Below are 144,179 nucleotides of genomic sequence, written 5' to 3' on the forward strand. Positions count from 1 at the left end.
GCCTGGGTGGCTCAGTCGATTGAACGTCCGACTTCGGCTCGGGTCATGATCTCGCGGTCCGTGAGTTCGAGCCCCACGTCGGGCTCTGTGCTGACAGCTCAGAGCCTGGATCCTGCTTCGGATTCTGTCTCCCTCTCTTTCTGCCCCTCCCCCACTCATGCTCTGTCTCTCTCTGTCAAAAATAAATAAACATTAAAAAAAATTTAAAAAAAAAAAGAAAAGTACACAAAATTCAACAAATGAAAATGATCATTTTCACCATCTCATCAGAAAGAGAGAACAAGACGGTATGTTCCAGTTAGTATAAGCACACAATAAGATTTTCTTTTCCACTGCCCTCTCATTTCTGATAGGAGACTTTATGTCTGGTATGAGTTATCAAGGGAGCATCACAAGTATTTTGTAGCATCACATAAACAAAAGAAGAAGGGAGAAGAAAAGTGTAACCACAGTAGTAATAATGAAACAGTGTAACATTTTACTAACCTTTCAAAATGCCCAAGATTCGGGACTGGCTCTAAACACTAGTGAGTCGTCTTGCTGGGTAAGGTCAGAACTGGCCTATTTCCTAACAATTCTAAATGCAAGAAAAACAGAATCCAAATAATCATTATGAAAGCTTACAATGATGGGAATATTAGAAATATCAAGGTTTTTCCCTTGATATTTGAAAGGGCATGTATTTGAAAGGGCATGACTGGAAAAAAAAAATATATATATATATTCTGCCATTTTATATTACGTATTATAATAAATCTGTCTTTATCTGAAAGTAGACTAGCCTGGGTCGTAAGTTTTACCTAGTTCTAATTTATATGAATAGCATCAGGGACGGACAAGATTTCTCGAAGAAAACCATTAAGATTAGCTCATGCTTTCAGGACTCAGAATTTTGTTAAATATACTTGATAGGAGGCAATCCTCTGTGGGTCTTTCACATTTCTGCATGTCTTATAAGCCAGGTACTGACTGCCTTTTGTTCTGGACACTCTCAAAGATGTTTGTATAGTGAGCACACTTGGAGAATAAACTGCTGCCCTTTAGAGCAAAAGTTAGGTTTGCTTGCAGCCCAGAAAATAGGGATAGTATCAGCCTCTGGAACGATGGGCGGGCATGCGTAATATCCAGCATAACAAAGATAACCCCTCCCACTAGAGCATGCTTACTGCCCATTGTAAAAGATCCTGGCTCTCTCGTCTCAGGGTTTTTCTCCTGTAACACAGCCACCTGTGTGTTACTGCGGTCACCTGGCCCTCTTCATGTTGTCACGCGAGTGATGGGGGTCAGCGAACCAGCACAGCAATGCTGACGCCCTGGCTACTCCTATCGCTGTCTCCCATCTTTGATCCAGGGCTCTCGTGTTTTCTAGCAGCATCCATGAGACTGTGATAGGCTAAGTTGTGAGGTAGCAGGCAGAGTAAAAATCGCAGTCTTCACAGCTCTTGACAATCCTCACATTGGAAACGTAGTGGTCTCTTCTCTGGAGTGTTTGTAGGTGATGAAAAACTTTCATGCACTTAAAGTGGATGATTTTTCAGGACGTGTAGTGTAGGGATGAGATACAGGTGTATGTGTAAATTCCGACTGACCAAGGCAATACACTCTCACAGATACCAGTACCTGCGGTTCCAGAAATTCTCTGCAATCTGAGTTTATAGAGTTGATACAACTTAGGGACCAACAAAACTCCTGTGAGTCTGAGATATAGTCCGTAATGCTGATTTGTTCGTTTATGTAGGGAATATTTCCAAGCAGATGAGAAGTTTGCTGGGAAAGAAAGGCAAATGCCATTTTTCTCCTATAGGCGTGTCAAGTGTAATCATGGAAGCAATAAGTCTTCTCGAGGGTTAGTGTGGGGGAGTGGGAGGGGTCTGAAACATACATGACCACATCAGGTCCTGTTCCAGGTTGACCGTTCACACCGGTTAGTCAATGCCTCTCTCTTCTGGATAATACTGAATCACTTACAGAGGTTACTTTGAAGGCTTTTTTTTTTTTTTTTTTTTTTTTTTTGGCATCTATCCAAACCATTTCATCTCTGTGGGTGGCTTTTTGCTTTGGACAGATGGCAACTCGACTAATCAGGTTTTGACTTTTTATGCCACTGTCACTCATTAGTAACTTAATTTCATTGAAAAGACAACCTTCGGATGTTGGCCGGGCTTCGCTGTTTCGCCGTCTTCTCCATCACACATTTACAGGGAACAAAACAATTAGTTCCATGAGGGACGTTTTCACTCTCAGAGAGTTTGGAGTTGCTCCCCCTGCCTCTCTGAACACACGGAATTAGCTGTAGTTTCCCCGCGGTTTTCATCCTTTGGTTCACAGACGAGATGCCTCGGCCACCATCGCTGGCGTCGGCAGGAAATTTATCAGAACTGCAGCTTCTGGGACTCTCACCTAAATCTAGAGAATTTGAGAAAAGCCCAGGGGTCTCTGTGTAAACATGCTCCCAAGGTGATTCTGGTGCATGCTACAGAGGCACCACGTGAGCTAAATCCCATGGGAGAGCTAGAGTGAATTCCAGAAGGTTGTTAAAATGGTTGAAGGATATCAATTTTGTTTAATTAAAAATAAACTGAGGGGCACCTGGGGGCTCAGTCGGTTGGGCATCTAACTTCAGCCCAGGTCATGATCTCATGGTTCGTGGGTTGACAGCTCAGAGCCTGGAGCCTGCTTTGGATGCTGTGTCCCCCTATCTCTCTGCCCCTCCCCAACTGGTTCTCTCCCTCTCCCTCTCCCTCTCCCTCTCCCTCCCTCTCTCCCTCTCCCTCCCTCTCTCCCTCTCTCTCCTTCTGAGAAATAAACATTAAAAAATATTAAAAAATAAAATAAAATAGGGGCACCTGGGTGGCTCAGTCAGTTAAGTGTCTGACTTTGAGTCAGGTCATGATCATGTGGTTCATGAGTTCGAGCCCTGCATCAGGCTCTGTGCTGACAGCTCAGAGCCTGAAGCCTGCTTCAGATTCTGTGTTTCCCTCTCTCTGCCCCTTTTCCTGCCCTTTCTCTCTCTCTCTCAAAAATAAATAAACATCAAAAAATTAATAAATAAATAAATTAAATTAAATAAATAAATTGGCCACTGAACTAGAGCTTGAAATATTTGTGTATAGAAATGGAAGTCAATCTTTATTATTATGGGGGGGCGCTGAATGAAGGATGCATGGTGTCTCTCTGTACTATATTTACAACTTGCTCTGAGTGTATAATTATTTCAAAATTAGAAGTTTTTTTAAAAAAAACTTTGAAAAGGTATGCTTTTTAAAATGAAGAGAATTTTGCTTTTATATGGAAAGAATCCGATGGCACATAACTTAGCAAACAACGACGCTTACCAAGCAACTTGTGTTATACTGAAATCTCTCTCTTTTGTTCTTCATACCCATGAGAGAAAGAGAGAAACACATGAGTTCTAGAGATACGATGTCTCCTTGGGAACTGCATGACAAACCACATGCAATTAAATTGACATTCCTCTAATTAAAAACATTACATGGAATATGTGATTATGGTAACTAAGAATTTTGTGATTTCTGGCTATCAGCATTTCATTCATAAACGTTGGGTTTATAGATTTTCGCTGATATGATTATGTTTCAGAAGATTAAAATGACCATGTGTTAGAGATCGGCCTTTGTGTTAGTTCAGGTCTTCTGAGAAGCAGATGCCAAGATAGGATTAGACAAGCAGGAAATTTATTTGTGGAAGATAAAGGGAAGGAAGTAGGAGGAGGCAGAAGAAGGAGACATCAGACCATAATGTAGGTCTAACCCTGTGAAGCGTGAAGGAAAGTAAAGAGGATAGAAAAGAAATCTCAGACTGTAGGGGTCTAAGTGAGTTTTGGCCATCCCAAGGGTGAATCTTTTTTTTTTTTTTAATTTTTTTTAATGTTTATTTACTTTTTGAGAGAGAGACAGAATGAGAGTGGAGGAGGGGCAGAGATAGAGGGAGACACAGAGTCCGAAGCAAGCTCCAGGCTCTGAGCTGTCAGCACACAGCCCGACGTGGGGCTCGAACTCATGAACTGTGAGGTCGTGACCTGAGCCGACGTTGGACGCTCAGCCTACTGAGCCACTCAGGTGCCTCCCAAGGGTGAGTCCTTGAGTGGAAAGAGCCTTGTACGAGAGCCCCGTGTCCGTGTTGGGCAGCAAGAGGTGTGCCCTGCTAAGCCCTCTGTGCTTAGTCACCGGCTGGGAACAGCCCAGCGGAAATGTGTCCTCAGGTCGTACACTGATGTGGATCCCGAAAGCTGGACTGCCCATCAACTGCGCACTCTGCAGCAGGAGACGTGAACGGTGCATTTTCATGGCTACTGGAGGTTCTTGCCAAGTCGTTTCAAAAACATAAAATGCAGGGTTGCAAAAGCAGTATATGCTCTGCCTGTTCAAACTACATAGTTATCTAGACTTAGTGGTGACACACTACAGACCCCTCCGGGTCACCTCTGTCATGCTTGGAAATCTCTGAGATGAGTACAACAGACGTTGCCTAAGGTATTGTTAAAGTAATTCAGGGCTGAAGTTTTTCTTTTTTTTTTTTTTAAATGTTTATTTTTGAGAGAGAGACAGAGAGAGAGAATGAGCAGGGCTGAGAGAGAGAGTGGGAGACACAGAATCCAAAGCAGGATCCAGGCTGTGAGCGGTCAGCACAGAACCTGACACGGGCCTCGCACTCACACACCTCACGATCATGACCTGAGCTGAAGTCAGTCACTTAACCGACTGAGCCACCCAGGCGCTCCTTAATTGTCTCTTTAGGCAGTGGTCAGAAATGATAAAGCAGGGAAAACAAAGAGAGATTTTCTCTGCTTGACTCAAGAGACCCCCCAGACTTTTCTAGTACAAGACAAAACTTTAATCACAACTGGGACTTTCTGGAAAGAACTTCGTCATTTATGGCTCTTTTCATCTTAACCTCAGCTATTAATTAACATACTTTGGCAAGTAAACTTTGACACTCTGGCCTGAGTCAAAGCCTTCTTTTGCAAAACTTTGTGACCAGTGTTTGTTGGTTGTTTTTGAATACATGTTCCCTGAAAAAAAACAACAACAGAAGGTAATGCTGGATTGTAGGAAAGGTATTAATTGTCTTCTTCTAGCTTTTCAGTCAATGAGGATATATTTTAAATCCTTTCCATCCTCTTAAAAAAAAATCTCTATGAAGAGAAACAGATGGTCTACTCCACCTAGCACACCTGTTTTACTGGTTACTCTTAGACAAAGCCTCAGGCATAAAAGATTCACGCTGATTTACTAAAAATACTGTGTAATTATAAAACGCATGTGCCTCTACAGAGTGTAAGGGACTTGGGTGTTTCCCACGTTTTAAAAGCAACCATTGTCATTAATAAAAAAAGATTTTACCTGAAAATGAGGAGAGGTCACCTGCTTTTTTTGTTCAAAATATACAAGCAAAGCATGTTTAGTGTCATAGTTTTAAGAATGCAGAAGAATGTTTAGAATACGACAAAAACCATGCCGGATTTCAGCACCTAAAGATAATCTCTATTCATAGATTGAGTAACATACTTCCAGATGTGTCTCAATACATGGGATTCTGAGATTAGGATAATACTCTATAGGTTGTGGGGCAATCCGTTTTTTAAAATAGGCTTTATGTTCTGTGCCCTTTTCCATGATAAATGCAGGTGGAATTAATCACCATCATTTTTGACAGATGCATAGTGTTCTGATATGTGACAATATCATACTTTGTTCTATAAATTTTTTTTATTATTTAGGAAAAATTTTTAACATTTATTTTTGAGAGAGAGACAGAGACATGAATGCATGAGGGGCAGAGAGGGAGGGAGACACAGAATCTGAAGCAGGTTCGAGGCTCTGAGCTGTCAGCACAGAGACTGTTGCGGGGCTGGAACTCGCAAACCATGAGATCATGACCTCAGCTGCAGTCGGCTACTTAACTGACTGAGCCACATAGGCACTCCAGGTTTTTGTTTGTTTGTTTGTTTCTTTTTAGAGAGGGCATGCACAAGCAGGGAGAGGGGCAGAGGAACAGAGAGAGAGAGAGAGAAAGAGAGAGAGAGAGAGAGAGAGAGAGAGAGAGAGAGAATCTCAAGGAGACTCCACACACAGCATGGAGCCCTCCCGATCTGGGGCTTGATGTCACGACCATGAGATCATGACCTGAGCTGAAATGAAGAGTCCGATGCTTAACTGACTGAGCCACCCAGGTGCCCCGAGTTTAGCTAAAGGAGCTGCTTTTCCTACATTTTGGTTTCAAAGCTTCATATGTAAAACGATGTCCCTAAATGTCAGGCAAACTGCTAGAATTCCGCCAAGAAAAAAAAAAAAAAAGAAAAAAGCACGTTGCTAGGACAAAATGCTTTGAAAGGCTTTGTTTTCTACTCTCAGGAGAGAGTCCACATGACAATTGTGAAAAATAATTTCTTTTTAAAAAAATTTTTTTAACGTTTATTTATTTTTGAGACAGAGAAAGACAGAACATGAATGGGGGAGGGGAGATGGAGACACAGAATCTGAAACAAGCTCCAGGCTCTGAGCTGTCAGCACAGAGCCCGACGCGGTGCTTGAACTCACGGACCGCGAGATCATGACCTGAGCTGAAGTTGGACCCTTAACCGACTGAGCCACCTAGGCGCCCCTGTGAAAAATAATTTCTGATAGTCATTATCTAAAGAACTCGGTTAGTCACTGGCAGTGAAAGTCAAAGCACACCAGAGACCACAAAACTAATCTAGGTCTGCATCAGCATGCTTCAGACTACAGTCCCTGTGAATTCTTGTATTGCGCTCTCTAAAACCATACTATGCAACGTGTACTCTCTGTCTCATTGACACAAAAGACCCTGAAACTCACGAAGTGAATGAGGACAACAGCACACTGCCTTTGTGAAAATCATGTAGCCACCTGTGTCCCCACTTATCCTTTAATTGGGGGCAATCACATGCTCCGGAGAGCAAGCCACCCTGTTAGTGCTTTTCCACTGTTTCCTGAGGAACACGGTAAATTCAGACACCTGCTCAACAAAGTCTTGAGGTTCCGTGTTATTCCAGGGGCTCTAAAGGGTATAGAGAAACCCCCCTTCCAGGCCTGCAGACAAGACAAAAAGTAGAAAGAAGTATAACATATGTGGTCTCTAATACAACGTATGCAGATTTCCTATATAGAAACAGCGACGAGGGACTCAGGCTTAAATTACAGGTCATCAAGAAAGAGATCTACAGCAGAATTTCTCAGACCATATCTTGAGGAGAGAGGAGGCATGCCTGCTTTCTCCCCTTCAAGTGAGAAGAATGAGTTCTTTACTCAGTGTGTCTCACTTTGACACAATACACATTCCAAGAATGATCCTTGAAAGGCATAGGATCATTTACATGGTCAAGACACAAGTAATGCAAGATAAAAAATACAAACATGATTTTCTTCTTCCTTAACTCGGTCTTTTAAAACAGAAAAGACGGGGAAAGCTGCCAAATGTTTGTATAAAATCAGAATAAAAAGCAATTTGCATATATGTGCAAAATCCTGTCTTGTTCATATGGTCACTACTGATTTTACCAGGATATCTTATTTCCTTTTGGGTGGGGATTTATGTCATAATTTTCCTGTATTCTCTCACAGCATATATGAGTATTTATTTATAGATGGCTTTTGCAAGGCTTTGGGTAAATGAGCTAAAAGTGTCTACAGTTTTATGACACAATTTACTTATAATTGTGCCTTGAAGATATTATAAACTCCATTAAAGAATTCCTTAAGACAGGGTCTGTTTCAAAATAATTGAATAAAGACACGTATAATAGTTTTCATAGAGTATAGTGAATCTCCCCTAAAAACAGGCCGGTATGTATTCTGTGTGTATTATGTGTGTGTGTGTGTGTGTGTGTGTGTGTGTGTGTATGCATGTATGTGTACATATGCTTTCCCTACTATGGTGGAAAATCAGATTTAGTCCCAGACCTGATAAATAATCAAGCATATAAACACAATATTTTATAACAGTTTGATTCCCAGGTAAGAATACATGATTAAAAAGCCTTTATTTTTCGTGCAAAAATAACCATCAAAATGGAAAATTCACTGTTAGCTATTTGTTCTTCCATGAAAGCCTGTCAGTAGACATATCTCTAAAGCTAAACTGGAATTTCCAGTTTTGTGAGACTCCCTTTTTAACTACAACCCTTTATATTGAGAGGACCCAAGAGTGTCTTATGTTCCTGAAATATACACCCACACGCCCACACTCGCTTCTAGATAACAGGCAATTGAAAGACGTTGACTGCATGTATTTTTTTGTTACAAAAGTGTTTCATTTAGATGCTAACATAAACCAGTTATAATCTGAATTTTTCATAGTGATTTATGTTAACATCATTATTCTTTATGGACATTTAATAGTGGGTAAATATGTGGAATGCTCCATTAAATACAGAAAAATCTTAAAAATATTTAAAGTCGTTTTATGCTATAATAGACTATTTTCAATAAATATATGCAACAGTCTGCATATACTGAATTATGCATTAATTACAAATAAAATATAATATGTTGACTAGATTTGAATACCAAAATTCTAAAATAAACAAATAGGCTGATTCCTATACTGGAGTATAATGTGAGTATTTTCAAACATGTTTTGGTTGTCAGGATTTTTCTTTAATTTCTTTTTTTTTTTTTTAACATTTATTTATTTTTGAGAGAGAGGGACAGAGAGAGAGAGAGCGTGCGGGCGAGTGCACAAGTGGGGGAGGGGCAGGGAGAGAACGGGGTAGGGGGTAGAGGGGTGGAAACAGAGGATCCCAAGTGGGCTCCATGCTGACAGCAGAAAGTCAATGCGGGGCTCGAACTCCATGACGTGAACCCAAGTCAGACGCTTAACTAGCTGACCCATCCAGGCACGGCAGGATTTTTTTTTTTTTTTTTTTTTTTTTAATAAGACTCTACAGGGGCTCCTGGGTGGCTCAGTAGGTTGAGCGTCTCACTTCGGCTCAGGTCATGATCTCGCGGTCCGTGAGTTCGAGCCCCGCGTCGGGCTATGTGCTGACAGCTCAGAACCTGGAGCCTGCTTCGGATTCTGTGTCTTTCTCTCTGCCCCTCCCCCGCTCATGCTCTGTCAAAAATAAATCAACATAAAAAAAAAAAAAAAAAGACTCTACAGGGCACACAGGAAAAAAAAGTAATAAAACCAATAATTTGTATGATCTACTTTTGTCCATACAGTCCATTGTCTGTCAATTAAACAAACAGATTTGGTTCTTCTATTATCTTAGAATATTTATAATGATACTACTATTTATTAGGCACTTATGTGCCAGGTGCTATGCTAATCTGAATCCTTAAAACAACACTACGAAGTAGGTATGGTTACAGCCATTTTAGGGATGAAGGGACTGTGGCTTCAGAAGATTAAGTAAACTTGCCCAAGGGCACCGGACTACTTAATGACCTGGCTGAGATTTCAATCTAGCTGTTCTAGCTTCATAGTCTATGTCCTTGGGCTCTTATTCATTACTTCAAAAAGTACCTATGGAGCCCATACTACGTGTGAAGCACTCTGATAGATGCTGAGGGTATAGTGATCAACTAAAAAATTCCTGATCTCAGTGGGTATTAGCAAGAGGGACAAAAACAAAATATGAAAAGGACAAATGGCTCAAATAATCACATTTCTGTGAAGCGTGGTCGCACAGGTGTATATATCTCTTGGGGCTGTGGCATTACTGGGTCATCAAGTTCATGCAGAAGCATCTCAGGGATATTCTACTATCCTGCCCTGTTTCCATTCTCAAGCAGGTTGCAGGAACAGAATAGAGAAAAATCTTTCATTTGTGTTACTGGTAAAGCTATCATCTGGCTCCTCCCTTGAGTCATAAAAAAAAGCTAGATGGAAACACGCCTGGAGGGATGATCCACATTCCATGTCAGAAGCTTGCTGCCAGCCTCAGGAGTGAAGCTTTTCCCCCAAAGTGGCCAGACTGGGTCTCAGACACCGGGTGGACAGTCAGGCTTTTCAAATTTGTACACCAGAACATGGCTATCAGTTGATAGAGACAATCACTATGTCATTAATGGATCATTTTATGATTTTATGGGGGCCATATTTTGGGGTAAGTTCCAATTGCCTCTTGGGGCAAGGGCCACACCTCTGAGAACACCATCCATCAGACTTATGCTCTATTTTAACCTAAGACTGTTTCTTCCCTTGAATACATACTTTGTGACATCAATAATACGCAGGATTGCTTTTAATCACTTGACTTGAACAGACACCTTGTGTATGCATTATTGGACGTGTCTCAATATGTAATTAGCATTCGTAGCCTTCACAATCCCCATTACCATCCAGAGAACCAAATCCACACGGGCTCCACATGTGTGCCAGGCATTAGTACCTTTGTTATATTTCAGGAAACAAATCAAAGCAGTTGTACAAAATCTCTTTTAAGCTTTGTTCCACTTGGGGGCGCTTGGGTAGCTCAGTCGGCTAAGCATCTGACTCTCCATTTTTGCTCAGGTCATGATCTCACGGTTTCGTGAGTTCAAGCCCCACATTGGGCTCCGTGCTCATGGCACAGAGCCTGTTCGGGATTCTCTCTCTCTCCTCTCTCTCTGCCCTTCCTTCCTGTCACCCCCTGTCAAAATAAATAAATAAGCTTAAAAACAAACAAACAAACTTTGTCCCTCTTAGGAGAGGTATTAGTCAGCTAGGGACGCTGTAACAAAGTACCATAGACTAGGTGCTTGAACAACAGTTTATTTTCTCAAGGTCCTGCAGGCGAGAGGTCTAAGATACAGGTGTCGACACAGTTGGTTTCTCCTGAGGCCTCTTTCCTGGCTGGTAAGAGGCTGTGGTCTCTGTGTCCTCACACGGTCTTCCATTATGTGTGCCTGTGTGTCCATGTCTGTGTGTGTGTCCTAATTTTGTCTTCTTATAAGGACACCAGTCATATTGGATTAGGGGCCACCGTAATGACCTCATCTTAACTCAGTTACCTCTTTCTAAGCCCTGTCTCCAAATACAGTCGCGTTCTGAGGTCCTGGGAGTTGGGGCTTCAAGATAGGAATTTGGGGGTGGGCGGGGTGATGGCAAATCACAGGCAATAATAAGAGTGTTCGTCAGAGATGAGAGCATTGCCTACCCAACCCATCATTGTGTTACAGAGTATATAGGGTTTTACGGGAACACCTCAAATCCTAACACCTCCCAAGGTTGGCCTACAGGTGCCATTGGGAGGTTCTCCCTAGCCCTTTTCAGAGGAGGGTCGCTTCTCCAGCACAGTGTTTCTCGGCAGGGACGTACCCCACAGGACACCTAACGTTGAATGACATAGTGAGAGTGATTGAATTCCCTTGCAGATCCGAGGAAGTCATCTGGCAGTCTGAGTTTGCTAGTAATGTTTTTAACACCTGCTACTTCCTCCCTACCCATAGCCGTCCCCCCCCTTCCCAGCTTTTCCTAAACAAACAGAAATCAGGCCTCAGGCTCAAGAGCCTTTGGCAAGCAACAGCATCCACCCCTCACTAGATACTATTTTTGTTGTGTGTTTATTTTCATTGAATTCATGAGGTCACCCACCATTCCATTTGTGGTGATTCTGTTTTCCGATTGAATTCAGAATGTATATTTTTTTTACTTCACATAAAGTATTTAAGCTTAAAAAAAGCGAGTCCGTTGGAAGAAAAATATTAACGATCGTACTCGTGACAGGCACATATGGAAAAATCGTGAAGGCGGTTTACAAAGGATCTTAGAAATGTGGCTTTGCCATGTAAGGTAAGAGGAAATAATGGTCTTCTAGTATTTGAGTTGTCCAGGAAGGGATACTCCTCAGGACAAGGACACTTCTAGATCCACCCTGAGCCACCACTGTCAGTATTGGGGTCAGTACATGTTTCCAGGGTCCGACGTCCCTCCTCTGAGTGCACACTTTGTCCACTGCAAGCTGGGAGGAGACAGAGCTGCTTTCTCTGTGTGTTCTCTGGAAAATACCATATCCAGGATCTAAACAGACCTCTGAGCATAGGGCGGGGCCTCCACCTCTGGGTCCTTTCCCTTTTCCTTCATCTCCAACCTTGACATCAGTAAGACCCTCATCTTGGCAAAGGAGCAGCTCATCATAGAAGTTTAGGGCAGACACACGTAGACAAAGCAACATTTCTGGCCTGGATCTGAAATTTCCAGGAAATTCCAGTGTACATTTGATTTATAGTTCTTTTCCAACCTTGTTCCCTCTCTTTGCCACACGTTTGTTTTACAATGTGTGGTTTCGTTCCTCGCTTGCTTACTGGTTTTCTGATTTAGCACTAATTCGGACTCAGGTAGCTCAAAAAGGAGCTTGGTTTATGTCTATTTGAGATGTTCTAGCTTCATAATATGTTTTATTTTCAAGACTAAGATATTTTTCCCCATTGGGATTGGTTAAATACCGCTATTTATGTGACGGTTTTAGAAGAATTACTAATCCATGGGGGAAATGTATATTAAACAAAGCAAACAGTTTACAAAACAGCATTTCTGCTAAAGTATTGCTTATTTTTTTTATTTTTTATTTCAGAGAGAGAGAGAGCAAGCAGGGGAGAAGGCAGAGGGATAGAGAGAGAATCTTATGCATGCTCCAAGCTCCATGCAGAGCTCGATCCTACGACCCTGAGATCAACACCTGAGCTGAAATCCAGGGTCGGGTGCTCAACGGACTGAGCACCCAGGCTCCCCTAAAGTACTACGTTTTAAAAGCACTATATGGGGGCGCTGGGTGACTCAGTCGGTGAAGTGTCTGACCTCAGCTCAGGACGTGATGTCGAGGGTCGTGATTTAGACCCCCCACATCAGGCTATGTGTTATCAGCACAGAGCCCACTTTACATCCTCTGTCCCCCTCTCTCTCTGCCCCTCCCCTGCTAGTGCTCTCTCTCGCTCTCTGTCTCTAAAAAAATAAATATTTTTTTTAAAAAAGGAGAAAAGGGTTTATTTGAAATAAAGTAAATAAAAACACTATATGTGTCTGTGAGTATATATCTCTATATATCTATATATAGATATATAGATATTATGCAAACAATTGATTCATATGTAATTGAATGTTATTAATGGTTCTTTAACCGAAGAGATTAAAAGCATTTTTAATTTTATTCTTTATGTTTCTACACGTTTTCAATTTTCTACATTTAATTTTTATTTTGTTTAAAATTATAAAAATAGTAAATTTAAAACGGACCTCATGTGAAAACAAAACAAAACAAAACAGTTCTATTCAAATGTTTCCAAGAGGAAGTCTCTACCATCTAAAGGTGACCAGTGATGCTGGCCAGGATTCTTCTAGAAATTTCTTTTGCTCTTTGCTGAGAAAGGTATAGAAATGCTATAGTTAGTCCTGAGCCATTTTCTATCAAGAGACATGGTCTTAGGTGAAATACAGGGTCAACAAAACAAAACAAGTTTGGCTAAAATTTCTTAGCACTAGGTTAGAGGAAATCTGTTGTTTTTTTTTCCTTGAAGAAAGAAATAGTAATAATAGTAAATTAAAAAAATAATAATAGCTTTTACCACAGGATTAGTAAAACCAAAATAGCAAGTGAAAAGAGGCAGGCACCAAGATAGAGAATATCAATAACCAGATACATTATTTTATTTCTTATGGACCATTTATTTTGATCTCTCACATCATAAAGCTTTTTCCATGGCAATGGTTCTCAATCTCTTTAACCCCCGTCATCCATCGGATCCAACATGGCTCCTACGTGTAACTAATTTTCCACCAGGCAAGCAAGAGAGCCTCATAAGGTGCAAATCAGAATGGGAAGTAATTTTACTTGAATAAAATTATTTCTAGTTGCTTCTGATATCCCCCCACTGATGATTAGTGTTCTATAGTGTTTTATTGCCTTTTATTGAATATTTAGATCCACATCACATAGGGGAAAAAAGCGCTTTACAATATTCTGCTAAACATTGTGAGAATTCTCCCTTCACCCTACCTCAGTGTGCCCTAACTTTCTCCAAAACCCACGTGCTTCAGAGAAAAGTGACTTCCTCTCCAGTCCCAGAACTAGGCCCGGGTGGTGTAAGGGTAATCTCAAACACTTGCAACGGTGATTGGTTTAGGAATAGAGCCCAGGGAATTGGCTGTGCATTCCCCCAGCCACAGAATTGTTCAGAAACGACCAATGGCCAATGTGAGCCAATGGACTTCAGCTGGCTGGAAAGAAATTTCCTTACTGTTAGGAGAAAAGCCCCCAGAAGAGACAAGTTCTTTCTCTGAAAGCCATTTTGTGCTGATGTGAAGTATGAGACTGTTTTAGTCTCTCTCCAGCAAAGGAAGCTGACCTTGAAAATGGAACGATTCTAGTTGAAGAGAGCACGGAGAAGGAATTCACAGGGACTACATCTACCCCAAACCCCTGTCCTGCTTCTAAAGCACCGTTTGCAACCATTCCCTTATTCTGTAAACCAATTGGGGTAAAGTTTTCCATTTCTCACAGCTGAAACCATCCTAACGCTGATACCATGTGTATAATATTGAAGAATTCCTCAAAATATAGATTTGTGATTCTAGCGTGAACTTAATTCCACCTTATAGATTGGAGTGAATAGGGCAAGGGAAGCTTAGTCTCTTCAACTCTCAATTTAAGTTAATTCCTTTACATAGCATCTTAAATATTAATACCAAAAGTTTCCATTAAATACAGCATAATAATATGGTTGGTTATAAGAGAGGAGGGCTTTTAGCAATCACAAAATGCCAATGATCTTGAAGCAAATCTCAATAATAGGATTTGTGCTTAAACTGTGTTTTACCTATAATGTCCTTGAGCTCTAATCTTAAAATATAAGTGCTGATAAGTGATTAAGATACATTTCTTTGTGAATAATTCATGTATCAGATCATCAAGTTGAAGAATTATTACAGTGAAGAGAGATTTCAAGAACTATTTATAGTATCACAAAAATAATCCTCATGTTTTTGAAAAATGATGCCTTTTCAAATAATTCATTTCTTTACATTTATTGAAATATTTTAAAATAATAAATTAAAACTAGAAAAATAAAAGCAGGGACACTTGGAAAAAAACAACACCTTTCCCCTCTTTGGTGAAATCATTTTATTTATTTATTTATTTTTTTTGAGAGAGAGAGACAGAGGAGGAGGGGTAGAGAGTGAGGGAGACACAGAACCCAAAGCAGGCTCCAGGCTCTGAGCTAGCAGCACAGAGCCGGATGCAGGGCTCGAACCCACCGTGAGATCATGACCTGAACCGAAGTCTGACGCTTAACTGACTGAGCCACCCAGGTGCCCCTCATTGCATATTTTGTTCTATAACTTGTGTGTATAAGAAATCAGTACCTTTAAATGTGTGGGAAGGAGGGGCGCCTGGGTGGAGCAGTCGGTTAAGCCTCCGACTTCAGCCAGGTCACGATCTCGCGGTCCGTGAGTTCGAGCCCCGCGTCGGGCTCTGGGCTGATGGCTCGGAGCCTGGAGCCTGCTTCCCATTCTGTGTCTCCCTCTCTCTCTGCCCCTCCCCCGTTCATGCTCTGTCTCTCTCTGTCCCAAAAATAAATAAAAAACATTGAAAAAAAAAATTTAAATGTGTGGGAAGGAGAGGTAATTAAAAAGCAAACAAACAAACAAACAACAAAAAAAACCCAAATCCCAGGTAATCTACATGATTCTTTTCTACGTAGCTACATTGAAAGTGTATGTTTTTGAATATTACTTAGGTGCCAAAATAATGGTGGAAACGCTGTGTTCCATTTTGATGGGAAATCTTCTGCCCTTCAAACATGTTTATTTTGAGGTTTCTACTTTTTCTCCATTAAACTCAGCAGCATCTATGCCGTATACTATAAATTTTTTTTAATGTTTATTTCTGAGACAGAGAAAGGCAGAGCATGAGTGGGGGAGGGGCAGAGAGAGAGGGGGACACAGAATCCGAAGCAGGCTCCAGGCTCTGAGCTGTCAGCACAGAGCCCGACACGGGGCTCGAACCCACAAACTGTGAGATCATGACCCCAGCCGAAGCCGGACACTCAACCGACTGAGCCACCCAGGCGCCCCCATGCTGTACGTTATAGAAGCACAGGCACTTTGCCACCCATCCCCCCATTATTTACTTATGTTTAATTTGCTAGATTCCTACATTCCTGCACATCATAATCGCATGTGGCCGCACAGGCTAGCTGAATATTGAAATTGATTGAAATTGATTTCCACTTTGCTGACACAAGAAAGTGGGAAAAAGAAATAGTGACGCTGAAAGAGTTCTTAAATTAAGGGAAAATGTATTAAATTAACTCCATTTTTTTTGTTTGTTTGCGTGTGGAGGTTCATATTTCACATTTTAAAATGGAAAGCAGTCTCCGATGAGGTCCAAAGAGCGAATCTGAGCCTATTTGGGGGTTCTGTTTCCAAAAATATAGAATATATATATTTATTATTTTTTTTATTTAAAAAAATTTTTTTAACGTTTATTTATTTTTGAGACAGAGAGAGGCAGAGCATGAACAGAGGAGGGGCAGAGAGAGAGGGAGACACAGAATCCGAAACAGGCTCCAGGCTCTGAGCTGTCAGCACAGACCCCGACGCAGGGCTCGAACTCACGGACTGGGAGATCATGACCTGAGCCGAAGTTGGACGCTTAACCGACCAAGCCACCTAGGCGCCCCTAAAATATAGAATATTTTAACACATGAAGACTTTCTTTAGGGGGTAGCACTTGTGAACAAAATATCTCAATAAGTGAAATTTTAACCAAAATAAATAACATACCTGGAAACGTTATTATCTTTGAATATAGCCAATGTGAATTTGAGAGGAGTGGGAGAAAAAAATGTATAGAATCATTTTGTCTCACTATCAGCATCAGATTGAAGTATGTAGTTTGTTTTAAATGGATTCTGTCAAAATGATAACATTAGGGCACCCATACTCATGAGAACCAAGCTGGGTAGGGCGAAAGCTAATTGATCTAGGCAGAAACGCTTTAGGCAAAGGACAAGAAGAAAAAGAAACCTAACCGTGTGTGTAAGACGAGCTCTCCCTAGGCACTAGTCTCAGAAGTGGTTAAGTTAACTATTTGGATAGGATGATAACTGGGTTCATTGCAATGTGTTTGTTATACCATTTGGTGCTTTTCAAATGGAAAGAAAGTGGAATATCTGATCACTTTTCCTGAAACTTGAAAGCTTACTTTAATTAAAAAAAATCACCAGTGAATTTGACAGAATGTAGATATATGATAAATTTATTCAATCCCTCTGATTGAGTTCAGCAGTATATTTTCCAAGTGAGACAGCAGTGTGAACTTGGATATTTGAAATTTAAAGAAACCCCTGGGAATCTGATGGTGCCTTATGGTTCTATTTTGGCCCAATTAAGACATAGGAGAAAGTCCTTGAAAACTTTTGATCTCTACATTTAAAAAATTGAGGTTTAAGAGTTTGACAAAAGTGGAAAGCCGCTGGCTAAATGCAAAAAAAATAATGTAGCATTTTCTTTTGAAGAAATGAATATTGCAAGAAAATGTTTAACATTTTTATACATTCATGGTAGAGGACATTAGTCAAATATATCACACAAGCCTAGGTTTAGAGCCCATCTACTGGCTAAAATCCATCATAGTGTTGCCCATTTGTGCAACAAATATTCATTGAATGCCTATATTGTGTGCCAAGCACTGTTCTAGACCCTGGGGATAGGGAGCAAAACAAACAAGGTCCCGGTCTTGTGGAACTTAATTAATAGATTGTACTTCATTGGTACTTGTGCTCTTGACAAAATGAGTTGTTAATTTCAACAAGAATTTGGGATGCAATGTATCAAAATAGTATTAACATTCTCAACAAGAAAATAATAACGAACAAGTAATACATTGTCTTTTTATCCTTAACCTGCTGAATAGACATCATTTTGGTGTGTTCATATTCCTTGATGGAGATAACAGAACCTGGTTTGTCAGTCCACACTGCCTGGATGGTAGACAAAACTATAATATCCCATGCCTTGGTTTAATACAAATGTTATTTAGGTAAGAATTATTAGAGACAGCTGACAAACACATACTTTTGAAAACATATTTGGAAGATACTCCTCTTTGTATCTGTGAGCATCAGTTTCAATTCTGCAAAAGTCTGTAAAAGTCTATGGGGCGCCTGGGTGGCTCAGTCAGTTGAGTGTCTGACTCTTGGTTTCGGCTCAGTTCATGATCCTGCGGTTTGTGAGTTCGAGCCCTATGTCAGGCTCCCTGCTGGTAGCCTGGAGCCTGCTTGGAATCTTCTCTCTCTCTCTCTCTCTCTCTCTCTCTCTCTCTCTTTCTCTGCCCCTCCCCTGTTCTATCTCTGTCTCTCTCAAATAAATAAAAAGTTCTTTAAATTCTGTAAACGTCTAGATTTTTAATTACTTCTCTGTGTTATTTTAAGTATCCTTCTCTCTCCCTAATATGGCAATCATCTTTGTTTATCAGACTTCTGTGGTACTGCTAATTAGAACACTAATGAAACATTAGTGTTTCATAAAGTCCAATAATTTATTTCTCTTTTTTTCCTTCAATTTTTCCTCTTTTTCTTCTTGACACTAGTATAATAATCATATTTCTCTAAGTTAACCTACCCACTCTCATCCCTGACATCCTTATAAAATCATCTGTTTATCTTAACCTTCAAGTTTTTCCCAAAGTATCACTGTAAATTGTTCTTTTCTCATCTAGCCCAAGAAATCACTTCTTCTCATTTTGTTAGAAAGCTTGTGAAATCAAACAGACCGCAAAGTGTTTCTTCATGCATCACAGAATGACTAGTGCAATCTGAGCAAGACAGTTCCGTAGCTACATGTCTTAATCTGCATCGAATTACGAATTCACCTTTGTCCTCCATGTATCTAAGTCTTATCTCTAATACTGTCTATCACTTGGTGCAGATACAGTTCTAACATCATTGTAAATGTCACTTTATTTATTTAACAAGAATTTATGGAGCGTCTGCTACAAATTCACTCAAGACACTCTTCTAGGCACCAGGAGTATGGTAATGAACAAATTAAACGTGTTCTTCAATCTACTGGAATTTGCTATCTTGATTTTTGGGAGATTCCATACTTCCAGCTAATGCTAGGATAATCCAGTCAATGTTGACATTGCACATTTTTAGCCAAAAGTTAAAAAAAAAAATCACCGTAATCAACTCTTACCTTATAATCAACTCTTGTCTGGGACATGAATCATTTTATGATGAAAAAGCAGTTCACGTTTGTAACAATTTATAGAGTACACTAACATTCTGTTATCACACTCAGTGAACCCAAGAGGACCTCACAACTGAACATCCAACCATTTAAATCTGGAGGAATTAGAATGTCCAAGTCAGACTTCCTAAGAACTTGATTCACCGTATTGAAATAACAATGACTTCAACGTATAATTAGGAAAATAAATTTAATCTTCTCCAAACCCTGGGAGCACTATGTGGAAGTAAGACATTCCTTCCCCTTAGATATTATCTTTCTCCCTTTCACCCCTGAGAATAGTGAAGTAGATGTGGCTGAAGAATGCAAGTGATGAGCTTTTCAAAAAAATCCAACCAGTGATCCCTCAGCTGGAGAGCGGGGTCGATACTGATGGGGCGCGTGGGGACGTTAAAGGCTGATGACGTAGTACAAACAAATTTCCTTGAAGTATTAAGTTTTTTTCTTTTAAAGTCATGCAAAAGGTCTTTTGTGTCCATATAGCTTCATGTTTTAATTTCTTAACCATTGGCTAACATGGTTGCTTTACGATAGGGCATACAAGTTGGTATAATCCAGTTTCCTGCCACAGCTCCATTGGCTCCTATGTGTATCCCAGTTTGAAATCACTGGAGTAGCTTAACACAAGCTGTCAAAAGAACTGATCTTCCACAATTATCCAGTTTCAAGTTATCCAACTTCATGTTTTCTCCTGTGCTCAATGTTAATGAAATACCTGCTTTTCTCTCCACATGGTTGCTGGGAAGCTCAGAAGGGTTGATAGGATTTGATTATTATTACAATTACTGTTTTGTTGTACTGATTTGTTGTACTGATTTGTACTGATTACTATTAAATTACTGTTTTGTTCAACAGTCTGAACTCGGGTCTGGGTCAAGGTACAAAGATGAAATGGTTCCATTTTTCTCCAGTTACTCCTTCCAACTGTGCTCCGTTAAGTCTCCTTCTCCCACCCCTTAACGACAGCTTGATTATACCTTTCTGATCACTTCCAGCTATAAAAAATATTAGTTCAGACCAATTTAACCCTTTTTATTTATTGATTTTTATTTTATTTTATTTTATTTTATTTTGAGAGAGAGTGAGCGGGGGGGGGGGGGCGGAGAGGCAGAGGGGAGAGAGAGAGAGAGAGAGAGAGATTGATTCCCAAGTAGACTCCATGCTCAGCACAGGGCCTAATGCAGGGCTCAGTTCCATGAGCCTGGGATCATGACCTGAGCCCAAATCAGAAGTTGGAAGCTCAACCAAGTGAGCCCATTTTATTTATTTATTATTTAAAAAAAATTATTTTCAAGTTAGCTAACATACAGAGTGCTCTTGGCTTCAGGAGTAGATTCCTGTGATTCATCACTTACATACAACACCCAGGGCTCATCCCAACAAGTGCCCTTCTCAATGCCCATCATCCATTTTTCCCGCCCCCTCATCCCCACCCCCATCAACTCTGAATTGGTTCTCTGTCTATAAGAGTCTCCTTTGGTTTGCCTTCCTCTCTGTTTGTATCTCATTTTTTCTTCCCTTCCCATATGGTCATCTGTTAAGTTTCTCGAATTCCACATATGAGTGAAACCATATGATATATGTCTTTCTCTGACTGACTTATTTCACTTAGCATAATGCCTCCAGTTCCATCCATGTTGCTGCAATTTTTTTTCAAGTTTATTTTTATTTATTTTGAGAGACATAGAGAACAAGCGGGCGAGGGGCAGAGAGAGAGGGAGAGAGAGAATCCCAAGCAGGCTCCTCACTGTCAGTGCAGAGCCCGATGTGGGGCTTGACCTCACAAACCAGTGAGATCAAGATCTGAGCCAAAGTCAGGAGTCGGACCCTTAAGTGACTGAGCCACCCAGGTTCCCCTTAACCCATTTAAAAATGTTAACTCACATCTGTTTGAATTCTCATCTCCTCCCATTTTCCCTATTCAGCAAAGTTTCCACCTATGGGATTTGAATGGGGAGAGAAGTGGGATCCACTTTTTCACCTCTCTCCTCCCTTTCTTTTGAGATCCTTACTCCTCCAAAGAGTTGGGATCCAAGATGGAGAATGGCTGCAAATATCCCTAACTTAGTGGCTGCAGGTGTGGTCCTGTCTTGACCGTTGCTCTTTCTCTGTTCAAGATCTGTCAGTCTCTGCTGCCGTGTGAGAGGCTCCCAGCTAACTGCTGCTTCTCCTGGGACTTAGGTGCGAATCCTTTCTAGAGGCAATGTTGGTCGAGGTGGTGTGGGGAGCTTCCCAAAACACTGCGTCGTGCTCTCGAAGACCTGCCTTAACTCAGCCATTTTTGATTCCCCCTGCTCAACTGCTTCTGGAACCAGATCAGTTCCCCTCTTGGAGTCTATGCCTCAGCTTCTCAAGGTTGCAGTCTCCTTACCTGGTGGTCTGGCCTCTTGGACACCAGAATGGCTCGGCAGAAATGACCTTCTGCCATATTCTTTTCATCTATGGGGATCTCATGCATTTTGGCCACAACGAAACATGATGTCGGCTGCTAATGCTAATCTTTCTCTCTCTCTGACACACCCACGTGCACACATACACGCGTAGCCTCTCTCTCTCTCACTTCTTCCTACTTAACTACTTGAGTAGCCACAGTGAGCTGCTGATGAGAAAGACCATCCATGTCTGTGGGAAGTTCCTTTTGACTTACTCCTCGTTACTCAGCCTGGGCTGAGGAGGGGGGCACGTTCGCTCTCCCCAATGGGAAGACCCTCAGGCCTGTCACTGGCCACACCTCAGCCCATCATGTTTGAGCACAGCGTTAGGTGACTGCTCAACTGATTGATGGTCATGCTGAGCCAGTGTGGTCACCTTCTCCAAAGGCCAGGAGAGGCGTCTGGGCCTCTGTTGTCCCGGGTGCTCTTCAGAACAAAGGAGGCACGACACCTCTTCGTCATCCTGTGAGTCATGGGTGACGACTCCAAGGCAACAAAGTCCCCATTCGACACCCCGTTACCTGCTACACTTGCTGGATAGGGTCTCTCTGGAAGTGTTCACATTCTGGCAAATGAAAAGTTCTGGGCTGGCGGCAAAAACACATACAGTAACTTGGGAAGGACAGTTTTGTGATTTATGCAGCTGCCAAGGGATATCGGCTCCGTTAGACCACTCGTGAAATGACGTGACTAAGCTTGCTTAGCTGCTGGCTGTGGGGGCCGCTTGGGCTAGCGCTCAGGGATGTGGGTGAGAAGTTGAGAGAGCCTTCTGTCTCCCTGAATCCAGGCCATATGTTTAGAGCTTTTTTTTGTCTGAATCCACAGGGTGGGGGGCAGGGATGTTGGGCAATTATTGTCTGTTGTAATTTCTGGTGGTTGATGGTGACTATAAGGCAGAGAGGCAGGAAATAGTTTTATACCCTTCAGATGCACTTGTAACATCGGCATTAAATAGAACTCCTGTGCCAGAGATATTTTATAGTACGGAAGGCTGGGTTTACGGTTTGGCGGGGTCAGACTTCTGTGTGCCAAAACATCCAGAAGCCTGGGGAATCTCTCCTCCGGACAGCTGAGTAGGCCCGCACCAGTTCTTCCTCTACTATTGGCTTCGGTGTTTCAAAAGGAAGCTTTTTCGAGGAGGGAGAAATTGACACCCATCAGAGATTACATAACAGGTGAGTCAAAGTCCCTGAGGGTCACATAGTGTCTCTCAATGACACAGGGTCACAGTGGTGGGGGTTTCATCCCAGCACATACCATCTGTTGTGTCCTTTACTCCCTCAGATGAAGTCCCCTCAAAGTTGGCTGCCTTTGGAAAGCGGGCGCTCTACTGATGTCCTTGTCTTTTCAAAACAAATCTGAGCAGCACCGTCTGTTGGCCTGCAGCCCTTTCCCACAGTTCCAGAAGGGTCTCTATGGAGTAGGATGTGGTCTCCCACTCTCTGGTGTCTACCCTGCCTCCGGGAGAGAGCCACTGTGACAAACACCATGACTGGGTGCCTCAAAGCTCATCCCAGCCCAAAAGTAACCCCATGAAGCTTACTCCACAAAGGAGGGAGAGCAAGAAATGTGGGTTTTCTTCAGACTCTTCAATTCTACTTCAAGCTTCCCCGGCCAGGCAGAAGTTCAATCTCAGTCATCACGGGGGCTCCTACTGCACACACAAAATGTGGTGCAAAGGTGCTGGGGTTCTTACCCAGGGCAAATTTTGGCGGGGCGGGGGGCTGTTTGCAAGGTTTTGCTCTTCTGGGTCACTGATAAGCCAACCATCATCCAAGACTTCATGGCCTCTTCTAGTGACTTTGCTGATTGATTCTGTGTCAAATTAGGGGCATAAGATGGGGTGCCTGGGTGGCTGTCGGTTGAGTGTCCAACTTCAGCTCAGGTCATGATCTTGCTCGTGGTTTCGAACCCTGCGTCAGGCTCTGTGCTGCCAGCTCAGACCTGGAGCCTGCTTCGGATTCTGTATCTCCCTCTCTCTCTGCCCCTCCCCTGCTCATGCTCTGTCTCTCTCTCTAAAAAATAAACATTAAAAAAAATAGGGGCATAAGAACTTGTGCCAAGTATGACAAATGGGGGTCTACAGTCTCTGTTCCCTGGGGATCCATCAGCTCTAGTCCCTGTTGCTAATCCCTTCCTGAAAGTTCTGTCAAGGGTTGGAATGCGGGTCCCCACCACACTGTCCTTCACCCCTCTCCTTCCCACTTTAAGATAATCTCTTCTCTTTTCCTTTCTACTATCCTTTCTCTGCCCTTCAGGGATGCCTATTAGAACCACCTTACAGAATGTAGGTCAGAGGTAACTAAAGTGTGGCTGGAAAAAGTTTTGGTTGGCTTGTATCGTGTTGTTATGGGTTTTTTTTTTTTGGGGGGGGGGGTGGGTTATGTCTTTGATTTTAATGAGAATATATTTATAGCATCTGAGGAGACCAAAGCATGTGAGGTCCACCACATTGTGTATATCCAAGGGCTGCCATTTGTTGTTTTGGTTTTTAACTGAAATTAGTAACCAGCATTTAAAAATCAAATGCGTGCACATTAAAATCTATAATTCTAGCTTCTTAAGGAATTTTGGAAAATCTGGCTTTTGCTGCATGGCAATAACCAGCTGGGGAGAGAAGGGCTGTCCCTTTAGACAACCACAGTGCTCTGCTTCTGTCCTGGTGCAGCCCAGCATTCATCACTAGTTAATAGCACTGCCTGACCTGAAGGAGTGTTGGACTTTGGAACTCTCTCTTCTGGTCTTTCACAAGAGCCAGGGAGACAAACATTTTTTTTTGGGGGGGGGGCAGATATCACCCTTAGAACTCTTAGAACATAAATATAGGCCAAGGTGAGGGGATATAAAAAAAAATATGGTTGTCTTTGTAGAACCAAAAAAGAAACAAATGACGAAGACCGGAATAAATTATCCATCCACGTGAACAATAAAAATGGCTACCACATTCAGAGATTTCATTATGGCCCAAGTTCTTCACAGAAACAATGCCAATTAATCCTCACAAATACACCCTGTCTCACGGAGGGGAAAACTGAGGCTCAGAAGAAAGTGACTTGGCCAAGTCACAAAGCTAATAACATGGTGGAAACTTGGAACGCTGGTATGCATGGGTCTTCCCTCTGGGGCTCCCCTGCCTCTCTTATCATGGGTGTTAGTGGCCCTTCTTCAGGGGAGTAAGGACACCTGAATTCATCGCCAAGTTTAACGATATCAGAGGCTGAGTTGGAAGTGAAGTCATCTTAATTTTTTTTTTTTAACGTTTTATTTATTTTTGAGACAGAGAGAGACAGAGCATGAACGGGGGAGGGGCAGAGAGAGAGGGAGACACAGAATGGGAAGCAGGCTCCAGGCTCTGAGCCATCAGCCCAGAACCCGACGCGGGGCTCGAACTCACGGACTGCGAGATTGTGACCTGAGCTGAAGTCGGACGCTTAACCGACTGAGCCACCCAGGCGCCCCAAGAAGTGAAGTCATCTTGACACTGAGTACCAGTTAGTACCTCCACTCTCACTCCCTCTGCCAGAAGGAAACTATTTTCTAAGACTCTCTGGAGGGTCAGGGTCTGGCCCCATGCTCTTACAAATAGCACTTATTCAATAAGTGTGTTCACGTTGTTACTCCTGTTAGCTTGTCTGGAAATGTACTAAGCGCATGTGTGTGTGAGTGCGTGTGTGTAGGGTGACAAGGGGAAAAGACAAGGGAAAGGACTGAGGAAGGGGAACATAGTTCCTGATCCTTCCTGTCTTGGGCCAGAAATATTGCTGAAAAGGTAAAAACTATAGAGGCATACTATAAGGAGTGTGTTTTTCCAAAATGTAAAATAGCTCCAGAAAAAGACCTAACATGAGTCAAAATACTTTGCTTTCTTGGGGTTTGTTTTTTTGATAGAAATTCATAGAAAGAGAAAGCTACCTAATATGATACGCTTTTAGGTTGACAATTTGAATTTGCATGTTTATAATGGATCTCACATTGTCGACTAGACAACATTTTTATATCCTACTAGCATTTACCTAAGTAAATTTAAGCTGACATAGGGTTTATGCCAGAACTGAAGTTACCACTGTTGAATATCACATATGAAAAAATTAGATGATAGAACAACAGGTGAAGAGGCTATCGCTGTGGATTCGCATTATAATTTCATTTCTGGATGGGATAGATGGGGAATTTTCTGTCGTTAGTTTTGTACAGTATGTAAAAAGAGAACCAGCTACGTCAATGACTTCAGAAGCTCTGATGACATGATTCTGAGAGTAATCGTGTTGTTCAGGGGAGGGGGAAAGTCCAGTTAAAGGGAACTATATGAAAATGGTACTATGTGAAAAAGTTTCTGAGTTAATTTTACTGATTTGTCAGAATTTTCTTTTCTGATTTGAGATTATTCTCTGGCATCCAGTGATGGCTTACAATGTAGCTTTTCAGCCCTGCTGGATGGAGATCCTAAAACAAAACAATGAGGCCATGTTGATGGCAATTCCTAGTTCTCTACAGCTACTAACTTAAGGTCTGTTATTGCTCATATCAAACGATGATAACCAAATGGCCTTTAATACATTTAGGTCCTGAACTAAGAAATTATGTATACTACTATTGTAGAGCTGAAACGGGGGCTCAGAGAGGTGAAGGGACTTGTCTAAGGTCACCTGGCAGGTAAGTCGTCGAAGTAGGTCCCAGATTCTGATTTCCAGGAGTATTCTCTCCTTTGGAGACACTGGTTTCATTGCTTTGGCTTCCTTTTGTCTAAGGCTTAAACTAAAGAGTGTTTTACATCATAATAAGCTTGTATTTTGCTTGCTGTTGTTGATCTGTTTGCTGATCTTTGAGTATTGTCGGTGTAGACATATTTATTAGACTGCTCCATAGAGGGTGTGTAAAATAATGACATTTGTATTGTATCCACAAAATTGAGACTGTGGCAAACTCCGCAGGATACATGACCAACTGATTTAATAAAGAGTTTCAAGGGAAAAAAAAAAAAATTGGGAGCGACCTATCCATTAAATGAGGCAAAAGACAGGTCAACCAACTACATTGTGTTTTGGAACCTCTTTGGATCCTGATTTGAAGAAAACAACTGGAAAACAATTATTAGACAATCAGGGAAATTTCAACGGTGTATACTTAAAGGTTTTAGAGAATTATTTTTATTTTATTTTTTTTAGGTAAAATAATGCAATTAAGTAAGATTTTAAGAATCTTAAAAGATCTTTTAAGATTCTTAAAATCTTACTTAAAAAATCTTTCTCTTTCACAGGTAGATATCGAAGGAGATGACTTGATACGATATTGGGGGCTTCCTGCAAGTTAACAGAGCAGATGAAGATTGGTCTTTAAATGATAATTGTTGAAGCTGGGTTCTGGGTACTTGATGGTTTACTATATTATGGTATCTACTTTGGATTCCGTATGTACATCTTACACAAAACAATGCATTGTTCAGTGATGAACCCAAAGTAGATGATTTGGTTTTATATTGCATAATGCCTCATTTTAAGGGGCTCTGAAGGGAACGGAAAAGGGTCTTAGAAGTCGTCTAGCCCGATCTCCACATCCTTCTCCTTTCCTTTTGGGCACAAATGGGGGTGGGGTGGGGATTGTTTTTTCCTCCTTGTTCTCTCCCTCTACCCCGCCCGAGGTCCATTTTTAAGGTAGATAACCCCCAAAAGATTTCTCATCTTTCCTAAAATAAAGCCCGAAGGTTGGGAGGAATGCCTTCTTTAATTGGGGTCTTGATTGTGCTAATTAGTTACTCGGTTGTCAGGGGGCCCGAAGAACCTATACTTTTAATTCCCCTACCCACGTGACAGTGTTTTTGTTTCTAAAGTACAGGAAATTCTCGAAGAGTTTACGTCACCTCCAGCAGTTACAGTAATTACCGTATTGACGCGACTTGTTTCCAAAACGTGAACACTCGCGGTGCGGCGCGAGTCCTACTTAGAGATTTTTTTCAGTCCAGACTTAAGTCTGAATTTCGTCTAGTAGATGATGTGAGATTCATTAGATCACTCTGTGATCTAATTTTTAAGCAGTAGTGACACCGGGGATCGGAACGGAGCTAGTTTTGTGTGTGCGTGTGCGTGTTTTCAGTGTCTATTGCTGGATTTCCGAGGTGTGTCTGGGGGGAAAAGCAGAGACTACACCACACTGACACTCCACGCAGGGGCACTGCAGGCAGCGTTTGCTGCAGTAGTGCGCCTGCGCAGTCGGTCCCCGCCAACTCGCCCGCCTTCCCCCATCCGGCTAGCAGGGGGCGCTGTGAGGTGATGGCCTAGTCTTTCCCCAGGGCTCTGGAACATAGCATAAAAGGGCAGGAGGCGAAGCGGGCTGAGGGGCGTTCTATCCTCGACTGCCCTGGTCTCTATCACCCTTTGTCCTCCAGCTTTCGCCCTCCCTGCACTGGGCCTGCGGGCCTGGTTGCTAGGCGGAAGCGGGGCGCGGCGGCTGCCGCTGCGGCTGCCCGGGCGTTTGAAAAGCGGCCACACAGGCGGCAAAAGGTCCTCCGGTGGCGGGTTCGCTTCTCCCTGCAGACAGTCCGGGGGGCCGAGCCGCCTTTGCCTTTCCGTGGAGTCGGGGCAGGGCTAGGGTCGGGCTGGCGGTCCGGGGTAGGGGAGCCGGGCGCGCTGCAGGCGGCGGCGGGCCCGGGCCGAGGAGCGGGGTCTCGGCGTCGGGGGCCGCGGGCGGGCGGTGGGAGCCCCGGAGGGAGCCCTCCTCCTGGTGGTCGCGGGCCTCCAGCATCTCACCCGGGTCCCTCTTCCCCCAAGCAGACCCCGCCTGTGGGCCGCCCACCGCGACCATGGTCTCCAAGTCCGACCAACTGCTCATCGTTGTATCCATCCTAGAAGGTGAGCGGCCAAGGGGCTTGCATTTGCACCTGCAGCCTCCTGACTTAACCGAGTGGCGTGCGACTGAGACTTTGTTAACCTTACGAACCCTGTCATCTTTCCTTTTGCAGTCCCGCAAGACTTGTTCAAAGTTGTACTTCCTGAGGCCTGTTAGGCGATTGATTTAGAAACCTCTCAAGGGAGCGTGAGAGCTATTAGGGATAGGTGATATTTAGCGTGAATAGCCGGAGCCCCAGAGAACGTAGGAAAAACGATTTCCATCAGAAGCAGCACGTCGATGACTTTTACTCGTGAGCTAAGGTGCCTGGAAAGCACGTTCTGTTCAGGGGCCTCCCGGTGATCCCATTTGTGAGAGCTTTGCTTTCGACTCGAATCCCTATTTCCTGCACTCTGAAGTGTTACGGGGGCCATTCCCTTTACTAAGTCTTGATAGGGGACTTAGGAGGAGTAGTAGTCAAGACGGTCTGTTACATACGTTCCTAGAAGTTTGGTGTGTTGAAGGAGTGACCTTTGTTTATTGCAGGCTCATGGAGTGTCAGGCACTGTGCTGGGAATGTAGGGGTAAAACAGCCCGGGTCCTAAAACCTAAGTAAACAGTATAGCCTGGAGAATGTGTATAGTTCATCAGGGTGTAGGAGAAGGAAAGACCAGCTCTGGGGAAAATTTCCCGGAGGAGGTGACATTTATTTGGGTCCTAAAGGTTGAGTAGGAATGTGTCAGGGGAAAAGAGGAAGGGTGGGCTTTCCAGGCAAAGGGAAGAGGAAAGAACCCTTAAGGTGTGGAAAGGCCAGGCGCATTCTGCCCTTGCTTAAATTCAGTGTGGTTGGAGAGAAGCTGCAGGCAAGTGGAGGGAGTAGGAATTGCTAGGTAAGTTGAAGCTGGGTTTTGAGGGGCGCCTGGGTGGCTTGGTCGGTTAAGCGTCCAACTTCGGCTCAGGTCATGATCTCACGCTCCGTGAGTTCGAGCCCCGCGTCGGGCTCTGTGCTGACAGCTTAGAGCCTGGAGCCTGTTTCCCATTCTGTGTCTCCCTCTCTCTCTGCCCCTCCCCTGTTCATGCTCTGTCTCTCTCTGTCTCAAAAATAAATAAACGTTAAAAAAAAAATTAAGAAAAAAAGAAGATGGGTTTTGAATAATCTGATCATAGCAGTCCTCTTGAGTTGGGCCTGAGGAATGGCTGCCTTCCGCCCCCCTCCCCCACCATTGGAGATATTTTGTGGAGGCCTGGTACTATTTGGGGGGGGGGGTGGGTGGTAAGAGGGAATGAGTGGTAATGGCTTTTGGCACAGAAGACTGACCAGAACCCCTAAATTGTTGGGGCAGCATTTTAGCTGTTCTCTTACTGATTGTTTAAAGACAGAGGGCTGAAATCCCCTTGTAATTGGTCAACAAAAGCTTCTGGACTTGGTACTTGCTCCCTGCTATGAGGAAACCCAAATAAAAGGCACGTTCTTTCCCTTCAAGGATGTAGGATTCTGTCTTCTTCAGAAGATCAAATTCACAGGCAGGACACAGTATGTTGGAGTGCAGTATAGTATTAAAAATATGGGATGTGGGCTGTAAACATCGGTTTTGGGGGTGGGTGGGGATGATGGCTTAAGGGCTTTGAGTAGTTAGGTAATGATGGAGGGAAGTCCTTACTGGCTGTTAGATCAACCCAGGCCAGGGGTGCCTGGGTAGCTCAGTCCATTAACTGCCTGCCTCTTGCTTTCTGCTCAGCTCATGATCTCTCATTTCATGAGTTCAAACCACGTCTCGGGCTCCGCGCTGACAGTGCGGAGCCTGCTTCGAATTCTCTCTCCCTCTCCCTCTGCTTCTCTTCTCTCTCACAATAAATAAATAAACATAAGAAAAACGGAAAATAAAAAACAAACCCCAGGCCAATGATGGAGTAATTTTGGTGGATGGAATGATGAAGAGGTCCCACAAGATGACCAGGGTCAAGGGAGGTGAACATTGAGGAATATTCTGGTCAAATAAGCTTGTGTAGCTGGAGTGAGCAGGCCTTGGAGGGTTTTGAAAGGCAAGGAGTTTAATGTTCTAAAAAATAGGGAGGCAGCCTATATTTCTAAGTAGGAGAGCATTATCTGCAAGTTTAGTATCGGTGTGCAGAGAAGAGAATCAGGGCTGTCGGTTAGGTGTTGCCCTAAACATACCTAAAACCGGACCATGGACCTCCGTGCAAACTGTCTCCTTTTGTGTTTGTGTTTGTGTTTGTGTTTGTGTTTCCATTCATCATAACCATGTTGTTGCCTCAAGCCCAGAACCTGGGGCTCTTCATCTTCCTGGTTCCATCCCCTTCTTCCAGATGGTCACCAAGCTTTGTTGCTAAAATCACGCGAGGTGCTTCATAGAAACTTTTAAATGAGGAAGTTTCCACTGTGAGTGCCCCACTTTGAGCCCCTCATGATGTGCTTGGTCTCTTGTAGTAATCTTTTCAGTGGTCTGTTTCATAAATTTTTTTCTCCCCTTTCCAGAGAATGTCTATTGTTCACATTACCATCTAGGGGTAATCTTTCTGAAATGCGAATTTGTTTTAAAAATCCTACAGTTTCCTAAAGGATAAGGTCTGTACTTTCTAGAACAGCATTCATGGCCCTTCACGGTATGCCTCTTGCCTGCCTTTTCAGCCTCTTCTCTCTTGCCATCTGTCCCTGCGTCCCCATCTCTTCAGTTATTTTGAGCTACGTTCAGTTTCTTGACTACACTTCTAGAAATGCCCATTATTCAAAAGAAAATGATGAGGTTTCTACCGTGAGTCAAATTTGGGCTATGTGCCGGAATCCGTGGATGAAAAAGACAAGGTTTCTGTTCTCAAGGTATTGTCTTTGGAATGAGGGAGGCGCCCCTTCATTCCAGTACATATCCTCTGTTCTCAGGCTAAGTGGATGGTATGATTATGATGGCGTGACTGAGAATACAGGCTTTCTGACAGACATGAAATGCATTTGGGGAACCCCTTGATCTTTTAGAGCAGCTCAAAATGATGTCCAGAGAGAGGCCCCTGTGAGTGCTAATTGGGAGACCTCTGCTAAGACACTTGTACTAAGACTCCCAAATGGGGAGTTTGAAACGAGAGCTTCAGGTTGAAAGTCAGAGGATTCCAATCAAGAATCTCTCTGACCCCTTTACTTCCTACTGAGAGGAGTGTAGCAGGGTGAGTAGCAGCTGGTATGTATTTATTCAATATCGGTCAAAACGTGTTGAGACACGTGTCTCAACACCATGCCCTGTGCCAGACCTACAAACAGGTTGACTGTGAGATTCTTCCCTAGTTTTTAGCTTCCTGTTGGCACTGTTTTCAGTTTGCTTCTTTCCACTAGACCCTCAATTCCTTGAGGCGATGTACTCTGTTTTACTCTTGTTTGTACCCCATCGTTTGACATAGAGAATACCTGACTCTGATAATACCTTTAGTAAACGGTGAAAGAAGGGGGTCAGGCAGTACCAGGGAAAAGTGATAGGTAGACAGAATATTTTTAAAATGATTGACAACATTATCCTTGAGATTTGAATGAATGAATACGTGTGTCTGTTTTTCTTGGGCTGATTTGCTGAGTGTTCCTAACTGTGTTAACAGGAAAATTATGATGCATGTTGGTTGGCTTTTGCTTATTGGGTTATTTCCCAGCTCTCCAGAAGACTTGACTGTTCCATTTTAACTTCTGATACAGTAATATCTAAAATTAGTGGAATCACATTTTTCTTCTAAACGTCACTGAGATCGTTGCTGCTCAAAGCGTGAATCAAGGACAATAGCATTGACATCATGTGGGGGTTTGTTAGAAATGTGCCTCTCAGAGGGCACCTGGGTGGCTCAGTCAGTTGGGCTTCTGACTTCAGCTCAGGTCCTGCTCTCATGGTCTGTGAGTTCGAGCCCCAAATCGGGCTCTGTGCTGACAGCTTGGAGTCTGGAGCCTGCTTCTGGTTCTGTGTCTTCCTCTCTGCCCCTCCCCCACTCACACTGTGTCTCTCAAAAATGAATAAATGTTTAAAAAAAAAGGTTCTCAGCCTCGACTAGTGAACCATAATCTACATTTTAACAGAGTCCCCAGGTGATTCATGTGCACGTTAATGTTTTGGAATCACTAATTGACGAATTGTAGCTTTCAGTTTGATTCTTTCTTATGAATCATGAATTTGTACGTGAGAGTACACATTAGTAGGTAGTTAGTGGACTATATAAGTCAACAACTCCTAATGTGTATTTTTAAAACGTGCTAAAAGATCATAGTTGATTTTTGTACAGTTCTGATTAACCTGTATAGTCTTTGTTTTCCAGGTCGTCATTTCCCCAAGCGTCCAAAACATATGCTTATAGTAGAAGCAAAGTTTGACGGAGAACAGTTGGCTACTGACCCTGTGAACCACACCGACCAGCCAGAATTTGCTACCGAGTTAGCCTGGGAGATCGACAGGAAAGCACTCCATCAGCACAGGTGACTGTTGTTTTCCATTTGTTTTGCTCTAGTTTTTAGGCTGCTAGGGATGAATAAATCTCTATCTTTCTAGATTATACATTATTTCTCATGTGCTAGGAAGTTTTCAAAGTACTTTGCAATAGTAATTCATTTGAACATCAAGACAATCCTATGAAGTGGGTGTTAGGATTTCCCCCAATTACAGATGAAAAAACTGAGGCCTAAGAAGGTAAGTAACCTGTTACAAGGCAGTCAGCCGGATAATGGTAGAGCCCAGCCATTTGAGTTCTAGAGCCTAAGTTTTTAACCATTACGCGTAGCTTTTTTTTTTTCCTGATGTCTGAGAGGATACTCTAGAAGTGCTGTAATGATAGTTACCCAATATTAAACATGGGTTGGAATTCACTGTAATTTCTATTACTTCCTTTATCATAACTTTATCTGGCTTGCTAAGGATATGTAGAGATATGCGTATAGTAATTACGTAAGGGTCTCTAATAAATTTTATACTTAATTTGAGCCCTTTAAACACTTCATATCAGTACATAAAACAGGCTTAAAGCTCCAGCCTCTTATTTATTTCATGAACTCAGATGACTCGAAACAGGCAAGAGTGTGGCTACTTCTATTTTAAAAAGGACTGGAAAAACATATTTCTTTTCTGGAAAGCACAGAATTACTTCATTCATTGGTGTGTCTTAGGACTAAAGCAAATAAAATTACGAAGTTAAAAAGTGAATGTAAGGAGAAATTTATTTTCTTATGTGGCCAGATCGGTCCATGGATTTGTTTGGGGGATTTGCAAGGGCATTAAATTCTTAGAAGATCAAAATTTTGTGTTCAGTGACTTCTGGAATATCTGCACAGAGTCCTGATAGGAGGTATTAGTGCCCGTGGTGTTCACAGTTGTGTTAATACCAAGTGGTACCACTCTGCGTGTTGGAGGCTGAGAAAAGAACACAGATAAATTGCATGTATATAAATAAAGACTGTATGCCAAGTGCAAGTTTTATAGTCATTCCATTAGGTAACAGTGATGGTCGAATCTAATGAGCTTATGTATGAGCCAGTATAGAGGTTTCAGACTCTCAAGAACCCCTGCTATACCAGCCAAGGTCATGCTTACAGAACATTGTTGTGTATTACAATGAATTATTACTTTCAATAGTCTGTGGTTTTATGGTATTTAATTCTGAAGTTGATTTCATTATTTTAGTGACAAAAAGAGCTTTAAGCACGTATGTGTATTGGTAGTTTTATGTGTGTATGACAGTGTAAGGATAATTTAAAATCAATCTTGAAGATTCATGTTCAATTTTAATTTATTAACTTTTAAAGAGTTCTGTATGGTAGGGAAGCTTGAAAAGCACTGACCTACAGCATAGCTCCTCAGATGAGAGAGACCAAGATTTTTGATGTGGTTGTAGTATTACTTGGTGTAAAGATAAATAGGCATGATGAATAGTTCATGTCAGTTGAAGTTTTGCAGAAAATAGAGATTATCCGAAAGAATTATAGTTGTCTTGCTAGTAGCAGGCAGCTTTTCAAAACTAGCAGAACATCAGCTCAATATTAAGCAGAAGCTAGTTCGTCTATAACATAAACTGTTACATTACAGGCTGCAACGCACGCCTATCAAACTGCAGTGTTTTGCCTTGGATCCCGTATCTTCAGCCAAGGAAACTATAGGCTACATTGTGCTAGACTTGAGGACTGCTCAAGAAACAAAGCAGGTATTGCCCTTTTGATGTGTTCTTACCGATGACGTTAGGTGCGGATTTTTAGTAGATAACCCATTGATGGAAAGAACCTGTGGTACCGGACCTGAAAGGGCGAGGGTCTGAGCCGGTGTGGCGATTCTGAGGTTTCACTTGAGGAATTTGATTTAGAAAGTCCCACTATTTTGGTCATTTCTTTGACCTAGAACGACCTTTCTCAAAGAAAATTCTCTCTGAGCTCAGACGTTCGGCCGCATTGCTGTGACCTGGAGCTCAGCATGTTCAGCTGCCAAGCTTTGCTTTCAGAGGTAGTGCTTTTGCCGTGTGCCCTGTTCTGGTGAACGGCACCCCTCTTCCAGGTACGCAGGCCAGACGGCCTCCGTTTCCGGCCTCCGTAGCCATCCTTTTCCAGTTGGTTTCAGGCCTGCGGCGACCCCTTCCTGATCCAGCTCCTGTTGTACATTTTCGCCGTTGCGATCCCAGCCTAAGGCACTGTCCTTTCTTAACCTTGGCTGTGCTAGTAGCCTCCTGATTCCTTCCCCTGCTTCCCATTCCTTCCGTGTGTAGCAGTCAGAACACGTGAGCTCAGTGAAATACACTTATGGGACATAAACAGCAGCCTTGCCAGGAGTACACACATAAAGAAGGAAAAATAATTCAGGGTCTCGATTCCTATGTCAGTGCTTTTTGTTACTGAAGATGTTTCTTTTCTCTTTTAAAATATCTACCGATCTTTTTTTTTTTTTCTTAAAGTTTATATATTTATATTGAGAGAGAGAGAGAGTGTGAGGGAGAGAGAGAATCCCAGCAGTCTCCGTGCTCATCACCAGACCTGAAATCAACAGACGCCTAACCAGCTGAGTCACCCACGCACGCCTTTTCTCACCTTTTTTTATGTTACTGACTTTGGAAATACTTTGAATGGTTCTTAATAACTTTGTTTTGTCACTTAAAACAAAAACAAACAAATAAACTTACTTTTGAAGTCTTTGATTCTTGATTTGAATCCTAAACTAGGATTCTCTGAAGGAAAATTGATCTCTTAGCAACATGTTCGCTACTGATAGCCACGGTATTTACAAAGGAGCCAGTTAGCTTAGCCCACATTTGGAATCCTTCAAAAGAAATGGGAATTTAAAAAATTCTCTAAAAGGGAATCTGTTTCTCCTCCCTCCTTGGGTACTCCTCACCTCTCTGTCCCTAGGTTCTGAAGAGGTTTTCTTTCTGAAGTCTTAGCCCCTCAACCAGGAGCCACGATCATGCCCCTGATGTATGTCTTACCTAGCTGTGCTACCTGCACAGGATCCTTTTGCGGTTGCTTTGGTTACACAGAAGGTAATCCTTTTAGGAGGAGGATAGCTGTAAATGCACGTGGCATTCCTTTCTGCCCCTGTCCCACCTGCCCTATCTGGTCCTGTAGGACACTTTTGTCATTACATTCACTTCTTATCATTAACAGAGTTCAGGGGAAATGTTTCAGAATTAAGAGTTTTAAGAAAGCCAGATGTTGTCTTAATCACTCCTGTTTATTAGCAGAACTATCTGAAGTTGGTGCGTAGAATATTTGAAGTTCAGAATAAATTGATTATCTGTAAATGAAAAGAAACACAAAAAAATAAGCTTTGTTTTTCAAAGTTCTAAAACAGAAAAACATAGCATAAATTCCCTGAGTAGCTAAAACTCTTTTTCAGGCTTAGACTTAAAATTGTAATATATCCATCATAAAAAAAATACACAACAGATTATGAGTTTTTCTTTTAAAAACCTTGGGTGTGGATTTAAAAAAACAAACAAACAAAAAAACCCAAAAAATGATGGCTTAGGCTTATTTTACTTACCAGAAGCTTTTGGTTTTGATATTCTTAAAGACCAGTTTCTTTAAAAAAATTTTTTTTTAACATTTATTATTGAGAGACAGAGAGACACAGAGCGTGAGCAGGGGAGGGGTAGAGAGAGGGGGAGACATAGAATCTGAAGCAGGCTCCAGGCTCTGAGCTGTCAGCACAGAGCCCGATGCAGGGCTCGAACTCACAAACTGCGAGATCATGACCTGAGCTGAAGTTGGTCGCTTAACCAACTGAGCCACCCAGGCGCCCCTATAAAGATCAATTTCTATGTCTTTATATAATAGTGGTTAGAGCAAGAACGCTGTTTGCATGAATTGAAATGGTGTCCCTGCATTAATGCAACATGCAGTTCTGAGCCATGAGATTGTGCAGGCTGGTTTGAGTATTAGAATTTCTCAAATTGCTGTGGCCAGGATATTGAGGTAATTTATGATACTTCATCCTGTGAGAAAGCCTTTATATTTCAGCCAAGTATGTGGTTCATAACCCAGAGCTCTACCTTAGGTCTTTCCTTCAGTATTTTGTTAGTGTCTTTTTGTTAACAGTAGCTTTCTGCACATTTGGTATATGTAGGACAAAGCAGAAATGTGGCAGGCAGCAAAGGTATATACCAGAAAAAGTGACAAATTAGGGGTTAGGGAAAGGGAAAATTGGTAGTCTAAACTTTTTATTTTCATTTTATGTTTTTAATATTTATTTTTGAGAGAGAGAGAGAGAGAGAGACAGAGTGCACCTGGGGGAGAGGCAGAGAGAGAGGAAGACCCAGAATCCGAAGCAGGCTCCAGGCTCTGAGCTGTCAGCACAGAGCCCGACATGGGACACAAACTCATGAATGGTGAGATCATGACCTGAGCCGAAGTCAGACGCTTAACCAACTGAGCCACCTAGGTCCCCCTAAACTTCTTATTTTTTTTTTAAGAGGAAATACAGTTAGCTTCCTAAGCAGGATTAGATTCTTTTGAGGAAAATGTGAAAAATACTTTAAAAGAGGAGAAAGTGCTAAGGAACTACAGGAAATATATTTGGAAGCCTTATAGGACATTTCCCACTATTGTTTGTTTCCTATTAATTATTAAGGTGTTTTTGTTTTGTTGTTACTTACTCTCCAGGCACCAAAATGGTACCAGCTGTTGAGTAATAAATACACCAAGTTCAAGTCGGAGATACAGATAAGCATTGGTTTGGAAACAGACACCAAGGCACCAGTGGATAGTTTTAAAGCAAAAGGAGCCCCCCCTCGAGATGGAAAAGGTTTGTGCGTCGTTTCTAAGGACGTCGTCTGAAAAGTTGTTTCTGTGGACTAGAGCTTCAGGAGCGGTGGGTGGTGTGATAGGAAAATAACACGCAGGAGTGTAAACACATTTTACTCTGGTGCCTCCGACAGATGTTGTCGTATTGTTAAATGTGCAGCACTGCTCTAACTCTTCCTAGAGAAGAGCTAGAAATAGACAAGATTTTCCTTTCTTTATTTGGTATATGACAAAGCACAATTGTGTATTCTTGAAGATGGCTATTTAGGAAAATTTTCTTCCTAGGATGAGCACGAGAAAGCCAAACAGTTACGCTGTTCTCTCTTCACTCACCTGTTAACCACACCTTCATATTTTTCTTTCCTTGTTTTTTCTTTTTTCTTTTTTTCTTTTTTTTTTTTTTTTTTGTTATTAATAAACTTTATTTTAGAGCAGTTTTAGGTTCCCAGCAAAACGGAGTGCCAAGGGCAGAGTGTTGCTGTGGACCTTGGTCTCCTCAGCCACACAGCCGCCCCACTATCCACCTCCCCGGCCAGAGGGGCCACATGTTAAAATTGATGAGCCTACATGAGCCAATCACTTATCACCCGGACTCCACGGTTTACATTAGCATTTATTTTTGGCGTTTTATGTTCTGTAAGTTTTGACAAACGAGTAATCACCTACGTCTATGACTGTAGTTTCCCACAGAACAGTGTCACTGCCCTGAAACCCGTCTGTGCCGTTTCTCCCTCCTTTCTGCCTAACTGACAAACACTTGTTTTTTTTTTTCACCGAAGTATGGTTGACGTAAAATGTCCTAATGGTTTCAAGCGTACGACATAGTGATTTGACCAGTCTGTTCGTGATGTTGCGCTCAGCACAAGTGTAGAGACCCCGTGTCATCGTGCGGCTGTCATAGTAACATCGCTGTGTTCCTGTGATGTGACTTGCATCCTTGTGACTTACTCCTTCCGTAACCGGAAGCCTGTACCTCCCATTCCCCTTCATTCGTTGTGGCCACCGCCCCCCTTCCCTCTGGCAGCCACCAGTTTGTTCCTTGTGTATTTATAGGTCTGATTCTGCTGGGAATAGACTTTGCATCATTTGCAGACAAAGACCATATCATGTCTTTATTCCCACTCGGCATGCCTTTGTTTCCTTTGCTTATCTTCCTGCGTTTGTTAGGACGTGTAGTCCGGCACCACAAAGCTGTGATGAAAGGGGATCTCCTTGCCTTGTTTCTGGAGGATTTTTATGGATGTTCTTTATCAAGTCGAGGAAGTTACTCTCTAGTTGTCTACTGAGGGTGTTTCATCATTACCGAGTGTGGGATTTTGTCAGATGCTTTTTCTGCATATTTGATACCATCATGTGGTTGTTCTTTAGTTTGTGATGTGATGGATTATATTAGCAGATTTTTGAATGTTGAACTAGTCTTGTGTACCTGCAAAAAATAGCATTTGGTTGTGGTGTATGGTTCTTTTTATACGTTGTTGGATTCACGTGGCCAATAGGTTGTTGAGAATCTGTGCATGTATGTTAATGAGAGCTAGTGGTCTCTTGTGTTCTTGTTGGGTAATGTCTGGGTCTGGTTTTGACATCAGGGTTTTAAATGCTGGCATCATAGAATGAGTTAGGGATTATTTCTTCTGCTTCCGTTGTCTGAAAAAGATGGTGGAGAATTGGTCTTTCTTCCTTGAATGTTGGGTAGAATTTACCAGTGAAGTCATCAGGGTCTGGTACTTTCTGTTGTGTAAAGTTGTTATTGATTCAATTTCACAGAATGATATAGGCCTGTCTGGATTGTGTGTTTCTTCCTGTGTGACTTTTGTCAGACTGTGTCTTTCAAGGGAGTTGGCCCATTTCTTCTTACAGGCAATCGAATCTGTGGATAAAAAGTCGTTCGTGTAACATTCCTTCAGTATCCTTTTAATGTCTATGGACTGTACAGTGATTCTCCTTTTATTTCGGATATCAGGAATTTGTATTTTCTCTCTTTTTCTCTTAGTAACTTGGCTAAATGCTTACTGATTTTATTGATGTTTTCAGAGAGCCAGCTTTCGGTGTTTATTAGGTCTCTTTCTCTGCTGACTGAATTTGATCTGCAGAAATGTGCTGCTCTTATTTTACTTTCCTGAAAGAGAAGCTTAGATTGTTTTGTTTTTTTGTTTTGCTTTTTAGTGTGCCTTGTACTGTTTTGTTGAAAAGTGGACGTGATACCCTGGGTAAGAAGAAGACAGGTCTTAGGTAATTTAGAGGTGAAGGAGAGGGAGGGGTTTTGTAGTCCTGTGATGAAGTCTCAGTGTTTGGTGAGCCTGCCCCCCCTGTACTGTTGGGGTTCATCTGGTATTAGATTTAGGTTCTAGATCTTTGGCAGGAGGATCAGAGAAGTGATGCTTTTGTTCTTTTTCAGTGCATCCTATCAGCACACAACTTTGATTTGTTCCATTACTGGTGATGTCCATTTTGGTTATGATTCAGGTAGCGTATGCCTGTTACTTTTTCTTTCCTTCACTTATAATTAATATTTTGTGAGACATTATCAAGTGTGGACTTAGAGTTCTTTTTGCTTAATGGGTTACAATATTTATCATCATTTGTCCCTGATTTGTGCAGCGAGAGCCCCTTCAAACTTCTGTTTCCGTTAGCTTGTCTCCATAATTCTTACCGCTTTGGTTAAATTTATTCCTAGGTATCTTCTGGTTTTTGGTGCAGTTGTAAATGGGATCGATTCCTTGACTTCTCTTTCTGCTCCTTCACTATTGGTGTATAGAAAACAGATTTCTGTGCATTGATTTTGGATCCTGCGACTTAGCTGAACCGGTGTATCACTTCTAGCAATTTTTTGGTGGAGTCCTATGGGTTTTCTATATAGAGTATCATGTCGTCTGCAAATTGTGAAAGTTTGACTTCTTCCTTGCCGATTTGGATGCCTTTTATTTATTTACTGATTTTGAGAGAGAGTGAGTTGGGGGGTGGAATCCCAAGCAGGCTCCACACTGACAGTGTGGGGCTCAAATCCGTGAACTATGAGATCGTGACCTGAGTGAAATCAAGAATTGGACACTTAACTGACTGAGCCACCCAGGCACCCCTGGAGGCCTTTTAATTCTTTTTGTTGCCTGATTGCTGGGGGTAAGACTTGGACTACTATGTTAAGAGAGTGGACATCCTGGTCTTGTTCCTGACCATAGAGGAAAAGCTCTGTTTTTCCCCAATGAGGGTGATGTTCGCTGTGGGTTTTTCATAGATGGTCTTTATTAAGTTGAGGTATGTTCCGTCTGTCCCTACTTTGTTGAGGGTTTTTATCAAGAATAGATTCTGTATTTTGTCACGTGCTTTTTCTGCATCTATTGAGAGGATCATGTGGTCCTTATCTTTTCCTTTGTTAATGTGGTGCATCACATTGATTGACTTGCAAATATTTAGCCACCCTTGCCGCCCGTATTCCACTTGATACGGGTGAATAATTCTTTTAATGTACTGGTTGGATTTGATTTGCTAGTATCTTGAGAATTTTTGCATCTATGTTCATGAGGGATATTGGCCTGTAATTCTCCTTTTTAGTGGGGTCTTTGTCTGGTTTTGGAATCAAGGTAAGTTTAGCAGCTTTCCTTCCATTTGCATTTTTTCAGAGCAGTTTGAGAAGAATAGCTATTAGCTCTTCTTTAAATGGCTGGGAGAATTCCCCTGGGAAGCCATCTGGCCCTGTACTTTAGTTCTTTGGGAGATTTTTGATTGCTGATTCAGTTTCTTTGCTTGTTATTGGTCTGTTTAAGTTATCTGTTTCTTCCTGTTTCAGTGTTGGTGGTTTGTATGTTTCTAGGGATTTATCCATTTCTTCCAGGTTGCCCAACTTGTTAGCATATAATTTTTCATAATATTCTCTTATGGTTGGTATTTCTGCGGTGTTGGTTGTGATCTCTTTCATTTGCGATTTTATTTGGGTCCTATCTCTTTTCTTTTTGATAAGTCTGTCTAGGAGCTTATCATTTTTATTAATTCTTTCAGAGAACCAGCTCCTAGTTTCATTGATCTGTTCTATGGTTTCTATATCATTTACTTCTGCTCTAATCTGTATTATTTCCATTCTTCTGCTAGCTTTAGGCTTTATTTGCTGGTCCTTTTTCTAGCTCCTTTAGGTGTAAGGTTAGGCTGTGTAGTTGAGACCTTTCTTGCCTTTTAAGTAGGCTTGTATTGCAATATGTTTCCCTCATAGGACCACTTTTGGCGCATCTCAAAAGTTTTGGGTTGTTGTGTTTTCATTTTCTTCTATGTATTAATTTCTTCTTTAATTTCCTGGTTAACCCATTCATTCTTTAGTAGGATGTCCTTTAATCCTCATGTATTTGTGGTCTGTCTAAATTTTTTCTTGTGGCTGACTTCGTTTCATAGTGTTGTGGTATAAAAATACGCATGGTATGACCTCAGTCTTTTTATACTTCTGGAGGCCTGATTTGTGACCCAGTATGTGATCTATTCTGGAGAATGTTCCATGTGCACTCGACAGGAATGTGTATTCTGCTACTTTAGGATAAAATGTTCTGAATATATCTTAAGTCTGTCCTGTCCAGTGTGTCATTCAAACACATTGTTTTCTTGTTGATTTTTCTCCTTAGATGATCCGCCCATTGCTGTAAGTGGGTGTTAGAATCCCCTACTATTATTGTATTGTTATCAATGAGTTTCTTTATGCTTGTGATGAACTGATTTATAGATTTGGATGCTTCCATATCAGGAACATAAATATTTACAATTGTTAGGTCTTCTTGGGATAGCCCCCTTAATTATGATATAATGCCCTTCATCTCTTATTACAGTCTTTGGTTTAAAATCTAGTTTGTCTGATAGAAGTATGGCTACTCCGGGCTTGCTTTTGACATCCATTAGCGTGAGAAATGGTTCTCCATCCCCTCAATTTCAATCTGCAAGTGTCTTTAGGTCTAAAATGAGTCTACAGGCAGCATATAGATGAGTCTTGGTTTTTTTTGTTTGTTTGTTTATGCATTCTGATACTCTCTATCTTTTGATTGGAGCATTTAGTCCATATACATTCAGAGTGATTATTGACAGATAGCCTATGTCCGTAATTCTTTGAGCTTTTTCTTGGTTTCTGGCATAAGAAGATGATCCAGGCTTATCTTGTTCTTTATCTATCTTAGCCCTGGGTTCTGCTGTTTCTTTAAGGAGCCTGCTTCCTTTTAGTAAAGAAAGATGTTGAAGAGTCAAGTTCCAAGTGCAAGATATGCCAGTTGCTATTGGGGTGTTCCAGTGGAAAAAGGGGATCGGTGCACGTGTGTATACATACACACACATATATACATAAACATGTATATGTATTTGTATATGTATATATGTGTGTGTATATATATGTATATATATACACCCCATGTATATATATATGTATATATGTATATACATATATATATACACATATATATATGTATATGTGTGTGTATATATATGTATATATATGTATATATAACACACACATAGACACCTTTATGGCTCTGTTTATTTACACATTTAGTGAACAGCATACATTCACATTGACACCTTCATTCCATCCAGTCTTATATAAGAGTTTTCCTAGTTGTTCTTCCTTTCCATACCTGTAACTCCCTGACAATGGGAGACCTGCCATAGTTATTCTGCTGACTTCTAAGCTCTGCTGACCTTAATATTTCATGGCTATCGTTATTAAAGTGATTGTCAGATACTGTACTAAATGCATTGCTTTGATTTAATCTTCTAAACGACATAAAAGCTTTGCAGAAATAAAAATGGAAGCTAAAAGAGATCATATAGTTACAACATACAACTAGCAAATGGCAGAACTGGGATTGGAACCTTGGTCTGTGTTACTGGAGTGTCTCTGCTCTAAACCATGATGCTATTTTTATTTACTTATTTATTTTTGAGAGAGAGAGAGAGAGTATGTGTGTGTGTACATACCTGCTCAAGTGAGGAAGAGCCAGAGAGAGAGGGAGACAGAGAATCCTAAGGTGTCTCTCCATGCTGTCAGCACAGAGCCCACTGCGGGGCTCAAACTCATCAACCACGAGATCATGACCTGAGCTGAAATCAAGAGTCATACCCTCAATTCCCTGAGCCACTCACGTGCCCCTCTTATATTTTTTTAAAGTTTTATTTATATATGTATGTATGTATTTATTTTGAGAGAGAGAGAGAGATGAGGCGAGAAGAGAGTGTGAGTGGAAGAGGGGCAGAGGCATGGGTAGAGAGAGAGAATCTCAAGCAGGCTCTGGGGCAGAGCCCATCGCAAGGTTTGATTTCACAACTGCGAGATCATGACCTGAGCTGAAAGGAAGAGTCAGACACTCAGGATTAACCCTGCATATTACCCCTCCCTCCATCCCCCATCAGAGTCCGAGCTGTCTTTTAGCTAAAGAGTTTTGTTTGAGACTCATTTTCAAGCCAGAGGTGCAATTTGCACCTCAGCCTGGAAAATTGGAATCCGGAGAGGATTACTTACTGATAGGGTATGTATATATATGAGGTGTGAATTCTGCCACTTCTCTTCTCCTAATTGGTTCATAGTTTCCTCTTAGGAAACTATCTCACTGTTTTAGCGTGGCATCCATTAAGCCTCTGCTTAGCCCTCCAGCCCCGTGACATGTGCCTTCCATGTCGGTCATCACCCTGTGATCAGCACCACGCCTACCTCACTTCTCTAACCACAGGCTTTCGCTTCCTTCCCAGTCTCTGCAGTGCGGTTCCTTCTGCCTAGAACACTCTTTTCTACTCCCTTATCCTGTGTATGTTCACCTTTCTCTTCTTAGCCACATGGAGTTTATTTTTCAGTTCCCAGTTGAGATTCACTGCCTTCAGGAAACCTATAATGTCTTTTCTTTGTGGTTTATTTATTTTAAAAATATTACCGTATTCCAAAATAAGGCTTTTATGTGCAGAAAGAAAACGGTGCTTAAGTAAGGTTTTTTTTTGAGGGTGTTAAAAACAAGAAAATCCAAGGAAACCTTATTGAGATACTATATCCATGAAAACTACAAGCAAGATACAAAGCGTACCCAGCTTTCAAAACCTTCACAGTAGTTTATGGCACACTGTGACATAGTTTAATTGTGTTTTTTCCCTGTAAAGTACCTGCCAGCTTGTCTGGCCTCAACCCCAAGGACATTGTGGCAGTGCTGAATGAGGAGGGAGGCTACCATCAGATCGGACCAGCCGAGCATTGCACAGACTCCTTCATTATGTCAGTGACCATAGCATTTGCCACCCAACTGGAGCAGGTAAGACTTTCCTTCTGATTAGTGACTCACAAAGAGTGGAAAACATTGACTTTTTAAAAACTTGCCTTTTGGGTATTAAAAAGATGTGCAAGTGGACTGTTTTTTTTTACTTTAAAAAAATGTAGAAACATGTTTCCATTCATACCAGAAAATATTTCTGCTTTAAGAATAAATTGGTATGATGTTAGTAGTAAGAGAATGAATTAAATCTCTGGACATTTAGAAGAAAGCCCATCAGTAAACACTGTTTCCCATTGTACCATGTGGCATTGTAAAGACTGGTCTGAAAGGATTTTTCTTTCTAAGGATTGAAATATTTATTTTTTGGAGAAATGTTCAATGTTGGGAACACTTGGTCCCAGTCATACTTTATTGGGTATCATGTCTGGAATTAGATTTTACCTTATTTACAAACTGGCAAATTAGCCAGTTAGAATTTCTTGGACATTGCCGGATGACAGGAGGTTCCTGGGTCAGAGACAAAGGACTGTATTACTCTCGGCACAGCAGACATCAGCATCTGCATATTGCCTGCAGTCTTCGTTACCCTAGGTCCCAAGGGGTGACATCGAGGGGCCCGGGTTGCTGCTGTACAGAGTGGGTTTCCATCACAGCTGAGGAACACAGAACACTTTGATTGTAAGTCGCCTGGTCTCCCCAGGAAGACACTTGACCTAATCCTTCTAGGTTACCAGCTGTATAAGCAACACAGGGAAGTGGCCTGTGTGAGGGTGGTCAGTGCCCCAGCAGGAAGTGCAGGGACTCAAGACCCACGTCAGCATTGCCTCTTCCCAAAATGGCTTAGCACAACATGAGCTGGTACTTCATTGTCCTTCTCAGGATCTAGCCCAGTTTTCTTGACATTATGTTGGTCGATAGCAGCTGAAGTAAATTAATCTTTTCAAAAATAGAGAATATGGCTCATGACTTAACTTTTTACCATACTAATAGCTTTCTTAGAATTGCAAAGTTCCCACATAGTCTGCATTTACAAGTGAAATATGAGTTAGTGACCACAGATTTATATGACTTGCGAGACTGTCAGGTAAAGATTTTTCTCAGGGAGTAGGTATAATTTTGTCGCACTAAATTCGTGTTTTTGCCTTTCTGTATCACTTTCTCTATTTTTCTTCTCTTCATAAAGCCCTGCCTATGGATTGCTCCAAATATGCCATTCTGGTTAGAGGGAAGGTTAGTTACTCAGTTTAGTTTTTAAAAAAAACCCTCAAAACCAGAATAATTACCTGTTGGCTCTCGCTGCTAAAAATTTAGCCAAAATGGGTTCCTCAGAAACAGTAAGCAGAATTACCATGGAGCCCAGCATTTCCACTGCTAGGTGTGTATCAAAAAGAATTGAGAACAGGTGTTCAAACAAAAACGTGTACAGGAATGTTCATAGCAGTATTCACAGTATCTAAAAGGTGGAAACAACCCACATGTCCATTAGCAGATGAGTGGATAAACCAAGTATTTGTGTGTATAATGGGATATTACTCAACTCTAAAGGGCTGGGGCACTGACATGTACTGCATCGTGGATGAACATCGAAAACCTGCCAAGTGAAAGAAGCCAGACACGCAAGGTCACATAATGTGTGATGGCATTTATGTGAAATATCTAGAATAGGTGACTCTATAGAGCCAGAAGGCATATTTGTGGTTTCCTGAGGCTGCAGGAAGGGGGAAATGGGGAGTGAGTGCGTAACAGTTACGGTATTTGTCTTGGGGATGGTGACAGCCTCACGGAGCTAGATGTGGTGACCCTAGATGTGGGCGCATAAACGACATTGTGAATGTACTGTGTTACTGAGGTGTGCGTGTTCTTGTGGTTATGGTGTTAGATTTTCTGTTGTGTATTTTACAATAATTAAAAAACAAAAAACTAAGTCCAGTAGTGTATTCATCTTTTGATACTGTTGAATATTTATTGTTTGCTTTTTTCATTTTTTGAAGACAAACCTTTTTTTTTTTTTTTTTTTTTTGGTACCTGTCTTAATTTTTGTTGAGAGAGTGCGTGAGCAGGGCAGGGGCAGCGAGGGGAGAGAGAATCCCAAGTGGCTCTGTGCTGTCAGTGCAGAGCCTGATGTGAGGCTCAATCCCATAAGCCATGAGATCATGACCTGAGAAGAAATTAAGAATTGGATTGAGCCACCCCACGTGCCCCAAGCCAAGCATTTTATAAATTAGCCATTTATTTTTTTCTCTTTGAGGCAGTGAAAGGTTGTGTGAGAAAGCATTTGGCAACAAACAAACCAACGAAAAATACCTTTTCAGATGCACATCAGTGACTTAGAACCCAATGCTATCAAGTGGTAGAATGGAGGAGTTAGTTTGGGGCAGCCACCAGGCGGTGATAATCGTGCCTTCCTCCTTTTCTTAGATACTGAAAGTTGAGGGTTAAAAAACAAACAAGGATGATAAAGGATTTTTAAAAGAATCTTTTCTTAGTGGAATTACTTAAAATGAAGTACGCTATGAAATATCTAAGGACCATCTTTACTTCTTAAAATTTTTATTGCTTTGTGATTATGGAAGAAACCAAAGGGGAAAAAAAAGTCTCTTGTAATTGAACTCAAAAATAATCACTGGTGACAAGGTACTGTGTTTTTTTTCTTCAGACATTTTCTTGTTCACATAATAGCTGACTGTGCTGGGTGGTGGTGGTGTCCACTTGAACATGTTTTTTCTCTTGTAATCCTTTTATTGACCCTAAAAGAAATGGAAGTACAGAGGGATAGAGCACTTTGCCCAGAGATTCACAGTAAGCCATTGATGGAACCAGGATTGGGGGCGTAATCCAGAACTTGCTCTTAGCAACTGTCACTGTATAAATGCTGCCTCTCTGTGTATAAATCTACATGATTAAGATCTACTCAAATACATTTTTTCTCAGATTCATGAATGTATGGGACTAAAGTAAACATTTACATGTAAAAATATACTCTATACGAAAGGAAAAATCGCTACTGAGTATTTACTATGTTATTTTACACAAAATAAGTAATTTTATTGAATATTTGCTATATACTGAATACGGAGCTGCTATATTCTAAGCGGTTAATTCTTTTATTTTCATGAACCATACAAACTGTCCTGTAACTTCTCTTGGCCTAAGAGTATGTCTTAGATAACTTCCATGTCAGTTTATCATTATTTAGCAGCCATATTGTATGATAACTAAAATATATTTAAGCCATTCTCTACCGATGAATACAACACTTGCTATTTTTAACAACATCCTAGTGAACACTTAGGGTCTGTTGGATATTTTATATTTCATGGGACAGGAATCTGTGTTTCCGCCATAGGTGGCCATGAAGCTGCCAGTTTTGAGCAACAGGAAACATCCTTTTGCAACTGTTAACTTGTAGGTTTCCCAATTTTGACAGAGTGTCTAGAAAGCTTTTTTCTCAAAGGCGTGGACTAAGGTGTTACATTAAATAGCCTGCCTGAAGTTTGTTTAAAACCCTCCTCTTATGTATGAAGACTGTGGCCGAGTAAGAAGATGAAATAAGGTATACGGAAGTAAAGAAGACTCAGTTTAAAATATGTGACCGCTTGCTTCTAAAAGAACTTACACGTACTCGTTCATGGATCAGTTGGATGAAAAGTAAACTTTAAAACAAAACATATCTCTAAAAAATATTTTAGTCTCTGGGCTTTTCTAAGGTAAACCTTGAAAAGTTAAACCAGTCATGAGGTTGTAATTTTTCAGAGATTAAGAAATTTTGAGTGATTTTAAGACTTTGAAATAAAATCAACATTTTAGCGTAAATTTTAGAGTTCATCAGACATTCATAAGCCTGTGTAGTGGTTTATAAATGAATCCTCTTTTTTTTTTCCTCCTTAAATGCTTAGTTAATTCCGTGTACCATGAAACTTCCAGAAAGACAGCCTGAGTTTTTCTTTTACTATTCTTTGCTGGGAAATGATGTTACAAATGAACCCTTCAGTGATTTGATCAACCCAAACTTTGAGCCAGAGAGAGCATCTGTTCGAATACGTAGCAGCATAGAAATTCTTCGTGTTTACCTGGCACTTCAGTCTAAACTACAGGTAAGTACGGCAGGAACTCTTTTTCACTTGAGATTTTTTTTTTTTTTTAATGTTTATTTTAGAGACAGAGTGTGAGTGGGGGAGGGTCAAAGACAGAGGGAGACAGAGAATCCGAAGCAGCCTCCAGGCTTTGAGCAAGCTGTCAGCACAGAGCCCAACGCAGGGCTCGAACTCACGGACCGTGAGATCATGACCTGAGCCAAAGTCAGATGTTTAAGTGACTGAGCCACCCAGGTGCCCCAACTTGAGATGATTTTTTAAAGCTTCATAGAGGTACCAAGACTCTTTTTTGAGTAGTGAAGGTCATCTTTCCCCCACATCTTGTCATTTTTTAGGAATTCTCCTGGCTTGTGAAGTCCCTAGTATAGCCATTACTTGAGAATTTTAGGAGATACACCTCTTTTCATCATAACTGGGTAAAGAAGCGTATCAGTTGACAGTCTGTGTAATAGAAAATGTATAGAGAGCCTAAAGTTGTGGGCTCAGGGAAGATTTCATCATTAATTAGGGGGCTTAGTAGTCATACACAGATCATGCCCTGGATTTCAGAATGTACATACCCAATTGCTATTAAAAGCTAAGAAAGGGGTGCTTGGATGGCTTAGTTGGCTAAGCATCTGACTTTGGCTCAGGTCATAATCTCATGCTTTGTGGGTTTAAGACCCACGTTGGGCTCTGTACTCACAGCTCAGAGCCTGGAGCCTGATTTTGATCCTGTGTCTCCCTTTCTCTCTGTGCCCCTCCCCCACTCATGCTCTGTCTCTGTCTCTCAGAAATGAATGAACGTTAAAAAAAAAGGCATGAAATAACCCAGCTTTCTAAAACCTGCCCTTGAATTGAAGAATTTTGTCAAATAACGTTCTATTGGACTCTTTAAGTGAAGCTTACTCAGTGAATTTACTATTCTTTGTTTTATTACAATTGATTTTAATCAGACTGAAATGGGGTAGTGTAATAAAGGATTAGGTAGTCATTTTTTAAAAGTGATCAGTCTTTAGATTTTGCTTGCAATTTGGGTGGGAGGTGGGAAGAGCCTTTAAGAAATTCTAATAGAGGTATATTTTGGACGTGGTTCTGCTAAACTCAGGATTCTAAGTAGCTGAATACTATATAAAATGATGAACTGCTTTCTTCCTGTATTTTATATTTTCATATGGATTTTACCTTTCTCCCATCCAAGTACTAACCAGGCCTGACCCTGCTTAGCTTCCGAGATCAGACAAGATCGGGCGTGTTCAGGGTGGTATGGCCGTAGACTGGATTTTAGCTTTCTAAACATCTTGAGATTTATTCCACATCTAAAATACCAGTCTTTACCAAAGTATTGACTTCTTTCTTACTTTAATTCTCCTAGACATTTAAGTCGTAAAAATCCTTTCTCTCCAGCTCATTAACACCATCACACCTAATAACATTGAGACTAATTTACAAGTCATTGCTGACATTAGAACTAAAAATAGTTTCGTGTTGTGACTGCTTATTGTGCATCTGAATGCCAGTACAGGAAGGTAAACAAGTTGATACTATAGTATGTAGGTGATGGGTAGTTTCGAAAGGGGGTAGTGTTGAAGTTTTGATTAGCTATCAGTGATAAACAGTACGCTCCACCTGAGAGGTACTCTGTTTTACCTTGTAGCGTTAAACACTGTTTTATATGTGAACTCTGAAAAGCAAGAAAAGAGAAAGAAACACTAAAGATGTTTTATGGGCAAATAAAACAGAATTATTTCAAGTTCTTTACTTTCCAGATAGGGCTGGAGCTACTAACTTACTTATTATTATTATTATTTTTTTTTTTTTCACAAATGTTGAGATTAATTTTGAAATGGAAATAGAAACATTGCTTGAGGTATTTGTTTTCTATTTACGTTCATGTATTCATGATATATTTGCTTATGTCAAAACAACCCAGTAAGATATTAAAGTAACCATAATTCCTGAAGGAGAAAAAGGTGATAACGTATGATTATGCAACACTGGAAGAAGAAATGAAAAAGAATAGCTTTATTATTGAGTTCTTAGGAAAGTTTATGCCTTATCAACAGTTTGAACAATCAAGTATGAGACTCTTTGACGCAGTCGCTGCAGGTCAGTAAGATAACCTGCATTATACTTCCCTTCTCTGGATCATGTTATAACCTTTGGTTAAAGTTGATGTGTTTAGGAGAAAGGAGAGACCATAAGGCCCTATTCCGATTTTCTCTTTCACATCAGATCCATCTTTGCTGCGGAGACCAGTCACTTGGAAGTACAGAAGTGCCCTTAACCGGACTGCTGAAAAAGGGGAGTACGGAAATCAACCAGCGCCCCGTTACAGTTGAGGGTGCTTTTATTCTTGACCCTCCGAAGCGAGCCAAGCAAAAGCTTGCACCTATTCCTGTGCAGCTGGCCCCCACTGTGGGCGTGTCTGTGGCTCTGCAGAGAGAAGGCGTAGATGCCCAGGCAAGTAGTGACCCCTCCATCTCCTCCTCCAGCTTCTGCACTGTCACTCCGGTGTCACTCGTGACGACCGATAAAAGTTGAACTTCAAGAGTGACCTAGCGTAAGCAAGTATTTATTATTCTTAATTAGTGGCCTCCATTATAGGTGTTTCTTTTCTGGAAAGTACTGTAGCTGCCCTGGGTGTAGTTTATAAGTGATAACACGGCCTTCACGTACCGTTTTCTCCTATGCTAGGAATCTCCCCTCCACCCCCCCCATCCCCCAGGTCATGGTCAGTCACTGGCAGAGATGGACCACATTTCTGGGAATCTGCACTCATGGTATCATTTTGGTGGACTCAGCTTTAGCTTAAAGACAGCGTTCTTGGTTCATTAGTGCTTTCTGGTCCCCGTACTCTCTTTAGGCAACAGAGATGGTATTTGTTTGGATGTATATGTTTTTTGATTGTATATAGTCCCAGAATCAGCCTCCGTGTACTGTTCTTCTGAAGAACTGATCTTTATGTAGATTACAAATGACAGAAAAACTGATGTGAGGGTTTGAATATATATATATATGTTAAAATACATATATGCATATATTTTTAGAAGGAAGTGGAACAAAGGAAGAAAATCATGCTAGATCTGTTTTTATTTTGGTTTTGTTTTAACATAGGCCTCCATTGTATTTATTGCCTTGGTAACAATAACCTTTCCCAGGGACGCCTGTCCCTGACTTCTTACACCAAATATCCCTTCTTACCAGTTAGCATATATTTTGGTACTCAGCTCTGGATATCCTGTTTCCTTCCTGTCCATCTTCCTTTTTCTGGTTCTAGATGCTATATGAAAATTTGCAAATGATGAAGAAAAATAGACTAGGAATATCTAAAGTGGGAAGGGAAGCTATTACTAAAAAAAAAAAAAAGTGACTTTTTTTTGCTTAACGATGAAGGAAAGTGCTTTGCGAATCATACTTTATTTAACAATTATTTTTAGTCTTTAATTGAATTAAAGACCCAGAACGAACATGAGCCACAGCAATCACAGAAGCAAGTTTTAACTCCTGTAAAAGAGAAGATGCTCGCTGGGCCAAAGTCACCAAGCGTGTCCCCTGTTCCACCTCAAAACCAGTCGCCTCCAACCCAAGATGATGCAACCGGAAGTGAAGTGGAGAGCCTGCAGTATGACAGGGACATGAAACCAAACGCAAAGGGTAAGACGTTCTCACACATCTTCCAAGCGTCCGTTTTGTAGCCATCTACTTAACGATGAAGAGCATTTTCACCGTTTGTCAGTATGTTGTGAGTTTGATTTTCTTTCAAGAGCCAATAATGTGTGGTGATGTAAAAATTCAGTTTAAATGGAATTGAATTGAATTGAAATTGAGTCTGTAACTTCATCACAGAATTGGCTAACAGGTAAGAATTATTCAATTACTTTTATTTTAGACACAGCTTACTGAGAAGAAATGACAGAAAATAGTTCTCGCTAACATATTTTTCACTAGGCAACGCTTGAATATCTTGAATCCATTGGAATTTTAGAGAGAAGAGCTACTAACTGCCTGTTGTACCCATTTGGTTGTACCCATTTGGTACCATAACCAAAAACTTGTTATACCCATTTTTGATGCTAAAGTTAAGGGAGAGCCTGAGAATGGTTTTACCTGGTTGTGTCAATTTTCCACCCACTGCACTAGGACCCGCAGTTAGATCTTGTAGCGGAAGTAATTAGAACAGTGTTCGATCAGGAGTCGGAAGTTAAGGTGCAAGTGATCCCTCGGTCACTCATTAGCTGTAGGACTTGGGCCACTCGCTACCCATCTCTGGTCTGCAATGGGACTGGAGTAGAATTCTCTTTTTGTCAGACTATGTCCTGTGTGCCTTCCGTAGCCAGAACCTTGTCTTCAGAAGTGATGTAATGATGCCTGCATTAAGTCTGCCATACAACCCCTCGAACTCGAAGTTAAGGTTAGCTGCCTCTTGGAAATAAGTTGGCGCCTGCTGGGCTGCTGTCGTATATTAGCGCTTTTCTGGTGTGCAGTCGATGTGGAGAGGGGGGCCTTCTTTACACAGTTCTAAAAATGGGAATTAAAGCCTACCTAATTTGGGGGCAAGTCACTTTAAGAAGTTCCTATGCCTCATTTCAGAGGTTTATGAAACCAAATGATCACATTTCTTGCTTAGAGGGAAATGAGATGGTATCTTTAAGTGAGGTAAATAAAGGAAGAGAAAGTGTTACCGAGTGGGATTTTTTTCTCTTAAATTTTTATGTTCGTTGTAGCCATGGGTTCTTCTTTGCCTCTTCCGGTGGCCCAGCCAGTGACCACAGCCACTGCTTCAGAAACCGCCTCGGGACAGAAGATTGCGGTGCCAGCGACATCACATCATTTTTGCTTCTCAATAGACTTAAGGAGTATCCATGATTTGGAAGCTGGTTTTCCAATCAACTGTATGTTAAGGTGTGATATGATTTTGCTTCAAAGTATTCTTTTCTGAAGAGCAGTGCCTTTTCTCTACTTGGGAGTTTCAGAGGGAGAAACATCACCAGAGAAGTTAGAACATTCGTTAAACCCTGTGGACTGAAAAAGCCTGCAAGGTTCTGTCCTCATGAGTTCGAATTTCAACAAGGGTGCGTCGGTGGCATTGGTGGTATGAGAGGTGGTGATAATTGTAGGTGCTGGTGATAATTTACTACTGCTTCTATTCAAAGAGAGCGACTCTTAAAATGTGTTGTTTCAGAAGGTCACCTGGGTGGCTCAGTTAGTTAAGCGTACGACTTCAGCTCAGGTCACAATCTCACACTTCGTGGGTTCGAGTGCTGCATCAGACTCTGTGCCGACAGCTCGGAGCCTGCAGCCTGCTTCGGCTTCTGTGTCTTCCTCTCTCTCTGCCCCTCCCCCTCTTGTGCTCTATGTCTCTCTGCCTCTCAAAAATGAATAAACGTTAAAAAAATGGGGGAAAAAAAAGCATTGTTTCTAGAAAAGGTGTCACGGCAAATTCAGGGAAGTGTAATATCTTGTTTTTCTATGAAACTCTATTATAATGGGAAGTTGTATCTCTACTACTTGATAAATGAGACTCTGAGAACCATCCTTAATGGGCTGCACGTGGAATGTGTCTACCCTTCTCCATATAAAGAATTGAGATACTTATATATTTCAGTCAGTTAAATGGCTCTACTCAGTAGCCTGTTACTAACAATAATACATTTTCATAAACCTTCTGGTTGAAATGTATATCAAATGTAATATATTAATGTGTTTTAGTTGGGAGTGGTTAATTGTTCCTTACAAATTTCTTCAGAGCAAGCACTAGCCTTTCTAACAAGGTTGGTGCTCTTGATGCAACTAAAATGAGAAAATCTTTCTGTCATCTTGGACTGCCGTTTCCAGGAACGTCCACAGCTACGCACTGCTTCCTGCTGGTATTTGAGGCATTCCTGCCTTTCAAATGCATAAGTTAACTCATACTTGTATCTACTCCTTCATGTCTTAGATTCCTCTCCAGCTCTATCCACAGTCCTCGCAGCTTGGATGTGAACGATGGACAAAATCAAAGGGACCCAGCACTGGGTGTGACTGTGAATTCACAGAATGGCATTGTTTCCATCACAGCTTAAGTTGTACTGTTTACCTCTTCTCAGAGGCTGAGAATAATTATTAATATGTTATTTGAAAATTGAGGGAGAAAAAGCTTGTCTCCAACAGACAGAGCTTTTCTCAAAGGGTTTATAAAACCTCTCTTCAAATTGTTTTTAGAAAAAGAATTATTACTAGTATTTCTACTCTTTTTGTCTTCCTCTGTTTTTTAATTTATTTATTTTATTTATTTAGAGAGAGCACGAGCAGGGCAGAGGTGCAGAGGGAGAGAGAAAGAATTTCAAGCAGGTTCCAGGCTCAGCGTGGATCCCAACATGGCGCTCCATCCCATGACCCTGGGATCATGACCTGAGCTGAAATCAGGAGTCAGACGCTCAACCGACTGAGTCATGCAGGCGCCCCTATCCCTCTACTTTTTTAACTGAGATCTCTTTTCTGCTGCTACTAGAGAATGTGATCTTAGGGTACCTAGAGATAGTGTTGGCTAGAAGCATAGAAATATCGAGGTGATCTACAGTTAGAAGCTGTGAGGGGGAAGCCTTGTACTAGCCCCCTTAGCAGGCGTGCATCCTAGTTTTTGTGGTTCCGTCTTGTCATATGGGCTATTTGTTTAATCATTAAGTGCCCACATTATGCCAGCAGTGTGCCAGGTATTAGGAGTTTATGGGCCACGTAAACAAAGAGCTCAACCTCGTGAACAAGACAGACTGAGAAATAAGTCAATATACGAGGAAGGCTAGACATTCGCTTGGCAAAGAAAAGGGGAAAAATACTCTAAACCGAGGAAACAGTTATGATATGCTTAACACTCCACCTGGAATTCACTTGATAAGGGCCGTTGGTTCTGTCTTTGAGTCATTTTGTGGCATTTTTTAAAACACTGGCCATTTAACTTTCCGTTTGATAAATTTTATGTCATCATGCTCTCACTGGTGTGAAACTGGTTGGCAGCTGTGGAATGGGATTTGTGAGATGAGCTGATTTCACTGCATGTGTCATTATGTAGGAATGGAGTAAATGCACGGGATTCTTGTTGCAGGAAAAGCAGTTTTCGTTACTAGTCTTTAAATTCCCGTTTTCATAACGCATAACGAGACACGAGATGAAACTGAAGTGAGCCTCAAGTTGTCTTTCTCTTTGGCTTTAAATACAGAGTAAGTTCAGCAGTAGTCAGACATGTTCCCATTTAATCAGGTGTGGTTTCTGTGAAGAAAGGAAGAAAGAGTCTTGTCACTCCTTGAATCACCTGCTTCCATCCTTGATTCTCAAAGACAGAATCTTACCATGGGTGCACCCTCTGGGAGGTGACTAGGGGTTTTCAGCCCATAAAAATCGAGACATGATTAAAAAATTTTTTTTCATGTTTATTTATTTTGAAAGCAAGAGAGGCAGAGCATGAGCAGGGGAGGGACAGAGAGTGAGGGAGAGAGAGACTCCCAAGCAGGGTCCACACCGTCAGCACAGAGCCCGATGCGGGCCTCGTTTCCACAAATGATAACATCATGACCTGAGCCGAAATCATCAGCCAGATGCTTAACCGACTGAGCCACCCAGGTGCCCCAAGACATTATTAAATAAATAAAGTAAGTTTAGAAATTAAATTCAGCAGGTATTTCCTGAACATTTACTATATGCCAAAAAGTGCTTATTTTTGCTGGGAGGGCAGAAATGAAAAACACAGGAGCAATGCCCCCAAGGGACTCCTGGACAAAGGGCAGCTCGGTCTTCGTTTGGCGTCACTGTCATTCCTAAATTTTAGAGTCATTGGGAGTATATGAGAATGATTCTCTCTTCCTTTTTTGGTGTTACAGCCTTCACAATACCAGACTTCTTGCCCTGAAGTTCATCTTAAGATTGCTTATAAAGCAGCTTTGGGAACTAGTGCTATATACACATAATGCATTTCCTCTAGAATTGCTGACAATATTTGCAGAATTTTAAAGTTGATGACAGGATTTGAACCACAATGTATTTGTACCATTTACGTATTCTAAAAATTCTATTTGTTATATCCATTTTATCCTTTAAAAAAAAAAAACAGATTAGAAGTCTCATCTGTAACCTGTATCATAGGTTGTTTTTTTTTGTTTGTTTTTTGTTTTTTTTTCTAAATTCTAGGTACTCCTATCCATTCTTTGGTAGTGCAGCTCCTATTATGACAAATCCTCCTGTAGAAGTTCGCAAAAACATGGAAGTTTTCCTTCCACAGTCTTACTGTGCATTTGACTTTGCAACTATGCCTCAACAGCTGCAGGATACCTTCTTAAGGTAACGTAAATATGGTGTGTATGACACGAAGCCACTCTTGAAAATGCGTATCTTGTTACTGACAAGAGGAATTTCTAGAGATTTAGATCCACAGCAGTTAATGCATCTGATAACTTGGACACACACGTATTAGTAATGTAATTAGTAATGTCTGTGACGTGGGTGCTTCTGCTCTGAAGTTTTATGAAGTTATGGAGACTCTTCGCAGATTTTCATATCTTATTTGTCTGAATTTGGAGGTTAGAACTGTGTTAAATACCATCTGTGAGTAAGGAAGACGATTTGAAAGACTACTGTCTTGTTTTTCATAATATGTGAAGATCAGTAGGAACAAGCTATTTAGTTTTATCACGGATGCACCAGTTGACTGTAGTGAATTGGTTGCTTTTTCTGTTGCCTCATCTGTATAAAATGAAGGTGTTATTAATGCACCTGTCTGAAATGGATTTGTGAAGAAAAAGATCTGTAACGTCTTTTTACTCAATTCAAGTATGTATATTATTTTACAAGGAGAAGGAAGAGTAAAAAATAGCACTTCGTGGGTTTTCTTTATTGCACAGAAAGAGGTATAGAAACTGTAATGGTATTTTCTGTTTGTTACCCGTGGAATGGAGCCTTTCCGACCCAGGTAACAGAAACATCTTGGTGCTTGGGGAACTCAAAGAGCTACTACCGACTTGTTCAGAAATGATAAGATATAAACACTTGTTTTCTCTTCCTTAGGATTCCACTGCTGGTTGAATTATGGCACAAGGACAAAATGAGTAAAGATTTACTTCTGGGAATCGCCAGGATCCAGCTTTCTAACGTCTTGTCTTCAGAAAAAACTCGCTTTTTAGGTTCCAGTGGTGAACAGTGTTGGCGTCAGACGTACAGTGAAAGTGTGCCTTTTATAGCAGCACAGGGGTAACGGATTTCCCAAAATGTCCATAGCCTGCTTTTTGTTCTCATTGGCTGGGTACAGCCTTACGCTTCCCTGTCGTCTTGGTGGTGATGGTCCTTCTTTGACCTCGGGGGGCTGTATTCTAATTGGCTTTTTAGCACTGTTTACCTTTCTGATCCTACTGTACCCTCCAAGACTCTTAACACCTAGGATCTTAAATGTTTCCCTCCTCTCTGTTAAGCCTGACGGTTTTAATTTCCCGCTATGTTGTTTGGTTGTGTGTTTAACAATTCAAGGTCAGATTTATAATGTATTTTTACATTATTTTGCTTTGGGAATGACTGTTTTTCTACTTGAAAATATTTTAACTTTTGCTTCAAATCTATTTTCTGAGAATGTTACAAATGTTGGGCACTTTTAAAAAATGAGTATGGTTTCTATGCCCTGGAATCTGGTGCCACCATGGAAAACTGAAGTTCACATACCTTACACAAAATACATCTATTTTATTTATTTTAATTTTTTTTTAATGTTTATTTGTGAGAGAGAGAGAGACAGACAGACAGACACACAGAGTGAGCGGGGGAGGGGCAGAGAGAGAGCGAGACACAGAATCCGAAGCAGACTCCAGGCTCTGAGCTGTCAGCACATAGCCTGATGTGGGGCTCGAACTCCCGAACTGTGAGATCGTGACCCGAGCCGTAGTCAGATGCTTCACCGACTGAGCCACCCTAGGCGCCCCAAAATACATCTATTTTAAATATGTCTTTTTAAATTTAGCAGTAGAAATTTAAATACACTTTAAAATTATACATCACATGCCTTGGTTTTTGAAGCATAATTAGAATGTACAAAGAAATCAGGCTCAGTAAAAAGCCGAGATCTAAAAGTAGTATTTAAATCCCTTCCCTTGCTCTTCCCCATCTATAGTCCCTTCCAGAGAGCAAAGAATTAGTAAAACTTTTATTCACTTGGAGGATCTGGCAACAGGTGTTTTAGAGAAGCACATCTTCTGGTGAACTGAAAATTCTTCCAAAAATCCCATTCTTTTGTCGCATTAAGTAGAACACAATGAAAATAATCAAATCATTACTAGTTATTTTAAATCTGTTGGTTATGAATATGAACTTGTGTTGCCCTGCTCTGTAGACAGAGAAGTTTTAGGAGACTTAGTGCTTTGGTGTATTTTATTAATTTCTTCTAAAAGTTGTGAGATTAGAAGAAAATGTAAAAATGATTATTAAGAGTTTATTTGTGTGGGTTCCAGTCATTGAAGTTTTTGCTTGACCAAGGCTTTATGGAATAGATTTTAGACAAGGCCACGTTTCTTGTAGGCAAGACCATATTTTCCTCTGATGTTCTGGTAAATGCTACATGCAGCTGTACGAGACAGAGAGATGCTCTTTATGATAAAAATAACATATAATTATCCTATTTTTAGGAATTACCCTGAGGCAGTGCTCACATCCAGTAAAAGATTTATGTACAAGTGCTTCATCCCAGGAAAATAGTAGAGTAAGAATTCAGAAGAATCTACATAATCAAGAGTAGGAACATTAGTTTTTGTCTTAATTTTACTGTGTAATTTTATTAGTATATTTTACAGGCATTAAAACTTCAACATTTTTGAATGAAGGTTGAGGACATGAGAAAATGCTCCAGATGTAAATGGAGAAAAAGGGACAATGTGTATCTGCATGTGTATCTGCACACACGTAAAACAGAAAGAGGAAGGAAATGAAAGTTTAGCAGTAATTACCTTTGGGCAGTAAGAGTTTAAATTTCTCCAAATAATCTATAGCTCATGTAGGTCTTCTTGTAGTAAACGTAGGTCTGTATGTAAGAGTTCCGTGATCAGGTAAAATGCATATATGGAAGGTCTCGAGGTTTGAGTAGTGCGAGTGTCAGATACAAGAAATGTGACCTACTCAGTGCTGTAACATTGGGGAAATAAAAGGAAAAATCATAGTGTTTCCACAAATTTTAAAGTATTTCTGACTTCATGTGTAGGTCAAACAACAGGATAATGGATCTTTCTTACACAGTAACTCTAGAAGATTATGGACTAGTAAAAATGCGTGAGATTCTTGTATCTGATTCATCTCAGGTAAGTAACAGTGAATGTGAAACAACATGACTGTAGTGGATCGAATGCATTGTGTGTATGAGTGTGTTTGTTTCAATATGTTTTCATTCATGTCTTAGGGTTTATCTGCTGGGCAACAGAAGGCATGTTCCCTTCCTCCAGCACCTTGTCCTTCAGAAATCCAGACAGAGCCTCGAGAAACCTTAGAATACAAAGCAGCACTAGAGCTAGAAATGTGGAAAGAGATGCAGGAGGACATTTTCGAAAATCAGGTTACCTTTTAAACGTTACTTTCAAACCTTTTTTTTTAAATTGGTTTACTTAGAATATTCTTCTTCTCCATAGTAGACTTTTTTTTTTCTCTCTATTCCACGGGTACCCTATCTAGCCCTCTTAATAGCAAGAATACTTTACTCTGAGAGAAAAACAGAATAAAAAAATAACTCGATAAATGATAGTTTGGCAGAAGCCATGCAGAAGGATCCCCTTCTCTATGACTTCTGGACAAAATTAGGACTGAAGGTTCGAAGTCAGTGTTTGAGAAAGTGAACATTTCTTTTAATTTCAGGCCCTCATTTACCATATCCTCCTGGAGCCTAGAACCATCTCTCTTTACACAATAAAGAGAGAAAACAGGTCTTCACTTCAGTTTAAAAAAAATTTTTTTTACATGTTTTATTTATTTTTGAGAGAGAGAGAGAGAGAGCGTGCGCAAGCAAGCAGGGGAGGGCCACAGAGAGAGGGAGACACAGAACCCGAAGTAGGCTCCAGGCTCTGAGCTGTCAGCACAGAACCCCACACAGGGCCCAAACCCATGAACTGTGAGATCATGACCTGAGCCCAAGTCAGATGCTCAACCGACTGAGCCACTCAGGCGCCCCATTTTAGTTTATACTCTTGTGGGTATCCCTTGCTTCAGGCATTCTCTTTGGTTTGTTTTAAGAATAAAAGAGGAGGTCTGAAGGAAACATACTGGTGATCAGTAGTATTTAACAGAGAACTGACTGATTTGTGTGTTTGAAATATTGATGTGCTTTTTGTGACTTTTTCTTCCTTGTGTAGCTAAAGCAGAAGGAATTGGCTCATATGCAGGCTCTTGCAGAGGAATGGAAGAAAAGAGACCGAGAGAGAGAATCACTCGTAAAGAAAAAGGTAATAACTTTTGTAGAAAATCTGTGGAGTAACAAAGTACAACAATTGTATACTGTTTTGGATAAACTGAATGGATGGGTCAGGAGTAGGAGGAAGGCCTTTCTCTGTAAGGTATTGGCTGCTTTTTTGATTTTGAACCCTGCAAATGTATTATTTGTTCAAAAAATGAATACTCTAGGAAAAAAGCCTACCTCTGTATGAAAAAAGAAGATAGCACCTTTTAATCTGTTGCTAATCAGATGCTAATAAGAAAGCATCAAGAACTTAGAAGGTAATTTTAAGAATTTAATCCTGGAATAAATGACATCTTTAAAAATGAGACCATCTGATCTTACTCCAAAAAGCAAAAGTTCAGTACTTACCTATTTACACTTAAGTTATTGAGTAAAACAAAAACCCTGAAAATAACACTTCTTTCAAATACTGAAATTAAACTCTCATACAAGTGGTTAATGACATAGCTACAAACGGAGAAGATAACCAATGGCAGGATGGCTTACTGCCCTCCACCAAGAGACTGGAGCAGGATGCAGACTAGAATATTTTCGAAAGTTATTTTCAGGGCTCTGACCAACCAGTTACATTTAATACGTAATTATTGGCACACTTAGGTTTTTTTTTTACTTGTTTTTTCGCTACGCTTGGGTTTAAATCTGTTTTGTTGTTGCCTTTCCATTGTTCCATCGTTTCTTAGTTCTTTTTTTTTTAAATTTTTTTAATGTTTATTTTTGAGAGAGAGGGAGACACACACACACACACAGAGAATGCATGCGGGGGAGGGGCAGAGAGCGAAGGAGACACAGAATCTGACGAGGGCTGCAGGCTCTGAGCTGTCAGCACAGAGCCCTACATGGGGCTTGAACCCATGAACCGCAAGATCCTGACCTGAGCCGAAATCAGATACTGAGCCACCCAGGTGCCTTCTCTTAGTTCTTTTTTTTTTTTTTTTTTTGGTCTTTTCCTGCTTTCTTTTGGATTCATTGACTTTTCTTATGATCCCATTTTATTTTTACTATTGCTTTATTACCAGTGTCTGTTTCATTGCTTTTTGGGAGGGTTGCTTTAAGGTTTAAAATATTCAGTTTTAACTTATTATTAGCACACAACTACTACTATTAGAATTAATTATTGATGCTAATAATGCTATTATACCATATCACGTGTAGTGTAATAAGTTTACATCAGTGTATATCAGGCATGTGTTCTTTGTGTTGATACCATCATACATTTTGCTTCTCCATAAATTATCCTAAAATATATTTTTGCTTTTAAGAGTTAGTTTTTATTTTTATTATTTTTTTTTTAAATTTATTTTTGAGACAGGGAGAGACAGAGCATGAACAGGGGAGGGTCAGAGAGAGGGAGACACAGAATCTGAAACAGGCTCCAGGCTCTGAGCCATCAGCACAGAGCCCGATGCGGGGCTGGAACTCACGGACCTTGAGATCATGACCTGAGCTGAAGTCGGCCGCCCAACCAACTGAGCCACCCAGGCACCCCAAGAGTTAGTTTTTAAAGAAAACTTTGAAGCAAAAGCCTCTTTTATTAACCACATAAATAACATTTCTTGTAGTATGGGTCTGATGGCTATATATGCTGTTAGCTTTTGCTTGAAGAAGTGTTTATCTCTCATTTTGAAATATATTTTCACTGGGTGTAGAATTCTGGGTTGACAGCTTTTTGTTTCAATCTGTAAAGTTGTTACATTAGCATGTTGGCTTGTTTCGTTCTTGATGGAAAAATCTGCTGGCCTTGTTATCTTGGCCCTCTATCTCTGTAAGGTCTCTTTTTTCCTCTCACTTGGTTTAAGATTTTTTTTCTTGATCCCTAGTTTTCAGCATTAGGAATTTTTTTTTAAATTTTTTTTTTTTCAACGTTTTTTATTTATTTTTGGGACAGAGAGAGACAGAGCATGAACGGGGGAGGGGCAGAGAGAGAGGGAGACACAGAATCGGAAACAGGCTCCAGGCTCCGAGCCATCAGCCCAGAGCCTGACGCGGGGCTCGAACTCATGGACCGCGAGATCGTGACCTGGCTGAAGTCAGACGCTTAACCGACTGCGCCACCCAGGCGCCCCTCAGCATTAGGAATTTGATGGGCCTGTGATTCTGTGTGTGTGTGTGTGTGTGTGTGTGTGTGTGTGTGTGTGTGTGTGTGTTTATGTGCACCCTGCTTGGAGTCTTGGAGCTGCTTTGGTTATAGGGTTTTATCAAGCTTGGAACATTTTGGGTTTTTATTGCTGAAAATTTTTTCCTGTGTCTCTTTCTCCTCTCCTGATTAGAGTCCTGCGTGCATGTATTGTACTACTTCATATTGTCTCAGAGAGAATTGAATTATTTTTTAAGTCTTTTTTTTCCTCTCACTGCTTCATCTTGGATATGTTTTATTGCTGTGACTTCCGGTTGACCATTGGTTCTTCTGAAGGGTCTGATTGGCCACAAATCCAATTCAGCACAATATTTCCTTTCATATACTGTATTTTTCATCTCTATAAGGTTCACTTAGGCCTTTTCCTTTTTTTTTAAGCACTTTTCCTCATGTTCGTGTTTTCCTTTACATTCTTGAGTATCTGGAATATATTTACAATACGTTATCTACTAGTTACAACGTGCATGTCATTTTGAGGTCTCTTTTGTTTTTTTCATCTGGTTATAGGGGACACTTTTACATTACTTTGAATGACTGGTAATTTTTTCTTAGATGCCAGAAATTGTGAAGTTTACATTGTTGATTTCTGGATCTTGGTGTGTGAGGTTATTTGGGTTGAGTTTGATCCTTTTGAGTTTTGCTAGGGCAAACTGAGAAGAGCCTGTAGCTGTGGCCTGTATGGTAAGATGCCTAGCATATGACAATCTCTCCCCTCAGACCAGGAGGAATGCCCACTATTCTCATTCCTGACTGAGCTCTGGGAATGCTCTAACTTCGAACTTTCCAGTGGTACTTTACCTAGCCTCACAGGGTTTCACCTTGGACTGGAGGGGACTACTCTGCTGGTCTCCAGCGCTCACTTTCTGCACATCTCCCTTGTCTCCTCACCACCTCGAGTTCCCGCAGCCTCTTTAGTCTCCTCTCTGCTGCCTCAACTCAGCAAGATTGAGAGGCTCTGCTGGGTGTCCTCTTCTCTGAGCCTTAGTCTGGAAAATGCTAGAGTTATTGTAGGGCTGGACTCATTCATCTCTGCTCTGTCGGTGGTGATGGTCCTGTGCTGCCCATTCTCCAATGTGTAAACACAGTTGTTTCGTGTATGTCGTTCCATTTGTGTTTGTAGAGGAGGGCAGGTAGTCTTTTACGAGTAGACCAAGCAGAAGTCCCCAAGGCCTTGGACTTTCAAATAACTGTTTCAGTTTTATCGCCCTTAATTCACAACCATTAAAAATTTGAAAAACCAGTGGGTTAAAAAAAAAAATCTAAAAAAAGAAAAAGTTAACAGTACTCCAAACCATCCATTCTTAAGAAGTGTTCAAATAACCAAACTTTAAAAACTAGAGGCCCTCACACATATTTAAGCAATATACTAGTTTTCCTTAAATGTGTCTTTTATATTAAGTTGGATTTACAGTTCTCAGGTATCCTTTATTCGTTGAATCTGAGTGAGCTATCAAATATTTAATTTTTTAGAATTTTTCATTTAGCTTTTAAGGTAAGCAGAGTTTATTGTGGAACCATTTTTTTTAAATGCTTTTGAAGAGTTTTCCTGTGTTAAGTTTTGCAAAAGTCAAATCAGAAAAACTTTCTTAGTTAATATTTTGACAGATCCAACTTGTGCCATAATTGATCTTTCTATTGCAAAAAGAAAACAAAACAGTGTCTGTATAATGGTTGAAAAAAAAAACTCAAAGTAATTTTTGCTTGGTTGTCATTTTGATAATTATCTTGTCGGTTACCATCGTGTACAATTTCTCCCACCATTTCAGCTTGAATTGTCTATTTCTTGACTAGTTTATAATAACTCTGCTTAGAAAATGAAATACAAAGGGTACCTGGGTGGCTCTGTCAGTTAAGTATCTAACTTGATTTTGGCTCAGATCATGATCTCACAGTTGATGAGTTCAAGCCCCACAATGGGGTCTGTGGTGAGAGTGTAGAGCCTGCCTAGGATTCTCTCTCACCCTCTCTCTCTGTCCCTTCCCTGCTCACATGCTCACTCTCCCAAACTAAATAAATACTAAAAAAATAAAAAGAAAAAGAAAAGAAAAAGGAATATGAGGTCTGTCTAGTAAGTGGCTATTTGAATTAGTCTTGTCAAAAACTTGATAGGATTGCTGGTTTTTTTCCAACCTAAATACATTTCAGAGTAACAACTCATCCAGCACAATGTGTGCCCTGTCGTGTAAGAATATGGTCAGCTAGGATGTGATCCATTTCCTAAAACTTCATAAGCCACTGTAAAATTGATTAATTAGGGAGAAAAAAAGCAATGTTTGCCTGAATAGGATGAAATCTTTTCAAGCTAACTTCTCTGAGAATCCCCCTGTGTGATTACTACATCTACAGTGTATACGCCTTTTCTGTTGATTTATTTTCACTTTATTTACCTGATTGTTTTAAAACAACGTATAACTTCTTCAGTACTTGGAAAACTTACCTGAAGGAGTCTCGGTAATATTGGTGGAACAGCGTGCAGTCATCTAAATTTACTTCTGCTCTTCAGCACAAAAGGAGTTAATAGTAAAATGGAGCTCATCTACTTACTATGAGGAGGTTTGTCCTGCCTGACAAGGTGCTAACTAGTTAACAGCCCACCAATTCAGGAAGCAGTAGTGAAGGGATATATACAGTAAATAAAATTACATCTAGTTAGACTCACGTATATTAGTATTTCGTAATAAGTTAATATTTTAAGCTTATGTGTACCTAATGATTTGTATCATGGTGGGGGGCGGTTATTAATCTATCAGTGTTTTTTGGTCATCTTTTGGAAGCAGTGTGGAAGGATTATTTTCACTGTGAAAGAGCAGATTATTTTTGTGGAATATTTTCTTTTCATAAAATAATGCATCCTCTGGTGTTACACATAAACTTTTTTCCCAAAGAAATGAAGCTTTAGTTAACCTTGAAGCAATTAATAGTCCACCAGCTCATTTGGGGCCTTTGGGGTCAAGTGAAATATTTGTAACTGTACCAAATCTGTATTTTCAGAAACCAGTGTCCTGGAAATGACCTGGTTGTCCAGATTGACATGCTAAACCCAGTGACAGTTGAAGACACATTCATTACTTGACAAACTTAGGACTATAACATTCTGGTCCTGTGTGGCCTTCCATATAGCTGAGATCATCTTTGTTCTGTCTTCTACATGACTTCCCATCAGATGGCTGAAGATTGCTATCATATACCTACCAAGGAGGGAGACCTTGGTTCTGCATTAGGGAATAGGAGGAAGTGTTTCATGGATAAGATCATGCTTCCACTTTGATAAAGATTAGTAGATACTACCACAGAGACTCCAAGGGAATTCCAAACAAAGAAGTTGGAAATAGGCTCGGCATTAAGGAAATTGTAGGTAGCTTGATATAGGAAGAAGGGAAGAGAAGTCTCAAGAAATAAGGTGGAGACGTCTATGGCATGTAAATGATCTTCTGTTTCATTTTGAGGAGATTAGACTTGATCCCGTAGACGTTCTCAGCCAGGGTTTCCTGGGAGAATTAAGCCATAATGCCTGTCAGCAGGCACTGTTGCTGGTGGATTCATTTCCTCCTGTGCTTCAGCAATGGTAGATTTGTGTGCCATTAAAGAGAAGATGGAGAAAATAATCAGATCATTTTTTATGTTCTATGGTTCAGATGATAAAACCTGCTTGGGAAAGGTAGAAATTTGATAAACTTATTTTTTAAATGAAGATTTTTATGTAAGAGAATAAGGAAGTGAGATCTTCATTTTAGAACAGTTGTTGCAGAATAGAGGAAGGTGGATCCAAAGTCAGGAAGGCCAGGGAAGCAATAATGAGTTGTAAAAGAAAATAAAGGCTGAACAGGAATAGCCATGATAAGATGAAGGAGGAAAGACAAACAGGAGCTAGAGAAATGGAGTTACGGAGGTTTAAGGTCTCAAGCCTTAAGGGATATTCAGTGCTACCCTCGCATCCTACTGCTTTCCCTAATCAATTCCTTCTCTTCCCAGAGTGGTTCTCAGCCAACCCTCCCTCATCCTCACCTGATCGGATCTTTCCCTTTCTCAAACATTTCCTCAACTTGACTCCCCTTCCTATACTTTCCTACTCTTCTACTGAATTCACTGGTCTCCCCTTGGCAATTTTCATGCCGGAACTTTTTTTTTCCCCCCTCAGCCTCTGCTGGCTTTATTGGCTTGCCCCAAAGCCCAGTCCTTGAACCTCTTTTCTATTTTTACACTTCTTCAAGTATTCTCATCCACTTTCTTAGCATCATATACAAGTTAAACACAGTTATTCACTGTGTATGTGTGTGTGTGTGTGTGTGTGTGTGTGTATCTCCAACCTCTTCACTGGACTCTACATTTGGCTGTTCGGGTGCCTATACTACACTGCCAACTAATTCTCTGCTAAGCAAATCAAAGGGAGCATGTCTAGAGACAGGCTCTTTGTCTCCCTCCTGTATAAATTTGTTCCTGTTGATCCCCATCTTAATAAATGGCAATACCTTTTACTGAGCTCCTCAGGCTACAAGGCAAGTTACCCTTGACTCTGTTTCGTTGCACATCTAGTTTGTCAGCAAATTCTGTTGACTCTGTATTGAGTACAGATTCTGGAAACGAACCACTTTCAGCCACCTTCTTCACTACTTACCTTAGTTTAAATATTCCTGATCTCTTTCCTAGATTACTACAGTTACTTCTTAACTCGGGATTCTGTCCTCTTTCCTGACCCCGGTAGCTTGTTAAATCCATATCCACCAAGGTTGAGACTTTTAAACCAAAAGTCACATTATGTACTCTTCTGCTTTAAACCTCTCCTACTCATTACGCATAGAATAAAACTCCTGTTTCTTACCAGGTCCTACACGGCCTTATGTGATCTATCTACTAGCTTCCTTTGTGACCTCATTTCTGTCAGCCTTCTATTCACATAGTCTGTTCTCACCAACCTGGCCTCTCTATAGTTCCTCAGACATGCTCCCTAAGTCCCCCTCAGGATCTATAGAAGACTCTTTTGTTAGAGGCACTGTCTGGTCTCTGTTCAAAATAGTCTGAGTGAGGCCTTCTCTGATCATTCTGTCTTAAATAGGCCTTCTTCTGCTCCCAGGAGCTAATTATATGCTCGTTCTGCTTGTTTTCATCCTAGTATTTACTTAGAATTACGTTAAATATCCATTTCTATTTTCATAGTTTGTCTTCCCTCAGAATATAGGTTCACAAGACTTTGTTTTACCCACATCTCCTAGGTATTCAGTAGGTATTTGTTATTGAAATGATTATGATCTCAGGTTTTTACTCACTTTTGAGTTTGAGATACATAGGGAATACTGGAGACAGAGATACAGATGTAATCTCTGGAGGGGGTTTTGACTTTGCAATCTGGTTTTGGAAGTGCTTAGGATATGTGATGGTAGGTAGTTAAGATCATCCCCTGAGGTCAGGTAGTAGGAGAGGAGACCTCCTGAGACAGAGCTCTGGGAACCCATGCATTTCGGTTGCCAGAGGAAGAACATTTGAATACTGACCCACCATCCTGTTTACTTACCTCTCTAGGACTTTTTAAGGAGGTAGGGCACACTTAGCATTTTTTTGAGATAAACCAAAAGTGGGTGGTAGATTGAACAGAATGAATAAGTAATGGCTCATGAGTGTCTAGCATGCCAGGCCTAAGTCATTGAACTAAAGTTTAACAAGGACAAATGTCAATTTCTGTAGTTGAAACAATCTTTCGGACAATAGGTATGTTGTTATAGTTATCCCAGGTTTAAAAACAAAAGCCTTGGGGATTTTCTTTGACAGAGCAAACTGTGATTAGGATCCTGAAATAGCAAGTGCAGGTTTAGACTAACGTAATAGACACGTTGTCTTCATCTTGGGCAGTGGACATTCTTTGGCCTATGAAGTAGGGAGATCACATCTGGCTACCACATTTTTTAAAAAGACTTAATCTAGAATCTAGACTGTAGATTAGATCCAAGATGTTAGACGATGTGGAAGTTGTAATTAATATGTGAGTAATAGCTGAAACTTGTGTTTCTCTTGGAGAAGAAAAAGTGAGAGGATGTATGATGGCTATTGCCAGACCAAATACGTGAAGATAGATTTTTTTTCCTTCTGTCTAAGGGGTAGAAATAAGATGAAGGAGGATTAAAGCAAGGTCTTATTAACTGTGGGAAAGAGAATGTTAGGATGGACCTGAAATCTGGGAACCAGTTGGTGAGAACAAAGAAATTGGTTCAGGAAGTTGCAGTAAAAGTGATCAGTTAGAAATGAAAGACAGAAAACCGTAAAAACTCCTCCATCCTGTGTAGGCTGAACTGGCAGGCGTCTTTTCTCTGAACGGGAATCTCACCGCCGAAGAGCAGGGCAGAACTAGAGGCCCCTGGAGATTAAGGTACTAGGCTTGGGGCCCAAGCAGGGAGTGGTGCATCAGAAGCACTTAGGAACTCAGTTACTGGAACTGTAGGAAAGGATCGGACCTGAACCCATAGGAGAATTGACTTGAAACTGACCAGCTAGCCGAACTAGCATCAGGATTCGTTGCAGGGAAGGAGTGTATGTGCTGAAGGGGGTGTCAGAGGAATACTGGAGTAGTAACGAAGGCAGATTTTAAAGAGCTAGGTTTTGACTACACATAAGATTTTACTAGCAGCCTGACTGCCCAGTGGGAGAATGACCTTCCTCTGGAAATTGAACGTCACTAGAGATACCCAAGCAGAAGCTAGAGGGATGCCCTCACTTAGAGTACTAGAAGGAATTTCTGCTCTGACTTGGTGGATGTAATTCATGAGTTTCCTATTCCCAGAACTTGTGTTTCAGTCAGTTATAATGTATGCATTGTTGGATTTGCTTGTGTTTTCAAAGTTGGGGAAAAGATAATGTGTCTTTTATTATATTTTAGGTGGCTGAATATACTGTCCTAGAAGGAAAACTTCAAAAAACCCTAATTGACTTAGAGAAACGAGAGCAGCAGCTGATCATTGCAGAGTCAGAGGTAATTGTATGTCTTTATTTCCTGGAATCCATGCACGAGGTACATGCTATTATAAAATATATTTCATAAAAAGCGTTTCATGGAAATTGTCTTGTAGGCATGGTGGAGAAAACTGCTGTTCAGCAGAGGAAAGCATCTTTGACATGTCAGAATGTGAGGAATACATAGCAAAGTGTTTGTTATTTGAAATGGTTAATAGCCGGCCAGCCAGCTTTGGCTGACTGCTGCACTCTGCGGAAGTACACTTCTTCCCGGGATGTGGAGGGACTGGATAGTCACACTGCCCAGAGCATAGAGAAAACGTAGCACAGGCTGAGGGGCCTAGAATTCGGATGTCATTCTCAGTAACAAGGGAATATCCCACCTGGTTGTCGATTAAAGGTTAGAGCCCAAGGATGGATAAAAACTTCTGTTAATACTATGCCTAGTTAGCATTTTTGTTAGGTCTTGATAAATTTCACCCTAAATATTTATTTCAATTACTACATAAATCATTTCAAATTATTAGAATTTCTTCCACATTAAATTTGTATGCTCCTGTCCTAACCAAATGTGTTTCTTAAAATTTTTCTCAGCATTTCACTCTGACCTGATCCTCCTACATTTTCTGGAATTTCTCAATTGATGTTTGGCCTTAAATGTATTTGTTTCCAATATGAAGGCTCTGTTACTTTCTATGTGATTAGGCAGAATAGAAGAAATTTCTAAAGAAGAAAAGGAACGTGGGTATATTTGCTTAGGTAATACAGTGGGTTTTACTCAAAAAGGAATTTTAAGTGATTAGGGCCTTTTCAATTGAATTTATATAAGTCACATATGGAGTTTTGGATACACTTTGTATTTTAGAATTAAATGATGATGGATTAGCAATGTGGGTTGAAGCCCTGTGTGCTATCAGCACAGAGCCCACTTGGGGTTCTCTCTTTCCCTTTCTATCTGCCCCTCCCCTACTCACACACTTGTGCACTCTCAAGAGTAAATAAATACATTAAAAAATTTTTTTTTAATGTAGAATTTCAATTGTGCTTCAACATGAACTCAGACAATGGAAAAGGATATGAAAATAAAATTGTAAATATTGTAAACATTTGTGTAGAAGGATAATAGAATATTGAACAGCATACTGTAGCTGAGCCTTTAAGCCAGCCTCATAAAGACTCACTTGTTTTTAGGTTCAAAGAGAAAGGAAGGAACTGAAATCAGAACGTGACCGGAACCTGCAAGAACTTCAGGACTCCATCCGCAGGGCCAGAGAAGATTGTGTTCACCAAGTAGAACTAGAAAGGTTAAAGATCAAGCAGCTAGAAGAGGACAAACATCGCCTGCAGCAGCAGGTGGGATCAAATAGTTGTCATCACTTAGAGTTTATTTGTTTTGTAGGAAGAGTTCACTGAAAAGTTAGAGAAATTCACAGTGGTTTGAACTATTGATGATGTTGATTGCACCAAGATGCCGATATACTTTAAGCTGGCTCTTGTTTTCCTAAAACAAAGCTAAAGACTACCTTGGAATAATTTTCCTTCCCTTGTCACTATTTGCACAAGATTGAACTATATTTCAGGTAACTCAACATCTTTCTTTCTGATAAATCGCCTTTTGGCCAACATCTTGTGCATGTGTCACTGGACCAAATTCAGTTAAGAACGCCGGTTCGTGAGTGCATCTGCGCTCCTCACCTTACTCTCACCTTTCGGCCCTTCCCACCCCACACCCCATCCCCTTGGCTCCAGCCCCTTGTCAGCGAAGCCACCAGTGGCTCATCACTTTGACTCCCCCTCTTCATCAGACAGCTCCAACACTGTTGGACTTCTGTTGTGTATTTTCTTCTTTCCCCTTCTTTAACCCCACTCTCCTGGTCTTCCTCTACTTTCTGGCCACCTCTCAGGCTCCTTTTCCTTTTCCTAACCCTCCAGTATTGGACTTCCTCCAGGCCCAGGACTTACTTTGTACTAAACAATCGTATTGCTGCCCATGGCTTCAGAGAGAGTCCCCTTTCTAAGTATGTCCCAGACTGACTGTCTCTTTGATCATTCTATCAGTGAAAGGTGATGAAGATAAGTGTCTATATTTCAAAATATAAAAGCAGTTCCCAGAACTCAAACAATCTGTGTCACTTACGGACATTTAGCAAAAGAAAAAGCCTAGTGTGCTGCATAGCTTACTTCTGCACAACCTGATTTTAGGCACAGTAATTGTTTATGATAATGTCTCTGGGACACTTGGGTGGCTCAGTCGGTTAAGCATCCAACTTCAGCTCAAGTCATGATCTCATGGTTCATGGGTTCAAGCCCTGCCTCGGGCTCTGTGTTGCCAGCTCAGAGCCTTGAGCCTGCTTTGGATTCTTTGTCTTCCTCTCACTCTGTCCTCCCCCGCTCACACTATGTCTCCCTCTGTCTCAAAAATAATAATAATAATAAAATAAAAATTTATGGTAATGTTTCTGAATGGTAGAAACAATACCAAATTTTAAGTCTGTTAGCTTTCGTTTAAAACAGAAATAAATGAGAGAGAGAGATGCTTGAGAAAGGTTTTTTTTCCAAATTGAAAAGTCAAAGTTTGGATATTCAAAGAAGTAAACTTCAGCCATAGGAAGACTTTGCAGGTAATAGAGTACCTCATTACCTAAAGATGCTAGATAAACTAAACCCTAATTAGAATTATTTGTGCTTACTGGCATGAAACAAGAATTGATTATTGATAATTTAAATTCCATTTTGCCACCAGTTTTCTCAGCATTTCAAATTTAGTTAAGTCTTATGTCTTAGAAAGTAGATAAATGGGTTTATCTAATGATTGCTAGAGGGTTATGGAAGGCATCTTTAACAGTCCTTGTTTGCATTTGATTAAAAAAAAAAAAAAATCCCAGATTTGAAAAGAACATTCTTATATTCTGTTTGGTTTTTTGTTTTGTTTTGGTAGTTTTGAAAGTGTTCTAAGGGAAATTATATATAGAGTGTTGAGTCCAGGTAAGTCTCTGTTTTATTTAATTTTAAAAAGTATTGCCTGCTTTCATCAGAGCATTATTCTAGGGGATGAATAGATCTGAGAGCTGTTCATGTCTCTGCCGCTGACTAGATCCTGGGCACTGCCGAGCTGAGCTTCTGAAATCCTCAAATGTCTTATCCACAGAAATGAAGGGGTTGAGTTAAATCATCTTGAAATGACTTTAAGTTGTAACAGTGTTTGAATTATGAAACTTTCACAGTTTTAAATTATAAGAACAATAAATACCGCGCTAAAATTAAGTTTTTTATTTTTATCGTCATTAGCTGGTATATCTAATGTGCATAGTATTCTCGTACACGTGACATCTTAAGGGTATAGTATAAGTATTTTTATAAAGTGACTTTCATTTGCCATCTAAAATTGAGCAAAAATGTTCTCATGATCCTGGTTTTCTAACACATTTCCCACTCTTAAATAAAAGTTTTTGTATATTGTTAATTAGTTGACTCACTAAATTTTTAAGATTACTAGAAATCTTAATTTTCCTCATTATGCTTTATGGATTTTCTAAATTTTCTACTATAAACAAGCTTTACAATAAGAAAAAAAAAAATGACTGTTGAATTCTGTAGCATTGAACTTTGCAACTGGTCTTTTTAAACTGCTGTCATCCTTTTTTTTTTTTTTTTTTTTTTAATACAGCTTAATGATGCTGAAAATAAGTATAAGATTTTGGAAAAAGAGTTCCATCAGTTCAAGGATCAGCAAAGCAACAAACCAGAAATCCGCCTTCAGTCTGAAATAAATCTACTCACCTTGGAAAAGGTACCCGTGTCAGTTTATGGCAATTTAATTCTGATAATTTATAAAATCAGTAGGTGCTGTTTGAATATAAAATATACTGACATTTCACTGTAGTATTCTGATATCAAATAACAACAGCATTTGAGACACATGACATTGTCAGTACTTGAATTTCTTGGCTTCTCTCAGTTACAGCATATACTAACTAGAGTTGTTGGTTGCCCAAAACAGAAGTGACTGACTCTAGAAATAAAGGAATCCACAGAACTCTCAGGAAGGCTAAAGAACAACTACGAAAATATGTACAAGAACAGGGGGAAGCACAGCATGGCCTATCCTGTCCCAAAACTGTCTCCTCTTGCTATTGTTGGTGCTTTCACTGCCTTATCACCTGATTTCTGTATTCAGCAGCCAGTCTTGCCATCGTGAATGCTGACTGCATATTACTTACTACCCTGTAGATTCAGTGCCCCAGGTAGGAGCATTCATATCAATCACAAGACTACGCTCTCCTCTGAGCCCAGAGAAGGGATATCCATCCTATTTTGTTTCTTGCGGTTGGAGGCCAGGTCCTGCCTCTAGTTATATAGTGATCCTCTGCAAACGGGAAGAATGTTCTGCTTCTAGGCATTAAAAAATGTGTACTGTCCAAAATGTGTAATGTTAAGTTTGACAGTATGTGCTGTTGCATTTTATCGTTTAGTATTTTTTTAGGTATTATTAAAAAGATACAGCCTACCCAAGAAATGACACAGGTAATAAGAGAATAATTTTCAGAAGTTACAGGATTTCATGGTGTCAGCCATGGCCTGTCATTGTCCACTGAACATTCTATTGAAGGCTTCCTTGCCTCTTTTCCGCTGCAGATGTAGCCACTAGGGGGCACTATCAGAAGATTGGTAGGGGGTGTCAGGAAGTTGCCAGGGTAGTTCGTTCTTCTCTTTGTCTGTGTGCTTCCCTTCTCTCTTAGTAGGTGCACCTTTTTATGGTTTCCTCTCTGGCTAGACACCTTCTCTCCAGCTTGCCTTGGGCTGTCCCTACTGCATGAACAATCTGTGTTTCTGCGTTCCTAGTAGGAAGAACTGTTACCCATGGTACTTGCTTTTGTAGTCCCTCCTGCCCCGGAGACGTAGGGCCTGGCTGCTCCTGCTTATCACTGCTTGCCTCATCCTATCCTCTCTAGCATTTGTGCTTTCCTGTTACCTGTATAACCAGTTTCCTGGCAGGATGCTAAATGACAGAACTGGTTTTTCATTATCCAGCGAAGTTGCATGCTCCTGGGCGCTGTGCTAAATGCTATGCTGTATGATTTAAAAACGTTCAAGAGAGAGTCAAATAAATGACGAGTCCTACAAAGAGGCAGGGAACTTACCCAGATAATTAAAGTGAAAGGCAGATAATAGCTTACCATACTATCTAACTCTCTCTTACTAAATGCCTTGAACTCAAAGGGGAGACAAAGCTACTTCTGAAATCAACACATGAGGTAAACTAAGAAGGGAGACTAGATATAGAATCTAAAGGGCACATTAATAAGTGAATGTGTGTGGGAGAATATTCCAAGAAGTATTCAAGAGAACTAGAGGGGTTAGAAAGCCTATTGCATATTCGGGTAATAGCTTGACTAGAACTTGGGAGTTTAACTATTGTGGTAGTTGTTGGAAAATAACAGGGCTGATAAGAGAATGCTAGAAATTAAGATAATTTGTGGCCATATGTGGGGAAGACCTTAGATGCTAAGTTAAAGAATTGGTATTTCATCTGGTAAGAAAAGTCAGAGATTACTCTCAAGTGTATTACATTGGCTTAATGGATGTTAATAGGAGTGAAGAATTTTCAGGAAGAACTTTTTGAGGAGGTTGAAAGTTGTAGAGAATTACGGTTCTAGGCAGGTTCCATTTGAGACTCTAGCAGAAAAAGTTGAAGCGGAGCAGTTCACTGAGGGGTTGAAAATGGGTAAGTATGGGATGCCTGGCTGCTTCAGTCGGTTAAGTGTCTGACTCTCTTGATTTCACCTCAGGTCATGATCCCACAGTTCATTAGTTTGAGCCCTGTGTCAGGCTCCGTGCTGACAGCTCGGAGCTTCTTGGGATTCTCTCCCGGACTCTCTCTATCCCTCTCTCTCTCAAAATTAAATAAACCGTTTTTTAACAAATAGGCAAGTATAGTAGGAAGAGAGAAAAGGGGGTAGAGATAAAGATTTGGAATCACTGGAATAAACTAACCGCCTTGGATTTAGATGAAATGGTCTAAGGTGTCTTTAGGAAGGACACCCAGACAAGTTGGTGGGAACTACGGCCTCAGGTACAAAAAGCAAGAGTCAGAGAAGGAGGCTAAAAAGATCCAGAGACATAGTAAAGACAGTCTAGTGCAGTGCTAAGAGGAGGGATTTGGAGAATAAGGAAATAGAAATCATCTCTTATGACAGCTAAGTCAAGAATGGTTGAAGAAGGGCCTTATGTTTTGCAGGTAAGAGATTTTGAAGAAGCAAAACTGCAGAGGGTTATCAAAGTTTGGCATTGAAAAACAGGAAAATATGTAACCTGGGGGCTTCACGTTATTAAAACCTTATATGGTAGGTGGAAAATCTACGAACATATACAGAGATATTTTTTGAGTGAGCCAGAGAGGGGCAGAGGGAGCAGGCCCAAGGCCGAGCCCCATGTGGGGCTTGATCCCACCACCCTGGGATCACGACCTCTAGTCAAAGAGTTGGACTCTCACCTAACTGAGCCTCCCAGGTGCCCCTGAATATTTTTAGATTGAGGATAAGCAATTAATAGCAAGAAGAAATTGAGCTTTGAGAGAGGAGGGGATGAGTGGACCAAAGAAGAGTCAGTCTTAGGAAGTAGAAACGCTATTTAAGAGGCAGAAAGGGTGAATAATACGTAGAAAAGCTGGCGACAAGAAAGGGTGTGGTAAAATAAGTTTTTTGGGGGTTGACGCAGGTATTAACCAGTTTGTTCTGCTTCTGAACTCACTGACTTGCTGCAGCCTGTCCATTGCCACGCTGTCTCTGGTTCCTCTTCCTACCCCCACGTGCACTTAACTGCCAAGCCTTGTTGATTCTGCTTCTTACATACCTGGAAAATCTTTTCGTTTCTCCATTTGATTCTTGGGCCTTTTGAATTTCTCTATCAGTGAACTTGAATCCAGTTGGACATTTTTAACCCCTCTTAAAAAAAAGGGGGGGGGGTACCTGGGTGGCTCAGTCGGCTGAGCATCCGACTTCGGCTCAGGTCATGATCTCACAGTTCATGAGTTCGAGCCCCGCGTCAGGCTCTGTGCTGACAGCTCGGAGCCTGGAGCCTGCTTCCGATTCTGTGTCTCCCTCTCTCTCTGCCCCTCCCCTGCTCATGCTCTGTCTCTCTCTCTGTCAAAAATAAATAAAATTAAAAAAAAAAAAGTTTATTTTACCTATTTGGAGAGAGAGAGGCTCTCCCAAGCAGTCTCTGCAGTGTCATCACCAAGCCCAACGTGGGGCTCAAACCCACGAACCGAGAGACTGTGACCTGAGCCGAAGTCAAGAGTCGGTCGCCCAACTGGCTGAGCCACCCAGGTGCCCCATAACCCCTCTTTTGATTAAAAACAAGTATTCAACTATTTCCCTGTTTACAACTGTGAATTCTGTGGTACCTACCAAAGATAGCTGAAGTGCACAGACACTAAGCGTCAAAGAGTATTTTTATTTTACCTTCAGAGACCACATATCTCACAATTAGAACCTTATCTTTTGCGAATAGAAAGTTGGTAACTAGCTACCATAGAAATACATTTTACGTGATTTCTTTAAATCCCGTTTTCCAACTATACTTCTACCAAAAGGATAAAAATCCCTCAACGTATCAAAAATGTAAACAGTGCCATGAACTTGTGAAGGGCAAGGGGAAAAAAAATGAATAATTAAACTGCCTCTGTTTGAGACCCAAGGAACTCATCCAGCATGTTTAAGTGTTGAGTAAAACACGGCTTCTCAGCTCTGGTGAAAATTCTTGGTAAATTTTGTTTGGAGCCAGAAGAGGGCAGAATCTTATTTCTTATTGCTAAGTAATAACAAAGATATAAACGCACAAAAGGAAAGACATAAGTGAAAAAGTATCTTATTCATTGTATAACTTGTGGTTATGTGAAATAGAGTGCATTTGCTGATTACCTATTCTCTTCAGTTTAACAGAAATACTTCAATTTTCACTGAAATGGTGTAAAATAAGATACAGTTTTACCAGATGTAATTCTTCATTCCTTTTATTAAAAAGTCAAGAATAGGGGCGCCTGGGTGGCGCAGTCGGTTAAGCGTCCGACTTCAGCCGGGTCACGATCTCGCGGTCCGTGAGTTCGAGCCCCGCGTCAGGCTCTGGGCTGATGGCTCGGAGCCTGGAGCCTATTTCCGATTCTGTGTCTCCCTCTCTCTCTGCCCCTCCCCCGTTCATGCTCTGTCTCTCTCTGTCCCAAAAATAAATAAAAAAGGTTGAAAACAAAAATTTAAAAAAAAAAAAAAGTCAAGAATAGTTTATGATTTGCTTTTAACTAGGAGTGTCTCTTAGATGGCTTAAAAATAATTAGGTTTTTAAATAAATGAAATATGGAAAACATTAATATAGCAGGGCAGACTGAAGTTGAAGATAAATGCCAAAATTTATGTATTTATGATTATTTGGTAGCTACCATGCGTCCACCCCTGTCTTAAGGCAAAGGCAAAGATGAGAGAAAAAAGAGGAGGAAAAGTACATGATCCTTCTGGGACCTCACTTTTAAAGAGGTTGTAATAAAATTGGAGAGATGCCTCAAGGAGCCTGAAGTGACTGTGTGTGATCAAATACCAGGGAATATGATAGAAACTCTTTGCAGTTGAGAAAATAGTTTTAAGTAAGCAGAGAAGAAAGTGACAGGCGTAGGAAGTTAATTGGGTGATGGGGGGGTGAACCAGGACACCAACCTACGGGCTGGAGTAGAGGGTTTTTTGTTGAGGAACACCAAGGAAATAGGTGCGGCAAGTAGGACAGAAGTTCGATTCTGGAACACCTTAAAACAGGCAGAGGAGTGTAGGTTCAAGCCTGCAGGCAAGTAGCAGCAGCGGCATCTTTGAGAGTAAATTGACCTGACAGTGGTTTGCGGGATTTGGAGACAGAAAAGTGTGGAGGCTGAGGAGACTGGAGAAGATACGAACGTGGGCTAAGGAAAGGGCAGGAGCAACATAAAAGAATAAAACTGCCAAGTTCTCCGAGGGAGAAGTCTCTGTAGTTCCTTGTGACAGTGGGGAAGAGGGCATCAGAGACAAAGACCGTGCCATCCACTGAGCAGAGAATGAGACTTGTGGGCCTAGAAACAGGGAGACAGAGAACGAGTGAACACGGGTTTGTGCTTTCTGCCTGCACTGGCCTCTGAATGGACTCTGGGTCCTGAGGTGAGTTTTCACATGAGAAATCTGTAACTTGGTTCATGAGGTAAGTGAAAAGCTTGCCCAAGCCTTAGATCTACTCAAGAGGAGAGGTTTCAACTCAAGGTCGTTGAATGCCCTGGAGTTCTCTCAAATCTTTAGTTGTGTGCATGTTTCTGGGAACTGGGTCCCCTATGTTTCCTTAGAATCACAGAGGCACCTGTATTCTTAAAAAAAAAAAAAAAAAAAAAAAAAAAGAAGAAAGGTTAGGAATCACTGATTAGGTCATAGGAATGCATTAGAAAAGTGGGGTTTGAATCTGAAATTTGCAAACTACGTTTTTTTTTTTTTTTTTTTTTAATTTAACTGTGAATATGCAAATATGATTTTGATAATCCTGGCAAAACTGATAAAACCTATCCAGCCTTTTCTATTGAGTCAGTCCATGGGATATACTTGATCCCTCTGGGGTTATACCTTCCTAACCCTCATCCTTGGGCCAGTCTAGGCTACCAGACCTTCTCCAAGACCCAGGGACATGATCACTTTTATAATTAAATACTACCCTTTTATCCCAGCAATATAAAATGATTTTTGCTATTCCTCTGACTTATGCCCTACTGTTAACTTACCAAGTAATATGTATAAATCTTTGGGGCACAAGTAGAAGAGGTCACCTTTGATAATCTCAGAGTATTTATTCAACTTAAGACATGTAAGTCTAGTTGTGAAATGTCAACACCTTTAAATTCAAGCACCAGGGATTTATAAAGCAGAAAAGACCGTGACTCCATGAGTTCATATATTACTGCAGAGAATATTCTGGTCTTTTGTGAAGGGAATTTGGCAATCTGCTTTTCCTTTCCTTTTATTTTCATACACGTTTTCTGAAGTTTGAAGTTTGGGACTGTGCCTTTGGTTTGATGTTCCTGCAAAACATGAAGAGTTGTGTGTATGGGAAAAACTAGACTTGACATAAAAAACTTAGACCAGTTTAGAGTCACAGTATTGTGCTGTAATTCAGGCAGATTATTACATTATCACTTAAATAGTAAAACTGTCTGTTGGCTTCATGAATTTGTTTGGTACTTGGTTTGAAACACTGAGAACGTACATTCCAGAACATCGCCAAGTTGGCTTCGGTTCATGCACAACAGATTGCCTGCTGCAAGTATAAATAACCATTTTTTTAATGGAATCACTTTCATGTTTTTCTTTATATGTTTGAGGAAAAATAGAAAATCAAAGTTAGTGTTATGAGGAGCATTATTTTTCCTACTCTCAGGTTTATTTTAACATTCTTAAAATATTTTCCCCTTTGTCCTCTTTCTCAGTAAACTGCTTTCTGATAAAAGATCTCCCTGCTCTCAGCACTCTCCGAGTTTTGCGGCAATAGAGTTCTAAGAGTATCTCTACTAGCTCTCGGGGTTGTAAGACCAAGTTCCATCTCATGATAGGCCCCCAGAAGGAAGAACTAGGTTTCTGAGATGTCGAGTGCCAGCTAAATTGGAATGCTAACAGTAAGGACTGCTTTTTGTAAAAAATGAATGTTTTGCACTCTATACACGTTTTAATACATTTATAGTAACTGTCTGGAGGTTAAGACTGATTCCGTTCCTTTCAGTATAGGCTGTTAGGCAGTAAAAATACGACTATATTTTAAACAAGAAAATGTTCATGTGCCATAATATTTATAGTAAATTATATAACAGTTTTAGATGATGTCGTATGTTACACTGTATAAACTCTTTTCTTAAGCCAGACTCTTTGTATATATTATCTTTCAGTGATTGTACACAGTGGTATAGTGTTTCACTTGATACGATTTTAATCACTGTTAGGTTGAACTTGAAAGGAAGTTGGAATCTGCAACTAAGTCTAAACTACATTACAAGCAGCAGTGGGGACGAGCTTTGAAAGAACTTGCCAGACTTAAACAGGTATGTAGTTTATAGCTGATGATGGATTCTTCTTTTTATGTCTTTTTCCCCTTGATTCTTTAAAAGTATGCGTATTTGGCAATAGCTATTACGTTCATATGTGGACATTTGGATCTGCAGGGCTATTTTTGAGATTATTAAAAGATTGTTTTCTTAATAAAAAAATTAATTCTTAGGTCCTTTTTTTTTTTTTTTTTTTCAAATTGGCAACTGTTGTCCTCCCCAGAAGAAATTAGGAATGATTTCTTTCACTTTCACTTATAAAACGGCCATTTTTTTTGTCTTAATTTCTTTCCATTGAAAGTAACTTTCAGAAAAGAAATTTCAGAATAACTGAAAAAATTTAACATGTCCTCCAGCTGAACAGCTGATTTCAAATGTTAGTCCTAGAAGACTAGTCATTTACTCAGTTAAGAAAAGGAATCACAGACAATTTTTGCACAATTTTACAAGAATTTAAAAGTGATAGTGGTTTCCTGAATTCTTCTTAGACTTCTTTTTTCTTCTTCTTCCTACTACTAAATAACAAATGCCATAAGCCTCAGGAGAAATTAATCTTATTTTGGAGTGAAGTTTGCTCAAATGATTAAGATCAATTAAATGTGAGCAAGGTTTTTCTTTAGAATCGAATCTACTTGACCTAACCCTTCAAACTTTTGCCTTTCTTTAATGATCAGTTTATTCGTAGTGAAATTTGGCACATAGGGTCTTTCATAATTGTATTTTTTTCCTCTGTCTCCATGACCAGCAAATGCTATTAAACATCTCTGTGGTATTGTACTAAACACCTACTGCTCTCAAAGAGAGGTATGTACAAGACCTCAGGAGAATAAACAATACAGTTTGCCTTAATGTAGCTCGTCGAAGAGTTGAGATTGTAAGCATAACAGAATATTACACGAAGTGAAAGTATTTTATAAATGTTCACAGGATCAAGGACAGATGCGTGCACTGAGGGCCTCCTGTATTCACAGTACTGCGATAGATTTATTGGTGTATGTAAAACTTAAGTCTTTCCCTCAGAGAGCTTGCAATTTATTAAGAGGGAAGAAAATTATAAATGTAACATTTATATTTAAGAGTGAGAGCTGTGACAAGAACCATCCTGAGGAGGCAGGACGGGAAAGTACATCTATTTAATAGCACTTAAGTAGGACGCTGTGGAAGAGGAGTATTTGAGATAGTATACCTCTGGTGAGCTGGTTGTGATTTAAGAAAGCAGAGAGGGAAATGCTATAAATGTAACCAACAAAATGAATATAGCAAACATGCAGGAAGGTGGAAAGCAGAGACTCTACTTGGACAAGAGAGGAGGGTCAATTTTAGAGGTAATTTCAGGTAACCAGGACTGGAACTTAAGTGGGAACGTGACACACAGATTCCTGGGGAAAAAAAACCCAAAACATGGTTTTGGTAGATTGGTATAGCCCCGTTTTTACCTGATTGTAATGCAAAGTAGAAAGTTGAAGATGATGCCAGAGGCTCAAGCCTCAGTGTCTGCAAAGCGAGTTTTCCAGTATGGAAATAACGGTAGTAATACAAGGAGGAGAAAGGACTTGCGAATGTGGACATCTTGACTTTTGCCAAAAGAAATTCAGCAAGCATTCAGAAATATGCAGCTGGTATTGGGAGGATGATTGGGCTCCTTGCAGATGTGAGAATTTAAGCTGTGGTAGATAAAACTGAGCATTCTTAGGTTTGCAGAGGAGGCCTGACAGCTGATGATGGAACCAACGGGCAGAGAGCAAGAGGGCGGTCATGATTTCAGGCCCCTCACACCTTGTCATTTCATCCTAACCAAGATCGCAGTAGAGCTGGTAACTGAATTTCGATTTTCTAGATGAAAGAAACGGAGACTTAGGGAAGTTAAGGAAGGTGCACCAGATCGCACAGGTCACGAGTGAGAGAGCAAGGATTAGAGCCACTGGACTGGGGTCCCGGCTGTTTCCCCTTTATGCTGGTATCAGGTTATTCCATGGAAGCCAAATAATGAAAGAATTTCGAGGAGAAGAAAGTGAGCCCTGGAAGGTTTTAGGGATTTCTGACACAGTATCCAGGCACAAGTCATGGTTTGGCACATCCCAGCAAGGAAAATGGCATCAGTGACTGTTAGACCAGCTCTCATAATGAGAATTGAAGTGACCTCGAGCGAGAAGAAGCTCCAGTCAGGATGCCAAAGTACGGAGAGGAGATGGGGAAGAAGTAGAAAATGGTGCCTGCCATTAAAGAAGTTACACAGTGAAGGCTCAGAGACTAAGGGAATGAATCATGGGGCATTACCAGAACCAGTAATGAAAAGGTGGAAAAGTGTGAGCGTTGAGGAGGGCATTTCCTTTGGAGAGAGGAGTAATCGTTAATGACTGAAATGTCTCCTTCCTGTCACGTGCATCCCCGTACCCTTTTGTTACCTTCTGAATCTTCCCATTTCATCCATTCTTTTACATTTACCCCCTTGCCTAAAAAGCATGGGCAGATAATTTTGCTGTTTGTTCCTAGTAGGAGAGGCTATCACGAAAGTCAGATGCTTCCCCGTGAGTTACTTTATGTATTAAGAAAACGGCGTTAAATTTAGAATTCAACTCTAAACTATTTCTTCAAGAAAAGAGCCTCCTTCTTTGAGTGCAGTAATCTTCCTCGAGACTAATTCTGTTCCTTATCCCACTAACTTTCTGCTTTGGAAACAACACTGTAAACAACCTTTAGGTCACTAGGAATCACTGATGTTCCACAGACGACATTGGAGGTTTGGTACTTGAAGAGCAAATATAAGCCTTTGCCATGACCATCCCAAATTGTGCTCTGCCACTAACTGTTCTTATAGGGTTAAAATTAATAGCTTCATCAAATAGGCACAATTCATATGTGTGAAAGTACCATATTTTTCTAGAACTTTTTATTAAAAACACATTTATTGTGTTTGAATATAAAATTGGAATCCTCTATCTGCTTTTGTTCAGAGGATTGTTTGTGCAACTTCTTGTTTAAATTGGATTAGTACCATGTTAATTTTACATTGCCTCTGGTGAATAGCCACGGGGCTATAATCTCTGCCAGTAATTTGTCACAGCAAAATCCTCTGGAGGGCCATACAAAACATTTGTGTAGTACGGATTAGATGGGGAAAGCCATATCTTAGATTGTTAATAAATGTTAATGACAAAACCCAGCTGGTAAAGCTTGGAAATAAGATCTAATGCTGGGTGCCTATTGCCAAAAGAATGTTTAAACAGATTTCCATTACTCAAAGGTGACCCAGTACAGTCAATTTGTGAATTAAAAAAAAAAAAACAAAAAACAAACATACTCTTCTAATGATTTAGGGAAAAAAAAAAATCGTCTAATTCCCAACCTTAAAAGTCTGTGTTTCCAAGCTGTAAATTTGTTGTTGTTCTTTGCTAACTTGGGGAGGTAACAGCTGTAAAAAAAAAAAAAAAACAACAAAAAAAAAACCAAACAAATAAACATAAATGGGTCCTAAGTTAGAAAACAAGGAATGATACCCAGACATTCTGGATTTGATATCTTTGGTACAATGTGTAGCACAGATCTGAAAGAATTCTGATGGTGAGACATCTAAGGGGAAATTTAGTTGTTTCCGCCCCACCCCCAGTCTCCATGAAGATACACTACAGAAATATTTTTAAACCAAAGGTTTCATTGTTTGACAAATACTCAAGATTGTCACTTTAATTTTTTTTTTCTAAAAAAATGTTTAAAAATATTTCTCATCACCTTAGAAAACAATTGTGTAGGTTGAATAAAAGCTACTCCTTTTGGAAAATAAATCATTAAGAGGTATGAATTTGTTCGTGTAGAAAATTTAACGTTTTCATTATGTGAGATAAATTGAAACTAGGTCCGCTTGTTCCCAAGACAGGAAACAGAACTAAGATTTTGGGTAGGATGTGGGTCCCTTACCATATTTGTGCACAGTAGATCTGTTTAAAACTAAGCTCTGATATATTTAGTTAAAACAACACAGGCTTCATTGGCTGACATCAGCACTATCTTGTCCAGTCTCCTGCTTATCCACTCAGGGTAATTAATTTGATTAATTTATAAGTAATTTAGCCAAGGATGGGATGTAAATCTTTGTTTAAGAAAACAGTTGGAGGTCCAAGTCTTGGTTAAAAACTGTGTCTTGAAACCATCCAGGCCCTCCTACTGACTTGTCAGCTCTGGGTTATTTTCAGAAAACTTGACTTGAGTTCCTTAGTTTAGTTGTAAGTTTTTCCCACAGACTTACATGGTATGTGTGAGCGGGAGAGTAAGTAGTGGCCACTTTTTAGCCGCTGTTTAGTCTAGTGTATGCATGTTTACATCTCCTCTCTGGATTTATAGGCAGCTCAGGCAAAATAAAGATTATACTCACTTGATTGAGGAGTCTTTAACCCAGAGCACCTGGCAGCAGAGAGGATTTCTTTCTGTAACCTCTAATTTTTGTGTGTGCATGTGTGATCAGTATTAATGCCATATATGTGATGAAAAATTCAAGGCGTTTCAAGGCTTGTCTTCTGTGTTTTAGAACTAGGATGTTTCAAGTCTTATAAAATTACAATTTTACAAAGTAACCTAACCTAACATAATTGGCTTTTATTATTTTTTTCTGCTTGTAATTATGCTTGCTTATTGTAAACAAAGACAAACTTTGCAGCACTGCATAACACAGAAAATAAAAATCACCAGCCAGAGGTAACAACTGGGTCTGTTTTTGCCGAGCTTTCTTTTCCTTTCTTTTTTAATAGTTGCTTTTTAAAAGAAATAGACCATAACAGTCCAAAGAGGGAAAGAAAAAGAAGATGGTTATGCACCCTACCCGCCCCCCCCCCACCCCCACTTCTATTTTAAGAACCAGAGCACATTATCAGTGTTCTGGAAGCCTTCTGTGCCTTTGCTCAACTGCATCCTCTCCAGAGGTAACTACTTGCCTAAATTTGGTATTTATTCTCCCTTTGCTTTTCTTTACGTTTGTGTGGTTTTAAACTTTATGTAGATGGACTCATTGCCTTTGAATCATTCTCTTGTCTGCCTTGTATGACTCAAAATTGGTTTTAAGATTTAGCTATGTTGAGGCAAGTAGCTATAGTTCATTTTTATTGCTTTATAAAACAAACAGATGAACATAGCACATTTTACCCAGTCCTTTTTCAATGGCTTTTTCCTTTAACTTAGAACAAGACAACACTGAAAAGTTTTGAATTTGTCCGAGTTTCTCTAGTATTTATATCAAAAAGTAGAGTTTCTGGTAATAAGGGTCGCTGCTTTCTAACACTTTGCTAAATAGGGCAAAATTACTTTCCCAAGTGCTTGTATGACTCTTGAGTTCCCAAGAGTGGTGTGTAACTGTTATTCTTCATATGATGTCCAACACTTGGCTATTATCACATGTGTTAATTTTTTCCAGTTTGGTGGGTTTGAAATAGTGTCACTTTGTGGCTTCGGTTTTCCTATCCCTGATGACTTACTTGGAGCAGCTTTTCTTTTGCATATCAACCACTTGTCTTTCTTCACTAAGCAATGCCTGTTAATGCCCTTTGCTCAATAGAAGTCAACAGGTAATCCAGATTTTAGAGTCACCAGATGCCAAGTTTGAAATAACTGCTATTACTGTGTTCTAGAACAAAGGTGATATGATGGGGAAATGGAATAAAGAATTAGAATATTTTGAATAATGTAGAAATTGTGGAACTGAGAAATATTTTAAGTGATATGTAAGAATGTAAAAGATGAGTTAACAGCAGATTGGATGCAGCAGAACCAAGGATGTGTGAAGTCAGGTCAGTAAAAAGCATCTAAGCTGAAACAGAGGGGGAAAAAGGATGGAAAAAATAGCAAACAACATGAGTGACCCCTGAGATAGAGGATATGAGATTGACCACCATTTGTAACTACAGACCCTGTCTTCGTCTCTTTGGGCTCCCATAACAAAATATCACAGAAATTGGTTTCTCACACTTCTGGAGGCTGGAAGGCCAAGATCAGGGTCTAGGCACAGTCACCAGTTCATAAAAGGCCACCTTTTTGTCAAGTCCTCGTGGAAGAGGAGTCAGGGAGCTCTGCTGGGCCTCTTTTACAGGGGCAGCAGTCCCATTTAGGAGGGCTTACCTTCATGACCTAATCACCTCCCAAAGGCCCCATCCCCTAACAGTTCAAAATGGGGATTAGGTTTCATAACACACATTTCCCTAGCTATCTAAAAGTAGAGCGTTCCTGTGAAACCTCTCTTAAGCAGAAATGATGCAAAGTAAAGAGCATCCCCAGCTTACCCACAGTTGGCCTTAGACCACTTTGCTCTTACAGAAGACCTACATTTGCATGGTAATGGTTTTCAGAATAGCCAAAATCCTCTTTGGATTTATTTAGCAAAAATCGATACTAATGTAGCTTTTTCTAACTGTCAAACGGCTTACTTCCAACTTTCAGAAAACAGGGAAACCTATATGTATTGGGGGAGACAAACATGAAGCCTCTAGCAACCCCTCAGAAAAAGAATGGGAGAGAAAGCAGGATTTGAAGAGATACTACATGAGAATCTCTAAAAGTGAAAAAGATAGCAATTCATAGATTCAAGAGTGTTTATGAACTCTAGGAATAAATACCAAGTAAACCATACCTAGGTTCATGGTAGCGGAGTTGCCAAAAAGCAAAGAAACCCTTAGGAAGATGGGGCTAGAGGGAGACATAGCTTTCATAGGAGCAGCAATAAGACTGACAGATGACTTTCCAGCCGCAGGATAACATCCTTAAAGTATTGCAAGAACAGAACTGCCAACTTAAGGTTCTCTTCCCAATGAAAATGTTCTTCATAAATGACAGTGACAGAAGGAAGACTTTTCAGAGTGACAAAAACTAGGAGACTTTGTCATGGCAAACCTAAAGTAAGAGAAAATAATTTAAGGTGTTCTTCAGAAGGAAAATGATCCCAAATGAAAACAGGAGAATAAACAGCAATGGAAATAAATGTCTGACTAAAATATAAATACGGATTGTAGAAAGCAACACTCAAAATATTTGTTGGTTTTAAAATATAGATAGAATTAAATTTCTTGACAAAAACAGAAGAACAAGAGTAGAAGAGACGGATAGAGTTAAAATGCTTAAAATATGTTCCATTATTTGAAGTTGTCAAAGGACTGATTTGTGTTATTATTTGTAAATGAAGAGTAAAAATGAATGAGAAGCTGATAGAGCAGGGGAAATGGAATGACAAAGGATTAGACTAACCTAAAAAAAAAAAAAAAAAAAAGAATAACCCCAAAGAGATAGAACAAGTACAAAATACCAACATGTAAAGATTGCAATCCAATATATCACCAATGACTTGAAATATAAATGGACTAAATACTGTCATTAGAGACCAGTATTGCATGAAAAACTAAACAACAGTACACCACTCATAAGGGATATAGCTTAAATGTAAGGATATACAATGGATAAATTTAAAAGAGGGAGAAGTATGTATTATGTTAAGACTCATCACAGGAAAGCCTATCTAGCAAGACTTCTATCAGGCAAAGCAGATTTGGGGGCAAGAGCCATTACCGTAGATAGAATGCTCATGATCGTAAAAGGGTCAGTTCACCTGGAAGATGACAGCAATTCCACACGTGTGTGCACCTGACAACAGCCACAAATTTAGGTAAAGCAAAAATCTATAGAACTAAATGAAAAATAGAAAAATGCATAATAATGGTAGATTTTTACCACAACTCTCCTGGGAACTGATAGAGCAAACAAGAGAATTGGTAAATATTTAGAACGTTTAGACAACACAACCCTTGGTATACAGAATATTTTAGCAGAAAAGTCCAAAATATGCGTTTTCTAGTATACATGGAATATTTAGCCAAATTGCTCATGTGCTAGGTCAAACCATTCTCAATTTCAGAAGATTGTAATTTAGAATATGTTCTGTCCAGAGTGAGATTAAGCTAGAAATTAATGAAAAGATAATGAATATCCTCAAATGATTGAAAATTAAGTAGTATGCTTCTAATTACCCATAGCTAAACTGGAGACAAGTGAATTTAGAAAATATTTTGAACCAAAAAATAATGAAAATATAGCTTATCAAGACATGAGATACTTTTTTTTTTCTTTGAGAGAGAGCACACAAGAGCAGGGGAGAGGGGCAGAGGGAGAGGGAGAGGGAGAGAGAGAGAGAGAGAGAGATGGAATCCTAACCATTGTCCCTGCTCAGCATGGAGCCTGACGCAGGGCTCTGTCCCATGACCTTGGGATCATGACCTGAGCTGAAATCAAGAGTCAGATGCTCAGAGAGGGGTCAAGATAGTGAAAGAGCATGGAGGTTTTTTTGTGTCTCCCATCCCTGAAATGCAGCCAGATCTGCACTAAACCATCTTGCACATCGAGAAAACTGATTTGAGAATTAACACAACAATCTGCACAACCTGAACCACAGAATGCACCAGGTACACGGCACAGAGAAGTGAACTGGGGGAGAGAGAAGCTGTGGAAGGCAGGGAGCTGTTTTTGCTTGTGGAGAGAGGACAGAGGCAGGGGGAGAATATGGGAAAGAACCCCCCCTCCCTCCAGAAAGCAGCTGAAAAGAAGGTAGAAGAGGAAGACAGGAAATAATAAAGATTAGAGAGGAAATCAGTGCTCTCGTAACCAAAAAAAAAGAAGAGAAACAAAACAAAACAAATCAGTAGAACAGATCAATGAAACCAGGAGCTGGTTCTTTGGAAAAATTAAGAAAACTGATAAACCAAAGCCAGTTTGATCAAAAAGAAAAAGGAAAGGGCCCAAATAAATAAAATCAAGAAAAAAAGAGGAGAGGTCATAACCAACACAGCAGAAACACAAACAATAATAAGAGAATATTATGAGCAATTATATGCCAATAAAATGGGCAATCTGGAAGTAATGGACAAATTCCTAGAAACAGATAAACTACCAAAACTGAAACAGGAAGAAATAGAAAATTTGAACAGACCCATAACCGGTAAAGAAATCGAATTAGTAATCAAAAATCTCCCAAAAAACAAGAATTCAGGGCCAAATAGCTTTCCAGGGGAATTCTACCAAACATTTAAGGAAGAGTTAACACCTACCCATTCTCTTGAAGCTGTTCCAAAAAACAGAATTGGAAGGAAAACTTCTAGACTCATTCTACGAAGCCAGCATTACCTTGGTTCCAAAACCAAAGACTCCACTAAAAAGGAGAACTACAATTCTGATGAACGTGGATGCAAAAATCCTCAACAAGATACTAGCCAACTAGATCCAACAATAAATTTTAAAAAATTATCCACCATGACCAAGTGGGATTTATACCTGGGATGTAGGGTTGGTTCGAAATCTGCAAAGCAATCAATGTGATGCATCAATAAAAGAAAGGACAGGAACCACATGATCCTCTCAACGGATGCAGAGAAAGCACTTGACAAAATACAACATAATAAAAAACTCTTGGTAAAAACCCTCAAGAAAGTAGGGATAGAAGGGTCATATCTCAAGATTATAAAAGCCATATATGAAAGGCCATTAATACCATCCTCAATGGGGATAAACAGAGTCTTCCCCCTCAAGTTAGACCTAACCTAGGAAGAGGAATGTCCACTTTTACCACTGTTATTCAACATAGTATTGGAAGTCTTAGCCTCAACAATCAGCACAAAGGAATAAGAGGCATCCAAATCAGCCAGGAGGACGTCAAACTTTCACTTGTCGCAGATGACATATTACTCTAAATGGAAAACCCAAAAGATTCTACCAAAAACTAGTAGAACTGATCCATGAATTCAGCAAAGTCGCAGGATATCAAATCAGTGCCCAGAAATCGACTACATTCCTATACACCAACGATGAAGCAGCAAAAAGAAAAATTAAGGAATCAATCCCATTTACAATTGCACCAAAAACCATAAAATACCTAGGAATAAATCTAACCAAAGAGGTGAAACATCTATACACTGAAAACTGTAGAAAGCTTATGAAAGAAATTGAAGATGACACACACAAAAAGGAAAAATACTCCATGCTTCTGCATAGGAAAAACAAACATTGTTAAAATGTTGATACTCCCCAATCCACATATTCAATGCAATTCCTATCAAAATAACACCGGCATTCTTCACAGAGCTAGAACAATCCTAAAATTTGTATAGAACCAGAAAAGATTCTGAGCAGTCAAAGCAATCTTGAAAAAGAAAACCAAAACCGGAGGCAATCTCAATCCCGGACTTCAAGCTGTATTACAAAGCTGTAATTGTTAAGACAGTATGGTACTGGCACAAAAACCAGACACTAGGATAAATGGAACAGAATAGAGAACCCAGAAATGGACCCACAAAAGTATGGCAAACTAATCTGTGACAAAACCGTAAAGAATATCCAATAGAATAAAGACAGTCTCTTTCTTACACCACACACAAAAATAAACTCAAAATGGATGAAAGACCTAAATGTAAGACAGGAAGCCATCAAAATCATAGAGGAGAAAGCAGGCAAAAACCTCTTTGACCTCAGCCTGGGCCACAGCATAGTCTTACTCAACATGTCTTTGGAGGCAAGGGAAACAAAAGCAAAAATGAACTATTGGGACTTCATCAAAATTAAAGGCTTTCTGCACAGCAAAGGAAACAATCAGCAAACTGAAAGCCAACTGACAGAATGGGAGAAGATACTTGCAAACGACCTGCCTGATAAAGGGTTAATATCCAAGACCTATAAAGAACACATCAAACTCAACACCCAAAAAAGCAATCCAGTGAAGAAATGGGCAAAAGACATGAATAGACACTTCTCCAAAGAAGACATCCAGATGGTTAGCAGACATATGAAAAAACGCTCAACATCACTCATCATCAGGAAAATACAAATCCAAACCACAATGAGATACCACCTTACACCTGTCAAAATGGCTAACATTGACAACTCAGGCAACAACAGATGTTGGCGAGGATGCAGAGAAAGAGGATCTGTTTTGCACTGTTGGTGGGAATGCAAACTGGTGCAGCCACTCTGGAAAACAGTATGGAGGTTCCTCAAAAAATTAAAAATAGAACTACCCTACAACCCAGCAATTGCACTACTAGGTATTTATCCAAGGGATACAGGTATGCTGTTTTGAAGGGAAACAAGCACCCCAATGTTTATTGCAACACTATCAACAATAGCCAAAGTATGGAAAGAGCCCAAATGTCCATCGATGGATGAATGGATAAAGAAGATGTGGTATATACACATACAATGGAGTATTACTCGGCAATCAAAAAGAATGAAATCTTGCCATTTGCAATTACGTGGATGGAACTGAGGGTATTATGCTAAGTGAAATTAGAGAAAGACAAATATCATATGAATTCACTCATATTACTTTAAGACAAAGAACAGATGAACATAAAGGAAGGGAAGCAAAAATAATATAAAAACAGGAAGGGGGACAAAACATAAACTCTTAAATATGGAGAACAAAATAGAGGGTTGCTAGAGGGGTTGGGGGATGGGCTAAATGGGTAAGGGGCATTAAGGAATCTACTCCGGAAATCATCGTTGCACTATATGCTAACTACCTTAGATGTAAATTAAAAAATTAATTAATTAAAGAAAAGAGTCAGATGCTCAGCCAGTTGAGCCATCTAGGTGCCCCCTCAAGACATGAGATTTAATTCAAGCTGTGCTTAGTGGAAAATTTCATAACCTTGAGTGCACTTAAAAAATAAGCAAAAAAAATATTTTTTTTTTCAAAACATCCCTTTCAAATAGTAAAAGAACAAGAAATTAAGGCAATTAGAAGGAAGGGATAAGTAAAAATTAATGAAATAGGGAGGAAATGTGCATATAACACAGTCAACAAAGCAAAAAGTTCTTTGAAAAGACCTCCTCCATGGAGTGTTCAAGGACAAAAAGAGAATATCAAGAAAAAAAAAAGGGGGACACAGGAATTCTGATCCCACAGTCATTTAAAAAGAGGAGAATGGTATTAAAATTTTTTTGTGAACTTTAGATACAGAACTTACAAAACTGACACAAGAAGAAACAAAATATTCATTGGATAGCTGTTAGGGAAATTGAGTCTGTAATGAAAAACTTTCACACAAACGCTCTAGACCCAGATGGCTTCACATGTGAATTTCAGTAAAAGTTTTAGAACTAATGCTAAACTTAAACTGTTTCAGAAAGAAGGAAGACAGAACATTTTTTAAAAACGAGACTAGTATAATCTGGATCTCCAAACCTGACAAAGATATTATAAGAACAAAATCAATTGGACATCCAGTCTCAGGAACATTGATTAACAGTGTATAAGCATCTGAACTGAGTTTATTTATTAAATAAAGGTAAAGTTGGTTGGTTAACACCTTCAGAAAATAAACGAGTAAAACATTAAAAGGGTGTATCAGTTGGAAAGGAGAAGATAAAACTATTATTTGTAGATGATACTATTATATTTAGAAAACCAAAAAGTATCTACAGGTGACAGACTAGAGCTAATAAGTGAGTTTAGCAAGTTTGCTGAAATGAACTCAGTACATAATTACCAATTTTAATTACACTAGGGCCAATTAGAAAATGAGAATTTAAAAACTGCCATTTACTATAACATCTAAAATCAAGAAATACCTACAAGCATATTCTAAGACTGTTCTTACCCTTCATCTGTAGAGAAGTAGAAAATATTAAATGAAATTAAGACCTAAATAATTGGAGAGGTAAACTGTTCACTGATTGAAGAATCAGTATTGTAAACATAATGCTTTTGGCCAAAGTGATGTGTACATTAAGCACACTCGTAAGCAGATCCCAGGAGACTTTCTTTATTCCAGCTTTAGCAACAGAGATTTATATAAAAATGTCAGAGTCCCGAATAGCTAAGAGAATTCTGAAGGACAGCCAGAGGTGGAAGACTTAATACTATCACTTATCAAGAGTTATTATTTTCAAAGTTACAGCATCAAAGCAATATAACTGAATGCAAAGGCAGAGAAATAGATCAGGTGAGAGATTCCATAAACAAACCCATACATATATTACATACATGGACAGAGGTGGTATATCAGTGTTGTTACTGCCAAACCATGGGAGATGGAACTTTTTTTTAGTAAATGTTGCCACATCAGTTGAAGTTCTATATGGGGGTGGGGGTGGGGGGAGAAAATAAACTTGATCTCACACATCCTCAAAACCAGTACATGAATTACATATACATGTACATGAATTAGTGATCTGAATGAACCTTCAGGATGGTATAAGAGAGCATCTTCATAAAGAGTCTCTTCAAGATTGAGGCAGGCAAAAATTTACTTAAGTTGGACAAAGAAGGCACCAGCCAAAAAAGATGAGACCAGATGTGGACTCTGTCAAAATTAAGTCAAAAACACCACTAAAAGGAATGAAAAGGCAAGAAAAAATAAAACTAGTGGAAAATATTTGCAATATTTAAATAATTGACAGAAGACTTACTCAGTATATATAAGGAACTATGAATATATCAATAAGGGAAAATGCATAGCCAAGTAGAGCAATGTGCCAAATGGCTGAACAGGAAATTCACAAAAAGAAAGAACGCCGTTACAAATATTATACCATGTTCAACCTCATTAGTCTTTGAAAAAAAATGCAAAATGAAATCACAGTGAGATACCACCATGTAACCTATCAGAATGATTTAAATAAAAAAAGAAATTACCAAGTGCCAATAAGAATATGGAGCCCTGGAAAACTCACAGGCAAGTACAAATTAGTTCCAACTACTTTGAAAGCTATTTGACACAATACTTAGTAATACTGAAATTTTCGTATCCTTCTGGTTGAATCCTATACCCAGTAGAAAGGCATACATAATGTTCACATCAGTTTTATAGAACGAAATTACAAAGCAACCCAAATGTCCCTTGACGGTGGAATGAATAGACTGTGTAATAGTATATAGGAATGGCAGACATCAGCTATACCAAATACAAATGAATCTGCAAACCATTTTAACTCAAGATAGCCAAACATAAATATATACAATTCCATGTACATGAAGTTCAAAGCAATCAAAAGTAATTTGTGGTGTTAGAAGTTAGGGTAGTAATTACCTTGAGGAAAGGATGAGTGGTTAATGGCTGGGCAGAAGCCACAGAGGCATTTCTGGGGTTCTCTTAAATTTCTGTTTCTCAATCTGCACGGAGGAGTTTGCTTTGCAAAATTTTACCACAATGTCCACTCGTCATTTGGCAGTTTATTGTTATTCAGAAAAAGTTTATGTTAAAAAAAGACATACCTGTTGATACAGTTCTCCCCTTTGGTGGTTCTGACCCCAAAGAAAAGGACCTGTCCCTCAAAACATATGTAGAAAGGACCATGAACCATCTCTGTTAGATGATAGGGTGTTTTACTGAAGCAGTGCTTATGATATCAGAAGTGCCTGTTCCTGAGAGAGTGGTTAAGTAAACCATGGGATATCCATTCTGTGGAAGGTTAGACATTCATTCTAAAGAAATTTTATATCCTAGCTGCAGAGATTTTTGTGTGATCTTGGAGAAGAGTAGAAAGGCATATTATTTATTACCTGAGCTTGAAGGAGAATTAGTGACCAGTGCAGAGACACTTAGTTCAATTTTTCAGGGTACATCTTTGTATAATTAAACTATTTCTTAGATGCTTTTACCACTGCTCCCTGGGGCACGTCATTATGTTGACAGCAGACTCTTTCTTTCCTTCATCTTCTGTTATCTTATGGTGGTTATCTAACCTCAATTCACTGATTGGGCCATGAATGATTATGGCTTATAACAAGAAGACGAGTGAGAGCTTTCAAGAGAGCCTGGGCCTTCCCAGATAGTAGGTGACTCATACAGTTGGAGAGCATGGCTATATCATGGGTATCATCTAACAGGATTATGAACACAAGTCACAGTCCTATGAGATACATTTATTCCTAACATAAGAGCATTGGCTTGTTTTTTTCTTTCGAGCGGGAACAAGAAAGTCAAATGGCTCGTCTTAAAAAACAGCAAGAAGAATTGGAACAGATGAGACTACGTTACCTGGCTGCTGAGGAAAAAGATACAGTCAAGACGGAGAGACAAGAATTGTTGGATATAAGGAATGAATTAAACAGGTATAATAACCAAAAAATTCCCTTTTTTTCCAGACACCAATGCAAGTTCCAGTAGGAGAACCTTTAATTGGCTATTGGTCCAAGGAAAGTACAATGTCAGAGCTTTAAGAAAAATGTAGTGGACTAGCAAAATAGAAAATCTACACTAAGGACCATTATGCTATTTTTTGCCATAAATGTAGGTGTATGTAGCTTTTTTGTTCCTATTCATAGCGTTAATCCTTTAAATTTTATTTTTGTATGACTGCTGTAGGATTCTCGCTGCTATTTCAAGGTAATTGATTACACTGAATTTTTAATAACATAAAAGTAAGACACTTCAAATCTAGTTGTATTATTAATATAAATAATAAAATTGCCCTTACTTATTGAGCCCTTACTATAGGCCAGGAGCTTTTATAAATGCTTTCTTGGCTAATTTTTTTTTTTTTTTTTAATCTTGAAAGCAGCTTTGTGAGGAAGATATCATCCCCATTTACAGACGAGGAACCTGCTGATTAGAGATTTAAGTACCCTTTCCAAGGTCACATAGCTAGTAAATCATGGAGCCAGGAGGGTTCACATGTGATTCTGTGGCTGTGTTTTTAATTACTGTTCACCACTGGACTTCTCTGGAATGTCCTGTTCATCTGAGTTACGATTTCAGCAGTATTGCATGTCAGAAAAGCCATCATTAGAAAGCATCATAAGAACAAATTACGGACTTTGGGGGAAGACTTTTTAAGTTAGTTGATCAAGATACTAGTATTTTCATTTCAGCACAGCAAACCGTCTTAGCTTGGGCTGCTATCTGTACACTGGGTGGCTTCAACAACAGAAATTTCTTTCTCACAGTGCTAGAGGCTCAAAGTTCCAGATCAGGGGACGAGCATGTTGAGTTTGTGGTGAGGACTCTCTGGCTTGTACATAGCTGCTTCACACTGTGTCCTCCCACTGTCTCTAGCGTCTTTTCTCCTATGAGCAGGAATCCCAGCATGAGATCCCCACCCTTATGCTCTCATCTAAACCTACTCACCTCCCGAAGACCCTTTCTCCAGATACCATCACATTAAGGATGAGAGCTTCAGCATATTAACTTTGAGGGACACAAAATTCGGTCCACAGCACATACATTTGACAGATGCAGTCACTCTATTAGGTGGGTTCAGAGCTGAATTAAACAACTACACTTAGAATATTTATACATAAATATCAGTTGGAAAAGGTTAAGGTCTGTAGTGCCATGCTGCAGGCTCCATTTTCAGATTTTCGTTTTTAATCACATATTTGGTGGCCACTGTATTGTAAACGTGGAAGATGTTACAAATTAGTGAGTAACATGATCCTTGCCTTCCAGCAATTTGCTGCCATACGCATCTAGTGCATGTTTTGGTTCTAGGCCACTCTATATTAAGCCTCGGCTACTTACTAAGCACGATTCTGTTGGCTGAAGATAGCCATTTGGTATCAAATTTGTAGGTCATGCAAAATTAAATCTTATTAATAAGATATTAAGATTATTAATCTCAAGAAATTAGGATTTAGATAGAACTTAAACCAATAAGTAGATTAGAAACAAAAGCAGAGTCCTTATAAGAAAAACCTCTTAAGTGATGGGCAGGACATAATAAAATGGTTGATGTGAGGAAGCCGGGGAGGATTTGAGTGGCCACTAGTAACTGTGTGACTTGGCTGTCAAAGTGCCACTGCAGTTAGGGACATGGATAGATGTGTTCAGTTACTCAGCACTGGTAAAACCACACCTGGGGTGTTCTTACCCACGTGCAACACGTTTTCAAGTCAGTCACCTACCTTGAGGGCTTCCGATGGAATGTGACCAAAAAGGTGGTTAGGAGAGTGAGGGATATTGAACTTGAGAACTCTAGGGCAGAGTATTAGACAGCTGTCTTCAAGTAGCTGGAGGGCTACTGAGCTAAAGAGAAGTCGGTGCCCTTCCTGAGCAGAATCATAGCCAGCTGTTGGAAAGGAGAAGCCTGGACACTAAGTTCTTTGTAAGAAAGAACTCTAACAGAGCAGTTGTACAAAGCAGTAGGTTCCTAGTGATAGAAACATGCAGGTGGAGGCCAGACACGTGTTTGTCAGGGATGTAGAGTGTCCTTTGACAACTTTATGGACTTTTTCAGCTATAAGGTTCTAAAGATCTACTGTGAGCCTGATGGGTGATTTGCGTTTTAGTCAAGATGCAGTAGGGATAATCTATCACTTGTATAAAAATTCCATTTATCTTTCATGCATAAACAGATGAACATGAAAATGGTTGGAGTTTCTAATACATAGTTTGATGTCATATGTCATTAGTTTGCACAGAGGACCCCTTTCTCCAAGAGAACTACAAAAATCACAACAGGGGCGGCATCCATACGAATTGCTCTAATTTGTACCATTTTTCCATTAACCATTTGATTTCCACCCCTGTCCCAAACCACAGTGCTTTCACTACTTAGGCTTCTTCTCTCACAACAGATGGAGATGTTTGGTATCCTTCTGGGACTGTAGACTTCAGTTTCCTGTTCGTTTGTGGGGAATCTTGTTCATACACTTGGAACACACCAAAGTGTATGCTGTCAAGAGTCCTGCACCCTTTCTCGGGGCTCAGTCCTCCTTGTCTGTGAGACCAGGACTCTCCTCACTGCATCTCCCCAACTCTGTGTCAATTCACAAGTGGATTTGGTTCTCATTGGCATGGTTACTCTAAAGACCATGCAGAAGCCGGGGCTCAGACTTAACTGCTTCATCCTTCTTATTTATAACAACAAAATTTAGGAGTAGTTGCAAATGAAAACATTTTTATAGCTACTTGCTAGAGGAATATGAGGTTCTCTCTTAATGGTATATTCTCAGTTAAAACAAAACCTATGCCTTGTCCAAACTTGGTATCACTATCATGTAGTAAGTATACTAAGTATATGACATTTACAAGGCAGTGTGGTTAACAGTATTCCATCGGAAGTACCCAGATTCCAGTCTGATACCTGCTCCATTCTCTGTCTCCTGGATGAGGCATCACAAACATAATGTGAAGACTTGGCAAACAGAGTCTTCAAATGTACATGCCCTCTGAACCAGGCATTCACATCCATACAGTTTCACTTTCTACAAAAATGCTCAGTGACCTCAGCTCCATAATGGAAAGTTTTCTTCACGATTCACTGTAGTATCCCCAAAGCCTAGTACTGTTTGGTACATTTGTGGAATGAATGGAGAAGGAAATTCTGTTCAAAACAACAGAGGTTTAACCACAACCTAAATATCAGCAATAAAGGATGATTAAGTAACGGTACATGCAAATGATGGAGTGTTGGGGAAGCCCTGTAGAAGCACCCTTAGAGATGTAAGAAAACTTTTGTTATATTAGGAAGTGAAAAAAAATCATAGACAGCCTTGCCTGTATACTATCGTCAATGTTTTAGAAAAATATTTAAAATACACGTGACTTTTTCATAGAAAATTATTACTTGGATGGGTTATCTAAAGGAAGATCATAATGATTTCATTTTCTTTTTTTGCACATTTCCAGAACATCTACAGTTCTTATGTATTTCATTATTAGAAAAACAAGTATTGTTTTCAAAACTGTCTTTGAAGAGTATGCTTACTCTGGCTAGCCAAGTCGAATGCTGGTTTTTGTCGTCTTCCTGAAAATCCTACTACAGACATAATTTACCATTAAGTCATTTTTTAAAACAGGGTTGTTAACAAAAAAATCAGAACCCAACATGGTATTTGCTGCCTGCTAGAGTGGTATTGGTTCTTGACTTCTCAGGTTAAGGCAACAAGAACAAAAACAGTACCAGGATTCCAGAGAGATTGCAAGTGGAAAAATGGACAGCCCACGTGGCAACCCATTGGAAGAAGGTTTGGATGATTATTTGACTCGACTCATAGAAGAAAGGGATACTTTGATGCGGACGGGTGTGTATAATCACGAGGATCGAATAATAAGCGAACTAGACCGACAGATCAGAGAGGTTTTGGCAAAACACAATGCCAGTAATTAATAACATTTGGAAAATCTTTACAGAGACTCCAGGCTTAAATTTTAATTTCATTGTCAAACTCTTAAGAGAAAATGGATGTTTTAAAAACCTATTTTCAATTTTTTACAAGGAGAATTTTGTATGTTATTGTACAGTATTTATTTGATTTTATTTTCCTTATGCTACCTCTCCCACCCTGGTTTTATTTGTCATTGCATTTTATACACTCACTTTAAATGACTTTTCATTATTTCCCATAATTTATGATTTCATGGCTAACTTTCAGAACAGCTTTTCGTGAGATTTGTTCTTAGAGAAACGACTACGGTAGTTTCCAGTTACCTAATTTTTCATGTCGAGCCAAAAGAGTCTATGTTGCACTTTAAAAAAGCCGTGTCCTGTTCATTTGAATATAGAGATCTCTCCAATTTTATTTAACTCATGTTAGATGGCCTGTGTTTTTAACTTGTAACTATTTGCCAAGGACAGGTTTGAAAACAGAAAACAGGATCGATGCAGAGAAGCCATAACACACACTGAATGACAAAAACAGTCATTTGTGTAAATAAAGTTCATACAGAGCAAACTTGTTTCAGCAAGTATTGAATTTCCAAATTTTCCGTGTGCTATTATCTTGCAGGAAGATGACAGTACTAGCTTTAAAAGGTCTTCTCTGCCCATCTCCTGCTCAAGATTGTGTTGTTTTCTTTTCTTGAAAAGAGGGATTTTTTTATCTTCCAGTAACACTGATGCTCATTGTTAACCCAAACCCTCTAATGTAACAGACAAACAGACACAAAGGCCCGTGCTGAGAAAGGAGGAGTGAAAAACGGCTATTTTTTACTCCCCCTAATCTTAATCAGTCTTTTTAAAGTACACGAGATGAAATCATTGGATTTATGTAGTGCCCTGTCTATAGAAGCTTCTGAGAATTCCTATACAACGTCTTCTTCATGGCCAACATCTGTCCTCAGAGCAACACTTTCTACCTCCTTTTACAGGGTGCCCAAAAGGCTGGTTAGCAGATTCACAGATTATGTGAGTCTTAAAATACATGCTGTTTAAAATTTCCTGATTCCCAAATACAATAAATTTAAGTGTACTTCAGGAAATAGGTAACATTTACCGAGAACTTCCATAAAAGCAGAACAGGCTGTTGGGAAACATGAAAATAATTTTCCCTTGTTTTCAGGGAGGTGTATTTTTTGGAAAAGCAAAGCCCCAACACACATTATAGGTTTCATTTTGTTTCCTTAATAACAAAGTATTCATCTTCTAAAAACAACCCAGCAGTAAAAAACAGAGAAAGAAATTTCTGAATGAGAGAATATGGACTAGGTGAATCACAGCAGGAATCGGAAATATTAATTATGGTTAAACCTTTCTCTCTTTAACTCATGTCCACGAACGGAACAGGAGTGTTGTTATTTCGGAAGGTCTCTGGTAAAATATTGTGACTGTGCCTTCACCTGCTTTGTGTGCTGTGTGTGACTGTTTTCAGACACTAGAGGGGGCCTCAGATTTAAAGAAACAAAAGGACTTTTCTCATCTGGTGTGTGGTTCACTTCGCCTTCTGTAAAGCCATCCTCTGGCTCTGTCACTTAACAAATAAAAGTCATAATCCGATGTCTCTTGGAGATCCCGAGCAGTCTGTTACTGTTGTTCCGCCACAGGGTCGGCAAGCACTCGGTACTCCCCGTTGAGTCACTTTGTGTTTTTGGTTTTTAAATGCTTACATCGCGGATGCTTTTCTGTCTCTTAAAATTGGGAACATCTGAAACTGTAAAACCTTTTCTGGAGTCCTTGAGCGACAGCCATTTCATATGTAAGTGTCCGTGAATGTGTTAACACCGGTCGCCTTACTGAGTTAGCATCAGTGTCGGGACTGGGAGTGTAACCACAGTAGATAAATATGTGGGGATTGGCGAACACGTTTCTCATTACTGCGCCCAGTGGCAGCCCTTCCATCCAATATTTTAGGGTGAAATAAAATTGACCTTTAGGTGTCCGTGGTCCCTCTACATGGAGAGAGTCTAGTTTCCCCGTCTGAGGCCGGCCTATCATGCACGGGAAGGGTGGGTCACATCTCCCAGGTCCATGCGGTGCCCCATCCGTGTAAGCGTGTAGAATTCCCTTCCCAGTGTAGCCCAGTCATTTCTGTGTAGACCTCAGTTCCTGATGTGCCGGCAGATGTGGAAGTCTGAGTAGGATCGAAGGATGTATCAAGGCACTGCACAGACAGCTTGAGAAGACAACAGTCTCCTGTGACCACATGACTTTTCTGGCCCACTTACTACTGTGTCCAGCAACTGCCCGGCCTGAATCTCATCTCTCAGTTTCCACAACACATTGCCTGTTCTGGTCTGAAAAGGGGTCCGCTGGTAGCTCTGTGTGGAATTTTAAAATTTGGCCTCTTGCTATCACTTTGTCCAGCTTGACTGAATAGCTAACTTGATTGTTTTTTTTTTTTTTTTTTTTGCTGGTATAATTCACAACCATAAAATCACTGTGGTTTTTATTTTAGAGAGTGCACATGAGCAGGGGAGAGGGCGAGAGAGAGAGAGAGAGGGCGAGAGAGAGAGAGAGGGCGAGAGAGAGAGAGAGAGAGAGAGAGAGAGAGAATGAATCTCAAACAGGCTCCACATTCCGCCCAGAGCCGGATGTAGGGCTCAGTCCCTGACCCTGGGATCATGCCTTGAGCCGAAATCAAGAGGCCATCCCTCAACCGACTGAGCCAGCCAGGCACCCCTGAAATTCACCAGTGTATAAAGTATACAATTCGGTGATTATTATATTCACACAGTTGTGCAACGATCACTAATTCTAAAACATTTCATTATCCTCACAAGAAACCCCATATGCATGAGCAAGTTCTTTGCCATTCTCCCCTCTGCCCAGTTCCTGGCAGCCGCTACTGTACCTTCTGTCACTGTGGAGTTGACTCTTGGGGACATTTCATATATCAAGTCCCAAAGTTGGTATTTAAAAAAAAAAATTTTTTTTTTAATGTTTGTTTATTTTCGAGAGAGACACAGAGTGTGAGTGGAGGAGGGGCAGAGAGAATCTGAAGCGGGTTCCAGGCTCTGAGCTGTCAGCACAGAGCCCGAGGTAGAGCCCTAACTCATGAACCACGAGATGGTGACCTGAGCCGAAGTTGGACGCTTAACTGACTGAGCCACCCAGGTGCCCCCCCAAAGTTGGTATTTAAAACTGGATATACTGGAAAACCCGAGGAATTTTTTATAGTCAGCTCCTATGGTATACAACATTTTATCAGATGTTGTATTAAATAATAGGCAGAAGGCCAAAATAAGGGTGTAACATTTGTCAGTCAATGAAGACAGCTCAACTCTTACTATCAGTCACCTACCAAAGCAGTCATGAGTAATAATAGTGAAAGGTGAGGGGCTCCTGGGTGGCTCAGTCGGTTACGCATCTGACTCCTGATTTCGGTTCAGATCAGGTTCTCAGTTCCTGAGATGGAGCCCCATGTCAGGCTCTGTGCTGACACTGCAGAGCCTGCTTGGGATTCTCTCTGCCCGTTTCCCACTCGCATGCATGTGCTGTCTCTCGCTCCCAAAATAAATAAACTTAAAAACATCTTTATAAAAAATGTTTAAAAACCGTAAAGTTTGCCTCCGATCTGTCTACCCAGTGTTGTTATGCTGAACGTTTTCTACACCTGAGTTGCCCATCAAGCCATCCTTGAAGATCCCATCTTCTCATTCTCTGATCACGTGCACTGTTAGATGTCTGTTGCACCTTTCTTAACAAAATCCGGAGTGAAAATTAATGAAATTAATGACTGTGTTTCCATTTTGCCTTCCAAAGGTAAACTGGAGGATCCTTGAAACTTGTATTACGTTCAGGTTTTATAAAATTAATGTCTTGTCTTAAAACAACAACAACAACAGAAAACCAGACAAAACAACACTGGCGTCTCATTTTGCAGATAGCCCAGACCACGGACGTAACAAATTGGAGAGAGAACTTTTCACAGCGGATTTCTAGCTGCCTAAATTAGGCTTAGTAGTCTTATTACTGGTTGGGCTTACCAACTGATGAAGTAATTTGTGTGAGAGTGCTGAATAAAGTCTGGTTGAATAATTTTTCTTATGGCAGAATGTACAAATTGAAGTCCATCTTTGATACTTGTGTTTTGGCAACTGTACCATTGGCATTGGAGCCCAGACTTTCCAGCCTTCCCTTTACTGCTCCCTGCTCTAGAGCAGTCCTTCTGCTTCCTCCTCTCTGCTTCCCTCGGCTTCCGTGATTCGGGAAACCAAGCCGTAACTCCTCTATCTTGGTGTAAATGGCACAGTCAGACAGGGTGGTGTGAGCACTTAAATTTCTCACTGAAACCAAAAGAATATAATACTGATCGTATTATATAGCCTCTATCTGGCATCAAGTTCGAATCCACTGTTGTTAGGAATGTAACTGTAAGAAGGCTGCTATATACTTAAATCTCACTTTATTTGCTTCTCTGGGGTTGTCCTCGTGTTTTCATTAGAAATGTTTTTACAGATGTAGGCTCTTCAGATATGAAGTTGCTCAAGTGGAGACGCACAAGTTTAGCTTTCAAATTAAAGGGGGGTAGAAATCTGCTTAGAAAGATTAATTTATAGATAATAATTTACTGACTGATACGTTAATGCACAGGGATCCCTAGGGGCTTTTAAAGATGTAGTCATTATATTCTTAAGGTTTCTAGGAATGTTAAACCTGTCATTCATAATAGGAGAGAACTAAAAAGAGGCCCATTTATAATTTCTTTTTGGAAACATTTCATCCACAAATTCATAGACAAATATTTTTTCTTTTCCAAGTAAACTAATAGTTGGACAGCACAATCCTTTTCTTAACATGTTAACTAGTCGAAAGCATGCAGACACAGTGGATGAATGCTGAGTTTTCCTCAACATTTTATATTAAAACTTGGCCAGAGAAAAAGAAATATTGCTGCAAAATCTTAACTTTGGCATTACTATAAATTTCTGTGAATGCCAACCCCATACTGAGGAGTCTGAGCCTGGTAGGTTTGCAGTATTTTAAGCTCTTCTTCAGCAAATTCTTCTATTAGTGAGTAGACTGAATAGGATTCAGAGCTTTAAAGAACGAGTAGTTCCAGCTGTAGGACTTCTTTCCGTCATGTGAAAAATCAACACGTGGCCACTACCATTTCCATCTGTTTTCTTGAGAGAACTTTGGGATTTCGGACAAGACCGTTATTCTATTACCTGAGTTCAGTTCAGATTCGGTGCAAAATGAGATGCCCTGAAGAAGACAGACTGTCAAATCAAGAATGTGAGGCATGAATATTGAGTAGCTATCTTCAGTCATGCTGTTTAGATTGGATGAGATAGGGTTGCAGACTGGTATCTTCACCTGACTGTTGCCCTGAGGAAGGAAATTTCAGTTCCTGGCTTAGCTTCATTGTTGGCAGATGAGATTAATGGTCTTCTCTTGGTCTCTGACACAAGTTTATTTAGGTAACTAACTGAAATTTGTAAAATGTCCCCAAAGAAAATAAAGGTACCGAATGGGTGGGGCTCCTGGGTGGCTCAGTCGGTTAAGTGTCCAACTTTGGCTCAGGTCATGATCTCACAGTCCGTGGGTTTCAGCCCTGCATTCGGCACTGTGCTGACAGCTCAGAGCCTAGAGTTTGCTTCAGGTTCTGTATCTCTCTCTCTCTCTCTGCCCCCACTCTCAAAAATGAATAAACATTTTTAAAAAAATGTTTTTAAAGGTACCAAATGGGAAATCTTTTTATAAATAGTCTTCAGAAGTGCTTTAGACCACAGACTTTTTTTGCCAATAAAAATTATATTTGCCAGCCCAGTTTCGGCCTTCCGTCAGTCCATCGTCAACCCACACTCCTCTCCATTATCTCTCTGCATGTGCGTGTTTACCAGGAACAAAGGACACCCAAAATGTGTCTTTAAAAGGTTCTTTTAAAAATCCACAAAAAGGAAAAGAGAGGAGAAGGAGAAAGAGCAGCAAGAAGTTCATGCCCCAATTTTGTCCTTGGGTCGACCTTTGTTCGTTCTCAGGTCTACAAGGTGGCCAGTGGTTCTGCTGGCTCTTTTATTCATTTGAACCTCAGTGTCCTTGTCCAGATCTACAGGGAGATGTCTGGAATCCAACACACAGACGCAGACGCACAGACGCAGGAGGAGCAAATGGCAGCCTAGTTTGTTGTTGCCTGAAGCCCCACGTGAAATTTGCCGTGTCCGTGCCACTGCCTTCAGGGTGCGTATGAGCTGAGCAAGTCCCGGTGGCGTGTCCTTCTACCAAAGAGAATAATCTGCCCCTTCTACTGAGTTCAGATGAACTGAGGTAGTCATCGTGATTATGTATATTTATATTTTCTTATATTTGTGTATCTGTACATTATTACGTTTACATAGACGTTTGTAAACTGGGAATCCTTCGTTTAGTGTAATACTCTATTCAGTTACATATAAATTCGTAACTATTCTATCTCAGAGATTAGACCTTTCATGGGTATTCGTGAACCGTGGAGGGGACAGTGGGCCTCTATTCCCTTTACCAATCAACAGCCAAGAACGGACAGAAGACCAGTTCTGCATTATGTTCTTGAGCCTTGTCTGCACTCACTATTCTACCTTTCCTATGATGACTCTGCATCCTGGCTAGTGAAGTTAACCAAAACTTCCAATCACAGGATTCTTAACAAAAGCTCTACTAATGCTTATTGATTTTATGGCAAAAAGGACTTTTCTCAGATTAAGAGTATTTGGATACCAAGGGTAATATCAGAGCTGTTTGAAATACATGCTCAGTTTAGTCAAACTACATCAGCTTAGCTGCTAGTCACATTGAAACTTCAGAGGGAACTATGTGAAAAAAACAGATAGTTAATACTCTACTGTATACTTGAAATTTGCTCAAATAGCAGATCTTCAACGTTCTTACCACACACACACACTCACGTACACATGATAACTATGTGAGGCGATGGATTGATTATGGTAATCACTTCACAGTGTATGTACCTATCAAATCATTACACTGTATACCTTGTATATGATTTTGTCGATTATAACTCAAACTGGGAAGAAAAAGAAAGGCATCCAAATTATAAAGGTATGAGTATCTGTTTACAGATGATGTAACTGATTACCTTAAAAAAAATCCAAAGGAATCTACAAAACTACCACCAGGACTACTAAGTCGGTTTTGCAAGGTTGGAAAATCCAAGATCAACATGTAAAAATCTACAAACATCAGTTGTATCTGTATATACTACCAGCAAACAATCCCCACAGCATAAAAATATGCAACACTTAGGTATAAATGGGACACACATTTGAAAGACCTACATAGATACAACTAAAACACCACTGAGACAACCTAAGTAAGTAAAGAAACATGACGTCCACTTAGGTCAGAAGAGTCTGTACTGCTAAGGCGTCACTCTCCCCCAGTTGATCTACACATTTAGCATAATTCCTATAAAAATCCCATCATGGTTCTTTTGTTATTGTTGAAATTGAGACAGTGAATCTAAAATTTACATTGAAATCAGAGAAGACCCTGAACTCACCTCCTCCACCAAGGCACCAAACGTACACATATTTATTGTAGAGGAATTCCTCCTGAAGAAGAACTGACTGAACAGCTTCCAAACGACAAAAGACAGACCCCGCAGAGAACTGCAGGAGAGCTGGAGACACAGTTGCGAGAACACCCACCCTGATGCTGCAAAGCGCAGTAAGGAGGGATGGTACTTTGAGACACGGAGCAGAACTGTTTGCCCTGGGGCACAGGAGAAAGAGCCCTGGTTTCACAGGATAACTGGAATATAAAAGAACCAGCCCTGAGGAGCTGTTGGAACTCTCTGGATCAGAGGGGCTTCCTTTCCCTCTCCACCTTGAGAGTGTGGAGGAGAGTGGGGTCTGCGAGCCCGGGCTGGCCTGCCACCTCGGTAAATCCCAAGCCCTCAGCCTGCCCCAACCCGAGCCATCCCACCAAGGTGACCTCAGCATGGTGAACACTTCAGCACCTCTGGTCAGTGCTCATTACAGTGCTCACCTTGACTCCAGTCCCCGTGCCGGGGTACCCCCCGAACTGAGCACCCCAGGACACCACAGCCTGCACTCCAGCTTCAGCTGTCCTGCCAGAGTGTCTTTTGTGCAGACAGCCCCAGGAAGGCCCTGGCCCATGCCCCCCACATCTCCAGTCATCCCACCAGAACAGCCCCAGCATGGAGTGCCCCAGGACTCCCAGCCCACAGCAGCCACAGCTCCAACTGGCCAGCTACAGTCACGAGGCACACAATCTACACAGGGGACCATCATACACAGGCATTCCTCTAAGTTTAGGACAGTAGCTGTTCTTCCTAATTCATAGAAATACACACAGGAAGTCAAGCAAAATGAGGACACAACAGAATGTGTGCCAAACAAACGGGACAAAACCTCAGAAAAACAACTAAAAAGAACAGAGGCAAACAATCTACCTAATAAATAGTCCAAAGTAATGGTCATGAAGATGCTCACCAGGCTGGAGAGAAGAGGGGATGAACTACAGAGAACAACTAGATGAAGTAAGAACTTCAACAAAGAGATTAAAAAATATATTGGGGTGCCTGGGTGGCTCTGTCGGTTGGGCGTCAGACTTCAGCTCAGGTCATGATCTCACAGTCTGTGAGTTCAAGCCCTGTGTCAGGCTCTGTGCTGACAGCTCAGAGCCTTGAGCCTGCTTCGGATTCTGTTTCTCCCTCTCTCTCTGCCCCTCCCCTGCTCATGCTCTCTCTCTGTCTCAAAAATAAATAAAAACATTTTTAAAAAATTAAAAAAAATATGTTAAAAAGAACCAAAGTTGAAGAATATAATAACTAAAATGAAAAATACAGCAGAGGGAATCAATAGAGTAGAGGATGCACAAGAATGGATCTGCAATCTGGAAGATAGGCTTATGGAAAGCACCCAAGCTTACAGCAAAGAGGGGAAAAAAAAATAACTAGGATGGGTTAAGAATCTCTTGGACAACATCAACTGAATAAACATTGACACTACAGGAATTCCAGAAGGAGAAGAGACAGAGAAAGGGGCATGAAACTGATTTTAAGAAACAACAGCTAAAAACTTACTGAACCTGGGAAAGGAAACAGACATCCATGTTCAGGAAGCATGAGGGTACGAAACAAGGAACCCAAGAAGGTCCACACGATGACTCAGATTTGAAATGCCAAAGATTAACGATAAACAGAATTTGAAAAGCAACAAAGAAAGAAGCTCTTGGTGAAGGGCTAGGGAAACCCTATAAGACTATCAGCTGATTTCTCAGCAGCAACTCTGCAGGCCTCAATGGAGTGACGCAAGATACTCAAAGTGCTGAAAGGGAAAAACCAACAACCAAGAATACTGTACTCAACAAGGTTATCATTCAGAATTGAAGGAGAGAAAGGGTTTCCTTAGACCATGAAAAGTTAAAGAAGATGTTCACCATTCAACTGGTCTTACAAGAATTGTTAAAGGGATTTCTTTAATGGGAAAAGAAAAGGCCATAATTACCAGAAAATTATACAACTAAAAATTTTTTTCAGTAAAAGCAAATATACAATAAAAGTAGTAAAGCAATCACTTAGAAAACAAGTATAAACGTTAAAAGACAAGAGTAGTAAAATCATTTATACCTAAAAAATTAGTTAAGGGACTCACAAAATACAAAGATGTAGGAAAAAAGAAAATCTATACATAAAACGTGGAGGAGTAAAAATGAAATTCTCTTAGAACATGTTCAAACCTAAGTGACCGTCAACTTAATATAAGCTGCTATATACTTAGAATGTTATTTATGAACTTTGTGGTAACCATAAGTCAGAAACCTGTAATCAATACACAAACTCAGAAAGTCAAGTGGAACCCTAAAGATAGTCATTCATCACAAAGCTAGAGCAAGAAAATGAACAGAGAAGAATTACAAAAACAATCAGAAAACAATTAGCAAAATGGCAAATGCTCTAAATGTAAATGGTCTAAATGCTCCAATGAAAAAACATATGGGGTAACTAAATGGATTTAAAAATCAAGACTCTTTGTTACCTACCAGACTCACTTCAGACCTCAGGACACATATACACTGAAAATAAAGGGATGGAAAAAGATATTCCATGCAAATGGAAGCAAAAAAAAAAAAAAAAAAAAAAAGCCATGGTAATAATACTTATTTTACACAAAATGGACTTTAAAACAAAGACATGCATTATATAATGATAAGGGGTCAATTAAACCAAAGGGTGTAATAATTGTAATTATCTATGGACCCAACAACGAAGCACCCAAAACATAAAGCAAATATTAACAGACATGAAGGGAAAAACTGACAGTAATATACTCACAGTTAGAAGACTTGAACACCCCACTTACATCGAAGGATAGGACCTGCAGGCAGAAAATTGAACAGTATCCTTGAACATCATATTATACCAGCTGCATTTAACAGATGTACATAAAACATTCCATCTAAAAACAATAGAATACATGTTCTTTTCAAGTACACAAAGAACATTCTCCAGGGTAGATCACATGTGAGACCACAGAGTCTTCATATATTTAAGAAGACTGAAATTGTATCATGTGTCTTTTCCAACTACAGCACTATAAAATTAGAAATGAATTACAAGGAAAAACAAAACTTGAAGAACTACAAACACATGGAAGCTAAACAACATGCTCCTAAAGACCCAATGGACCAACAAAAAAGCAAAGAGGAAATTAAAAAAACAACAAAGATGGGGTGCCTGGGTGAATCAGTTGGGTGAGTATCAGATTCTTGATTTTGGCTTGGCTCATGATCCCAGGGTTGTGGGATCGAGCCCTGCAAAGGGCTCTGCACTGAGTGTGGAGCCTGCTTAAGATTCTCTCTCCCTCTGCCCCTCTCCCCTGCTCATCCACTTGTTCTCTAAATATAAAGAATAAAACATCCTTAATACATATATACATACATATATGAAGATAAATGAAAATGGAAACACAAGGGCCCAAAATCTTTTGGATCCAGCAAAACCTGTGCTAAGTGGGAAATTTATAGTGATACAAGAAACAATAAAAATCACAAGTACACAATCTAACTGTACACCTAAAGGAGCTAGAAAAGAACAAATAAAATCCAAAGTTACTAGAAAGAAGGAAATAATAAAGATCAGAGCACAAATAAATTAGAAACTTAAAAAACAGTAGAAAAGATCAGTGAAGCCAAGAACTGGTTCTTTCAAAAGATAAACATAACTGATAAACCTTTGGCCAGATGCAGCAAGAAAAAATGAGAGAGGACCCAAATAATAAAATCAGCGATGAAAGAAGAAAAGTAATAACCAACACCACACACACACACACACACACACACACACACACACAAACGAAGGATTATCAGTACTACAGAAAATCATATACAAGCAAATTGGACAGCCTAGAAAAAGTGGATAAATTCCTGGAAACACACAATCTTCCAAAACTGAATCAGGAACAAACAGTAATTATGAAAGGTGCAAAAACTAATAAGAAACTGAATCAGTAACCAAAAATTCCCAAAGAACAAAAGTCCAGAACCAGATAGATTCATAGGAGAGTTCTACCAAACATTTAAAGAAAAGTGAATAATCATTCTACTCAAACTATTCCAAAAAATAGAAAAGGAAGAAAAGTTTCTAAATACATTCTATAAGGCCAGCATTACCATTATACTAAAACCAGACAAAGATGCACACATGAAGGAAGGAAGGAAGAAAGGAAGGAAGGAAGGAAGGAAGGAAGGAAGGAAGGAAGGAATGGGAGGGGAGGGAAGGGGAGGGGAGGGAAGGGGAGGGAAGGAGGAAGGGAGGGAGGAAGGAAGGAAGTTAGAAAAATTACAGGTCAATATCCCTGATAAATATGGATGCAAAAATCCTCAACAAAATATTAGCAATCGACATTCAAAAATACATTAAAGGGATCATTCCCCACAATCAAGTGAGATTTATTTCTGGGATGCAATATTCACAAGTCAATCAATGTTATACGTGACATTAACAAAATGAAGCACAAAAATCATATGATCATGACAAATAATATAGAAAATTCATTGAACTAAATTCAACATCTTTTCAGAATAAAAACTCTCAACTAAGTGAGCTTACAGGGAACATATGTCAACATAATTAAGGTCATATATGAAAACCCAAAGCTAACGTCACACTCAGTGATGAAAAACAGAGAGCTTTTCCTCTAAGGTGAGGAATTAAGGCACTTGCCACTTGTACTCAACATAGTACTGGAAGCCGTAGCCATAGCCATCAAACAAGCAACAAAAGGCACCCAAATGGGTAAGGAAGAAGTAAAACTCAGTATTTGTGGATGACATGATACAATACATACAAAACCCTAAAGATGCCACCAGAAAACTATTAAAATAAATTCAGTATAGTTTCAGGGTACAAAATTAACATACAGAAATAATCTGTTCTGAATCTATACCCTAATGACAAAGTGGCAGAAAGAGACACTAAGAAAACCATCTCATTTATAATTGCACCAAAAATAATATAATACCTAGGAATAAACTTAACCATGGAGGTGCAAGACCTGTACTCTGAACATGATAAAACCCTGATGAAAGCAATTGAACATGACTCAAATGCAAAGACATACTATGCTCACGGACTGGAAAAGTTTATATTATTAAAATATCCATACCACCCAGATCAATTTACAGATTCAATGCAATCTTTACCAAAACACCAACACCATTTTTCACAGAACTAAAACAAGTAAAAGTAAAATATGCATGGAACCACATAAGACTCTTCAGAGCCAAGCCGAATTTGAGGAAAAAAGAATGAAACTAGAGGTACCAAAATCCTGTATTTCAAGATGTACTACCAAGTTATAATAATTAAAACAGTATGGTACTGGCACCAAAATAGACACATAGATCAAAAGAACAAAATAGCCCACAAATAAACCAACAATTTTAGGTTCAATTAATCTTAAAAAAGGAGGCAAAAACAAGCAATGGGAAAAGATGTCTCCTCAACACATAATGCAAACAGTGGACAACTACATGCATAAGAATGAAACTGGACTACTTTCTCACACCATACATAAAAATAAATTCAAAATGGATTTAAAGACCTAAATGTGAGACCTGAAATATACAATTCCTAGGAAAAAACAACTCAGTAATCTGTGTGACAATGATCTTACCAACACTTTTCTAGTTTTTAAAGTTTATTATTTTGAGAGAGAGAGAGAGAGAGAGAAAGAGAGAACGTGAGTAGGGGAAGTGCAGAGGGACAGAGAGAATCCCAAATAGGGTCTGCACTGACAGTGAGGAGCTCGAACTCATGAACTGTGAGATCATGACCTGAGCCAAAATTGAGAGTTTGACACTTAACTGACTCAGCCACCAAGGTGCCCTGCAACATTTTTCTAGATCTGTCTTCTCCGGTAAGGGAAACAAAAGTAAAACTATTGGGACTGCATCAAAATAAAAAGCACCAGCACAGCAAAGGAAACCATCAACAAAATGAAATGGCAGCCTACTAAATGGGAGAAGATATTTCCAAGATAAAAGGATAACATCCAAAATATAAAAAAGAACTTATATAGCTCAACAGCAAACAATAAAAATAATCCAATTTTAAAATGAGTAGTGGACCTGAATAGACATTTTTCCAAAAAAGTCATACATGTGTCCAACAGATGAATGCAAAGATGCTTAATGTCTCTCATCGTTAGAGAAATGGAAATCAAAACCACAATGAGATACCACCGTACCCATGTGAGTATGGCTAGGATGAAAAAGACAAGACATAACAAGTGTTGGTGAGGATGAGGGCAAAAAGGAACCCTCATTCATGGAAAATGTATATCGTGAAGCCACTGTGGAAAAAACAAGATGGAGGTTTCTCAAAAACTAAAATCAGAAATACCATATGATCCAGTAATTCCACCAGTGTGTATTTAGCCAACAAAAACACTAATTTGAAAAGATTTATGTACTCTTACTTTTCTTGCAGCACTGTTACAAAAGTCGAGATAAGGGAGCAACCTAAGTGTCCATCCATAGGTGATGGGTAAAGATGTGTTGTATACATGCTCTCTGGAATATTACTCAGTCATCAAGAAGAATGAGATTTTGTCATTTGCAACAACGTGGATGGACCCAGTGGGTATCATGTTAAAGGAGCTAAGTCAGACAGACATAAACCATATCATTTTGCTTATTTGTCAAATCTAACAAACAAAGAAACAGAAACAGACCTACAAATACAGAGTAGAGAACAAACTGAAGGGTACCAGAGGAATGCGGACAGTGGGCAAAATGGGTGATGGGGAGTGGGAGGTACAGGCTTTCAGTTATGGAATGAATAAGTAGCAGGGAGGAAGGGAATAGCATAGGGAATACAGTAAAAGGTACTGCAATAGTGTTGTATCGCGAGAGATGGTACCTATACTTGTAGAAAGCAGAGAATAAGGTATAGACTTGTGGAATCAGTAGGTTGTACAACCGAAATGAAATACTGTGTGTCAACTATACTTTAATAAAAAATATATACCGAAAAAATATATAAGGAACATGACTCAATAGCAAAACCCCTGCAAGTAATCCAACTTAAAAACAAGAAAAGGACCTGAATAGACACTTTTCCAAAGAAGACCTATAAATGGCCAAGAGGTGCTCAACATCACTAATTAGTGAAATGTAAATCAATGATAGATAAACAATGATCTATCGTCTCACACGGGTCACAATGGCTGGTATCAAAAAGGAGAGGTACTTGTGATGCCTGGGCGCTGACAGCATGGAGCCTGCTTGGGATTCTCTCTCTCCCTCTCTCTCTCTGCCTCCGCCGCCCCCCCCCACTCTCTTTCTCTCAATATAAATAAATAAACTTAAAAAAAAAAAGATGAGATACCAGATGTTTGTGACAATGTGGAGAAAAGGGAACCCTCGTGCTCTGTGGTGGGAACATAAATCAGTGCAGCCACTATGGAAAACACTAAGGAGGTTCCTGAAAAAAATGAAAAACAGAACTACCATAGGAGCCAGCATTCCATTTCTGGGTACATACTTAACAAAAATGAAATCCCTATCTCGAAGAAAAAAAACCTGAATATTCATGGCAACATTACAATAGCTAATGCATGGAAGCAACCTAAGTGTCCATCAACAGATGAAGATTACTTAGCCATAAAAAGGAAGGAAATTCTGCCATTTGCAGCAACATGAATGAAACGTGAGGTTATTATGCCAAGTACCATAAGTCAGGCAGATAAAGACAAGTATTCTATCTGACTTATATGTGGAATCTAAGAAAATCGACGGCACAGAAACAGACTGCTGGTTGCCAGGGGTGGTAGAAATGGGGAAAGGTGGTCAAAGAGTACAAACATTCAGTTACAAGACAGGTAAGTCCTGGGGACGTAATGTACAGCATGGTGACCACAGTTAACGACAGTGCATTGTGTATTTGAAAGTTTCGAAGAGTAGATTTTAAAAGTTCTCACCACACGCAAAAAATCATTACGTGAAAGTGATGGATGTGTTCACTAATCCTCTTGTGGCAATCATTTTGCAATATATATATGTCTATCAAATCATTATGTTACCTTAAACTTACACAATAGGTTATATGTGAATTACATCTCGATGAAGTAGCAAAGTCCAAAAATTTAACTCAAAATGGTTTGTAGATCTAAATGTAAAATCTACGACTATAAAACTTCTCAAGGAAAACATGGGAGAATACTTTTGTCGTTTTCAGTTAGACAAAGATTTCTTACATATAACATCAAAAGCACAATCCATAAAAGAATAAATTGGTATTAGAACTCCATCAAAATTAATAACCCTGTTCTTCAAAAACACTGATTAGAGAGTGATAGGAAGAAAAAGCCACAACTTGGAGGAAAACACTTGCAAATCGTGTATCTGAATCAGAGTGTGTATTTAGAACATATAAACGGCTCTTACAAGTCAATAAGAAACTCAGTTTTTAGAAAGATAAGACATCTGAACAAATGCTCACTCAGAAAGATCTATGAATGTCCAATAAGTGAATACAAAGAGGTTCATTATTATTAAGTATGAAAATGGAAATTAAAACCATAGTGAGCTACTAGTACACAAAAATTAGAACGACTAAAATTCAACGGACTCCATAGACTGCCCATTCTTCTCCTAGGTGAAATAAAACATATGCCCCACAAAGACTTGTATATGAATGTTCATAGGACCGTTATTTGTAGCCAGATGGGAAGCAGATTGAATGTTCATCAACAGAACGAGCAAACGGGCATAGCTATCCAATGGAACACTACTCCACAATAATCAGTTTCCTGATACAAGGAACAAGGATGAATCTCGAAATAATTATCAAAAGTATATTCAGAGACTACAAGAAATGCAACCAAAAAGGAGCCCACAGGTAATGTCTATATTTATAGAGAGTTCTGGAAAGCAAAGATTCATCTACAGTCACAGAAAGCAGATCCATTAGTATTGGGGTGCAAGGGACGGGAAGGGGCAGCACAGAGGAATTACAAAGTAGTACAAGAAGGAGCCTCTGGCTGGCTCAGTCAGTAGAGCATGTGACTCCTGATCTCAGGGCTGTAAATTCCAGTTTGGGGGCGGAGATTACTTAACAACAAACAAAACAAAGGGCTACAAGGAAACTTTTTGTAGCATTGGATACAATCATTATTTTGAGGTGATGGTGTCACAGATTTATACATATCAAAACTTTTCTGATTGTATGCTTTAAGTACACAATTTTATATCAATGTCTTTTTTTTAAGTTTATTTTATTTTTATCTTTTTTTGTTTATTTATTTTGATAGAGATAAAGACAGAGCAAGTGGGTGAGGGGCAGAGAGAGAGGGGGATAGAGAATCCCAAACAGGTTCTGTGCACAGCCAGCACAGAGCCCAATGTGGGGCTCAAACTCACAAAACTGTGAGATCATGACCTGAGCTGAAATCAAGAGTCAGATGCTCAAATGACTGAGCCACCCAGGGGTCCCTCAACATGTCTTGATAAAGTTGTTAAACTTAAAAACAAAAATTTTTATATTAACATAATAGCTGCAGGGGTGCCTGGGTGGCTCAGGTGGTTAAGTGTCTGACTTCTGCTCAGCTAATGATCTCGTGGTTCATGAGTTTGAGCCCCGCATCGGGCTCTGGGCTGAGAGCTCAGAGCCTGGAGCCTGCTTCGGATGTTGTGTCTCCCTCTCTCTCTGCCCCTGCCCTGCTCATGCTCTGTCTCTGTCTCTCAAAAACAAACATTTAAAATATAATAGCTACCATGGTATTCTTGGTTGTCTGTTCAACTGTATTTAGTTCTTATTATTTAATGCAGTGGTAACACATTTGTTCAGCCCTATTAGGGCATGTACTTTTCCATCTACATGGATGTTCCACGTAACTGAGGTTTGAGTGGTTACCGTATTGGAGAATGCTTATTTGAACCGTTTTTTTTTAATTTTTTTAAAATTTTTTTTAACGTTTATTTATTTTTGACACAGAGAGAGACAGAGCATGAATGGGGGAGGGTCAGAGAGAGGGAAGCACAGAATCTGAAACAGGTTTCAGGCTCTGAGCTGTCAGCACAGAGCCCGATGCGGGGCTCGAACTCATGGACCACGAGATCACGACCTGAGCTGAAGTCGGACACCCAACCAACTGAGCCACCCAGGCGGCCCTGAACCATTTTAAAGATAAATCTTTGTTTAATGTATCACAGCCTCCTTTGCTTTTTGAAACACAAAATACGGAAACCAAGAAATCTTTTCTGTATGTCACAGACTGCCATGGCCACAGCTGCAGCACAAACGGAAAGTACTGTGCGTGAAGTTAGCTGATACTATGTACAGGTTTACATTTGCTTTTCTTCACAAGGAAGTTCAGACTGTTTGCAAAATTGTATTGAATTCAAAAAGGAAATACAGAATTGAAGGAATCAAAAGGGGGAAAAAAAAGAACACAGACTGGCAAACACTCATCCCAGAGAAACTATTAGTGAGTAAGGACATTATTGTCATCAGGGGTCTTCTGGGAAAGGGACAGAAATTCCAGCGGGTTAGCTGTTAACTACTGTGGGATTCCTTTTACAATATATGTAAATCAAACCATCAAGCTGTGTGACTTAAACTGACATAGTGATGGAGGTCATCTACTTCTCAATAAAACTGGGGGAAAAATCTAGTGCAGTGGCAACAGAACACATATACACTAATATTCAGTAACTTTACATTTAAGGGGTAGTACAGGTATAATGCTGACTAAAGGAACAGGATAATATTTATGCTTTCCCCCCTAATTTTAATACAGTACTACTACTCAAAATATGTGCCATGTCAAAACTATGTCTTCAGATCTGACAATAAAGTCCCTTCCAGAAAACTGTATCATTATAACATTTTAGAACCTACAAATACCTAAAAGGTCAAATAATTTAAACCACTTACTGAATTACATTATTAATAAGTAACACTGAAAAGAAATATTCAATTACTACTAGAGATTATATAGTGGATTTAAGATTCTTTCCTAACCCAGGGGTGATGACTAATAATTACTTGGATATTCTTCATGAAGTTTAATACACAAGCACACACTTTACCTGTTTAGCACCATTACAAGGAGGCTAAAAGTTGTGATGGCTTGCAGTAAATCTCAGATAATTCTCTATTAATAAATAAAAACCATTTTTTAATAGGAGATATTTGAAATAATGGGTACAGATACAAATGTAATAAACACTCTTAAAGACACGCCCTAAATATAAAATATTAACATTTTATTAGTTTTTCATCTTTTCCCTTTAAGAAAAAAAATCAGATTGAATTTGGGGTCAATTCGGGATCCCTTTTCTGAATCCAGTGACTCCTTTCTTTCCCCACTGACTGTTCTCCTGAATGTTTATTTGCTGTTCATATTCCTTTTTAAACAACTCATTACTATGTGTTGCATAAAGAACCTACAGCATCATTTTATGTGTAACAGAATGTTCCATAATGAAATTATAAGTGATTCATCGAGCAGAATTTACTCAATAAAACAGAAGAATGAATCCACTTCATTTCTATGCACTCACTTCTTCTACTCTGTTGAATATCTCCTATACTTACCTACATCATGGACAGATGTCAGAACTTTCTAGTCATTTTGAGCTGTCAAAGCTCTGTTGAAAATTCAAATTTCAGGCCAACATGGTGGAGAATAAGGGGGATCCATACTGCCCACGTCTCTCAAACAAAGAAGTGCTAAAGCCAAAGGACTTTGAACCTTAAGAGTCTGGTAGTAAAAGAGATTGAATCTAACAGGAAGAAAATGGGACAACTTGAGAAATGATAGGAACTCCAAGGAACAAATCAAAGCACATCTGGTGGAGGGTCCAAAACATCACTACGAGTAGGAAAGTCACAACAACAGAGAACAAGTAATAACACGCTCCAGAAAACACCACCTGAATGGCCAGGCCCTGGACAGTGTATGACCCTCCTTTAAGATAGCAGTGCTCACAGTTGCAGAGCACACAACAAACTTTTAAAACTCATATGGGACAGAAAACTAGCCAAAATGATGAAATAGAAGAATTCTCCTCAAAAAGAATTCCAGGAAGAAGTGACAGCTAACAAACTGATCAAAACCAATTTAAGCAATATAACTGAACAAGAATTTAGAATAATAGTCATAAAATTAATCACTGGGCTTGAAAAAAGCATAGAGGACAGCGGAGAATCTATTGCTACGGAGATCAAGGGACTAAAAAATAGTATGATGAATTAAAAAATGCTATAAGTGAGGTGCAAAATAAAATGGAGGTGGCCACAGCATGGATTGAAGAAGCAGAGGGGAGAATAGGTGAATTGGAAGATAAAATTATGGAAAAAGAGGAACCTGAGAAAAAGACTTAAAAAAATCCAGGATTACAAGGGGAGAATTAGAAAATGAAGTGATTCAATCAAATGGAACAATATCCGTATCACAGGAATTCCAGAAGAAGAAGAGACAGAAGGGCCAAAGGTGTACTTGAACAAATCATAGCTGAGAACTTCCCTGATCTTGGGAAGGAAAAAGGCACTGAAATCCAAGAGGCACAGAGAACTCCCTTCAGACGTAACTTGAATCAATCTTCTGCATGACATATCATAGTGAAACTGGCAAAATACAAGGATAAAGAGAGAATTCTGAAAGCAGCTAGGGATAAACATGCTCTAACATGTAAAGGGAGACCAATAAGACTAGTGATGGATCTGTCTACTGAAACCTGGCAGGCCAGAAAGGAATGGCAGGAAATCTTCAATGTGATGAACAGGGAAAATATGCAGCCAAGAATCCTTTATCCAGCAAGTCTGTCATTCAGAATAGAAGGAGAGATAAAGGTCTTCCCAAACAAACAAAAACTGAAGGAATTCATCACCATTGAACCAGCCCTACAAGAAATCCTAAGGGAGTCTCTGTGAGTGAAATGTTGCAAGGACCACAAAGTACCAGAGACATCACAACAAGCATGAAACTTACAAACATCACAATAACTCTAAACCCGTATCTTTCAATAATAACACTGAATGTAAATGGACTAAATGCTCCAACCAAAAGACACAGGGTATCAGGATGAATAAAAAAACAAGACCCATCTATTTGCTGTCTACAAGAGACTCATTTTAGACCCGAGGACACCTTCAGATTGAAAGTGAGGGAATGGACAACTATCTATCTTGCTACTGGAAGTCAAAAGAAAGCTGGAGTGGCCATACTTAGACAAACTAGACTTTAAATTAAAGGCTGTAACAAGAGATGAAGAAGGGCATTATATAATAATTACAGGGTCTATCAATCGGGAAGAGCTAACAATTATAAATGTCTATGCACCAAATTTAGACACCCCCAAATGTATAAAACAATCACAAACATAAGTAACCTTATTGATAAGAATGTGGTAATTGCAGGGGACTTTAATACTCCACTCACAACAATGGATCATCTAGACAGAGAATGAGTAAAGAAACAATGGCCCTGAATGATACATTGGACCAGATGGACTTGACAGATATATTTAGAACTCTGCATCCCAAAGCAACTCTGCATCCCAAAGCAACAGAATATACTTTCTTCTCGAGTGCACATGGAACATTCTCCAAGATAGATCACATACTGGGTCACAAAACAGCCCTTAATAAGTATAAAAGAATTGAGATCATACCATGCACACTTTCAGTGCTATGAAACTTGAAATCAACCACAGGATAAAGTCTGGAAAACCTCCAAAAGCAAGGAGGTTAAAGAACATCCTACTAAAGAATGAATGGGTCAACCAGGCAATTAGAGAAGAAATTTAAAAATATACAGAAACAAATGAAAGTGAAAATACAACAATCCAAACCCTTTGGGATGCAGCAAAGGCAATCCTAAGAGGAAAATACAATGCAATCCAGGCCTATCTCCAGAAACAAGAAAAATCCCAAATACAAAATTTAATAGCACACCTAAAGGAAATAGAAGCAGAACAGCAAAGACACCCCAAACCCAGCAGAAGAGGAGAAATAATAAAGATCAGAGCAGAAATAAACATATAGAATGCAAACAAACAAACAAACAAACAAACAAACAAACATTAGAGCAGATCAATGAAACCAAGAGCTGGTTTTTTGAAAAAATAAACAAAATTGATAAACCTCTAGCCAGGCTTCTCAAAAAGAAAAGGGAGAGGACCCAAAGAGATAAAATCATGAATGAAAATGGAATTATTACAACCAATCCCTCAGAAATGCAAGCAATCATCAGGGAATACTATGAAAAATTATATGCCAACAAAATGGACAACATGGAAGAAATGGACAAATTTCTAAACACACACACACACACTACCAAAACTCAAACGGGAAGAAATAGAAAATTTGAACAGACCCATAACTAGTGAAGAAATTGAATCAGTTATCAAAAATCTCCCAACAAATAAGATTCCTGGACCAGATGGCTTCCCTGGGGAATTCTACCAGACATTTAAAGCAGATACAGTATCTATCCATCTCAAGCTGCTCCAAAAAATAGAAAGGGATGGAAAACTTCCAGACTCATTCTATGAAGCCAGCATTACTTTGATTCCCAAACCATACAGAGACCCAACAAAAAAAGGGAACTACAAGCCAATATCCCTGATGAATATGGATGCAGAAATTCTCAACAAGATACTGGCACATCGAATTCAACAGCATATAAAAAGAATTATTCACCATTAGCAAGTGGGATTCATTCCTGGGATGCAGGGCTGGTTCAATATTCACAAATCAATCAATGTGATACATTACATTAATAAAAGAAAAGATAAGAACCATATGATCCTGTCAATTGATGCAGAAAAAGCATTTGACAAAATACAGCATCCTTTTTTAATAAAAACCCTTGAGAAAGTTGGGATAGAAGGAACATACTTAAACATCATAAAAGCCATTTTAAAAAGCCCACAGCTAATATCACCTCAATGGGGAAAAACTGAGAGCTTCCCCCTGATATCAGGAACACGACAGGGATGTCCACTCTCACCACTGTTATTTAACATAGTGTTAGAAGTCCCAGCATCAGCAATCAGACAACAAAATTCAATCAAAGGCATCAAAACTGGCTAAGATGAAGTCAAACTTTCACTTTTCGCAGACGACATGATACTCTACACGGAAAACCAGCAGATTCCACCAAAAGACTGCTAGAACTGATACATGAATTCAGCAAAGTCGCAGGGTACAAAATTAATGTACAGAAATCAGTTGCATTTTTATATACCAATAATGAAGCAACAGAAAGAGAAATAAATTGCACCAAGAATCATAAAATACCTAGGAATAAATCTAACCAAAGATGTAAAAGATCTGTATGCTGAAAACTATAGAAAGCTGATGAAGGAAATTGAAGAAGATACAAAGTAATGGAAAAACATTCTGTGCTCATGGATTGGAAGAATAAATAGTGTTAACATGTCAATACTACCTAAAGCAATGTACACATTCAATGCAATCCCAATCAGAATGGCACCAGCATTCTTCTCAAAGCTAGAACAAGCAATCCTAAAATTTGTATGGAACCACAAAAGACCCCAAATAGCCAAACTAATATTGAAGAAGAAGACCAAAGCGGGAGGCATCACAATCCCAGACTTCAGCCTAGACTTCAGATTATACAAAGCTATAATCATCAAAACAGCATGGTATTGGCACAAAAACTGACAAAGAGACCAATGGAATAGAAGAGAGACCCCAAAATTGGACCCACAAATGTATGACCAACTAATCTTTGACAAAGCAGGAAAGAGTATCCAATGGAAAAAGGACAATCTCTTTAACAAATGGTTCTGGGGGAACTGGACAGCAACATGCAGAAGAATGAAACTAGACCACTTTCACAAAAATAAACTCAAAATGGATGAAGGACCTGAATGTGAGACAGGAAACCATCAAAACCCTAGAGGAGAAAGCAGGAAAAGACCTCTGTGACCTCAGCCGCAGCAATTTCTTATTCGACACATCTCCAAAGGCAAAGGAATTAAAAGCAAAAATGAACTACTGGAACCTCATCAAGGTAAAAAGCTTCTTCAAGGCAAAGGATACAATCAACAAAACTATAAGGCAACCGATGGAATGGGAAGATATTTGCAAATGACATATCGGACAAAGGGCTAGTATCCAAAATCTATAAAGAGCTCACCAAACTCCACACCCAAAAAACAAATAATCCAGTGAAGAAATGGGCAGAAGACATGAATAGACACTTTTCCAAAGAAGATATCCAGATGGCCAACAGACACATGAAACGATGCTCAACATCACTCCTCATCAGGAAAATACAAACCAAAACCACACTGAGATATCACCTCACACCAGTCAGAGCTGCTAAAATGAAGAAATCAGGAGACTATAGATGCTGGAGAGAATGTGGAGAAACGGGAACCCTCTTGCACTGTTGGTGGGAATGCAGACTGGTGCAGCTGCTCTGCAAAACAGTGCGGAGGTTCCTCCAAAAATTGAAAATAGATCTACCCTATGACCCAGCAATAGCACTTCTAGGAATTTACCCAAGGAATACAGGAGTGCTGATGCATAGGGCCACGTGTACCCCAATGTTTATAGCAGCGCTTTCAACAATAGCCAAATTATGAAAAGAGCCTAAATGTCTATCAACTGACGAATGGATAAAGAAGATGTTGTTTATATATACACGGAATACTACTTGGCAATGAGAAAGAGTGAAATATGGCCATTTGCAGCAATGTGGATGGAACTGGAGAGTGTGATGCTAAGTGAAATAAGCCATACAGAGAAAGACAGATACCATATGTCTTCACTCATATGTGGATCCTGAGAAACTTAACAGAAGACCATGGGGGAGGGGGAAGGGGGAAAAAAGTTACAGAGAGGGAGGGTGGCAAACCATAAGAGACTCTTAGATACTGGGAACAAACTGAGGGTTGATGGGGGGGTGGGGGAGAGGGGAAAGTGGGTGATGGGCATTGAGGAGGGCACCTGCGTTGGGAGGAGCACTGGGTGTTGTATGGAAACAAATTTGACAATAAATTATATATATATATATATATATATATATATATATATATACATACATACACATATATATATGTATATATATATAATGTAAATTTCATTCTTTTTAAATATTAGCTCTCTTATTTTTATGATACTTCATTAAATTAAAAAAAAATTTTTTTTTGAGGAGACAGAGCATGAGTGGGGGAGGGGCAGAGAGAGAGGGAGACACAGAATCTGAAGTAGGCTCCAGGCTCTGAGCTGTCAGCACAGAGCCTGATATGGGGCTTGAACCCACCAACCATGAGATCATGAGATCACGACCTGAGCCAAAGTTAGGCACTTAACCGACTAATCCACCCAGGCGCCCCTCTGATACTTCATTAATACATAGCTTATATACAGTAAGATATATATACATGTACATATACATATACATACACACACACACACACACATACACATACACACACACAGATATATACATATATATCCACCCATGGGACCACCAATCAGATCAGGAGGTAAAATGTTTCCACCACTCCCAGAAAGTTCCCTTGTGTACCTTTGAAGGCAGTATCCGCTGCTCCTCTTGACTCCCATCCCAACAAAATGGAAATACTATTCTGACTTCTATCATCATAGCTTAGTTTTGCCTGTGCTGGTATTTCATGTAAATGGAATCCTACCATGTAATATCTGGCTTCTTTCACTCCCATGTTTTTAAAATTCATCCATGTTGTTACATATGTCAGCGGCTCACTCTTTTCCTTTTCAGCCTTGTTGAGTGGTATTTTGCTGTGTGAATATTCACAATTTGTCCATTCTGCCGTCGGTGGGTTTGTGTGATTTCTAATTTTTGGCTATGATGAATAAAGCTGACATGAAGAACGTGTACAAGTCTTTTTGGGGACATCTGCATTCAATTTTCTTGAGTGGATGCCAACAAGTAAAACTGCTGAGTCAGAGAACAGTGTATGTTTAACTTTGCTATAAACTGCCAAACACTTTGAAAGTAGTTGTCACGTTTTACACTCTCAACCAGTGATATACGAGGATTCTAGTTACCACATTTATGTCAACACGTGGTCGGGTCAATCTTTTTTGATCCATTCTGGTAGGTGGGTAAGAGGTATCTCATTGTAGTCATTTCCTGTACTTTTAACGGGAAAAACCAACACGGTGAACACTCATTGTTGGTTGTGCCCGCGCAGACTCTCTCCAGAAGGATCCCCAAGACTGAGCACGCTGGTTTTCCTTTAGTGAGCACTGATGAGCACCTATTTGGCTGGGGCACTGGTGTGGCAGGCAGACTTTTCACCCTGCAACCTTTAGTTACTTTGGAAAGTTGAACCGCAGAAATGTATTACCTAATGAAAAAAAAAAAATCTTTCAAATCACTCCATTACTCAGTCATGAACCTCCACCCCATTCTATCCAAGACCAAGCTTCGGAGTTGGGAGATTCTCAGCGCTGGGTCAGGTTAGTTTCTAGCAAACTCCACCTCCTTCCTCTTCCTGGCTGTACCTTTTTTCATAGGTTCAAGGATGTGAGAGAGGGAAGGAAAGAGACACACTCATCTGTCCCGCTGCGGTTCTATCTTCCTCTTTTGGGGCTGCGGCTGCTCTAACATGGCTGGTGTTTGACACACTCTTTGTGGCAGGTCCAAAGGTGGCGCTTTCCTGGGTCCCGTGTGTGAGGTTTCCTTATGGGAGGGAAAATGAGGAATTTGCAGACCCTCTGCTGTACTGTTCTCTGAGATGAAGCATCCAGCTCCATGCGACCTCTTTCAACCCTCCTCAACTCTGATCCCCGGGGTGTGGGTGGGGCTACAACCTGTAGCCTCTCATTCGTGGCTTTTCGGTGGGTTCCGGCAAGTGGTCTCAGTCCCAGCTCCCTTCTGCAGCATCCCCTGACCTATGGGATCCTCACACAGCTGGAAGCGACGCAGGCCACTGCTCTCTGTCCCCACCCTACTGTCCCTCACCTGGTCTGCCCCTCCCTGCTCAGCAGGTTATGAATGGTGAGTCTAAAGGTAATTTAGCATTCAACAGGGCAATGAGGTAACAGTCTGCTTCTGGCAGGCACTATCAAACTTTACAGTAAGTGTCCCAGAAACCTTCACACTCGATCCCCTGGTCAGACTGGGGAGGAATAAAGAGAGAAAAGAAAAGGACAGAGAAGCCCCAGTGCCCTCCTCTAGGTAGATGACTCAGAGTTCCAACAATTTCTTCCTCCCGTTATCTCCAGAGTTCTTACATAAAATGCCCGAGTTAGCTCTTACGTGGGTCAGTCCTGCTCATTCTTATTAACCCCTGCCTGTGGGGGTATCACCGGCACAGAGTGTGGCTGCGTGTGTGTTGGGGATGGGGTGGAGGTGAGCAACCCAGCGTGGGATGCCTTTCTAGGCAGATGCGTCTCAAATTTTAATATGCATACAAAACAAGGGGTGGTCTTGTTAAAATGCAAACTCAGATTCAGGAAGGGCAAGTGGGGTTTGAAATTCTGTGTTAAAATTATTTTTTTAATTACGTAGACCACGCAACATAAAATTTAACATCTTAACCATTTAAAAAAAATGTTATTGTAGAGATATAGAGAGGATACTCGTGCATAAGTGGAGGAGGGGCCGAGGGAGAGAGAGCATTTTAAGCAGGCTCCACACTTAGTGTGGAGCCCAACCTGGGACTCCAGGCCATGATCCTGGGATCATGACCTGAGCTGAAATCAAGTGTTGGACACTCAACCAACTGAGCCACCCAGGTGTCCCTTTCTAAATTTTTTCATTTTCATTTTTATTAGTATTTTTTATTTTAGCCACCGTAACCATTTTTTAAGTGTACATTTGGCACGAAATACGTGTCACTGCTCTGCAGCCATAATCACCATCCATCCATCTCCAGAACCCTCTTCATCCTGCAAAACTGAAACTCCACCCTCAATGAACAAGAACTCCCTGTTGCCCTGGCCCCTGGCAACCAGCTTTCTACTTTCCACCTCTTTGAACTGGAGAATCAGACTATACTAGCTACCTCATATAAGCGGAATTATACAATATGTGTCCTTTTCAGATGGGCAGATTTCACTTAGGACATTACCCTCACGGCTCATCCATGTTGTGACCTAGGTCAGAATTTTTTTCCACCTGAGATTAGTATTTGAATTTGCAGGTTCAGTAAACTGCCCTCCCTAAAGGGGGTGGGCATCATCCAATCCACTGAGACCCTGAATACAACAGAAGGCACAAGCGGGAGAGATTCATCCCTTTTTGTCCTGCCTCACTGTTTGCACTGGACAGGGCCTCGTATCTTCTACTTAGACTAGGATTTACATCACTGGCGGCCCTGGTGCTGAGAGCTTCAGACTCAGACTGAACCACGCCACAGGACTTTACGGGACGCTAGCCTGCAGACAGCAGATCGTGGGACTTGTCGGCCTCCATAATCTGAAATCAATTCTTCATAATAATTCTCCTTGTGTTCTGTTCTCTGCAAACCTCTACTGGTTCTTTCTCTGTGGAACCCTGACAAATACAGGGCAGTTGTCCCACTTTTCATTTTTTGAGAAAATGCCATACTGTTTGGCACAGTGGCTATACTATTTAATAATCAATCCCAAAAGAGCCCAAGTGTTCCCACTTCTCCATATCCCTGCCAAAGCCTGTTACTCTGTCTTATTTTCCCAGTGGCCGTCCTAGTGGGTGTGAGGTGACATCTCCTCGTGGTTTTGATGTGAAATCACATTAATAATTATTGATGTTGATCATCTTTTCTAGTCCTTACTGGCCAGTTGTATATTTTCTTTGGAAAAAGTCTGTTCAAGTTCTTTTCCATTTTTAATTGGGTTGTTTGATTTTGTTGTTGTTGAGGGTTTTTTTTATATATCTGGATATTAACCCTGATCAGATACGATTTGTCAATATTTTGTTGCATTCTGTGAGTTGCGTATCTTTCTGTTCATTATGTCCTTTTAAAAAAAATTTAATATTTATTTTTGAGAGAGAGAGACAGACAGAACGTGAGCAGTGGAGGGGCAGAGAAAGAGGGAGACACAGCGTCCAAAGCAGGCTCCAGGCTCTGACAGAGCCCGACACGGGGCTCAAACTCACAAACCGCGAGATCACTGCTTGTGGTTTTAGTGTCATACCCTCGAAATCATTGCCAGATTCAATGTTGTAATGATTTTCCCCGTGTCTTCTTCTAAAAGTTTTATAATTTTAGCTCTTAAATTTAGACCTTTGATTCCAATTTGACTTAATGTGTCATACAGGGTGGAAGATATGGGTCCAGCTTCCCTTTCTTTTTTTTTTTTTTTTTTTTTTTTTTTTTTTTTTTTTTTTTTACAGGTGAGTATCTAGTTTCCTCAGCCCTATTTGTTGAAAAGATTATTGTTTCTCTACTGACGCTTTTGGTACCCTTGGCGAAAAAGATCAATGGACTGGATAGGTGAGGGTTTACTTCTAAGCTCTTTATTCTATCCCATATTTGTGTCACCCTTTATTGGAGCAACACTTTGTAGTTTTGTAGCCCGAGATTTTCACCTCCTTGGTTACATTTATTCCTAAATATTCTTTTTGTTGTGATTGTAAATGGAGTTCTTCTCTTCGTTCCCTTTTTGGATCATTGGCTGTGTATAGCAACACAACTGATTGTGCCTGCATATCTTGTATACTTTGATGTGGTTGAATTCATTTACTAGCTCTTATAATAGCAGCCCGAACTCACAAGCTGAGAAAAGCCTTTTTAATCTCTCACGATTGAGTATGAACTTAGCTCTGGGTTTTTCATACAGGGGCTTTTTTATGTTGAGGGAGTTTCCTCCCATTCCTAGTTTGTTGGCTTCTAATTCAAAGGGTGTTGAATTTTGTCAACTACTTTTTCTGCATCGATCAAGACGATAACATTTTTTTCTTCCTTCGTTCTTTTTACATGGTCTGTTATACTGATTAGTTTTTATATGCTGAACCATCATTATATTTCAGGAATAAATTCCACTTGGTCACAGTTTATAATCCTTCGTGTTGCTGAATTCTGTTCACTAATATTTTCTTGAAAATTTTTATGTCAGTGCTTTCCAGGGATCTTAGTTTCTACTTTTCTTGTTGTCTTTGGTGTCGTTATCAGGTTAATGCTGTCTCAGAGAATGAGTTTAGGAGTTTTTCATTTTTTTCAATTTTTTGGAAGAGTTTGCAGATAATGGGGCTTAATTCTTCTTTAAATACTGAATAAAATTCACCAATGATGCCATTTTGTCCTAAACTTTTCCTTAGATTCTTCAATCTCATTACTAGTTATAGGTTTATTTTCTTCTTGTTCATCATTCAGTCTAGGTAGTTTGTGTATTTCTAGGAATTTCTCTCTTTCATTTAGATTTTCCAGCTTATTTGCGCACAAATCTGTATACCATTGTCTTTTTTTTTTTTTAAGTTTATTTATTTTTGAGACGGAGAAAGAGCACAAGCAGGGGAGGGGCAGAGGGAGAGGGAGAGAGAGAGAGAGAGAGAGAGAGCACATCTCAAGCAGGCTCTGCGCTGTCAGCACAGAGCCGGACAGGGGGCTAGAAGTGACAAACTGTGAGATCATGACCTGAGGAGAAATCAAGCATGAGATGCTTAACCAACTGAGCCACCCAGGTGACCCTATACCACTGTCTTATAGTACCTTTTATTTATATAAAAATATTAATGTCCCCTCTTTCATTTCTTGTTTTAGATATTGGAGTCTTTTGGCCCCCCTTCATCTAGCTAAAGGTTTGTCAATTGTAGTGATCTTTTTAAAGACACATGGTTTACGAATATTCTTTCCCACTCTGCAGGTTGTCTTTTCACTTTGTTGCTGGTTTCTTTTGCTTTAAATAAGGTTTTTAGTTTACCTTGTTTGTTGCTTGTACTTTAGGTATCATATCCAAATAATCATTACCAAGACCTATATTAAGTAGCTTTATTCCTATGTTTTCTTCTAGGGGTTTCATGATTTCTCATCTTATGTTTAATTCTTTAATCCACTTCAAGTTAATGTGGGGGAGTGGCATGAGATATGGGTTTATTTTTCATTCTTTTTAAAAAAAATTTTTTTTTAACGTTTATTTGTTTTTGAGACAGAGAGAGACAGAGCATGAACGGGGGAGGGTCAGAGAGAGGTAGACACAGAATATGAAACAGGCTCCAGGCTCCGAGCTGTCAGCACAGATCCGGTCGTGGGGCTTGAACTCACGGACTGTGAGATCATGACTTGAGCCGAAGTTGGCCGCCCAACCAACTGAGCCACCCAGGTGTCCCTATTTTTCATTCTTTTACATGTAATTATCTAATTTTCCCAGCACCATATTTTACTGTTTGTATATATTTTTGAGAGAGAGAGAGAGAGAAGACAGAGCATGAGTGGGGGGAGGATCAGAGAGAGGGAGACGGAATCTGAAGCAGGCTCCAGGCTCTGAGCTGTCAGCACAAGGCCTGATGTTGGGCTCAAACTCATGAACTGCGATATCATGACCTGAACTGAAGTCAGGCACTCAACCGATTGAGCCACCCAGGTGCCCCTCCCAGCACCATTTATTGAAGGGGCTCTTCTTTCTCCACTGAACATTCTTGGCTCCTCTGTCAAATACTGGTTAACTATATATGCCTGGGTTAATTTGTCAGCCCTCAATTCTTTCCATTGGTCTATTTGACTGTTCGGATGTTAGTGCCATATTGTTTGGAGGACTATAGCCTTATCGTATAGCTAGAATTCAGGGAGTAGGATGCCTCCTGCTTTCCTCTTCTTTCTCAGGTTATCTTTGGCTATTTGGGGTCTTTCATTGTTTCATATAAATTTTAGAGGAGTCTTTTTTTCTACTCCTGTAAAAAAAAAAAAAAAAGGAATCTTCACAGGCATTGCACTGAGTCTATAGATGGCTTTTGACAGTACTGACATTTTAACAAGATTAATTTTTCCAATCCATAAACATGGTATTTCTTTCAGCGTGTGTGTGTGTGTGTGTGTGTGTGTCTTCTCCAATTTCTTTCATCACTGCCTTGTTTCTGATCTTAGAAGAAAATCTTTCAGTCTTTTACCATTGAGTCTGATGTTAGCTGTGGGCTTATCATATTACAGCCTTTGCCATGTTGAGGTATGTTCCTCCTATGCCTAATTTGATAAAATTATTTTCACAAACATTCAATTTTGTCAAATGTTTTCTTGCATCTACTGAGATGTTCACAGGATTCTTTTCTTTCATTCTATTAATGAGATGTAGCACACTGATTGATTTCTTCATGTCAAATCCTCAAATCATCCTTGCATCCCAGGGATAAATCCCACTTGATCATGGTGAATGATGCTTTTAATATGTTGCTGAATTCAGTTTGTTAGTACTTCCCTGAGAATTTTTGCATTCCATATCCATCAGAGACAGTGGCCTGCAGTTCTCTTTTCTAAATGCGCCCTTTTCTGGTTTTGGCATCAGGGCAATGCTGGCCTCATAAAATAAGTTTGGGGGAATTCCCTCCTCTGTCATAATACTTTGAGGTTTGGATCAAATAAGTTTCCTAAGGGAAATCCTCCAAACTTGCACTGTGTACATCAGGGGAATCACTGATGGCAGAGTTAGAAGTCATGGTTTTAAGTAACAATGCTGCCACGTGCCCTCTTAGCACCTCTGCTTTCTCAGCACCAAACGGCAATGACCTCCTTTGAAGGGGTTATGCTGTAACACCAACTCTTGTTGGGTGAATATCCTTTATACAATATCACTCATTTATCAAATACAGCTGCCACTGGTCAGGGGTACCTTAAGCCACCTCAAGTTTTCCAGGCATATCCTACTGAACAAAAGTTACCAACATCGTATCATGTATCCAGTCAGGACTTACCCGATTTTTCTTTTTACTACTGCATTGATTACATTTTGAATAGGAAACGTCGAGGAGTCCTCTCTATACAGTCGGCGAGCTGTGTGATCTGAGAAACTGTCTCCACTGCTAAGGCTCTGTTTCCTCGTCTGTGAAGTGGGGGGTCCTAAGGACACCTCCTTTCTAGAGTGCTGCATGGATTAAATAAACACCACGTGTCAAGCACTTGGCACAATGCCTCGCATGCGGCAGGAGCACACCGAATGCAGCTTTTGTTACTATTACGTTCCTGATGTTCTCAGAGCAAGAAGAGAGCACTCACTGATACACTTAAGTAAATCCTAATGGAGACCCCGGCTTGCCACAGTTTGTGAATCTGGTCTGAATAACTCCTACAGAGCTGTCAAATGGCATTTTGAAATTCAGCGTTCTTTTAAAAGGTTTTTTCCCCTGGAATTATGCATTGAGAGCTTTTCCTAACCCAGTTCATTAACATTTTTCAATTTGACACACTCATTTCTTCCCCGTGAAACAGTTTTTGTCCTCTTGGAACCCATCAGGTGCCTATGCCCAGGGATCTCACTACTTGGAATGTCCATAGAAGCACCACCTTTGCTCCTACATATGGTTTGAAGGAGTATTCAGATCAGTCCTGACTGATAGAATAACAAAATAAAGGCAAGAAAGGCCTATTGAAGGTTAACCAAGCTATAACTATTCCAAAAGAAATAAAGGCAGTTCAGTAAATGTCATGCCATAGGCCAAAATAAATCCCACCAGGGAAAAAAGAGTTTAAAAAAAAAAAGACCCAAAGCCTCAGGGTGCTAAAGGTCTTTAAAAACATAAAAGAAGGATCCCTTAAGGATAGGATTGATAGATTTAATTTCTTCAAGTCAAAAAACAACATAAATAAAAGCGAAAGGAAAGCAACAAACTAGGGAAAATATTTGCAACACAGATGAAAGATTGAGGTCTTTATTATAATAAGAGTTGTGTGCAAGGGTGTATGTGAAAGGATTTTCTAAGACTGATAAATCAGACATTTCAGTTCATAAAGTGAGGAAAGTTTCTGCAGTGGCCCAACTATCATGTGTACACGTTTCCTACAAAATTATGTCGTAAAAGAGTACTTCAAAAATGGCAACGTAAAATATATTTGTAAGTCAAACACTTAAAAACTTTAAAAATGTTCAGTTATTTCCATGAAAATTCTAACCGTATGTTTCACAGGATACAAAGTAAGTAAGTGCAGGGCATCTGGGTGGCTCAGTCGGTTGGGCGTCCGACTTCAGCTCAGGTCACGATCTCGCGGTCCGTGAGTTCGAGCCCCGCGTCGGGCTCTGGGCTGATGGCTCAGAGCCTGGAGCCTGTTTCAGATTCTGTGTTTCCCTCTCTCTGCCCCTCCCCCGTTCATGCTGTGTCTCTCTCTGTCTCAAAAATAAATAAACCTTAAAAAAAAAAAATTCAAAGTAAGTAAGTGCGTTGTGACAAAATGGGATGGGTGGCGGAAGATGTGACCACGGGTCTCTCAATATTTCTTTTGCTTTTCTGTGTTTTTTAAAATGTGAACAATGGATATAGAGATTTGAGCTAAAATCTTAGTAAATGTTATTTTCAAAACACATCAACGGATTGAAAGTAACCGGGAAAACGCGGCATCATTTCTCAGAAAGGTAACATTTTTACCCTAGTGCTGCCTCATCTTTACTGATCTAAATCTTACCTTTATATTGCTAATTGCAGTATGTGAATAAAGCGATCACGCCTATTATAGTTAATAGTAGATATCACAGAAAAAATAAACAGAGTTGACTTAAGGGTCCAACCATAAGGTTACATAAAATGAGGCTCATTCAAAAGGTAATGTGCATCTACGAGAGAATCATGTTTAAAAGAGTAACTTTACCACCAAAACAAACTCGTCTAGTTGTGTGTTTGAAATGAGCCAAATTCTATCTTTGTTCAAATACATTTCCATCAGGCCTTCCCTGATCAAACCACTTAACATCACAATCCCAACTCATCCATGTACTGTCTACAGATGCTCACTTCACATGTAAGGACACTCACAGATTCAAAGTGAATGGATGGGGGAAAAAATGTTCCGTGAAATCGACACCACAGGAAAACTGGGATAGCTATACTTAGACAAAAGAGAAACTCTATGAAAGGCTTTAAGAAGAGACAAAGAAGGGCATTACACAAAGTTAAATGGGTCAATCCAAGAAGAGAATATAACATTTGTAAATATTTGTGGCATCAACATAGGAGCATCTAAAATTATAATGAAAATAGTAACAGACCTCAAGAGAGAAACAGATAGCAAATGAATAGGTGGGGGAGGGGGGTGTGAATTTTAAAACCCCCTTACAACAATGAATAGATCATCCAGACAAAAAACAAACAAACCAGGAAACATGGGCTTTAAATGACCCAGAGGGATGTATCAGATATACAGAACATTCAATCTAAAAGCCTTAGAGCACAGATTCCCTTCTAGCACACATGGAATATTGTCTAGTACTGATCTTAGGCCACCCCCCACAAAACTTCTGATAAACTTATTAAGACTAAAATCATATGAAACCATATGAAGCATCTTTTTCTAACCACAGTGATAAGAAACCGGAAATCAATTAAAAAACAAAAACTAGAAAATTCACTACTATGCGGAGATTAAATAACATGCTACTGAATGAACAACAGGCCAAAGGAGAAATCAAGAAGGAAATCAAAGAAATAACTTGAGAGAAATGAAAATGGAAACACAAAATGCCAAAACTTTTGAGATGCAGCAAAAGCTGTTACAAGAGGGAAGCTCATAGTAGTACATCGTCTACATCAGTAAAGAAGAAAAATCTCAGACAAAAAAGAAAGAAAAGGAAAGAAAAGAAAGAAACAGCAAAGATCAGGGTGGAAGTAAATGGAGACTAAAAAAAAAAGAAAAAGAAGAAGAAAAAAAAGCATAGGAAAGAACAACAAAACTAAAAGTTGGTTCTTTAAAAAGATAAACAAATGGACACGTCTTCAGCTAAACTCATCGAGAAAAAGAGAAGTCTGACATAAATAAGATCAGAAATCAAAGAGGGGACATTACACCTAATAGCACAGAAATAGAAAAAATCTTAAGAGGCCTCTATGAGCCAATATATACCCAAAGATTAGATAACTTAGCAGAAATGAATAAATTTCTAGACATGTACAACCTACCAAGACTGAATCATAAAGAAACAAAAACCAAACAAACCCAAAAACCTAAACTATCCCCCCTGCCCAAAACCCTGAGCAGAAAAATTGCTGGGAGACAGACTGAATCAGTAATCCAAAACCTCCCAACAAATCAAAGTCCAGGACCAGAGAGCCTCACAGGTGAATTTTACCACACATTCAAAGAATACCTATACTGGGTCGCCTGGCTGGCTCAGTTGGAAGAGCATGAGACTCTTGATCTCAGGGTTGGAGTTCGAGCCACACACAGGGTGTAGAGATTACTTAAAAATAAAATCTTAAAAAAAATAAAAATAAAAAAGAGGGGCACCTGGGTGGCTCAGTCGGTTAAGGATACGGCTTTGGCTCAGGTCATAATCTCGCAGTTTGTGGGCTCAAGCCCCACGTCGGTCTCTGTGCTGACAGCTCAGAGCCTGGAGCCTGCTTTCGATTCTGTGTCTCCCTCTCTGTCTGCCCCCCGCCTCCCCCTCACCTGCTGTCTGTCTCCCAAAAATAAATATTCAAAAAATTAAAAAAAAGAATACCAATATTTCTCAAACTGTTCCAAAAAATCCAAGAAGGTATGCTTTCGAAACTAATTTATTGAGACCAGCATTACCCTGATACCAAAACCAGACAAGGATACCACAAGAAAATTTCAAGGAATCCCTCGTGAACACAGATGTAAAAACACCCAAATAATTAGCAAACCAAATTCAACAATACATTAACTATATAGTACACCATGATCAAGGGGGATTTACTGCAGAGATAGGAGAATGGGTCAACATCCACAAATTAATCAATGTGGATACAACATGTGAACAAAATAAAGTCTGAAAGTCCTATGATCACCTCAAGAGATGCAGAAAAACCATCTGACAAAATTCAACATCTTTCATGATAAAAAAAACTGTCAATAGAATGATTATAGAGGGAATCTACCCCAACATAAGAAACGCCAGGTATGACAAGTCCCCAGCTAACATCATGTTTCATGATAAAAAGCTGTAAACGTATCCCTTAAGATCAAAAAAAAAAAAGGTAACAGGGTCCACTGTCGGCACTTTTATTCAGGAGAGTATGGGAAGTCCGAACCAGAACAGTTAGGCAAGAAAAGGAAATGAAAGACTTCCAAATAGAAAAGGAAGAAGTGAAATTGTCTCTAAATGAAGATCATACTAGAGAGACAAAACCATAAAGATGCCACACAAAACAAATGTTCTAAATTATCAACATAAACAGTAAAGCTGCAGGACACAAAAATCAATATCCAAAGTCTGTTGTGTTGCTGTGCACTGTTAATGAACTAAGGCAAACAGAAGTGAGCAAAATAATCTCCTTCATAATTGCACCAGTAAGAGTAAAAAAACCTAGGAATAAATTCAGTCGCGAAGATAAAATGCCTGTAATGTGAAAACTGTAAGAATTTCATGAAAAACACAAATATGTAGCAAGATTTCCATGCATGGGGATTCAAAGAATTTCTTTACAATGTCTATACTACCCAGAGCAATCTACAGAGTCTAAGCAATCCCTGTCAAGATTCCAATGGCAAATAAAAATTGAAAACATTGAAATAAACTTGGCTGGCTCAGTTGGTACGGCATGAGACTCTTGATGTTGGGGTCATGAGTTCAAGCCCCACGTTGGGTGTAGAGCTTACTTAAAAAAAAAAAAAAAAAAGATCCCAATGGCATTTCTCACAAAAACAGAACAAACAGTCTTAACATTTGTATGGATCCTCAAATGACCCCAAATAGCCAGAGCAAACTTGAGAAAGAAAAACAAAGCTGAGAAGCATCATTCTTCCTGATTTCAAACTGTATCACACAGCTCTGGCAGAAACATAGATTGATGGCAAGGAATAGAGAGCCTAGAAATAAGCCCGTGCATTTATGATCATTTAATTTATGAGAAATGAGTCAAAATACACAAGGAGAAAAAGATGATCTCTTCAATAAACGGTGCTGGAAAAATTGGACAGCCATAAGCAAAAGAATAAAACTGGACTACTCTCATACACCATACAGAAAAATAATTCAAAATGGATTAAAGACTTGAATGTAAGCCTGAAACCATAAAACTCATAGAAGAAGTCAGGGTAAATTCCTTGACATCAGTCCTGGCAATCAGTTTTTAAATTTGATACAAAAGTGAAGGCAACAAAAGTCTGAATAAATAAGTTGAATTACATCAAACTAAAAAGCGTCTACACAGCAAAGGAAACTGTCAACAAAATGAAAAGGCAACCTAGTGAATAGACGATAGTTGCAAATCATGTATCTAGTAAGGGGCTGGTATCCAAAACCTATACAGACTTAAACAATTCAATAGCAAAAAAAAAAAAAAAACCACAAAAAAACAAAAAACAAAAAACAAAAACACCCCCTAAAACAAATAGTCCAATTAAAAACACGGCTGAAAATCTGGAAAGACGTTTTTTTCCAAGAGGACAGACGGGCAACAAGTACACGAAAAGGTGCTCGACATTGCTAATCATCAGGGAGATGCAAGTTAAAACCACAATGAAGTATCGCTTTATACCTGTCTGAATGTCTAGTATGAAAAAGACAAGCAATAACGAGTATTAGCGAGGATGTAGGATAAAGACAAGCCTGTGAACTTGGGTGGGAATGCAAGTGGGCACAACCACTGTGAAAATGATATAGAAGTTCCTCAAAAAATTAAGAGAACTACCATATAGTCCAGCAATCTGACTTCCAGGTATTGATATGAAGAAAATGAAAACGTTAACTCAAAATGATATGTGCACCCTGTCACGACTATTGCAATATTATTTACAATAAGCACGACATGGAAACAACCTATGTGTCCACTGATAGATGACTGGAGAAAGAAGATACGGTGTATATATATACAATGGAATATTATTTAGCCATAAAAAGAATGAAATCTTCCCATTTGTAACAACATGGATGGTCTTTGAGGTCATGGGAAGCAAAGTCAAGCACAGACAGATACCGTATTAACTCACTTAAATGTGGAATCTTAAAGAAAAAAAAGGAAACAAAAAACTCCACTTTCTTGTATGTGCTCATAGATACAAAGAACAGATTGGTGGTTGCCAGAGGTGGGGAGGTAGGTGAAATGGTTGAAAAGGGTCAGAAGGTAAAAATTTCAGAAATAAAATACCAAAGCCACGGGGATGGGATGTATAGCATAGTGACTATAATTAATACTGTATTGCATATTTAAAAGCTGTTGCGATAGTGAATCTTAAAAGTTCTTATCACAAGAAAAAAAATTGTAACTACATATGGTGACAGATGTTAACCAGATTTACTGTGATCATTTCTCAGTATATACAATATCAAATCATCATCATGCACCTGAAATTAATGTTATACGGCAATTATATCCTCAATAAATTTTAAAAACAAAGGATATCACTGACAATAAAACTATTTCTCTACCCTATTAAAAGGAGGTAATTTCCTCCTTTCTATCCCAGCCTCTCTGACCACCTTAGTCCATCTGCACTATTTTTTCTAGGCCCTTAACACCTTTTACTATACTTTACCATTTCCTCTTTTTTGTGATTATTTATGGTCTACTTCTGGATAGTATACTGGTAGGTACCTATTGAAAAATTTGTTGAGTGAATAAATGTATGAGTAAATACATTTTAAAAAACACAAAAGAATACACTTAAAAAATTAACTGTAGCTCTTTTTAGATGGGGTGATTATGGTGATTATTTTCTTCTTTATAAACCCCTCGGTTGTACTAATTTTCTGCAATGAACACAAGTAAGTTTTATACAAGAAAAATATGTATGTACCTATGTATGCTTTAAAAATGTTAAGACTAGGGGCGCCTGGGTAGCTCAGTTGGTTAAGTGTCCAACTTTGGCAAAGGTCATGATCTCATGGTTCATGGATTCGAGCCCCGCGTCGGGCTCTGTGCTGACAGCTCAGAACCTGGAGCCTGCTTTGGATTCTGTGCCTCCCTCTCTCGCTCTGCCCCTGCCCTGCTTGTGCTCTCTCTCTCTCAAAACTAAGTAGACATTAAAAAATTTTAAGCAAAAGAATGTTAAACTACCTCTCTAGGTAGAGATTTACCCCTGAATCATTCCAAATATTCTCTATTTTCAACGGTCTCTGGGAGAGACACTATAACCTCTCCCATCAACCTGTGTCAGGGTTTAACATCCTTCAGAGTCAAGAAATCTTTCTTCCGAACCCACTTCTTTCTGCTTGCCACAGGCAAGGTTAAATGGCGCCTGCTCGCCTACTGTCAGGCAGGAAGGCATGTGTTGAAGACAAAGGAGACAGACACATTTTCTGTGGGGATGTAGTGAGGACGACGAAAAGAAGGCTAAGTAGCAGAAAAGAGGAGGGAAGGCAACATTTGTTGACATACTTCTATGTGCCGGTGTCCAACATCAGTGACCTGCACAAGGGTGACTGTGATAGAGCCCCCGCCCTCAGGGCTTTTATAACACAGGAGGGGATTAGAGAAAGGTCCCACGTTTATGCCTTATCTCCTCAGCAGACATTTTTGACTAGAGGCATCCTGCTAATTTTATGGAGATCCCGGAGGGGAAGTTATAAAGTACAACTTATAAACAGTATCAAACCAAGGCTCCTGGAGGTAAAGAGCAAAAGAGGAGTAGATATGCTCTATCTACTGGCGACAGATGATGGAGAACCTTCAGTCACAGATAAAGGAAAACCGGAAAACTCAACATTTGTGTTTCATTCTCTCGCCTCCACCAAGCGCACCATTTTGTTAAGACATAAAATGACAGTTGATTCTTCTTACTATGTTCTGTCCTGTGTTTGCTATTTTGCCCCTAGTGATATGTTCTGAAGTTTCACAGACAGATGAGTCAATCAAATCACGTCCACAATCGATTTTGTTAGCCTTCACAAAACAACCTAGTGATTGTAAATGTAGAAAAAGCTTACACTGAGGAAAAGTAAAAATTGTGTGTTAATTAGTTCATATAAACTACATCTTTCCAGAAAAAATTCGTTTAAACTTTACTCAAATCCAAGCTAGTTAACACATAGCATTGTGTTGGTTTCAGGAGTAGAATTTAGTGATTCATCACTTACAGATAACACCCAGTGCTCATTCCAGCAAAGGGCCCTTCTTAATGCCCATCACCCATTTAGCCCATCCCCCCACCCACCTCCCCTCCAGCAATCCTGTTTGTTCTCTGTATTTAAAACTCTCTCATGGTTTGCTTCCCTCTGTGCTTTTATCTTATTTTTTTCTCCCCTCTCCCTGCGTCCATCTGTTTTGTTTCTTAAATTCCACAAATTAGTGAAATCTGGTTAGTACTCAGATGGGAAACTACATAGCTTTTTTTTTTTTTTTTTTTAAAGTAATTGTGTCTCTGATTCCATGAAATATAAAAATACATATTCTGAGAAAGGCCAGACTCTGGCGACAATAAAACAATCAGTCATTGCTGAGTTGGGGATGGGAAGACATAAATAGGCAGAGCACAGAGGATTCTTAGAGCAGTGAGAATACTTGGTATGATATTGTCCTGGCCATAGGTCATTACACACTTGTCCAAACCTATATACTCATCAACACCAAGAGTGAACGCTGAGGTAAACCATGGACTTGGGGTGATTTTGCTCTGTCATTGTGGGTTCATCTCTGGCCTGAAAAAAAATGCACCCCTCAGCTGAGTGATGTTGACAATGCCGGGGGGGGGCAGGAGGTCTATGGGAAATATTCCCACCCTCTTCCTCCCCCTCAACTTTGTTGTAAGCCTACCTGCCGTCAAAGAAGAAAGTCAAGAAGGAAAGGAAGGAAAGAAAGACAAAAAGGACAAGAAAGGAAAGCAAGATCCATGTTTCCGGTTTGTGCTTTAAATATAGGCCACTTCATCTGGCCGGGTAAGTCCCCTAGGTGAGGAGCTACCCATTAGGAGTGCTGATGACACGGTATTACATCCAGTCGGCAACTTCCCTTGGTCAAGCAGATGTTTTGAGATGATGAAAATTAGCCTGACGCGGCGGTCACTGTGTTGTCTCACCAGGCGACCTTGCAGCCTTCTGTCTTCCTGATTAGTGGAGCTCATCTCCCTCCAGAGCCCTTAAATACTAAAGAATTAGTTCCCCAACCTTCCTCATAGCTAGAGCATGGGGCTAGAGCATGGAGATCGCAGAAGAGGCAGCCCAGGGGCTCCTGGGAATGGCTTTCCTCGCCAACAAATAGTTACTTAAGAACATTAGAGTTATGTAATTAAGACACACACCATTTTCGGCCTTGCGGTGGGTGAATTCGATGCCTGGAGCCAGAGGAGCCTTCCTGGATTGGAAGACAAAAGCCAACAGACTGGTCACAGTCTAGCAGAAAAATGCAGAGAATCTGGCCTTCTGAGGACATCTCTAAATCCTGCACTCGCCTTCGGAGGACACGCGAAAACGAATATCCTCGCCGCTCAAGACCTTCAACTGACTATTGTGTTACAAAAAGTCCAACTGGTGTGACCTATTAGTACCCCTTGGCCATCGCAGTGCAAGACCAAAGAGGATCAAGTAAGCAACTCATTTTCAAAATGGGCCCAGGTAGATCAGTGACATCTTTAGACGAGAGCAAAGGTCTGGACTGTGGGAGTCAGGAATGTGGGGTTCCACTTCAGTTCCGGCATCAACTAGTTAAGTGACTGGTACTGAACAAGTCATAGGACATCCTTCCTGTGCCGTTTCCCTGCCTGTAAAAATGAGGCATTTGCACGGAGCACTTTTTTTTTTTTTAATGTTCATGTATTTTTGAGAAAGGGGGAGAGAGAGAGAGAGGGAATGAGTGGGCGTGGGGCAGAGAAAGAGGGAGAAAGAATCCTAAGCAGGCTTTATGCTCAGCATGGAGCCCGACAGCAAACTCCATCTCATGACCGCGAAATCATGAGTTGAGCCCAAATTAAGGGTCAGATGCTTAACCAACTGAGCCACTCAGGCACCCCACTCTTAGAGGTTTTTACCAGAATATTTTAAATCACAGTATCAGTGACATATAGCCTTTCTCCCCCTGCTCCAAGAGTTCATTTCAAGGGCTTCTCAAGGATCCCTGGAGAGACACCTGCACTCTCAGCCATTTTCTCCTGCCCCTCCCCACCTTTCACCCTGTAATAGGAAACCAAGAAGTGCAGAACAGAGTTTTAGACTGGGAGCAGTGGGTCCCATCACCAGCCAACCCGATTCTGGAGCCCGAGTGAATAGTGTGCTTGGCCACCGGTGTTCAAATGAACGAACGGCAAGCAGTCCAGCGTTAGTCCGTAAATGATGATTTTGTGGTTCCCAAGGTCAATAGATCCAGCTTTAAAAATAGTGTTTGTTTTAGCTATGCTCTCACTTTTCAAAAATTCTTCCACATAATGGCCCTGTTCAATCATACTCATTTCCAAACAATCACGTCCACTAACACTTCTAATAAGATGAAGGGCTCCAGTCCTACTGCCATAAAAGGGATCCCAGACCAAAAAGGATCACTAACAAAATGAAAGGTTGGATTCCTTTTAAAAGTCAACCGGATCGTGTAGAAATAGACACACTGGGGGAAGGTTCACACTGAACCTATCTCCTGCACTACATGTTTTCTTGGGAATTCACGTGAGGGCTCTGCAACTGACTTGGTTTTCCAGAGCATGCATCTTTAGCTCCGTGTTGTTTACTCCCCTGTGGGAAGCCTGACTGCAAAGCTAGACAAATGTTTTTGAAATCTTAAGTGATTGTTGAGAAGCATGAAGGCCTGAGACACTGGCTTTTACCGCTGCCCCACACAGCATGTTTATTTAAGAGCTCGACAATTGGTCCCTATTTATGGAGCGCACCGGGTGCCCTGGACAGAGCACAAAGCATGCGCACTAGGGCAGACCAGATTAGGACAAGGGACTGTATGGCCTCTCCCCAAAAGGCTTATGATTGAATTGTGACGAAAAC

General features: G+C 40.0%; 1 protein-coding gene and 1 long non-coding RNA gene across 5 annotated transcripts; one reads left to right on the top strand and one right to left on the bottom strand.

Moving 5' to 3' along the window:
- Nucleotides 1–28,006: 28,006 nt before the first annotated feature.
- On the top strand, nt 28,007–107,344 carry CEP120 (centrosomal protein 120). 4 transcript variants are annotated; one of them, XM_060636265.3, is made up of 22 exons: nt 28,007–28,144; nt 28,415–28,492; nt 32,772–32,928; nt 34,529–34,643; nt 37,585–37,726; nt 44,830–44,978; nt 48,836–49,033; nt 51,248–51,475; nt 52,453–52,669; nt 53,740–53,917; nt 57,176–57,325; nt 58,049–58,231; nt 60,219–60,315; nt 60,414–60,566; nt 61,357–61,446; nt 70,460–70,552; nt 71,725–71,886; nt 74,201–74,323; nt 81,521–81,619; nt 96,547–96,692; nt 106,789–106,921; nt 107,159–107,344. In XM_060636265.3, the coding sequence occupies exons 2-22, from the start codon at nt 28,444–28,446 to the stop codon at nt 107,327–107,329; spliced, it is 3,033 nt and encodes a 1,010-aa protein (XP_060492248.1). In that variant the 5' UTR covers nt 28,007–28,144; nt 28,415–28,443; the 3' UTR covers nt 107,330–107,344. The 4 variants fall into 4 exon arrangements, with proteins under 4 accessions (XP_060492248.1, XP_060492245.1, XP_060492247.2 ...); XM_060636262.2 differs by lacking the exons at nt 106,789–106,921; nt 107,159–107,344 and adding an exon at nt 100,456–102,295 and having other exon boundaries at nt 28,010–28,144; XM_060636264.3 differs by lacking the exons at nt 106,789–106,921; nt 107,159–107,344 and adding an exon at nt 100,210–100,443 and having other exon boundaries at nt 28,010–28,144.
- Nucleotides 66,898–68,451, bottom strand: LOC144617206 (uncharacterized). Its single transcript, XR_013557409.1, has 2 exons — nt 68,210–68,451; nt 66,898–67,143 (listed from the first exon to the last, which is right to left on the bottom strand). It is a non-coding gene; the product is annotated as an uncharacterized LOC144617206 (long non-coding RNA).
- Nucleotides 107,345–144,179: the final 36,835 nt, after the last annotated feature.

This window comes from Panthera onca, chromosome A1 (assembly GCF_046562875.1).
Source record: "Panthera onca isolate mPanOnc1 chromosome A1, mPanOnc1 haplotype 2, whole genome shotgun sequence".
Taxonomy (NCBI): Eukaryota; Metazoa; Chordata; class Mammalia; order Carnivora; family Felidae; genus Panthera; species Panthera onca.

Bases quoted from the DNA above. Each gene is read 5' to 3' on its own strand.
- CEP120 (XM_060636265.3), top strand. From the start codon at position 28,444: ATGGTCTCCAAGTCCGACCAACTGCTCATCGTTGTATCCATCCTAGAA. The intron at 34,644-37,584 runs GTATTGCCCTTT...CTTACTCTCCAG, and splicing joins CTGCTCAAGAAACAAAGCAG to GCACCAAAATGGTACCAGCT. The intron at 70,553-71,724 runs GTAATTGTATGT...ACTTGTTTTTAG, and splicing joins TGATCATTGCAGAGTCAGAG to GTTCAAAGAGAAAGGAAGGA.